Source organism: Populus nigra, chromosome 3 (genome assembly GCF_951802175.1).
Source record: "Populus nigra chromosome 3, ddPopNigr1.1, whole genome shotgun sequence".
In the NCBI taxonomy this organism is placed as follows: domain Eukaryota; kingdom Viridiplantae; phylum Streptophyta; class Magnoliopsida; order Malpighiales; family Salicaceae; genus Populus; species Populus nigra.
The window spans coordinates 19988077-20129750 of record NC_084854.1 but is presented as its reverse complement, the minus strand read 5'-3'; the positions used below and the strand labels follow the sequence as shown (position 1 = coordinate 20129750).

Below are 141674 nucleotides of genomic sequence, written 5' to 3'. Positions count from 1 at the left end.
AACAAAAAATTTCTCTCTTTAGTGTTGCATTCCAGCAACTTTCTCTCACACTAGGAGCTAGAAAAATTAGAAAGATGAAGTTTTGGATCAAAATTGAATTTCCTTTTAATTTTGGAAACTGAAGGGATCTAATATATATAATTTGTAAAGTATAGGGACTATAAGAAACATATTGCCCAAACTCTTAAAGTCACTTATTTTCTACATGTTTTTCTTACTTTAGTCTTCCATCTTTTAATTTCACCCTCCCCCGACATATTAACTTATAATTTGGTCCAATAATAGCCAGATTGTTTTTAAAAAATAAATGCAAAAATTAACATTGTAAACAATTCATTCACAATGTCATTTGAGGAGATCTACGGTGTATATTTTGCATAATAAATCTCTCATGCGTTTTAGTATTTTAGTTAATTAAATGAAGTATATTGCTAAAAAACTATATTTTTTCTCTAAATAATACATTATTAAGAATTTTGAATAACTCCCACCAACACGGGATATGTTATCTTGATTTGTAGGAAAAATTACATCAAACCCCATATGATTTCATTATTTTTTCACTTTGCCTTTTTATTTTGGAAGATTACATTTTAGATCTAAACTTTAATAATTTTAAAACACTTTATGATCTCTAGCTGTGGACATATTTATGGAGGTTGCCATCAACCACAACTCAATTTCTTAACAATGTATAATTTAACCATGTACAGATACTTCACTAACAATTGTATCCAATTCACCAATTCAAAAGGAAGGAATAAATAAGCAAACTAGATCATCATAAAATCTAACCCATAACCTCAATTTTATTGCTAACACCAATTAAAGAAAAGCATGAATATCTCAAAATCAAGCCCATCGATCTCCTATAAAATTCTATGTCATGCATACAGACAATGAAAAAAAATATCCACTACAAATTAAGTTCATATCTTGAATAATTTTATATTAAACAAACAATAAAATAATACCCATTACAAATGTGGAACACTAAAATTATCCATTACAAATTTGGGAGATCATTAAAGTTATTGACTACACTCAAAGTTAGATTAGATCGAGGAAGTAGAAATTAAAACATTCAATGGATAGAGAATGGGGTTGCAAGCCAGGTAGTGGAGGCGCCGGCTCTACCTAGAATGAGGTAATTGACCGGCGTGAGTAGTGTCTTCAATTTGGGAGATTTAGGAGTTCTCCATAAGTTTCAATTGAATTGATTTAGGGTTGAAACAAAAAGGAGATAAAGGGAGAGGAAGGAAAGGGAGAGAAAAGAAGAGATCAGGACTCGTGTGATCTATTGTTTGTGAATTTTTCATATATATTATATTTGAGGGTAATTTAATTATTTTATTTTATTTGAAAATTTTCATTAACTGAGAGTATAAAATGTAATTTTTTCAAAACATAAAGATAAAAAAAAATCAAACTATAGAAGAATCATTGTAATTCTTTCTAATTTATATTAATTTTTTATATTTTCAATTTAGTTTTTAAATAATATTCGCATCTCTTTGTAACATTAATTTGCAAATATAATTCTTGCATGAAAACAAAATTTTCAAGCTGAAAATTAACAAGTTGATAGTGGTTTTTTTCTTAAAAAATAACTTTTGATTTGATTATCAGGTCAGCTTAAACATCAAATTAATGAGACTAAGTTCCTCTCCAAATGATTTTAAAGGCGCACCCTATATCAGCATATGATGCATTAAATTTTTTTAATAAACTCTCCTAGATGGTAACCTCAAGGTTTAACTTAGAAAGTCAGGAGAAAAATGAGCAAACCATCATATCAACCCTTGATATTTTATGGAGGTTATTAAATATTGTCAAAACGAATTAATTATCAAAGTCAACTAAAAAAATATGATTAAAATGGTTATAATTAGAAGATACTTCCCTCGTATATTTACGAATTAATTATCAAAGTCAACTAAAAATCTGATTAAAATGGTTATTTACAATAACCTATAAAAAATAATTAAGGATTCAATCTAATATTTTGATGAATTTCAATGAAGTTTAATTATTTTTTAATTTTAATACTTTATGTTCTTCATTGGCTTGTTTTTAAGTCTTTTATAGTTTTAATATTTAAAATAAAATATCAATATAATATTGCATAGTTTAGGAGTGATTTAAGTAGTTTATTTTTACGTTTTTTAGAGTTTTAGGTAGAGTATAAATAAAAATAATAATTAAAAAATATTAAACTAAAACAGCCTTGTTTTAGGAATTAATAATTTTCGTTTTATAATTTTATAAATATTGATTGTTTTTAATTAGAGGCAGGGTTGAATTTACTTATTTATAGTGATAAATATATTATAATATTAGTATTGTATTAAGGATATAATAGTCAATAAAAAATTTTGTGCTTTTGGTTTTCATATTGAAAGAGTGTTTTTGAATATTTTTAAGGATATAAATCAATTCCTATATTTAGAACTCTTTGAAATTCAAATCACAAAAAATAGGTAAAAGAAAATTAGAAAAGATTCACTAATTTACTACAATAATTTGAAATAAAAAAATATTATTTCAAAAATACCTTTTTTTTCCTCTAAAAAATTGGAATATACTCAATAGCCTCTTCTCCCTCCATTTTTTCATGCCTAGGAATGCGCTCACAAGCACTTTCTCTCATAGTTCTTCACATGTTCCTTGCTGGGAGTGACACAACATAATTTTTTGAATGGGCACTGTTAGAAATGATAAGAAATCCGAGAGTAATGACCAGAGCACAAAAAGACGTGAGGGAAGTCGGGAATGGCTGATGAATCAGGTCTTCGAGAAGTAAAGTACGTGAAGCTAACTATCAAAGAAACTCTAAGGTTACTTCCTCCTGTTGCATTGCTTCCAAGAGAATATATGCAGGCAAAGTTGCAAGACTCAAGGATATGATATACATGAAAAAAAGTAAAGCAATGATCAACGTATGGGCAATGGGAAGGGATCCAGGTTACTGGATTGACCTGAGAAATTATATCCAGAAGGTTCTTAACTTGTATATCTGATTACATTAGCACTGATTTTGAATTTCTTCCATTTGGAGCTGGAAGAAGGATGTGTACTGGTCTGCTCCTGGGTACGACAACAGGCCGAGTTGATACTTCCCGTTTATTGTATCATTTTGATTAGGAACTTCCCAATGGATATGACTGAGGCTTTTAGTTCAGTTATTGGAAGAAAACATGATCTGATTGTGATTCCCATTCCATTCAATTCTTGAACCATTGGTGATGGAGTCCCAGTAAATCAAGTAGGTTAGAGATAAGGCTTATCTCTTGTATAATTAGTTAATTTTTTGGTTCTAATAATTTGATTTATTTTACTTAGCTAAGATGACTGATGGCTAATATCTAATGACTACAAAAAAATCTTTTTTTAAAAATTTTAAAATATTTTAATATTTAAATAAATATATTTTTTAGCTTTGTATTTTATAAAAAAACTCATAAGTTTACATGATTATTAAGGACATGTTTGGCAATAATAAAAAATTACCTGATTGTTAATTAGAACAATAAATTCATAAGTTTATGTTAAAATACACTATATATTAAGTACCAAATTGTTCTATATGCAAAATAATTAAGTCCAAGTTCCCCATATGACAACCTAAGATTCTGCGATACGATATCAAAAGTCTAAACTCTAGAAGGATTATTTTTTAAAAATTAACTCATTAAGTTAAACGTTTTGGTGGAATAAATAATTTTAAAAAATTAGTGAAATAACATGTTTTTATATAATCATTTATTTAGCTCAACCAGTCGGTCAGTTAATTAATTTATATGAACTAGTTAATTATTTCATATAAAAATTATAATTTTATGAATTTTTTTTAAAATATGTTTTATGAGTCAAAATACATATTCTTATCCAATTTCTACACTAAAAAATAAAATCCAATTAAAATCTTAAAAAGTTATTGTTCACACAGTAGTTATCATCTGTTTTACGGTGTCAATTATGTAGTCAGACTTATGATAATAGGTAATTCTCAGCAGTTAGGCATGGGTTTATTACAACTAGATTAGATTTGCCCTCGATAGATTATGTGGACGACCTAACATTTATATTTATGAACTAGCGGGACAGGTCTAGGTCCAAAAGAATATTTGGTCGAGCTAAACCAGAATAATAGCTCAAAAGACCTATAAGTTTTGATTTAACTGTTGGATCGCGCTTAAAGTTTTATAGGAGTTTTCAAAGGCTGTTTTTCTTAGAATAGTTCTAACTTTTGGATCTTTAGATTTTAAAAAACTCGCCTTAATACTCTGGTTTTGGCTGTTTCGTGATTTTTCTTATGAACCAATCGATCAATTTAACTAATCATTACAAATCAGTCGACCGATTAGTCCTGAGTTTAATTAATATCTTGATTATAAGCCACAACACCAATCTTACTTTTATTATGGTCCCAACAATGACATTTAATTGATGTTTCATTTTAGAACAGTGACATCAAAGAATACGTTATCTCACCAAAACTATGTGCTACTATATTAATTCAATTCCCAATTTATCCACTCTAGAAGCAAAAATACTACTACTAATCATCAGTAGTTAAGTATTTTACTTCTAAATTCATAATATATAAAGCCTGAGCTAATGACTAGTCCTACCATTCCTTTGACTTTTTGTTGTAAAGGAATGATTGGGCCGACCACTTTCTTCACAATAAACAATAACACAACACATGTTGGATATACATCTAAAACATTTCAACAGAACAATATTAAAGTTTGAAGCGTCAAGCATAGCATATACATTGATAGCCACCACATAATTAATATTTGTTTTCTCAGAAGAAAGCATCAACGGCAGGATTCACAGCTACTCTTGATGTTAACTTGCTCCATTTGGGAGGGGAGAGATAAATTAAACAAGCTTTCTCTTTCTTTTTGGCTAAGCCGGACCCAGAAAATATGCTGCTGAGAAAATCTAGGATACTCATCGAGTGAAAAGCATGTAGGACAGCTAAACACACGACTTTAATAGTCCAAGAAAAGTAAACGCACTTATCAGTTATCACTAATATTAAGACTTTATTCAAGCTTCCGTTATCAAAGTTTTGTCCAGATACATTTACCTTTGATCAATCCCACATGGAAGATTTACAATTATACATGTAAGGAAAAGAAGTCAATGTCTTGATAGTTCTACAAACCTATAATTATATCGATAATTGAGAAAAAAAAATGTAAAAAACACAATTGAAAATGCAAGGCTTTTTTTTGTTTGTTTGAATCTGATTAAATTGTTAGTAATAGTGATAAAAACACAATTAAATACTTAATATATAGATAATGAGTTGCAACAAACAAACACACACACAGATCCGCTTAGAAATAGATTTAAAATATTATCCTTTTATTTTTGAATTTTAAAAAATGTCAACTATACAAAAATAGAAAATATACATTTTTATTTAATTCCTCCTTTTCTAACTTCCTTGCTCCGAATCAATTAGAGCAACTTTTGGGGTAAATTTCAAACCCTCTCAAAGTTTGATACCATCAATTAACACCCATGCATAATCTCAAGAAACTTTGTATTCCCAAGATTTTATATCTAGGCGAGAGCTCAAACATTGTTCGTTGATTCTTTATAAGCATTAAGACTACATATGGGTAGTTGATAGAAACAATATATAAACCTCACCGGACAACTTGAAATTTGTATTTATTTTGTAGGGTTTATTTGAATTTCTTGAGATGCTGTTGGGATGGATCATGGAGGAAATGCGAGCATCCTCTTCATCATTGCAGTATGAAAAGCGAAGGGCCACTGCCCCAGGGATGTTACGAGAACTCCACGGACGGGGACCATTTCATAGGTTGCAGTGCCGCTTGCAGAAAGCAGGAGAAGAGGAGTGAGAAAAAAGGGTGGGCAGTGGGCATGGAGTCCCACTTTTTCAAGGCACCAACTCGAACCAGGCAAAGGCACCCTTGCAGTGGAGGGTGGAAGATGGTTGGATTTTGCAGTTTTCTGTTCGCTTTCTTTTCAGGCCCACCCTCGCCATTCTCTACTTGTTAATCACGCGCTGGAGAAAGGCCCTGCTATATTTCCAAATTAAGAAGAAGTTCAAGGACCACTTGGGCAGAGAGAGAGAGAGTCTATTTCAACATGCCGAGGTTTGCATGCAGAGCTGCAGGCAAGGACGGAGCCAGGAATCTTTTTTATCCTGTGCTACGAACAAATAAATATAAATTATTTTTTAATATTCATCATTGAATAGATGTTCTGGTTTAGACTTTTTGTTTTTCATCACTTCACTAATGATACATAGAAATTTTAGCATTATAAATAGAAGGATGAGCTAAGAAACCATACTCCATACCGATAGGAGTTAAGTAAATGGCAAAAAATGTGGTAAGTACATGAAATATCATGAAGTTCGATTTAGTATTTATTTATTTATTTTTATTAACGTGGATATCCGAGTCAACTCATGTGTACCCGACTAATCCCACGGGTCCTGAAGTTAACAACCATGTAAACCTTTAATGGTCTTGAGGTTTGTGAGATTCGAACTATTGATCTTTAGGTAACAAACCTAGAGCCTGACCAATTAGGCTACACTCCTCATATATAGTTGATTGAGTATTTATTTGCTGCTATGAGATGGGGCTAAAGAGTAAAGAGCGTTTGGGAACGCGGTGCAAACCGCGTTCCCTCAAAATTCATTTTTTTTACTAAAAATTAAATTTTTTAGTATGTTTTGGATCGTTTTGATGCATTGATTTAAAAAATAATTTTTAAAAAATAAAAAAAATCATTTTGATATATTTCAGCATGAAAAAAGACTTTAAAAAATAACCGCAACACACACTTCCAAACATATTTTTTAAAATTTTATTTTTAAAAAAATTAATTTTTTTAGTGTTTTTCTATGAATCAAATATATATAAATTGGGATATATATAAAATGGGTTCTTTTATCCGGAATAGAAAATCCTAGAGATTTATTCAACGAGTAAGAAGAGAAATTAATGGGATGCCAAAGGCTAAGAAGCCCAATGAAAAAGTACGAGGCTAATAAAAAATAATGTAGAGGGAATATTTACATATATGAATTTGAAAAAAAAAAGCTATAAGATGGGATATTATATTTTTTTAAGATTTATTTTTCTACCTGGATTACAGCCCACCTTAATCTTCTATGCTCCTCCGCCCCTGGCTGCAGGGGCACCGCATTCCTTGTCACTCGATGTGCATATAAGCTATAGGTACTAAAAAGCTCAAATAGTACTCCAGTAAAGTATGAAGGACGTGATCTTACTCGATTTCGAGTACTACTACCACTACTCATGTGTATCATCACTCATATTGTTTCAAAATTTTTAGAGATTCCTTGGGGCTTGTGTTGCAAAAGCATGAAAATGAACAAAACAAGTATTGTTCGAAAATTAGTAGGGAGTGATTGCTATTCATATACTTAACTAAAAAAATTAGAGGTTTAAAAGTTGTTTTAAAGCTCACAAACACGCTCTAAAAATATAATTTTTTTTTATAACTAGCCAAACATATTTTTATTTGAGGAATGAGCTCAGTTAGGAATGATTATTTTCGATTCGATTCAGTTTTTATCAAAAAAGTATTTAAACTAAAATTTTTAAAAAACCGGTCAAACCAACCGGTTTCGGGTCGGTTTTTTAGGGCAAAAACCGGTTCAAACCGGTTTTGCTCGGTTTTTTCCGGTTTTAGCTCGTTTTTTTTGTTTGGCTCGGTTTTTTATTTTGGCTCGGTTTTTCCGATTTGGCTCGGGTTTTTTCCGGTTTTTTGGTTTCGATTCAGTTTGATTTTTTTGGTTTTTTGCTTATAAAACCGAAACCAAACCGAACCGACCGGTTTTTTAAAATTTTAATCGGTTTAATCGATTTTTTTTCAATTCGGTTTTTTCAGTTATTTTTTTTTCCGATTTTCTCAGTTTAATCAGTTTTTTAGTTTTTTTACTCACCTCTAAGCTCAGCAAAGCCACTTGGACCAGGCTTCTTAGCCCAAAACCCAAGCCTAAAAACATAATTTAGAATTAAAAATAAAAATTTAAAAATTACCATTCAAGCAATTTCTTTTTTCTCAATATTTTTCTGACTTTATATTCTCTCTCGTCACTAAAGAATTGAACCATGTGAAATACATTTTGGATTGAAATATAAAATTGTACAACTTTAGGGACCATATAATACATAAACTCAAACTTCAAAGATAAACTGAAGTCTCCACCTCTTTTCAATATTGGGCTCAGTTTCTTTTTCTTTCGCACTTTCTCATCAGATTATTAATTTTTAACTACAACTTAATATTATATTTTAAAATTTTGATCACTATATACTTTGCATATGCAACAACATGTAAATTAAAAAAAAAAACATAATAATATAACTTAAAAAAGAATTGGATTGTAAGTAAATAAAGTTTAATAACAAAAAAAAACACCATAGAAATAAATAGTCTACATGCACAACAATTGGAGCTGTCTCTTTTTCCCAAATCTTTTAATTTGTTCTTAGTAACTAATGTAAATGATTGCTGAAGAGACCGCAAAAAGATGGACAGTGGATGGGCTTGGATCGGCGGGTTGCTTGGAAATGGTTAGTCAAACCTACTTGAAGTCTTTGCTGGCCTTTTACGTGTTGTTCGAGACATGATCAAGCTGGGCTCGTATTTTGAGCTTCGTATTAGAGATTTTATTGTATCCCAATATTCCTGTACCAAATTTTAGACCTATTTCTGGGATTTGCTGAATTCCGGAGCTAAACATTGTCACTTCCGTGAAAGAGTACCTATAGGCTATACCATTTGCAATTTGTATGTCGACGTTATTTATGAATTATTTAAAAAAAACAAATTGATTGATTATCTCCATATCTTCAATACTAATATGTACAGTCCACCTCACCTCTAATTATCGAAAAAACATAACATTAAAGAAATTATTTTAAAACAATTATTAGAACCTCAAAAAATAGGTTGGTCTTTCTTTTTCTTAATTTTTTTGATTTATTAACTTATACGTAAAACCATGAATAACATAGAATAAAATTTTTATAATTTTTATAATTTATATAGTATATTATTATAACCTTATTTTATCTATAGAAACTCTAAAAAGTTCTTAAAAAATCAATAATATTAAAATCTTTTTTTAAAAAATCAAAGTTCAACAAATTATTAAGTTGTATCTTTATTTTTTCATAATAATTTTTTGGTATTGTCTTTTAATTAACTCTTTGGAGAAAATTATCCATAAATTTTTCCTAATTTAGATAATTTTAATATAGAATAAAGGTTCATAAAATTCTTATTCATGCCTATATTGTTTTTAATTTCTATTCACATTAGATATAATTGAAAATATATCTTTCAATGAAAAAGGTTCATTCTAATGCTATTTTATCGTACTAAAAGTTAGTGTGGCCATAAATAAAACTTTTTGTTCATATAATGCAGTTTACATATTTATACAATATAAGTGGAATATTATAATAAATAATGAAACAATTTTCTTTTCCTTTTTTCTCCTATTTTTTCCAAAAATATGAGAATTTATTTATAACAACATAAAATATGAAAAACATATTTCTCACTCTAATTTGATTTGCTTTGAGTTTGATAAATAATTTATTTTATTTTGTGTTTGCAAGTTGAGGTTTAAACTATTCTAAACTTAAAAAAATAGAGAAAAGATTGATCCGATCTAACTCGATCAAAGATTTCGGTCAACCTATGACCTAGTCGATCTAAGATAAAACACGGGTCAAATACCTATTAATTTTTTTTGTTGAAACGCGGTTACTTTGATTTTTTTTTAATTCTGATCAACCCAGGTTGATCCTTCCAAGTCGTAACTCGAGCCTTGTCTCAAATCAACCCTCGAATATGATTTTTAAACTATGATGATAAGTATTTTTATTTTTATGTTGCTTTAGGTCATCCTGGGTTGACCATCCCAACTCATGGTTTGGGCTTTGCCCCAATTAACTCTTTAGTTTAGTTTTAAAATTATAACAATAACTATTTTTATTCTTACGTTGACTCGGATCAATGATCAACCCAACCTATGACTCAAGTCTAGCTTTAGATTGAATCCCAAGTAGGATTTTAAAACTATAATAATAATTATTTTTATTTTTATGTTAATTTGAGTTAATAATCAACCTAACCCATGAGCCGAACCTATTCTAAATTAACTATAATTATTATTATTTTATATTTACATTAGTCGAAGTTAATAATCAACACGAACTAAGAACCGGACCTAGCCATTTTCTAGCATAAAAGAGCACTACCTAACTCTTATTTAAATATTATTTTTTGCACCACTTGTAAATTGGTCAAAACGTGATCCATCCCGGCACTTAAGTAAAGTCAGACACACCTGTCATTTATCTGGACTCTAATTTTCTAGAAGACAACCCAAATTACTTGTCCAATAAAGAAAAATGACTTAATAATGATCCTTTAATGATCTCCCGCACAAAATTGTCAGCAAATTAAAGATGCAAAATAAATTTAGAGATTGCATAAGTTACAAATTGAAATTGATTAGCACCTGAGCTAGTCATGACTCATGATGGTATCACTATATATATAATGATGGTATCACTATATATATATATATATAAATGAAAGTTGACGTTTCATTTTTTTTCTTGTTAGGTTTTGGCTATGTTCAAAAGGGAAAATGATACCAAGGTAGACTGAATCAGTGTGACACAATAAGTTTTGCTCTCTTTCTCTTCACCTAACACAGTCACGCAAGAGAGCACGCAGGTTTTGCTTTGGCTTAGGATATAGAATATAGAATGCGATCAATCCATCTCTGCCTTGAAGCTAAAAAGAATATTGGGTTAAGAAAAGGACAACAAGGTTAATTTGATGCAACCTGACTTCATCTACGATGGAGACAGTATTGGAGTAGGTATTATGATGAAGCAGGCAGATATATATATATATATATATATATATATATATATATATATATATATATTTGTCTTACTTCCGATCGAAAATATGCATGTAATTAAAGTTTATTATATCTGTGTAGAAATCCAACATTAATCTTTAATATGCGTTTGATCTTATCCGATATATATATATATATATGCTTCTCTTAACACGTAAATTATCTTTCACCTTATCTTCTGGTTTGCGTACTAAGCTCTAATATAGTTGACTTTAAGATCATGAATACATTTTATTCCATTTGTTGTTAAATAAATACATTAGACCTTTGCTTTTAATTTACTCTTGATTTTCCTTCTAGAGTTTATGCCAAACTTGCGTTTTAAGAGCTACGATTTGGGAATGGCTCTCATTAAATATATTTGAGAAATATTAGAGCCTGCTGGTGTTTTTCTTTTTTTGGGAGTGCTGCTGTCTGTCATGAGGAAGTATATATGTTAAAGTATGGCTTCGTGTTTTGAGGTTCTTTTATAGAACCCGAATCGAGTCATTAACAGTAATGATAAGTGACAGACTCCATAGATGTTGCCAAGCTCAAATAGACACTAGATTTTGACTGGTGGACGGGTTTTACCCAGTGGCAATACATACCAGCATTGTAACAAAAAAAGGAAATAAAATATAACTTTGTCGCTATTAAAGATGAGTTAAGAGGCATAAGAACACGATATAAATTGAGAGAGGGATGATCATTACAAGTTAGTTAGGTTGGAAATATCACTATATATTCACTACCATCATCTAGCAACAGATTAGACGTTTCTTAGATCCTGAAATTTCTTAAGACAAATTAATTAATTACAAAAGATATCGAGAATCATCAGATTGCAATGTTCGTGCCTTTTGCTTTTAGCACGTCCAATGGAAAAGGCCCTTAATTGAGAGAGATCCGGAGTTGCTGTTTCCTGGTGTTTTCCATGACATTATACCCAAGAGCGAAACAAATATATATATATGAATATGAACAAAGCTAAACAAGCTGGTGGATAGCAAGATGAAGTGAACGGTCCAGTTCTCTCTTGGAAAAGAAAATGCTAAATAATCAATAGTCGACCAACCATGTTAAAATAATTAATCTAATAGATCCCATACCAAACTATCAAAAGAAATGCATAAAAAAAACAAGGGACACATGAAATAATATTCTAGTGAGATTTTGGTAAGCTGTAATGAATATTTAGATAGCTGTAAGTTTAGATAGAGCTTTCAACGTTTTCATCAAGGTCTTCGTGTGGGTTTCTATTGCAAGTCTCCCTCAGGATTTGCGTTTGGCTTAGCGTGAAGAGCTGGACTCCAATCCATCATTACACCACGTCAACCAACACCCTCTTTCTCTTTTAAACCATTCCCCCTACCCTTCCCTCCATCAAACCAAAATAAACCTGACTAAAGCCTAACAGTCTCCCTTTCTTTCAAAAAAATGGAGGGTCTTATTCCTTTCGTGTACAGGGCTATAATACAATACAAGAACGGAAAAGAGGCTGGACCTCTGGGGTCATGGTTCAACGAGTCACCTTCAGCTTCGTATATGCGACTTCCTGGCGATTCAGGTAGGTTTCAGACGTCCGATATAAGAATCTTTGGATCCGACTATGGCTTCTCTACCTCTTCAACATCTTCATCTAATATGAATTCTTCTACCACTCAAATTATTGTTTCTACTGGAGCTCAATCTCCTCTTAATTGTCGCTTGACTTCTCGCCGTGTCGCTACAAAATCATGAATATCAACACCATTAGAAGTATATGTTACAGTACGTGCGACATGCCGGAAGAAAGCCCAAGGCATGGAGCTAGCTTGTCAGAAATGTTGGTTGTGCAGGTAATTGTATGTAGAGACTTTGTGTATCGTAATTCTATTTGATGCATGGTTTGGATGATGATAATAATAAGCGTGTGGAAAACCGAAGGGGCCGCACGGCTTTGTGTTATTAGTGAAAAAAGATGTGGGCATGTGAAAAACCAAAGGGGCACACATGCTTTGTATTAATCAATTACCGATTATGTAATTATTGAATTGCAATATATGTTTGGAAAGGGTTTATGTTTCTGAATCGTAATGTTTCAGAGACGTCAATCACTTTATGTTCGACATAAGTACTTCAATCTACCTTCGTGTTGAAAAATAAAAAACAAATTCGACTCTCTCGAGTCTCGAATTTAATGGCATGCAGCCAAGAAAAAAACGATATCGTGATAGTCAATATGTTTTTTATATGGCAGGAGCCTAGCCGGCCCAGCTGGCTGGTTCTTCATCATCCATCACGATTGAAAACCACGGCTGCCACCAAGTCCGAATATTTTCCTGATCTTAATTAATACCTAATAGACAGCAGCTACAGATAACCGATGAACAAAAAGGAAGGATCCTGGAGAGTAATAACCCTCCCCATTACGTTATAATTATAATTGAGAAAATTGGAGGCACCCCTTTTGCAGTTTTAACCTGTTTCACTGAGTACTAGTAACTCACAGATGCTGAACCAAATGTGCTGTGGACATGGACAGATTAAGTAGTAGTTTACTATTTAAGGATATGAAAGACATAATCGATCTTAAGATTAATTATCTGAAGAAGAAGTTAATTTTGATTATTTTGTATAATCAATGACATATATATTTTTATATATTTATTATCCATTTCATTAGAGGAATATTCTTAAGATTATTTGAGAAAAAAGTTAATTGTGATTGATATTGTCCATAAACATCCTTTTCATCAAAGAAAAAAATAGTAATTTTGATTAAATAGTAGCTTATTATTTAAGGGTATGAAATATCCATTCTTAACATTATCTAAAAAAGTTTGATTAATATATAATCCAAGAACATCCCTATAAATCGAATGAAAATAAAAGGTGGGAATCATATTTTATATATATAATCAAGGACATATTTTTATATTTCTTGTCCACCTCATTAGAAGGTCTAATAATTTTTTAAGAATGGTAGTTACTGTTTCAACATTATAAATTATTTTTAAAAAAGTAGCTTTCCAATATTAAATTATGTTTCTGGAAGCTTTCTAAGATTTTATCCGGAATGGTTAAAATGTGTAAAAGTTGCTGCAAAATGGGTTTTGCCGGCAGTGGAACTGTGCAAAATCGGGTGGAGCAACTGGGAGAGGTGGTGCAGAAAACTGCGGGTCTTCTATAAGGATATTACAACAAAAAAAAAGGTTAAAAAACCTCGGTATTTTATTTTCACTGCAAACGCTCATAATTTATTACATAATAATAATTTTTTTTAACCATTCAAAGTTACCCTTAAAAGTTATTTTCATTTAATTACTCTAAGATATTTTTTGTTTTTAACTTTATTTAAAAAATTAGATTGACTAAATTGCTCCAAAAACCAAATTTCCTCAGTAATTTAAGTTAAAAATAATTTTAATCAAACAAAATTAATTTAAATTAATTTACAAAAACCAAACATAATTTAAATGAATTTGATAGGATGACTGGTTGGATCTGACAACAATCTATGCGTACTCTCTCCCTTTCTTCGATCCACTGGTTAGATATAAACTATTGTTCACTGATGAAACCCAAGACTAACTCCTGAGGAAGAGTTGTTCTGTTCTCCATCTAACTAATGATAAATATTAAATGGACACGTGCCAGTTATTTATTTTTAGATTTGAACAAAATAAATTTTTAACAGAAAAATATAAGACAAGTACACAGGATTTGGTCAGCAAATTTGAAAGAGTTCAGTGACGGAGAAACCATGGATCAACCATTATTTCACCAAATGCTTGAAGTCTGTGAAATGTCAATAGAAATTATATTAGACTTTGAACCAAAAAAAAATTATATTACATACTAGCTTGGGATATATCTTGCCTGGAGCATTACTTTGTTTTTCATTTGAAGTCTGACGAACAATAGTGATGTTGTAACTTCGGAGTTGTTTTTAATTTTTTAAAACTTTCAACTAGAGGACTCTAAAGTGGATTACTAGATAAGTGGCTGCGCTTTACTATGAACTAAGTTGATTTCTTTGGTAACTTAAAAACAAGATGTTAAAGCGCTATTAAGATGTTTTCAAGCAAAAAAATAAATAAATTATAACCCGAGTTATAGAACTTAATGTCAATGGACAAAGAGAAATTAAAGAATGAAAAAAAAAGCTTCGACCTAATCTGAATTGGTATCGCAAACTTATAACCTATATCGTAAGGTCGAGATATCCTCATAAAAAGTATATAGAAAAAAAATAATGTTTAATAAAATAAAAGGAGAAGGCAAAAATCAAGAAAGAAAATAGACGTACAAAAAATTAAAAAAGAAGACTAATGTCAACTCAAGCTTACATCTCATACTCATGATCCGGGTCATGAGACGAGGTTAATCGCATTAAAAAAAAATCCTAATCCTCAACAATCAAATGCTATAGGTTGAAAGTCAAAAAAGAAAAACAATTTTTAAAAAGGCAATTAAAAAAATAAGAAACAAGTTTGACATAAAAATTTAAGTAATAATAATAAAATGATGTAAAAGCTTTGAGTTAGTTTGAGCTAGCATGACAAATATATGACCCAAACCAAAAGGTCAGGATATCATCTCTTTAATAAACCCAATGTTTAATGATGAAATTAAAAATAAAATCGGTGAAAAAAAAAGACATAATATTGATTCAGGATAAAATCTCATACTCATTACCTAAGTCATAAGATAAGGATCACTATAGAAAGAAATTAAAGAAGTTCAATTCTAAGTAAATCAAATATTAAAAGATGAAATTAAAAAAAAAAAACCAATTTAAAAAAAAAGAAACTAAGGAAAAAAACTTAAAAGATTAAGAGTCAAATCTCACATAAAAATTAAACTAAATAAGAGGATAAGGTATGGAGTTGAAATATGTTTTTTTTTTAACAATAATTAAAAAAATAAAGATCAAATTTGATATAAACACTAAACAGAACAAAATGCTAAGGGATAAATTGAAAAAAAAAACGGATTCAAATCATATAAAAAGCAATCAAAATAATGAGAACCACAATTGAAATAAAAAGAAAATGAAGGACAACTGTTAATTTTAGCTAGGCTAGCATGTTTTCCAAAGGAAAGAAAGAGAAAAAGATGGAGGAGAAAAAAATTCAATTGTCGCCTAACCACCGCGATATGGTTTACGCATGTCGCCACTGTGAATACGCTTCCCAATGCCAGTAGCTTTTTCTCTTTATTTTTTTTTAAATTTTGATTTATGAAAATACCTAAGTGTCCCTGACCCCATATGATATTAACAAAAAAAAGTATAAAAAAAAGACCAAAAAGCCTCTTAATATTAGCTATAATTTTTTTTTCCTTAAAGAGTATTTTAGTACTTACACTGTGCTAAGAAGGACAAAAATTAAAAAATGCCCCTGTCCAAATAGCTAAAGAAATTCAACTTTTTAGGGTTTTCAGACATTACACTATGGAAAAAAAATGTTAAAAGATTTTTCTACCCCCATTCAATCTTGCAATAGCAAATGTGTCCCATAAAAAAACTCATATTACCCTTTGGATCATGTTATAAGATTTAAATTTATGAAGGGAAAAATGCTAATTTCATTGTGTAAGTTCACAAATGAACTATGAGAGTCTATAGTGAAACATTAATCAAGTTTATTTTTTTTTATGTTAAGAAAATGTTTGGAAGAACTTATCGATGATGATGATTGTTATGTTGACAACAATAAAAGAAGTACATCAAGTACAAAACAACATATAATTTTATTGAATAGAATTATCATACCAAAACTTTCTAATTCAAGATTTTATTGTTAAATATTTTCTCTTCAAGTAGTCTTAAAAATACAAATTAAATAACTCTATTTATACTATTTCTAAGCCTAAATTGAATAAAAAGAATTTCTTAAAGTAAAAAAAAAGGAAAAAAATTAGGAAAAATAAAATTCCTAAACTAAATAGTAAGAATAAAAACACAATAAACCAAAATATTTTTCTAAACTAAATAGAAATAAAAAAAACTAAGGAAACAAATATCTTCATTTAAAATCCTTTTACAGAAGTCTTTTTGATTAGAAGAACTTATTCTTAAGTTCAAACCTCTTTTCCTTATTTGCTTCAGATATATAATAATTTGAGATATCAATTTCAATCCCTTCATGTTACTATTTGTGTAAGAAATAATAATTGATGAATTACTTCTCTTCCATTGATTTCTAGAGTTATGAATTAAAAACCTTAAACTTGCTTCATCAACATATGTTGTATCCATATAGTCCTAGAACAAACCTATATTTGTGATAATAGTAAGCTTGTAATTAGAAGGATCAATATATCCTAAATCAATAAAAAAAAAAAATTATTTGAGCACCTTTTATATATTGTTCTTGCATTCAACCTTTAACTTATTACGTAACTGCACTATTAATGACATCATCACAACTATTATTTTCATTGTTTATGTTACTATTATCAACATATATAATAATAATCATTGAAATAAATATAATAAATTGGTGGAGAATATCAATTAACATCTATCTTATCATAGACATCTATCCCGTCATAAATGAGATCATCAAAATTAATCCACTATAGATGACATCATCACTACTATTATTGCCATTATTTATATTATCATTATCAACATATATCATCATCATCATCATCAAAATAAATATAATAAATTGGTGAAGAAATCAATTCACATTTATCTCATCATAAATATAATCACTAAAATATCTATGATATTCATCTCAATCAAGAAGTTGTCTCCTTTGTTCTTGCCTCTATAGTGGTTCTCAAAACTGTTCATGGATGATCACTCTTCTCTCAATCCTCAATTTTATCTTTTTAATCTTTGTCGATTAACAAGATAATTCTTCAACGTACCTCTGTAATTTTACCATCGATAAGTAATAGGTCAATTTCACAATTTATCTTTGAGTGGTTTCTATCACTAGTTCCTGAATGTTTCTTTCCTGATAGGGAATCGTCTTATCCCCTTCTACATGAGCACATCATATTTTGCGACTATCTCTTCCAACCATGGTTATTCAATAACACACAGTAACTAGCCATCAAGAATAGTTTGGCTCTTATACTAATTAATGTAGATAGAAACAACACGAGAAAGATATCAAACACAAAACAGCATAGAATTCTGCTGAATAGCGTCATCACACAAAACTTTAATTCAAAATTTTATTAGTGAATATTTTCTTTTCAAGTACTTTTTAAAAATACAAATTAAACAATCCTATTTATACTAGTATTGTGTCTAAAATGAATAAGAAAAAAAGAATAAAAATATAAGATTTCTAAACTAAATAGTAAAACTTAAAACTTAAAACTAATTTTCTAAGCTAAATAAGAATTAAAACAATTAGGAAAACAAATAACTCATCTAAAAACTCTCCTGCATAAATCAGTCGTGCGCTTAAATTAAGAGGTTATATAGCTAGTAACTATTTAGGAATGAAAGATTAGAATTAGAGTTCGGATTTTTAGTTTAGTCACAACAGAGGATTCAGGCTCAAGTCATTATATAGGATCCAGTGATAGACCTACAGTATAGGCCAATTTTGTTAGGGAAAAAAAATTAAAGTCTAATTTTGTTGGGGAAAAAAAATTCAAGTATAGTAGAACACATCTCACTTATATATTATATTATAGCACTATCTTGAAAGAGAAAGTTTATGGAATCAGATTACAGTAATTTTAATAAATATATTTATATTAATATAAGGTTAGTACTTATAGGGATCGATTTACGGTTGTTTGTAATTTTAATAATAGTTATTTTTAAAAATATTTTTTATTTTAAAATATTTTAAAATAATATTTTTTATTTTTTAAAAAATATTTTTAACATCAATAAATAATCTGAAAATATAAAAAATTTAATTTTAAATAATTTTTTTTAAAATTTTATAAAATATTATTTGAAGTACAATTCCAAATAATATGTTAAAAGATACCAACATCATTAATGTCTTACACGCTTTCACTTAGATTGAGGAGCTAAAATGATTATTTAAATTTAGACTTTAAAACTAATTTCAATAATTTTTCGTGACCCTCTTAGGCATCAAAAGACAAACTCAAAATCATAAGAGCATTTCTATAAGTTGTAGCAAAAGTGTGGATGCGCGATGAATCATCTAGGTAGATTAATTTTTAAGTTCCAAAAAAGATATGCACACAAGATCGTGGGGATTTGGTTGATATGCGAAAGATATCCTCCTATCGAGTTCATAATCTTTTTCGATGGAATATCAATATATGGTGAAACCTGAAAGAAGACAAAATAAAAACTTGGTTACTCAGATTTTTGTAAGACCCCATCTGCGGGAATTAAAAATAGATAGGAAAGTAATGTATTGAACATTTAATTTAAGATTTTGAAGACTTTTTGCTTACTTTTTTAGATGGTGGATCCTTCCTTTTTGGGGAGCCAAAAGCCTGGCTGAATTCTGAACTCTCCTCTTAGTTCAGAAACTATCACTCTCAACGTACAAGCATTTTCTGCAATTTGAATTCCTTGGTTTCTATGTGAACGGCATTCATCTTCTAGATTTGAAAATTGTTTTACTAATAGGAAGATATACAAGAAGATTATCAGATTCAGATTGAAATCGCACGAGAGGAGCCTACTGAGCTACACACGAGGCTTGTAGCTCAGTGGTCTTGGCAGGCTTTGCCATGCCTGAGTGCTCTGGTTCGAGCCCTCGTATGTACCAGCACATGAGGGTTTAACTGTTATGGTCAATTCGTGTGACTTGTTCCGCCCCCGTCCCGGGTTCGACCCTCTATGTGTACGCCTGTCACCCCCGCGGTGCCTTACCTGCTCCTGGGCTTGCAGGATGTCCAGCGGGCCGTGGGGAATAGTCGTGGTGCGCGTAAGCTGGCCCGGACACCCCACGTAAATAAAAAAAAAATGTGGAAAGCTGATATTATTAGCAGGATGCAGAAGTTATTATTACTTGGCCACTACTGTTCAATCGACCTTGAAGTCCTTCCGGGCGCAATGATCAGGACACATATGGCTGCTGTCTTCCTCAGGACCTAATTTATGTTAGATCACTGTCCTTTCCAACAGGATAGGAAGCTTTTTCGTACTGTTGACGCATCAACTGCCATTGAGAAAGGAACCAGTATGAAGTGAAACCAATGAAATTTGCTCACTTTGGAATTGTTGATTAGGGAACAGCAACATGGGATGATAAACAAGATTAGTTTAATTACTTTGGATCTCGAAACCATGAGCCGACATGGAAAACAACTCATGCAAAGGACGTAATAACACTTGAATATCAAACACAATTTATTCCACCGATGTTGAAACAAGATTACTGATTGAGAACCGTTCGAGATTAATTCCACTCATGATTTCGACACAAGCCAATGCATGCTCACTGTAAATTTCCATGAGTTATATTATATATATATGAGCTGTGAGGTGGGTATATGCATGTGCCTCCTTCTTTAACAAGGGAGTGATCCTCAAGCACGACAATCACCATTTTCGTTTCTAAGACATTGAACTAATTACATATCTTCCTAAGAAAATGCTACCCATTTTGAGAAAACCTCAACTAGCATTGTACAACGCATGAACTTGGACAGATGTCCCCTGTTTTGCGCATTTCGAATAAAGTCACTCTTGGGTCTTAATTAATTGAAAGACAAAATTGTCCATCCCTCGTATCCAATCAGGAAAGAGGACTAGCTTGACCAGTTGTGTCTTTACACTATCACAAGTCCTATTCAGTATATTAGAATATCGAAACATGTAGTAGGAGTGTGTACCATAGTTTATTATCAGGCTTTGCCTCCCTAATGTGCTTTCTGCATCTATAGACCAAGGCTTGTCGATGGAGAAGAGCATCCTATCAATGTTGATTCTTATGGTTACACTGTTATCATGTTCCTGGAGTGGCACAGCCCTGCAGCATTGTGGGAATTGTGGCCTTACTCCGGTGCCATTTCCACTAAGCACTGGGCCAGATTGTGGCAACCAACAGTACAAGCTCAGGTGTTCTTTTGGAAAATTATGGTTCGATGCTCTAAATGAATCATCCTACTTGATCGCGTCCATTAACCCAGTACTCCGACAGATAGTTATTAGACCTGCAAGCCTAGCAAACAAGACTTGCATCTCGAGTGATTTTCATAGCCAAGGAATCCAGCTCAATCAAAATCTTCCCTTTAGCATCACTAATAGTAACACAATCTTGTTGCTTAATTGTAAAACTGAAATTTTGCACTTGAAACCACCCATAGATTGTGCACCTGGTAGCATTTGTCATAACTATATTCAAGGGAACGCTGCAGCCTGCGCTAGTGCACCATTGTGTTGTACATTCAAGTCTAGTACAGGCTTACAGAGTGCATATATGATTAAGGTCTATGATGGAGGGTGTGCAGCATATCAGAGCTTTGTCAACTTGGATGTTAAGAAGGTGGGAATGATCAAGAAATGGCCTGAGCCTGGTGTAGAGATCGAATGGGCGTTGCCAGAGGAGCCAATTTGCAAGATCCCAGTAGACTGCAAGGACTTACTGTACTCAAAATGTCTGCCTGATCCAATCAGCTTAGGACAGAAAAGGTGCTTCTGTGATGCTGGGTTTAAATGGGACCCCATCAACGGATTGTGTCAAAGTGAGTTTAATCTTTAAATTTTCTGACCGTTCTTGTTTTGCTTTTCTTCAAAAACTAAAGGGTGTTTTCCAGTCAATCTCACTCTTACCATTTATAATCTTCTCCTTTCGTAGATTTGAAGTGTCTTCCTGGAAAAGTTTGCAAAAAAAGAAAGAAAAAGACAGTGGTCTTTGCAGGTACGTTATAGCTCCCATTAAGTGAGTACTAATCTTAGTTTTTTTATAAAAAAAAATCAGAATTAAGCTGCACGCACAACCTCCAAATCAAGTTTTTGCTTTAGCAGTTTTGCTCCACAGTGTTTGCATGTCAAATACGAGCATTATCTCATAGAGTAGTTGAATATTTCATATAATGGTGTAAATATATTAAGTAACAACAATGATTTCTTTTCATTTATATGAATAAGTAACCGCAATGATATTTTCCTCGTTGGTTGATTGGTTTGTCTTTTAAATCATTTCAGGTGCAGCCGTTGGAGCGGTTGCAGTCCTAGTCATGGTCCTAGGTGGTGGTCTATTCCTCAAGAAGCAAAATCGGTCAAAAAGAGCACAAAAGAATTTGATAAAAGAGCGAAAAGAGATGTTAAATGCCAAACATAGTGGAAAATCAGCCAGAATCTTTACAGGCAAGGAGATAACAAAAGCAACCAACAATTTCTCCAAAGACAACCTCATCGGTGCAGGTGGCTTTGGTGAGGTCTTCAAGGGCATTCTTGATGATGGAACTGTAACAGCTATCAAGCGAGCCAAGCTTGGAAACACCAAAGGCATCGATCAAGTTATTAACGAGGTTCGAATTCTTTGCCAGGTCAATCACAGAAGCCTTGTAAGACTCCTGGGTTGTTGTGTCGAGCTTGAGCAACCTATCATGATTTATGAGTATATCCCTAATGGAACCCTCTTTGATCACCTTCACAGTCACCATTCTGGCAAGTGGACTTCACTCAGCTGGCAACTAAGGCTCCGCATTGCATATCAAACTGCAGAAGGTCTAACCTATCTTCACTCTGCAGCTGTGCCTCCCATTTACCATCGTGATGTGAAGTCCAGCAACATTTTACTTGATGAAAGACTCAATGCCAAAGTTTCTGACTTCGGGCTTTCTAGGCTGGTGGAGGCAAGTGAAAACAATGATAGCCATATCTTCACTTGTGCTCAGGGGACCCTTGGTTATCTTGACCCAGAATATTACCGTAACTTTCAGCTTACTGATAAAAGTGATGTTTATAGCTTTGGAGTTGTTCTACTGGAGGTATTGACATCAAAGAAGGCTATTGATTTTAACCGAGAAGAAGAAAATGTGAACTTGGTGGTGTATATAAAGAACGTGATTGAGGAAGATAGACTGATGGAAGTCATTGATCCAGTGCTTAAGGAAGGTGCTAGCAAGCTGGAACTGGAAACAATGAAAGCATTGGGATCCCTGGCAGCAGCTTGTTTGCATGACAAGAGGCAGAATCGACCTTCAATGAAAGAAGTTGCAGATGAGATCGAATACATCATTAGTATTACAGCAGGAAAGGTGTCTAAAACCTAGCTAGTTGTATGAGTTAGTATAGCCAATCAATAAGCGCTTCAAAGAATTTTGGTATTGGTGGCTTGTTTAACTGCAGAAAAATCCTCCTTATTTCAGTACGTAATAGCAAAGCAGAATTTGTGCCATAGGGTTCTATTCTCTTCATCTCTTGGAAAATCCCTCTTCTTTTTTTTGTAATTGTCTGTCTTACATCCAAGAAATAAGCATAAATCACCCTGTTATTCTCCAGATTTGACCCAGCTACTCCCAAGATCACCATGTCTGTACGTGCACCTAAGATTTTACTGATAAAATCGTAGCTCTTTCATCTCTTTTCTCAATTATTTTATAAACGAATCTTAACCAATCAATAAAATTAGGATCAAGTTACAGAAAAAAAAAATTAACTAACAAATCAAATTAAAACTAGAATACAACTATGAAATTTAATTAATTATAAGTTTTGATCTACAAAGCTATAATTTAATAACATAAAGACAAGATTTTGTTTTAATTTCCTTAAAACAAGATTATAAGATTTTGTTTTAATTTAATTAATATTCCTGATATTCAAATAAATTAGATTATTATTTATATAAGAAAATAAATTTGAAAACTAATTATAAGATTTTTTAAAAAAATTAAAAAAAAAACACAATTCAAGCTATAAACTCGACTTGGTCGAATAAGTTAGTTTAAATCAAATTTATAACAACTCAGTATTTTAACAACCTTATAAAGCTTGAATCCATCAAAAACATGGTGTGTGTGTGTGTCTTTCTGTCCATTTCTTCTTGGTCTTTGGTTGATATTTGGACCATAGGACTTCTCCTTCCAAAAAACCTTGTTTTTATAGGTTTTAGTTATCTTTCCATTTGCCTTTAATGTCAATTACCTTCCATTTGATATCTTCGGGGTTGAGGCATTTTACATTGTTGAGGCACACTCCTCCTCACAAAATTGTTGTTGATGAATGAGGGTCTAACATTTCTTCTATCATCATTCTTTTAATGTGGGTTTCTTCCAACTTGGTGTTTTTGAAAGTAAGGTCTTTCTTGCCTTTGCTATTGATTCCTTCTTTTTAAGTTGCCTCTCAATTGTCGATTATGGAATTGAGGTTATGCTTGCCCATGACTTATGTTCCTTCTTTGTTGGAACCTTTTTATTACTCCTTCATTCCTAGAATTCCCGAAAGAAGTATTTTTAAGTACTCTTTTAACATTTAGTCTTTATTTGTTAGGCATTGTACCTTTCGATATCCACATCATATTTTAGAAAAATTATTTTTATTTAATCTATATTTATACGATAAATAGCCTTTCTTGTTGCAAAAATAACATATAGAAAAACAATTATACATTATAGATTGATTAACATGCACATTGGATTTTTGTTTTTCTACATAATTGAAACCTAAACCACTTTTGTGTAGGCTCTTGTTTTGTCCTCCTAACAAAACATCCAAGTTATCTCTGTCTTGAGTAAACTTTGCTAAAGTTGAAGTGATGTCTTCAAATTGTTTTCTAAAAGTATCATTTTTATTTTTCAAATCATCTAATGATGAGAAACAGCTAGCAATATTATATAATGATTTGTTTACTTATGTTAATCCATCATGTTTTCAAACAAATTTTTATTTTTATTTTTTAAATTTTTGTGCATCCTTTCCAAGTTTTTATTAGTGTTTCTATACATCTTGTTCTTTTTATGTAAGGTTTCACATAAGGTAATCAAGTCATCAAAATTCATATCAGCATCTTCATTTTGTTCAATGGAGTTTGAGCTAAGTGAGTCTATATTATCTTCTTCATATACTATTGTCCTAAGAAATTTAAGGTCACCAAAGTCTATGATCTTTAACACTAAGAAGTTAAGTTATATAGCAAGAACATAAGCTCTAATATCAATTGTTGGATCCTTGAGGGATAGCCTAGGTGAACCAAAAAGGAGGGTGAATTAAGTATGAAAGGCTATCCCTTAAGGTTTCAATAGTTAAATCATTAAATAGCTTTTAATTGAACCTGGTTGTAAAAAAACAAAATTAAAAGACAAAAGCATCATTGGACGCTAGCAAAAGTTTGTTTTTGCTTTAAAGGGTAATTAAGTTATTTCACTGTAAAAAATATAAGAAGATTGATTCTCCCCTGATTAATTTGATAAATGCCAAATGAACCTCATAAAAAAACCATTTTGCCCCTTAATTTGCACTTCCTTAGCTAATACTAGGGCAATATCATCATTATAGTGTAGTAATCTACAGTGCAATGAGTTTTAACACACAATGTTTTACTAAGCCCTTTTAGTTTTCTTAATAATTATAAATGTCATATTTATAAGGTTTTGAATGCGAAATATGAGAGAAATTTTTTTTTAAAAAAAAAGTCTATAATAGGTGCATTTTAAAACAAATTATAAATTGCATTGCAGGATTGATATTGAAAAGTGATTATGTTCCAAAATTTATTATGCTTAGAAATGAGGGTTTTTTTAGTGTTTAGATAGAGGATGATCACATGTTCACGTTAATTTTTCTTTCTTCAGAGTTCAAGAAGTTGATGATTAGTGATAAAAGACCCAGAACCTGCAAAACAATCCTTTTTAGTAAGATTTAAGAACCCTTCATTGATAAAGTCAGTGACTTTTAATATTGACGCTAGCAAAATATTTTTTTTTCTTTAAAGGATAATTAAGTCATTTCATAGTGAAAATATGAGAAAACCGATTCTCCCATGATTAATTTGATAAATGCCAAATGAATCTCACTAAAAGACCCCCCTTAATTTGCACCCTAATTTGCACTTCATTACTGGGGCAAAATCATTATTATAGTGTAGTACTTTATAGTGCAATGAGTTTTGATACATAATGTTTTACGGAGCCCCTTAAGTTTTCTTAATAATTATAATTGTCATATTATAGAGTTTTGAACGCGAAATATGAGAGAAAATTTAAAAAAAAAACTCCTATAATAAGTGCATTTAAAAACAAGTTATAAATTGCATTGCAAGATTGACATTAGAAAGTGATGATGTTCAAAATCTATTATGCTCATAAATGAGAATTTTTTGAGTGTTTTAGATAGAGGATTATCACACGTTCACGTTAATGTTCCTTTCTTCAGAGTTCAAGAAATTGATGATTAGTGATAAAAGACTCGGAACCTGCAAAATAATCCTTTTGATGAGATTTAGGAACCTTTTATTGATAAAGTCGGTGACTTTTAATAAAAAATTGTAAAATTTGAGAGAATGAACTTTAAATTCTTAAGAATAAAAGTGTTTTTCCTTAATTATATATGATAAATATTCTATAAAATAAGAGCATGAATAAAAAATTAGAAAAGTATGAACCTTTTACCTGAATAGTTCAAATGGTATATATAACTTCTAAACTTTGTCATGGTACTTGAATGAAAGGGTTGAAGTATTATTTCTTCCTGATAGCATTATCAAGGGATAGATATCTCTTACATAAAATTAATGTTAATGGAATTATGGTAGGCTATTTGGAGACTTTTATGCACTTATAAATATAAGGTGATGATTATTCTTGACTTTTACTATTTTATGTTAAAAAAACATGAGAATAAACAACAAATTCATATGACCCAACATGAAACCTAAAAAGATTATAAACTCTATACGTATTCAACTTAGAATGACTCCAAACTCAAGGGTCATGAGTGTAGCACCTTATTAGATCCATACACACTTGGGCTCAGCACGTAACTGAACTCAAGGCATTAAGGTTCGGCATCTTACTAGATCCATAAGCAATTGGGCTTCGCGCAAAGCTGAACACAATGATGTTGAGTTTGTCACCTTCCCAGACCCATAGGTACTTAGGCTAAACGTGTGGTATAATCCAATGATGTTTGGGTTTGGCATCATGTCAAATTCACATGTACATGGCCTCAACATATAACTAAGTTTAAGGATGTTAGGTCTGACGTCTTTTCAGACCCACATATAAGATTCAGTGCATGGCCAAATCTAAATATGTTTGGGTCTGACATATCACTAGACCTGCATGTACTTGGGCTCAGCTCATAAATGAATTCAAGGGTATTAACGCCAGACTCACATGATCTTAGACCTAGTACATAATTGAAACCAATAATGTTGGGTCTGTCATCTTACTAAACTCATATGTTCTTAGACTCAACACATAGTTGAATCTAAAAAATTTGAGTGTGATATCTTATTAAGCTCATGTGTACTTGAACTCGGCATGCAGTTAAACTCAAGGATATTGGACTTGAAAGTAAGCTAGACTCATATCATCTGGACTTAACATTCTACCAAATTTAATACACTAAGTTATTACCTTGCTTTTGGTTTTTTTTAATAATTCACTTTTAAGCAAACATATAAAAAAAAATGATGCATTAGAAAATCTTACCGAAGAGGAGGCTAAGTAACACAAAGGAAAAACTATTGGAACAAACCTAAATCAATATACAATATTGTGTTTGGATTCAGATTTTAGAATATTAGTTTAGGTGTCCTTTCTATTCTTAACTCTTAAAACTAGGATCAGTTGAGTTAGGATAAAACTCACGATACTAATTTCTCTGTTTTTTAGAACTAGAACATGAAGTGTTTAAAACAAGGTCTCTTATAACTCTTTTTTTTTTAAAAAAAGAAAAAAGAAAAATAGCTTGGCACAAAAATAATATTTTGAAAATTCTGTCGTTAAGTTAAAGAGACGAGAAAAAAAAACACAGAGGAGAAGCTAGTCGGCGACTGTCAAAAGCCTTGCTCTATGCGAACGCGATCCCGTTTCTTGATTTGGAGAAAGCAAACAGCGTCTCATTCAAGATTTCTAATTTCTCTCGCCACTGTTACCCCTTTTCTTGTACAATATATATATATAGTCTCCATAACCATCATAGCCAATCACAGCACCAGCCAGCCATTGATCTACCATTGCCAACTCTAAAGTTCGAATCAACAGAGTACGTTTTCTTCACTTCTCTCGCTTTTAGATCAATCTATAGTCCCTTTTTTTTCTTTTTTTCTTTTTATTTTGTTAAACCACATCAAGCATGTTTATTGTATTCGGGTTTTAATAAAGGAACTTGTTGTCTCTCGTTATTTTGGAGATCGAATCCATCCAAATCTTTCCTCTTGTGATATTTGTTGGTTTGAACCAATCAAATGATTCCATTTCATCCCAATTTTTATTTTGAAAATCCAGGAGAAGAGGATCTAGGTTGAGAGCTTAACAAAATGAAGGCACTCATTCTTGTTGGAGGATTTGGGACTCGTTTGAGGCCTTTAACCCTCAGTGTACCGAAGCCGCTGGTTGATTTTGCTAACAAACCCATGATACTGCATCAGGTATTACTTGATAAATTTCATATTAAGGGTTATTTAAATAGGACTTAGGAGTATCTACTTCTCTGTATCCCGAAATCCCACCCCCACGTAACTAATGAGTATGCATGTATGTATTGATTGAAATTTGATTCTTCTTTACAGAAAAAAAGTAAATTGTTACTTCAAGATTGCTTCTTGCCATTGGCTAATCTACTATTTATTAGTGAATTTACTGTTTTGAATTTCATTTTTTGAGACTGAGCAACTTCCCTGGCCATGGTTATCTATTTAATTGTTCTGTACCTGATAAGCAGTGTATGCCAGCTACGTGTAAAATGCATTTTGAATTTCTTATAAACAGATTGAAGCTCTCAAAGCAATTGGAGTCACTGAAGTGGTCTTGGCAATTAACTACCAGCCAGAGGTAACAACAACAATTCAGAGGATCACCTTTCCACTGAAATTCCATATCATATTCATGTATTAATATTACAGCTGGATTTTCTTACGATCCCCTGTAATTATGTACTTTTAAATGCAGGTTATGCTGAATTTCTTGAAAGAATACGAGAAAAGGCTTGAAATTAAGATCACCTGCTCACAAGAGACTGAGCCACTTGGCACAGCAGGTCCTTTAGCCCTAGCTAGAGATAAGCTCATTGACGATTCTGGTGCACCCTTTTTTGTCCTCAACAGTGATGTTATAAGTGAGTATCCGTTAAAACAAATGATTGAATTTCACAAAGGCCATGGAGGGGAGGCTTCCATTATGGTAACCAAGGTGAGTTGAATCTATTGTTTTGCTTTTTCCCAGGCACCAAGCCCATTCCCTATATGTTAAACCAAATTTTCATGTCACAGGTGGATGAACCATCAAAGTATGGTGTGGTGCTGATGGAAGAAACTAGCGGGAAGGTTGAGAAATTTGTTGAGAAACCAAAAATATTTGTAGGTAACAAGATCAATGCTGGAATCTACTTGTTGAACCCCTCTGTTCTTGATCGGATTGAACTGAGGCCCACCTCAATAGAGAAAGAAGTCTTCCCAAAGATTGCAGCAGAGAATAAGCTGTTTGCCATGGTCCTACCTGGGTTCTGGATGGACATTGGACAGCCAAAAGACTACGTTACAGGTCTGAGACTATACCTGGATTCTTTGCGGAAAATGTCCTCTCCAAAACTGGCCACTGGACCAAACATTGTTGGAAATGTTCTCGTTGATGAGAGTGCAGTAATTGGAGAAGGATGTCTAATCGGACCAGATGTAGCAATCGGCCCAGGTTGCATAATAGACTCGGGAGTTAGGCTTTCCCGCTGCACTGTAATGCGGGGAGTGCGAATCAAGAAGCATGCATGCATCTCTAGTAGTATCATTGGATGGCATTCCACTGTGGGGAGATGGGCTCGCATAGAGAACATGACAATCTTAGGAGAAGATGTTCATGTTGGCGATGAAGTTTACAGTAATGGGGGTGTTGTCCTGCCTCATAAGGAAATAAAGTCTAGCATTTTGAAGCCAGAAATTGTCATGTGAGCTTTGAGGTTTTTCTCCTTGTCTGTCCATAGTCATTCGTATTAACTGATAAACTGCTCACTCTGAATGAGGAAAAATGTTATTGTAGAAACTCAAACAATTGTCTTGAACCCAACAACACCCCCACCCCCCAATTGCTGCTCTTTATTTATTTTTCCTTTGTTTGGTTGATCGTATTCAACAGTGAGCGATTTTCCTGTGATGAATTTGTATCAGATGTTTGCTATAAATAACAAAATGGAAGCATTTTTGCGTTTACAATATAGTAAAACTAGACTGCCTATCAAGCTTGGAGTTTCCCATTTTTTCCATCAATTTCACCGGCACGGTGACCTCAAACTATGACCCCAGCCAAATCCTGATGACCTCGACCTCAAGCAATATCTTGCTGTCATTTAAATTGTAATGCTTGTCTGTACGGTTTTTTCATGTAGTGTTTGGATACTGTATTACTGGATTATAATAAAAATAAAAAGAATGGAGATATAGTGGAGATGGAAATTTTTTTTGTTTGTAAAAACAAAATAAATCGAGTTTTGGGATAATTTTATAATGATTTTTTGTATTTTTAAAATAGGAGAGGCAGAGAGGACATGTCTCTAGAGAGAATATTTTTTATTTTTTATTTCTAATATATTCTTGTAAAAAACTCTAAATTCTAAAAATTATTAAACTAAAATATGTAAAGATAAAAATAATTATTATTATAGTTTTAAAATCCAACTTGGAAGTCAATCTAAAATAAAGCTTGGGTCACGAGTCGGGAGTGTCATGCAAGTTGACCAGAGTCAATATAAAAATAAATGTTGTTATTATAATAGTTTTAAAATCCAACTTGAAAGTCGACCTATGACAAGATTTGAGTTATAAGTCGGGTTTATTATTGACACGAGTCAATATAAGGATAAAAGTGATTGTTATAGTTTTAAAACTCGACTTGCAAGTCAACTTGGCAAGATTTGAGTTATGAGTCGGGTTAATCGTTGAAACGAGTCAATATAAAGATAAAAGTGGTTGTTATTATTATAGTTTAAAAATCTACTCGAAAGTTGAACCAAGGCAAGGCCTAGGTCATGGGTTGGGAGGGTCAACTCGGGTTGATATGAGTCAACGTATGAATAAAAATGATTATTATTATAGTATTAAAACCCGACTTAATAGTCGATCCAGGACAAGACCTGAGTCATGAGTCGAGAGGTTCAACCCTAGTTTACCTAAAAAAAAATAGAAATCAAGGCAACATTGTTTTGACCAAAAACAATTTTAAAATAGTCAATAAGTTATTTTATCTGTGTTGTATTTTCTGTTGAACAGGTTATAGGTTGATCTAGGTTTTCAACTAGGTTAAATCGAGCTAATTCTTTCTCTAGTTTTTTATTAAACTCAAACTAGTCTAGGTTTTGGATCAGCCAAGTCGGCTAGTCTCGGTTTTATAACTATGGTTATTATAAAATTATTAATTTTAAAATTAAGTTAATAGAATATTATATTTAATTATTTTTTAAAATACATAAGTTTGATAAAAACACATTAAGAAAATAATTTTTTTCATATTTTATTATATATTTTCACTAACCAAATATGATACAAAGAATTCATGTCGATCCAAACCGTTTGATTGGTGGACGAACTGGATGCCAAAATCATTGTTGTGAATCCCTTTTGTATGATTGGATGAACTAGGTCCACATTTCTTCTCATCAGGAAATGATCCGGTGTCCATTGTTTTTTTTTTTTTTTTAAGCCGTTTAGGACTATTAATTTATTGATGAATATGAGAATATCCATGCCACATTACCAATGAGGGTATCAAGGAAACTGATTACATTTATGCTCAGCGACAGCCATGATCAAAACTTCTGTTTGTTTTGATCTGGTTTGAGAGAGATACGTATACCTATTAGATGCACGTCCCCATCAGGGCTGAGAAAGATAAACCTATACAAATTATTTCCAGCAACTTGGAGAGGCTAGTGATAGATTAGAAAGAGGGAAACAGGGCTGACTCAACTCTGACGGGCCTCTCATAGACGCCGACTGTATTTTAATGGGTTGAAATGCATATCCATGAATCTCCATGAATTTGATCGCCCTTTGCCTTTTCTTTTTGTTTTTTGAGCGAAGAAAATCATTCATCAAAGGAACTTAAAAGGGCAAATCTCAATACAAAGTCCATTACAAGAGGCCTTGGCCATGATCTAAAGCAAATATACTACTGAAACAAAGATTACAAACAGGACACTAATCAATAAGAGAAACGAAGCATTGCTTTGTCCCTCATGAACAGTCCTTAATTTATAGAATCTGCCCTCGACAGCCTATTGTCCATCAGTTACCTATAACAGACAGTCAGTGCTTTGTGGCAGGCAGGGGTCTTTCTTCATCTACGGTTCATCCGTACTTCACAGCACTGTTTTCTATCTTAATGAGATTTTTTTTTCCCAACAATTTCATTTCGCTCTTGTATGCCAGTAACAATGACAATTGGCCTAACTCAAAGAAAAAAGAGCATTCTTTCCGACTATGTGTGATCCTTCTTTCATGATAACTCTTTTGCATTTACGTTTATCTGACCAAATATGAAACTTCCATAAATAAAAGGAAATGAACATCAGACCAGGCTGATTTTTGCTACTAATTACCGGTTTATGTGTTGGCACGAAAGTAAGAAGACATGAAATCTGAGAGGACAGAGAACGGCATTTCCAAACTCTAAATGTTATAGTTCGCTCAAACTTTGGGTCAAGTTTTGGAAGCAAGTGAGGGCATGGAGAGCTTAAATGAATACATGATCATTAACCAAAACATTCATTTGCCTAAGGAAAACTCATAACAAATAGCAAACAAACAGGGGAATCCTGAAAATTGTCCAAAATTAAGGCATGTTAGAGTGGGATAAAAATTTACATGTGAAGCAGAAGATATTACCATTTGTGTACTCTGCAACTCTTGGAAACAAACACACGTATCAACTACACCGAGGCTAGGATCCAGAACATCACATGAGATGATATACTGACTTGAAGCCAGGTGATGAACGCCAAGAGTATGGAAATCTCGTACCTGCTACATGGAAGATCTGGATGGATCTTGCAAAAGTTCATGTCCCTAGCATAAAGAACAACAACACCTGCTGATGAGCATGCAGCTGCAAGTGATAGCATAGCTGTTACCTGCAAGTTCAAGCTATTATTTGTCATTCCAACTATTACCCAAGTTCACATCATAAATGAGGTAAGCTGCCAACATAAGTTCCAGTTATGTCATTCAGTATCCAAACTCGCTTTCTAGATGTACACTGGCGGCATTATTTTCAACGCAAAGTCCTCAAGTTAACAGTGGGGGGGGGGGGGGGGGGCAAGGCTCAAAGCTGGTGAAAAAATAAGACCTGCCTAGCTAGTTTTCAAAACCGGTCAAAACAACATTTGCACCATTCTCTCTAAGGAAAGACCAGATAGGAACCTAGAACAATTCCAAAGCAAGAGGGAAGTCTCAGGACAACATCTTGCCATTAACAAATATTCAAAGACGCATTAGCAATCAAGAAATCACTTTTTATGTCCACGCCTGAATTTGTAGAATCACCTTTTTGCTAAGAAGGATGATCCCAGTCACACACAATTCAGCTTCAAGAATATTCTATTAACATCTAGACCCTCATAATGCCTCCTTGGCTCCAAGAATTTTCCACATTCAATTTTATTTGCTTAAATTTACTTATGGAGATCTTCAAAAGCATTTCTCACAAGATCATTAAATGTCCAAGCTGCCCAAGACATTAAACACCATACAAAAGTTGAAAGCACATTGTACTAGTATTCAATGTGGTCATTCCTAAAGTCATGTGCAAGGGTGGAAATAACAGGGGGGAATGTTGCTTCAATTTCTTTTTGATATGGCTACTAGATGTTTGAATAGAGATTTATGATCAAGGACTTCTTGCTTTACCATTCAAAAACATTTAAGCTGAAAGGCATACATAAGTCCTTTACTACATCCTTTCATAGTCTTTCGTGATGAGTACAGCCTTGTTAAAATTAGAAACCAGTTCATGAGGGAACCACCTTACCATGCTCCTAAACAAAATAAATAGCAATAGCTTAGCTATGTCTGTGCTTGGACAGCAAATCTTCAAGCCCCTCTTTAACTTAGCCTGTCTTAATTAAAACCATTTACTCATGAAAGGAATAAATAGAAAATCAAGTGGAACAAAATAATAGCTGATGCATGAAATTGCTAAGGTCCAATCGGTGCATTAACATTACTGGCAATATATATTCATGCACAAGCTTTGGCTTAAATCAACTAGACAATTTCCCAGTAAAAGAGAGAATTAATCAGGACTGAGCAGTAGTCTAAAGGACAAGAGCAGTACCCAATCACCTACAACGAACAGGCTCACTAAGACAGGATTTTGGAGGTCTTTCTTTCTCCTCAAAGCATAAATGTCAAGACATGCAAGTCCAAAGCTCCACAAAAGTTGAAGCCCCATTGATGCAATCAAATAGCTGAGCCAGAGAACACATAACCATCAAAAGAGATGAATGACAAATGCTTGAGAGATGAATTCAATAGTGAATAAAAATAAAAGTGCATGTGAACATATCATAGATACATATACATGAGCAGCGGGCTAGCAGTCAACATGCTCTTACTTCAATTAGCCCCACTAACCTAAATCTACAGGAAGGAAAAAGGAAAAAGGAAAAAGGAAAAGGAAATTGGACATTGACTTACAAATAAAGAAGCAAAAATAACGATCAAACAACAGAAGCTCATTTTCAACATTGCAAGAGACATTACACACAAACAGTTATCCAGTATCAGTATTTAAAGCTTATTCATGCCAATTGGTCGACACATCATCTACAATTATTAACTCAAAATCTCAATGACAGATTGACAGTAGCTGCTTCGAAGAGGTATTCATGCATCTACAGAGAAAAACAAACTAAAAATGTTCCAAGTTCCACATAAAGCTTTCAAGACGCAAGCTTCCCAATCTGCACTAAGAGTCTAAATCCAATGTAAATTACTAAAACTCAACAAATTACAAATACAATAATGTGCAAAAATGGGGCATTCTAATTCCTTACACCATGTAAATTACTAAAACTCAACAAATTACAAATACAATAATGTTCGAAAAGGGCAAAAAAGGGGCATTCTAATTCCTTACATACATAATGAAACATCATAAAAATAAGCAATCTAATCACTGTCGAATAAATAACAAATAAAAAGAAAAGAAGAAGAAGAAGCATAGAGAAATAAAACATAAAAAGGAAAGGTTGAAAAAATAGGTACCAGAAAGAAGTGTAGGAAGAGAAGCCAATGGCAGAGGTCATGATTGAAATTGAAGCTGCAGCAAAAACGCATTGTCCTATTCTCAGTAATAACCCACTCACTGTCCCCGGCCCTCCTATTATCTCCTTCATTTTCCACTCACTCTATCTCTCTCAATAACCAAAGGGCCCTTCTCTTATTCAGAGAACCCTTCAAGCAAAACCCTAGGTTTCAATGTCACTCTCATCAAATCAGTCACAGATTCTCTACTAGACTATCAATCTGGTTGAAGAGACTGGTTTATGGTTTTCAATCACAATCAGAATCTCATGTTCAGGTGGACTGGTTTAACTCTAATCACGGATAGTTGAGGAATGGGCTCATCACTCGAAGCTGTTTAAAAAGGACACAGTTCTGCAATGGATGCCGTGTCCCTTTCTCAGTTCGTGTGCTTTCTTTCTTTCTTTTTAGTTTTCATTCGAATAGAGTTTGCTAAATTTAATTTTTTTATTCAAAATTAATTCTTTTTATATTTTTTTATTGTTATAATATAGATTCAAAATAAATATAAATTTTAAAAAATTATTATTTTAATTTATTTTTAAATAAAAATATTTTAAAAAATAATCACTATCATCATCTCACCCAACCCGTAGCTGTATAGATTAAAAAAAAAAAAGAGTAGTTTTTAAACAAACATCTGTCGTAATTTCAGTTTCCATCGACATGATGTCTTAAGATTCCATTAAAATCTACTGCGTATAGATGAACAAGCCCAAGAGATAAGGATGTGACGTTGCGTCGTGGACTTTTTATGACGTCATGCGATACACCCCCACTTCTTGGAAACGTTCTTCACGCTATTCATAATGACACGGGTTAGGGCTTCATCCCCTGGGTGTTACACTTGCAGTGTAATGTGCGCCTTCGATTTTACTTATTAAGGTCCTCACAAATTCATTTAAAAAAAATAAAATAGTGATGATTAAATTTGATATAAACTGAAATCGAGATTAGAATTATCAAACACAGAGAAAAAGGATCGCCTTTTTCTTTACTAAATAGGGAAACAGAGTGAGAAAAATCACCTATTAATTTCAATTTTAAAAATTGAATCATGAATGAGAAAATGAGAAAAAAAGGATGAATTCAAACAAAAATATAAGAAATAAGATAAATGGTAACAGAAGATGGAGAAGGAGAGATTCATATTTTCTAATCAATTATGAGTTAGAATTCAAAGAAAATATGTAAAGAGTTATATCCGTGAAAATAGTATAATTTTAAAATTTAACTAGTATATTAATTAAGAAAATGATCTTTTACAATTAAATATTTTTTTATATTTAACTATTCAGATGCAAATAAATAAATTTTTTTCTAGTCAGAAATGCTTACTTCTTAATGCTTTTTGTATTGGTTGAAGTTAAATTAAAGTATGTTTAATTATCAATTATTTAATATTATTACTTAGTTAAGACTTGTTCATAAAAAAATAATCAAACAAATTGAAAAATCTAAATTCATCTACATAAAAATAAAAAGAACAAAGAAAAAGCTAAGTTAGAACTAAAATGTTGTAATGGTAGTACAAAAGCATTAGAAACAAGAACTATATTTTTAATACACGAAAATTCATTGATATTTAGGTACAACACTTAAGAAACCTAACATTCACAAACCTAGAATCCTATTATATCCAGGAAAATTTGATTAAAAACCCTCATTGCAATACCTCACAGAAACTTTTGAACTTACCAGGAGTGGCTCGTGTACCTCCAACTGTTAACCAAGTGGAATGTCACCCTGTATGGCAGCAGCCAAAGCTTCATGAATGTTACGTCAATCCAAGTTTTGTGAGTAAGAAATAGAAGTAGATCTTCTCTTAGTTGAATGCAGATAATAACAATTATGATGCAGATACACCTCTGGGTTCCCCAGGTCTGGGAACCATCAAGACTCAGGCTCTCAAGAATTCAATTCTTAATATGATTGCGGAGAAATTAGGAAAATCTCCAGCACAAGTAGCTTTTAGGTGGGGACTCCAAATGGGCGGGCCACAGTGTGTTGCCTAGGAGCACAAATGAGGCAAGGATTAAGGAAAACTTTGACATTTTTGGATTGGTCTCTTCCTGAAGATTTGTTAGCCAAGTCTTCTGAAATTGAACAGGCAAGTGACTGGTTATTTCTTCCTCAATGTCTTATGCCTATGAACTTTTCTGGGCACCTGTTTCATTTACTATATTTTTGAATCATGGAGTGGCTGTGGATATCATGGGGAGGTTCCAAGCAATTAATTCGTGATTTTATCATCCAGGAGAGGCTAGTTAAAGGTCTTAAAACATATAGCTGTGGAGTAGCTTTTTTCAGCCCGAATTTTTTTTGCATTTTAATTTTTTTTTTTAATTTTTTCCTTGCTTCAAATTATTTATATATATATTTTAAATTATTTTAATGTACTGATATTAAAAAATAAATTTTTAAAAATAAAAAAAATATTATTAAATAAAAATATTTTAAAAAATTTCAAATAAACTCAAAATTTAATATAAAAAATACTTTTGTTATTGAGTTGAAGGAAAAGCTATTCTATTCGGCATCTAGGTACGCTTGAAATGATTTTCAAAATATAATTCTTAGTTATGAATTATAATCTAAAAAATATTTTTCATAAATGATATATGATCAAAATAAGTTGGAATAATTTTAACTTAAATGAACAATTTCTTTTTGAAGAAAAAATGTGGTATAGATTATTTAATTTCAAGTTTTGATTAAATAAAAACTTTAACTCAATTTTATAACAAATTTTTTATTTAAGTCAATGATTATTTTTACACTATAAAAAAAATTGTAAATTATTTTTCATTATTTTTTCTCTTTATCGAGGTTATTTTTCTATTAAATTAATATTATTTATAAATTAACAAAAAAATATTTTGTATTAACAAAAACAATTTAATGTTTGAAGAATAAATTTTTTTTCTTTTTTATGGAATATACTTTCCACAAAACAATCAGACCCTTCCATACTTCTAGTTCAATTATTATTATTATATATATATATATATACTAAGAGGAAATAATGTTTTATGTAAAAATAGTATAATTATAAATTTTTCCAAATGTTTTTACTGTAGAGATACTGTAATGATGGTAAAATTGTAATTTTCAATTAAAAAAAATATTTTTATTATACATTTTCTTTTATATATACTCGCATTTTTATCATTTTACACTCAACTTATTTATCACAATATTTTTTTTCTTATCTTCATTTTTTTAGTTTTTCCTTTACACTTTTTTTTTGAAAAAAATATTATTTTCTGTTTTTTACACTTTGAGTATTTATCACTCTGCATTTGGCCTGTTTATACCGTTCTTTTTGTTCTTGTCTTTATTCTTTTGTAATTTGTTTTTTAATTTTTTTCTTTACACTTTTTTAAAATAAATTATTATATAAAGACTGAGAAAATAATGTTTCACTATAGTAGTTGTAACATCACTCCATTCTTCTGCTATGTTAAAAACTAACTTGAGATTTCACATGTTTTTATTAACGTATATGATTTTTATTATGTTCTATTATATATAAGCATTAATTTTTTTATTCATAGTTATATTTTTTACTCAATGTTAGAAAATATACTAATAGCACCTACACATTAATTCTTTTGCGTTAGAAAAAAACAATTTTTCAACCGCAGTGATACGAGTTGAATAGACGCGTTAACACCTTGTTTATTGCATTTATTGGCACAGATGATCTCAGTGTATTTAATTAAATGCATGCATAGGTTTTTTAATTTATAATTATAATATTTAAAAAAATGAAAAGCTTGCATATTTATATTTTTACTAAAAACAATTATCTGACCCGCGATAAAGCGAGGGTTAAATAACTAGTTAATATATACCGAAAGGGTTTGGTTTTTTATTTTAGCAATAACCAGTGAAAATCCAAGCTTTTTTTTTTACTTTGGTCCTAAATTTTTTCAAGACTTTTTTTTTTAATTTCATCCTTCAATATTGAGTTTATTAGATATAAAACTTCATAATTTATTTCGATTTGTTTTCAATGAAATTATTCTAGTCTCATAATCTGAGTCGTCAATTTTATGGGTTAGCCGTGTTAACTCATGTTATTGTTTTCAATTTTTTTTTAATTTTATCCTTTAATATTGGGTTGATTGGGAATCGAACTCTAAAATGTTTTTTGAATCACTTTCTATGAAGTTATCTCAGGTTTTTGACCCGGGTTTGGTAGATTAATCCAAGTTGACTCAAATTATTTTTTGTCTTTTTTTTATTTAGTTTCTCAATTTAATACTTCAAAATTGGATTGATTGGGATTGATTTTTTTTTATTTGCTTTTTATGTAGTTATCACAGTTTTATAACTCGGGTCGTGGGTTAGGCTAGTTGACTCAAGTTTTTTTTGTCATTTTCTTAGTTTATATATATATATATATATATATATATATATATATATATATTTCATTCTTCAATATTAAGTTAATTGAAAATTATGCTTCATAATGTTTTTTGATTTGCATTCTATGAGGTTATCTCGGTCTTATAACCTGGGTCACAAGTTTGGTCGATTGACTCGGATAGTTTTTTTATGTCATTGTTTTTTTTTAATTTCACCCTTCAACATTGGGTTAATTGAGAATTAAGTCTCATATTTTTATTGTATTTCATTTCTATAAGGTTATTTTGATTTTATGACCCATGTATGGTGACTCAGCTTATTTTTTTAATTATGTTTTATTTTCAATTTCATCCTTAAACATTGGATTGATTGAGAAATTAATTTAGTAGTTTTTTATTTGTTTTCTATAGGGTCATCATGGCTTGTAGCGGATTTAGTAGATTAACTCGAGTTGATTGAAGTTGATCTAATATGTTGTTGATTTAATATTTTAAAAAGGATGTCATCCTGATTTTTTTAAATCAAATTGCATTTTTATCGATTGTTGGGTTGTTTTTGAATCTATCAAGTCAATCAGGTCATATAAAATAAATTCTCATATAGTTTATTTTTTTTTTCTAAAAAACACATTAATATTATTAGATTTTTTTACATTAAAAATTTAATCTAACCTACAACGTAGCGTGGACAATAATGATAACTATACACACTTGCAATCATAAACTATAAGTACCTATCTTATTAGAGTATCTTCAATCTAGTCAAGTCATTGGACCATTCCTGATGCTAGTTCGGAGATCTAAATGTCATTGTTTTGATTTTGTTTTTATTAGGTTATTCTGCTCTTAAGATCCATTTTTGGCAAGTTAAACTGAGTTGAATCAACTTATATTTTTAGTTAATTTCTGTTTTCAATTTCATCATTCAATATATATGATTGATTGAGAGTTGAGTTTAATAATTTTTTTATTTATTTTTTTATAGAGTTAACATTAATAACTTAAATAGTGGATTTGATAGGTAAACTTAAGTTGATTCAAGTCGAGCTAATATGTTTTTATTTTAATATTTTAAAAGTGATGTCGAGCTAATATGTTTTTATTTTAATATTTTAAAAGTGATGTCGATCTGATTTTTTTAAATCAAAATGTATTTTTATTGATTGTTTTTTAATTTATCAAGTCAATTTATTTATATCAAATCAATTTTTATATAGTTTAATTTAAAAAATAAAAACATATTAACAAAATTTTTTTACATTAAAAAAAGTTAATTTAACCTACAAGTTAATAAAAACAATGATGTTGACACGTACAATGATGAGTACCTACTTATTTGGACTATCCTTAATTTAGTCAAGTTATTGGACTATTCCTGACGCAATTTGGTCTTTGGATGGGTAAAGGTTATTTATTTATTATTTTTTTAATAATGATAATACTAGAAGGATGAATTTGGTGGGAGTTTAGTAATAATTAATTTTTAAAGTATTTTTTATTTAAAAATATATTAAAAAAATATATTTTTTTAATTTTTAAAAATTATTTTTCACAACAACATATTAAAACAATTTAAAATTTTAAAAAAATAATTTTTTTAAAAAGTAATTTTAAAAATTATGAAATAGATGCAGCGCCATACAACCCCAAAATTTGGCCAGAATCTAAACACAAGAAATTACCCTGAAGTACCCTCTTCGTATTCTAATTTTTTTTCACCACCCGCTAACAAAATACTCAAAATTTCAAACTTCCAAGGATAAAGTATAATTTATCCATTTGTGACAACTTCTATATTTTTTTTCTTCTTTTTAACCATGAAAAGCTCCCATCTCGAAGCATTTGTTCTCTTGCGAAGCTTCAGATTGTATAAATGTTTTCTATGCGCTGTGTCGTGACATTATTGTTCTGGTTAGGGGTTTGGTTCAGAGGCCGGCCGGCCGGCCGGCCCCTTAAAGCATATATTCCCATCAACATAAATGACATATAAATACCATCAGTGAATCTCTTTCACCAAGAAGCAAATGAACAAGAAGCAGAATCTGAGAGGGACCTTCACCGGCCGATTTAATATCCCGTTCCCCAGCCCACACGGAAAGTGAAAAATAAATATCTAACAGTACATCTGCAATGTGAAAATTATAAAGTTAATTGGTGTTAATTTTAAAACAACATCGGTTTAATAATTTAAAAAAATTAAAATAATATTTTTTAAGTAAAATTAAAAAAAATTCTTAGAATCAACTTGCTAAGTAATGTGAATTTTATTATCCAAAATAATTTAAGAGGAACCTAACTTGGGCAGTTGGGCATATTAGACAAGTAATTACCCTTTACATTTCCATTCCCTCCTTTTTTTTTTCCTTTTTTTTTTCTTTAACTAAAACCACTCATTTAAATCAAATCAAGACTTTTAAGTTTCGACGGCTCCGATAAGCATCACAGAGTAGTGGTAGCAGTAAACTACGTAGTAATACACCAGATAAATGATTACACGTGGCTCCTGAATTCTGATTCATCCCGCCGGTTTTCTTTATAAGCAAGAACAACATTTGTCTTCATTCACATTAATGCGCTCCTTGGCCTTCTCTCTTCACTTGTTTTCTTTCCCCTTTTTTTTTTCTTTTAATTTTACCGCTCTGAATCTGCGTATTGCAATTAAAAACACATCGAAAAAATGGCAAATGAGATACGATTCTTCGAATTAAACACGGGAGCTAAGATGCCGTCGGTTGGGCTCGGCACCTGGCAGTCTGATCCAGGTGTCGTCGGTGCTGCCGTGACTGCCGCCGTCAAGGTTTTCCTATTATTAATCTAGCCTTTCAGTCTTTTATAAATATATTTATTTATTTATTTAGTTCCCATGCAGATCGGATACCGCCATATTGATTGTGCTCAAGCTTATAAAAATGAGGAGGAGGTAATTGCTTTTATTTTTATTTTTATTATGGATTTTCTAGTCGCCGTTTGGTGTCATTTGCAGTTTTCTTTTCCTTTTTCCCCCCTGTATAATGGTTCGGTTTCAATCCTTGGAGAACAAAAGTCCAAAGTAAAAAAGTTTTCGATTTTTATTTCTATTTCCAAAATTCTGAAACACTAAAAAAAAAATGAAGAAAGAAAATGGAAAGCCGAAACTGAAACTGCAACTATTTTAGAATGTTATTACAATGAAGATCACGAGCCATCATAACTGTAGGAATCATCGTGATCATCCCTAACAAAACATGATGATCATGATGATTCCTACAGTTATGATGGCCCATGATCTTCATTGTGATGGCTATAAGCCTATAACTATAGATCTATGTCGATTTGTTGCGCACCGTTTTTGTTGATCTTCCTGAATTAAAGTAAATGACTCTACCTTAAGCATGGAGGTATTGAGTTATGCTTGAGCAGTAGCTTCTAATTTTTGGAATTGGTCCTTTTAGGTTGGTTTGGCTCTGAAGAAACTCTTCCAAGACGGCGTGGTGAAGCGCGAGGATTTATTTATTACCTCAAAACTCTGGTTTGTTTCTATCTCTTCCACACCCTACCATGGGAAAATTTCCTGAGAGGTGCTGTCCCTGTGGTTAGGTATTGGTTAATGGTTCAATAATGCTTGGTGCCCATATGCCGAGTTTTAAAAAAATGAGATGATCCATACAGGTGCTCTAATCATGCTCCAGAAGATGTGTCAGAGGCATTCGCAGGAACTTTGAGGGATCTACAACTTGATTACGTTGATTTGTATCTTGTAAGTCTTTAGTTTTTTCAGAGCTTAATTCTTTTGAGAACTCCAGTACTTCGGTAAGGATATGCCATCTACAACTATTTATGTTTCTTATTAACTTAGTTGTTGAGTCGATGCTTCATTATTGCTTGCATGCTGACCTTGAATCAATCCATTTGAATCATTTGATAGAAACCGTACCTGCCATGATCCAAATAATGTGTAAGATACAATTAGAATTTTGAGAATTTAAATACTCCTTTGGGTGCCTTTGAGGAAAGTACGGCAATTACCACTAAATCATTGAAGCTATTGAATTCAGCTTTCTCTGTCTCTGTCCAACCTAGAAAATCAAAGTATCAATACTAAAGATATATACTTTAGCATTCAAGTTTCAATTGACAGGTATGTAATTGATGAAGTCATCGAATTGTAAAGACTGCTCAATTTTGTAGATACACTGGCCTGTTCGGATGAAGAAGGGATCAATTGGCTTCAAGCCTGAGAACTTTGTCCAACCAGATTTTCCTCTGACATGGCAAGCGATGGAAGCAGTCTATGATTCTGGCAAGGCTCGTGCTATTGGTGTGAGTAACTTCTCTACAAAGAAACTGGCGGATTTGCTGGAGGTTGCACGTGTTCCTCCTGCTGTGAATCAGGTGGAATGCCATCCTGCATGGAACCAGGCAAAGCTTCATGCATTTTGTCAATCCAAGGGAGTTCACCTATGTGTGAGTAGCCAGCTGCTTGCCTGCTTCAGCATCTTCTTTCTGAGAGCTTTTTGTTTGTAAGTTGGCAAGAGTTCTTTTCAAGACTATAATGCTCTCATTTGTTTACATGTATTTCCTTCAGGGATATTCACCTCTAGGATCTCCTGGCACCACATGGCTCAAGAGTGATGTACTCAAGAACCCATATCTAAAAATGGTTGCAGAGAAATTGGGCAAAACTCCTGCTCAAGTTGCCCTACGCTGGGGCCTTCAAAAGGGTCATAGCGTGCTTCCTAAGAGTACACATGAAGCATGGATCAAGGAGAACTTTGATGTCTTTACATGGTCTATTCCAGAGGACCTGATTGACCAGTTTTCGAAAATTGAGCAGGCAAGTATCCTAAAGCACCTTGGTGTTGCTACTGTTAATGTGGATTTAGCCTTTTAACAAATGGTAGCATGGCTAAAGATGCGATTGGCTGCAAATCCCAAGATACAGTTCCCATTTGAGTTTCTGTTGCATTTTATTTAGAGAAATTTGCGGGTCGCTATACTAAGTGGGTTTTAAGTTGTCTCTGAAAGTATTGTGGTCATAAGAGAATTTGCTCTTGACTGATGGTTTTTACACCCCATTTCTGCAGGCAAGACTGCTCAGAGGTACTTCATTTGTCCACGAGACCCTCAGCCCATATAAGACCCTCGAGGAGCTCTGGGATGGTGAGATCTGAGCAGTTAGATGGACGACGGTGGAAAATATTGAAGGCAAATGGAAGGAATGGGACGTCACAGGAGAGGCGGTTGTTTATGGATATTTCTAGCTGGCGTTCATGAGCAACGACAGAAGATTTTGCATTTGCTTTGCGTGCTTGAATTTGCAGTTATAAACAAAATTGGTGGTTGTGATCGTGGTTCTTAATCAATTATCATTTACCAGATTTTATCCGTGATTTAAAATGTTTCATGCACATATTTATGTTTGACATGCAACACTATCAAAAAAAAAAAATTATCAAATACAAACAAAAATAAAACTATTGATGAAACAAAATTCATATTTAATGATGAAATCTTTCTTTGCTTGTTAATAGAAATTTTTTATTGAGAATTATAATTGAAAATAAAAAATATAAAAAATAACTTATTATTATTATTATAGATAGAATTATTAATAAAATATACTCATTGCTAATACTTGTTGGTAAATAATACAGATCCATTAATTAAAGGAGGTTCGCATGCCTGATCTAAATATTTATATTTTTATAATAAAAAAACAATAATTGATTTATATTTATTTTAAGAGAAATATAGCATCTAAGAGAATCAACCTTGGGGTCTCCAAAATGCAATACTCGCCAAAACTCTTGTTTGAGTGTGTGATTATAGTTGTCTTTTAAAGTATTTTTTGTATTGAAATATATTAAAAAAATATTTTTTTATTTTTTAAAAATTATTTTTGAGATTAGCCCATTAAAACGATCCAAAATATAAAAAAATTAATTTTTAATAAAAAAATTGAATTTTTATAAAACATGTATTTATATCATTAATATGAAATAACTAAAAAATATATCAACTTGATTCAAGCAGTTAAATCAACCACACTCCTTTTAATTGTTTTAGTACTCCTTTGCCCATCCAATAACTGACATCCATTCAAACCCGTTGGGCTGTCGGGTCACGATGGTACCGGTTATGTTTCGATTTATTGTTTTGTCTCTTAGGCAAGCCTTTCAGGTTGGGCCTGCTCTTACATATATTGGGCCTTATCTCAGATTCAGCTTAGGGCCCTTAGCTGCAAATTGGTGTTTTTTAGGGGTTAGAAAATTAGAGCCCGTTTACAACTTACAAGCAACATCAAGGAGAGATACCGCGACGCCAAATTAACCCCAAAACCCTCTGAATAAAATGCAGCCTAAACCCTCAAACGTTAAACTTAAACCCTAACATTTCCGACTCGCCTAGAAATGGCTTTCAACTCAGTTCTTCGCCGAGCCTCCAAATCCTTCTTGCCTCTCGCTATCCGCACCGTCGGGTCTCCCATAACCTTCCAAAGAGCTATCCCCACTGTTCTCTTCGTTGAAAACCGCACCACTCTACGAAACTTCCTTCCATTTTCGCATTTCTCAACAGCGGCCACTTCAGAGAAACCGATCGCCGATGACAATTTGATTCGAGCTCTTGAAACTGAGATCGATTGCGCCGAGGAACCCCAAGATGTTGGTTTTCTCTCTCTCCCTTTTTTAACATAAATTATGAGTTTCGCTCTTCTTTTGTGCTGTGTTTTTTGGTTAATCATGCTTAACATATATTATCTGGTCTTTTAATTTCGAGGCTTAGAGTTTTGTCAGCATAATACTCTGTTTTCTTTTCTCTGTTGTTTAACTTGAGAGTTGTTTTACTTGTTGCCTAATTTTTATTTTCTTGTTTCTTTGAATTTTCCAGCTATGTGCTGGTAGAGAATAAAGTCTAAAATCTTGATGAGCAAAGAAACATTTTTTAATTAAAAATGTGTTTTTTACTGACATGTAAACAGGTAGAGGATATCCCCAATGAATTTCCTTTCAAAATTGAAGATAATCCCGGGGAGAGGACCATTTCACTAAATAGAAAGTTCCAAGATGAAACTATCAAAATTGAAGTTGACATGCCTAATGTTTCGATTGATGTTGAGGATACCGATGACAATACCAAGGACGCAGATGTCTCTAGCATTCCATTGGTTGTGAGTATTTCCAAGGGAAGTGGTCAGTATATGGAGTTTGGTGTCACTGCTTTCCCTGATGAGATCACAATTGATAGCTTGTCAATTAAAAACCCAGAAAATTCGGATGAACTTGCATATGCAGGACCTGATTTTAAGTAAGTTTACTATGTGGACCGTTCATTGTTTTAATCCTTGGGTGGTTTTTTGTTCATTTCTGACATGGTTTTTTCTTTGGCAGTGATTTGGATGAGAATTTGCAGAATGCTTTCCACAAGCATCTCGAGATTAGAGGGATCAAACCTAGCACGACAAATGTTTTGTTCGACTACATGGCCAACAAAGACAACAAAGAATACTTGCTATGGCTGAAGAACCTCAAAAATTTTGTGGAGAAGTAACTCCTTGGACGAGAAACAACTATTTACAGGGTGGCCAGTTTATGTAGCTGATGGCAGTATCTGCCTACTGTAGTGATATAGTTTTGTTTTGAAATGTTTTGCTTCTGGACTTGATCATGTTTAGGAAGGAACTAGTATTGAAACCCATGTCAGGGGTATTAGTTAGTCATTTTTTAACCTGCCAAGGATAAGAAAGGGCAGATGTTGTCCAAGTTCTAAACTATTTTCAAATAAGTGATGTGAGATTCGAACATGATTCATGGTTTGTTGATCTTACTATTCTCAGTCATGTTTCTTTAGCTCACAGTTTTTTGCTAGCGATAAGCATGCAAATAGGTGCTAAAGTTGATCTTGATGCGCATACAATCTTATTACATAACTGATTTGGTGCTGCAAAACTTTGGAATCGGTATATCTTTTATGCACATGCCTTGTTTCTGCTGCAATGAAGGGAAGTAGTTAATTTGCAATCTCTCCTGGGAAATTTCAATCCATGAGATTTTTCCAGAAGTGAATTGGGGAATAAATGTTTCTTGATTGTAAGATTTTCATTACTATTCCTTTAATGGTTGGTGAGTAAGCTTGGGTTTAGCTTGTTTTGTCGCAGATAAAGGTTAGTGGCTAATTGTCTTTATGGATTCTTTCTCACGATATTTTCCAGATTTTGGCAGTTACATAAAGAAGAAAATGTTTTGCAAATTCTGGTTGTTATCGTATAATTGGAGTAGAGGAGGGAACTACTCAAGCTTCTTGCCGCCTTGGAAAGGATTAATTGTTTAGTACAGGTCCTATTGCATTTGGAGACTCAAATCCGCCTGCAACTCTGACTCCGCCAATCAAATACAAGCAGTTTTGCTTCCGTTGTGTTGGTTATCTAGAAGTGAATCTTCTTCCCTGAAGGTGCCCCATTTGTAAACAGTGGTAGGTAGGACTTGAGGAATTCCTGATACCATATTAGAATGCTTAACATAAAGAACTAAAATTTTACTCCGTATCTTCATTAGCTGTCCCATGACTCCGTCAGGTCGTTTTAGCCAATAAGGAGTATATTTGCTTAATCTAATAACTTTCTAATACTATAATTTAGAGTTATAGTTTACACGGATATTCTCTTTCAGAAAAGGGAAATGCCATTAACATTTTCACATTTATCATCATGTAAAGATCCAATTTTCTTGCCGTGAAGCTCTAGGAATGAGACCATCAATTCATTCGTTCACCCAGTACATGAAATTTACTCTTCTTCTCTATGAGTGGGGCATCAACTGACCACTAAATACCTTGTCTCCCACGTGAAAATTCGTGTTGAGTTATAATTGCCTCCAAAAACGTCTCCTCTTCATCTTCCATTCCAAAGGAACAACGTTTCTATAGCAGTTTCAGTGTTATACACGTATGACAGAAGAAAATGGATAAAGAAAAGAAACATGGACCTCTATATTTTGATCTGAATACGGTACTAAGATCTCATCTGTTCGTCCAGGGACATGGAAAGCCCCACCTGTTATCATCGGGGAAGCTGTCAAATCTTCTGTCTATGTTCTTTTTTTCTTACAATCAATTCCATCTGTTCTTCCCAGACTCCTCTAACATTAATTTCTATAGAAATGCTGGAAATGTACTGAGTTTGGACATTTTGGTTCCAACTTTGTGCAGGCCGGCTACAGGTATGTTGCCTGTGCTAGAGTCTCTACGGTAACCGTTTCTTACTTTCATGTTATTTGAGGCGAATAAATTCACCTTCTATAGCACCTGTTATCTTCCATTTCAAAGTTTGAAGACACCTGCTTTGTGTTTGTCATCATTCCTGTTTTTCGGCCTTTGTAACTAGATACAGATATTTCAAGCCTTGTGTTGATGTAATGCAGACAGGGGTAGCATTGAAGGAACTGTTTTGCAGTGGGGTAGGGAACGCAGTGAGATGTTCATCACCTCTAGCACTTTATTATATGTTTTTGCCACTCATCGTTCTTGATTTGGACCCGAACTGAAATTGCTTATAGATGATTAGTGATCACAATCAAATTTTGAAGTCAGGAGCATGATCTTTAGTTTAGGACCCTGATCTTGGCCTAAAGCCAACTCTGTTTAAGCAATCAAGTCATTATTACTTGTGACTGTATTAGTTATGAAATTTTCAGGGGCAGCGACCAAGCTCCTGAAGACGTTTCAAGGGCACTGAGCAAGAGTTTAGAAGATCTGCAACTTGATTAAATTGATCTATATCTTGTAAGCGTTTATTATGCATTGAGTTATATTTGCAAATCAACTGGAATTCGTCTCTCGGTAGTGCTCTAGACAATTTTTTTGTCACTGATTTTTATCTTTAGAACCTTTTTTACAATTGTGAAAAAATCTCTCTTTCTGGCATATGCCCTTCTGGGTTCTCCAGGATCTTGGATTAAAGGAGAGATCCTAAAGGAACCAGTGCGGTTGAAATTACTGAAAAGCTTAACAAATCGCCTGCACAAGTAGCTCTTCCCTGGGGTATTCAGAGTGGTCACAATTTCTTCCAAAGAGTGTAAATGGATCAAGGATCAAGGAAAACTTAAGCTTATTTCATTGGCATATCCCTCCAGAGCTCCTCAAAATTCACAGAAATCCACCAGGTAAAATTATTTAATTGTAGGCCGCTACGATGGATTCTTATAAATGTCAACTAACTAACTAAACTGGTGGTTGTGTCAAGCAGCTAAGGCTCCTCCGAGTGGGGTTTGCAGTCCAAGAAACTAGTAGCCCTTGCAAAAGTCTTGAAAATTTGTGGGATGGTGAAATATGAGATGACATATCCTCTGGTGATTTTTGGATACACAAGCTATTAATCTCTCTTCAGAAAACCAATGCCACATACTGAAGCCTACCTCTCGGATTTTGAGACACTAAGAAATGAAGCTAAGTGTTTGTTAATTTCATTTTAGCTTTTGAGTTTGGGAACAGAACTATTTCTTCCAACATCATCTTTATGCACTTGAAAACATGTGGAAACGGAAACTATGGAATTTGCGTAGTTCTGCTTAGTACGGACAAACTTATTACATGTTCGGTTATCCAAGCAGTATTATTTCAGAGCGTGCTGTTGCCTGTCCTTTTATGGTAAGTGGCCACTGATTATGAAACGAGGTTGCTTTCAAAGAGGATTGATTACAAATAGGATCATTGGAGATGAAAGTATTTTTATGTTTTGACTGGTGAGATTTCACAATCTTGTTTCAGAAAGCAAGGTCAGAAAATTTAGACTGTTTTGAACTAATTTCCAATATGAAATGTATGAGCCAAAAACATAATCAAGTATTACTTAACAAAGTAACCCAAAAATTAGATAAAGTATGATTGATTAGTAGCAAATCAAGTATTACTTAACAATCAATTAAGAAAAACAATTCTGTGCAGTCATACCAAATGATGACAACAGGGACAGCAGCATAAGATTCACAGACAGTTGCTTTAACGCACTCATACCACTTCTTCCCACTATATTTTTTTTCTCATGTTTCTCTCTGACAAGCATACGGATTAACTTTGACTCGGATCACTTGAACAACCACGTTTCTAAGCATAACACGAAGGTTAATATTGCTTAGTGGTAGAGCCAACAGACCTGCCATCCGAGAACATGCCCCAATATTCTACATTATAGAAGGAAGCAATCAGCATTAGAAAGGAAAAAAAAATGAACGAAAGACTTTTTCTGTCCCAGAATCTAGGCATGTAACAGCAAAGAGAAGCAAAAATAACAGCCCAAGACAACAGCTTTGCTGCAATCAGCTCGAAGTGATTCAATCTAAGTAAAATTAGATTTGGATTTTAACATAAAATTTTTTATCATCCAGTTTTATATTATCAAGCATAACTTTTAACTCAGCCGCTTTTCACAGGAGTTTTTAAACATGCTTTTTTATATTGAATTAAAATTTTATGTCAATCGGAGTCCAGTAAGAAATTATTCTAGAGGATCGAATTTACTAGACGAATCTTATCAAATATATCTGCATGAACCTTCATCTATTTTTTGGACTATATATAAATCTACAAAATGAATTCTGATAATATTTCGATTGGGTTGGAAAATATACATTCTTACCTTCCCATTAATATATGATGGGTCAACTAATTTATCCAGATAAGAGAGAACGATGTTTTTAAAATTAAAACTGAAACCTATTAGGAATGTGCAAAAATTAAAGAAATATTATTTTATTGTGTATTATGGATTCCATTCAATATAAAGATTCTTTAATGTCCTTGGAAGCTTTCGTAAGAGCTATTGCCTTACCTATTCTACAAGGATTTCATGTCAAACAATAAGACATTTATGATAGCAACTATTATTTATAGTTTGCAAGAATTTCATGTCCATTATGAAATATATACGATGACAAGGAGACTTGAGATTCTTTTGTTGTTGTTGTTGTTTTCTTATTTTATAGGGTTGTTTTATTTAAAAGAAGATTATGGGAGGCTATTTAAATGAGATATTTCAGCCACTTTCCTTTTTATTTTCTAGGGGATACTCTCGGCTAAATAAGAGAAAAAACTTCAGCATTCAAGACAATATCTTTCAAGCAAAGAAAGAAGATATTAATCTGAATATTTACAAGTTTCAAATTCAGCTACAAAATATCCAATGCAAGAAAATACAGTTTTGGGCTGTTTTGATAACTTGTATTAATCTAAATATTTCTTAAGATTTATTTATTGATTTAATTAATATTTAGAATAATTATATTTCAGTTTTAAGGCTTTTATTTCTATTGGGTTTGTTTTGATCCAAAATCAATGTTTAAACTTATTTTAGGCATCAGACTTGATCTTAACTGAGTTTTAGTTAAGTTTTATTGGTTTGTAGTTCATTATGAAACCTTTAGCGTTATTATGTAAGACCATATTATGTTTTGTTTTACTGCAACTATGAGCGACATTTAGAAATTAGTGAAGATTCAGTTTTGCTTAAACAAACTTGTTCTTTGCTAGGATAAAGAGTAATTCTTACTTATCAAAGTATAATCCATTTTATAATGTCATTTATAATCATCCAATATTAACTCTAGATCAAAGTTAAATTAAATCTGATTATTCAGTCTTTTTTTTTTTGGTTGTTTTGGAGAAGATATCATTTTCAGAATTGCGTGACTAGATTCGTAACATATTGATAGTAATGTGATTGACCACACACGTCCTGCATATTGTTTATTCTTTACTTCTGACACCAGGTTTTAAGACCAATGAATAACACCAGTATTGTCTGCTGAAATGGAAATCTATCTTCATAAGTTCTATGGGCAAAATCATAATGACAATAATAATAGCATCCAAAAAACCATAACAAGCACAGCCCCACTAGCTGAGCAGAATGCTGTGCGCATGTAGGGTACAGTTATTGTTTTTTATTTGATAAGAAAAAAGAAAAACCATTAGTGTCCTTTCCAGAATACCAGCGGGTACACATTCACCAACATTTCACTTGTACATGGTGAAGCTCTTGTAGTAACTTGAAAGCCTGACCTGAGAAGAGACCGATCTTGACCTTCACTTTGAACATGTATTAAATTTCCATTCAATTAAAGTGCTGTATAATCTGGAACAACAAGCACTCTACGTTAGAATGAGAGTCAAAATTTATTCACTCCATCTTCTCATCAAGAATGTAAGTTTGTTTGCTTTCCCATCAATCGTGGAGAAAAAGAATTTCAAAAAATATATTATACAAGGTGCGATGACAGCCATTCAGCACATTCCCAATCCTAGAGAAGTGGAACATATCCATGCTCACGAATGTGGGCAGCCAATAAGTGCAATTCTGGATAAATCGACCTGGCTTCAGGATGGGTCCGGTCACCGTTAATAAAAGTATTCATGCCATTCTTGAGTTCAATCCAGCTACATCCTGGTGTCTTCTTCACATTCTGTTGCCTCATTGTATGTCTAATGTCTAACACTTCCTGATATCGACCAGCTGCCACATAAGCATTTGACATCAATACATAATTGCCGCAGTGTGCAGGATTGAGCTCAAATACTTTTTGTGCAGCAACCTCAGCTAGATCTACGTTACCATAGAGCTGACATGCTGCCAACAAAGCCCTCCATACAACTGGATTGGTCTGAATAGGCATTGTTACAGCCAACTTATACGCTTCCTCAAGCTGCCCAGCTCGCCCAAGCATGTCAATAACGCAAGTATAATGCTGAATGGTTGGAACCACACCATGTTTCAGCTCCATTTCCCCAAGGAATTTAATCCCTTGGCTTATAAAACCTGCATGACTGCAAGCTAACAAAACTCCCACAAATGTGATCTCATTGGGTTTAAGCCCGGACTTGCACATGTCTGAAAACATATATAATGCCTCATTTCCATAACCATGCATACCATATCCCATGATCATTATATTCCATGATGCTGTGTCCCTATTGCTCATGTTATAAAAAACCACTCCAGCATCTCTCATACTCCCGCTTTTAGCATACATGTCCATAAGAGCATTAATAGTTTGCAAATTATACATATTTTCACTCTCACCATCCTTGAGAAACCCATTAACAATCATGTAGCCATGAATCTCTCTACCATGAACCAGGGCAGCAAGATGAGAGCACGCAGGAAGAATGGTAGTAATTGTAACTAAATCAAGCTGAACCCCATCACCTAACATTCTATCAAACAACCTCAACGTTCCATCATGATCACTACAAAGCTCGTTAGCCGATAAAATTGAATTCCACGAAAATATATCCTTCTCGTTCATTGTCTCAAAAATTTCTAATGCATCAACAACACACCTACACTTCCCATACAAATCAATCAATGCATTGCAAACTGAAACGCAAGAATCAAACCCCATTTTTATCATGAACCCATGAACCAGCCTTCCATTATCGAAATCCCCCCTTACAGCAAAAACCGACAAAACCCCACTAACAGTAAACTTACTCATCAAAACCCCTTCTTGACTCATTTCCCTGCAAACTCCTAACGCCTCATCGAACCGACCAATCTGTGCATACCCATTAACCATCGAATTCCACAATACAACATCCCTGTCAGGAATTTCATCGAACAGCTCACGTGCCTCTTTCATTAACTCAGACTTCAAGTAACTACTTACCAAAGAACTACCCACATACATGTCCAAGTCCAAACCAAGTTTACGCACCAACCCATGAATCTTTTTCACTTGGAAAACCTCCATAACCTCACATAACCCTTTAATTAAACACGGAAACGTATACTTATCCGGCAAAACCCCCGCCTGTCTCATTTCCTCATAAGCTCCCAATCCATCTTGTGGCAACCCATTTAAAACAAACCCGGAAATCAATGCATTATATGCAAAAACATTACGGGCATAATCAGCGGTGCGGTTAAGAACTAAAAGGGCCTGGTTCATTTGGTTGCATTTAGCATACATGTTGATGAGACTCGTGGTGGATGAGGGTGAGGAGGAGGAAAGGCCGGTGATGAGCAATTGGCCATGAAGTTGTTGACCCTTTTTGAGGTTCTTGTCAATAGCACATTGTTGAAGAGAAGCAATAATGCAGGTAGTGATATTATAGGGTGGGTTCGCAGATGATGATGAGGTAGAGAATTTGAGGAGGGTGGAAGTAGGGGTTTTGGAGAAGATGGTTCTTTTCAGCATATGACCATGAATTCCGAACCCAGAAGCCAAGGCAAGAAACAGTCCACCTTGCGAGACGAGACGCTTGAAATTCTTTACAAATGCTTCCACGAACTGTGCCGTCAGATTTGGGGACCAGTAACAGCTTGTAGCCCCCGTGCCATAAGTCAAGAAACACAAGGAAGAGGTTCTTCTCATTCAACAGTCCTTTATTTTCGTAGAAAAGTGTGTTTGGTATTGTATTTTAATTGTTATTTGAAAAAAAATATTTTATAAAAAGTAATTTTAGTTGAGATTGATTTGAAAAAATAAACATTTAGTTAAAATTGTGATTGAAATTAAAGTTAAAAAAAGTAGTTTAATGTGTTTGATTAAGAATGTTTTTAAAATTGAGGTTATAAAATAATTTTAAAAAAATATATATTAATATTTATGGTTTTTAATTTAAATATTGTAAATTTAACTATTGTTATTACATCGTGAAATAAATCATACTTTATATATAAAAAATTTTATTGTTCCATTAAACTATCTATAATTCTATTACATATAAAATTCATCTGACAAGAACTATAGTTTCTATAATTTTTTGAGCGTGCAATAAAATTAGGTAAAATATTATCAGGAATAAAATTGAGATTACAGGACAAATAAATTTAATTCATCTTAAACTAATTTTTTTAAAAAAAATAAAAATTACTGTTTACATTCATGTGAACAGTACAAGTGAAATCATTTAATTACACTTTTTAAGGAAAAAAAATTGTTAACTGTTTTTTTGAAAAAAATAATAATTCACGTATAGTATTATTCAAGTGAACAGTGCGACTATTAAAAAAAATTAACTGTTCACTTGACAATGCAGTCAACCGCAAGAAATAGATAGAACCTGTTTTTGTTTTTCATGCGTTGCAAACGCATAATTAGATGAAACTCATAAATAATAATTTATTTATTTATTTTTTTGTTAATAAACATTGTTGTATCTGTGTTTTAAACAAAACACAAAAGCAATAACATAAACAATCACTCTCGAAGTCGAATCGTAATTTCTCTAGACAGTGCTGCATGGCTTGTTTTTATTCCAATTAATGAACGCTAGTCGCACCGAATATATATATATATAATTTATTTTTAGGAAAATTTCTTGCTATATATGGCCTCAGATTTACAAAATTTTCTTGATAAAAATCTATTTATAGTTTAAAATTTGTGGTTTTTTTAAAAAATTACATGTGATAGTTTGAAATAGATCTTATTATTAAATATTTATAAATTAATTATTAATCAATATAATGTTTAATTAGGGGTGATTATTTTTTGTTCGGTTTGGTTTTTATCAAAAAAATAACCAAATCAAAGAAAAAAAATTTAAAAACCAAAATAAATTCAAACCGATCAGTTTTGATTTGGTTCGGTTTTTTAGGATAAAAACCGGTTCAAATTGGTTCGGCTTGGTTTTTTCGTTTTTTTCCGGTAACCGGCCGGTTTTTTCAAAATTTTAATCGGTTTTGTTTTACGGTTTGGTTTTTTTTGTTATTTTTTTCTGGTATTCTTGATTTAATCAGTTTTTTAGTTTTTCAGTTTTTTTGCTCACCCATATGTCCGATTAATAAAATATTTCTAATTATAGAAACTAAGTTAAATTTTAAAATAAGATGTCTAACAATATCTTAAGCATAAACAACTGAGTTTTATTGGGTTGTGAAGGTGTCCACGTTAAAAGGATATAGTATTTATAATTTAACAAATATTTATTTCTCTGAAATTACATGTGACAATTTAAAACTCATAATACTTTAATGATTTATTTAAATTTATAATTCAAAACATTTATTAAGTTATTATAAACATTGAGAAGACAAATAGAATAAATAAAGTATAATTTTTTTAATTTATTATTTAGCACAAATATCCTCTTTTTTAATATTTTGCAAAGACAATTAACATAGTCAAATGATACATAATAATAATAATAATAAATTACTCCATCAAATATGCGTGATAGTTTTGAAAGAAAGTATAGATAATATAGATTTAATAATTAAATTATTTCTCAGCTTGATGTGAGGTTCGTGTTTTTTTATAAACATGTTGAATACTTATTAATTATTTTTAAAATATAATTTATATATGGACAGATTTATTACCGAAACAAAAACTAATTGAGAAGTGGAAATCACAATTATTTTTCTTACAAAGTAGTGTTTATTGGAACAGTTTTTTTTATTTTTATTATTATTATTTTAATTTCATCTTTTAATATTGAATTTAAAATTAAGTTTTATAATTTATTTTGATTTATTTTTAATGGAGTTATCTAGTTTCATGACTTGGATCATGACTTTTGTGAGTTAACTTGGTTGGCTAGATTTTTTTGTATTTTTTTTTAATTTTATTCTTCAATGTTAGGTTGATTGAAAATTAAACTTTATAATTTATTTTATACGAGGCTATCCTAATCTTATGGCCCGAGTTACAAGTTTGGTGGTTAACCCGAATTGACTCAGGTCTTTTTTTGTCTCCTATTTTAATTGATTTTTATTTTTAATTTTATCCTTTAAAATTGAATTGATCTGTAATTAAGCTTCACAATTTATTTTGATTTTCTTTCTAATAGGTTATTCTGATCTTAATACACAATTTTGACATATTACATCCGGTTGACTTGGGTTATTTTTTTTAATTGATTTTATTTTTTAATTTTATCATTTAACATTAAGTTAATTGAGAATTGAATTTCAAAATACTTTTTTTTTATGAGGTTATCGTGAACTCATAATTTGGATCATGAATTTTACATATTAACCTAAATTGACCCACATTAATTTAATATATTATTATCTCAAATTTTTTTAAAAAAAATGTCATTTAAAAACTTTTTTAGTCAAACTATATTTTTTTATAGTTTTCCAAGTTACCTTTGAATTTGTCAAATCAACCAAGTCAATCCTTAAGCAATTTTAAAAAACACATTAATACTAATGCCTGATTTTTATTTTTTTTTACATTTTTTTTAAATTAATCCGACTTCTAGTATAGTGTGAGTAAACAATCCAATATCTTTACTAAAAGAACCGGATGTATTTATAGTGCTTCACAATTCATATGAACAATGAAACACCTTAATTTATTTTTCTAATTTTCAAGATTTTTTCATTTTCCTTTTATTTTTTAAAATGTTTCCAGTTTTCAAATATTTTTCTTTCAATTTTATCTTTTAATATTTTATTAATTTAGAATTGATTTGTTTTTTGCTTTTTATGAGTATCACAGTTTCAAACAAATATAATAATATTTGGTTGGTAATCAATTTTTACAAACACCTATTTTTGTTACCATATCTTTAAATAAAAATTTGTTTAAAATAAATAAATTTTTTAAATTTAGTGGATTTCATGATCTGAGTCGCGAGTTTTACAAGTTAAGTTACAAAGCTAAGTCGATCCAATTTATTGTTGTCTCATTGTTAAAAAAAATATATCATCCAGAATTTTTTTAAAATCAAATCACACTTTCATTGATCGTCCAAGTTGTCTTTAGACCTACAAAGTTAACTAAGTTATGTAGAGTCAACTCTATTGCCAGTTAATTTTAAACTTGGCTAAGCAAAGGTTAAGAGATTTCAAGGCTAAATCATTGGGTATGGTTTAATAACAATGCTAAATAGTTTATATTTTTTAAAATGCCATCTTTCATTTTTTTTAATTTAATCCTTCAATAATTAATTTATTTTAAATTAGGCTTCAAAATTTGTTTTGTTTTGTTTTATATGAAGTTATCACAATCTTAAACAATTATTTTGATATTTGATTGATGTTTTTATTACACGAGTGTCTATTTTTGTTATCAAATTATTAAATAAAAAATAATTTTAAAAAATAAAATTATTAAAACTAGTTAATGTAAAGGCAACTCTCATAAAATTAATTTTAAACTACGATGCCCAGGTAAATAGTCAGCTCAGTGGAATTTATGATTAACTTTCTAAATCAAATTTAATAACAACACTAAAATATTATCTGATGTGGATATTTTTTTGATTCAAAATTTGTTGAAAGCAACCTGTAGCATGTTTCAAGAAAAAAAAAACCTAATTAAGTAATACTCTAAAATATATGGAGAAAATATTATAAATTTCTTTACATGTTAATGTAGATTGCTATAATGTTTTTTGGTTTTTTTTTAATTTTTTTTTCTTCTGGTTTGTTTTATATTTTTTTTGTATTTTTTAATTATATATATAAACACGATAGATGTTCTTTTTTTTTTTTTGGAATAAATAGATTACTTTTTAACAATTTCATTATAATACAGAGGGACAACATTGCCATGTTATCAGTGATTATGAATTTGTTTTTTTCTGTTTTTGTTTCCAAGGGGAAGCAAGATTAAGATTAGCAAACAATCAATGTAATATCGAACACAATAAATCAGGACAGAGAAAAGCTAGAGATATATTTGATGTTTGAAGTTTTGGGATATTCGGATAGGTGAAGTGGTTTTTATTTAAAAATATATTAAAATAATATTTTTTTATTTTTTAAAATTTATTTTAAATATTAATATATCAAAATAATTTAAAAATATTAATTTTAAACAAGAAATATTTTTAAATTTTAGATAAATAGCGTTTTCACCGCACTGCTAAACGCCTCCTATTTCAACAAAATCCATTCCTTATTATATTTAATCCCATTAAAAATTGTTTGCAGTTGAAATAAACTATCTTTTTAATTAAGTATTATCTCTTTTTAGAAAGTTATTGATTTCTTTTTTTTGTTAAACTTTTAAAGTCTTATTTATGTAATAGTTGAATTTGATAAAAAGCTGCCTAGGAATTTTTTAGCAACATAATTACATTGAACTCTTATTGCAGCCCATACTCCTGGATTAGCTTCTTTATTTTTGTATTAATAATTAAAAACTGGTTTCTCCTACTTGTTTATACTACTAGTACGCGGGATCTTGACCAGTGGAATCCGACAATAACCGGAAGTAATTGGAATCAAAGGCCAAAAGTTATGGCATGATTTTTTATTTTATTTTATTTTATTTTATTTTATTTTTAATAGGAGACTCCACAGATAATGGATTAGCCCAATAGGCTATAAGATCCAATGTACCCGCCCACCCCATTGAAACCAGAAGTCCCAATTCTATCCGAAAAGAATAAAACTGCGTAGGAATCTTGAGCTTGAGATCGAACGAAATCCATCTTGGGATGCATGGCGTGCCGCGTTAGTAATATCAACTGTCTCCGGGCATACCCTCCTTCTACGCCGCGTTTCTCGCCCAAATGTCATCACCAAAGCCCTAACTCTCCTCCTCTCCTACTTAATAATCATTCCTTTCCCCCTCCTCCCACCCTCAAACCCCATCTTCCAAAACAGGTAATTACTAAATATGTACTTTCTTTTTTATTATTTTCAATAAATATTATTACTAATGGAGAATATTGCCCGGCTGTCTCTGTCTTTCACTTACCAGATGATGTCGTGCTCCGTTGCTCTTCGGCGCAGCTTTGTTACTGTGAAGTCTCACATGGCCACTGCCGAGGAGAAGTCCATTTCTGAGGACCGCATGCTTGTCAGTCCCTATTTCTTGATCTCTGTTAACTCCATTTATTTTACTGTCTTGTTAAAATTAGTATTTTTTTCAGGTATTTGTGCCTCCACATCCATTGATAAAGCACTGGGTTTCCGTTTTGAGAAATGAACAAACTCCTTCCCCGATTTTCAGTTAGTTTGGACTCAGTCCCTTTTTTATATTAATTTATTTTCTGTATTTTTTTTTATTTTTTTTATCTTTTTGTTGCAGGGAATGCTATGGCTGAGTTAGGCAGGATACTTATGTATGAAGCTTCAAGGGACTGGCTGGTTAGTTTCTTTAATTTCACTATGTTTCCTCTCTTTGAATGTCCGTTATAATTTTTTGACAAATGTGGATCTGGGGTTTAGAAAAAAATATCAAGAACTTCTGATAAATGGGAATTTTGGATTTGTCAAGAACTTAAGAATCTCTATTGTGCATTGTTGATTGTTTTTTTAAGCATTTCATGAGAGAAATTTTTATTCTTAATGAGTTGTTTTTAATGGTTTCATGTTTTCTGACTTGATTTTCTGTTTTGTTGCTGCTAGCCTATGGTCACTGGAGAGATTCAGTCACCAATGGGAGTTGCATCTGTTGAATTTATTGATCCAAGAGAGCCTGTGGCAGTGAGTTAATAATTGCAGAATTTCAATGGTGTTTTCCTTTATTGTTGCTACACTGCTATTGACTTTGTCAATCAATTATTGTTTCTATGTTTAGTATTTGTTTCTGTGGTACGGTGGTAATGAAAGTGTTATGATCTAATTGAATGCTGCTAGCTGGGTGATGAGTTAATGTTTTCTTCTGTTTTGAAGATTATTCCAATCTTGCGAGCTGGTCTTGCTCTTGCAGAACATGCATCATCAATTCTGCCAGCAACCAAAACATACCATCTAGGTACGTTCACATATGCTAAATATGAGAGCAAAGATGGGGCAAAGTGTCCCCCCCTTCCCTTTCTTTTGAGATGTCATTACAGTCATGATAACAATGATAAGATTCCTTATAATTGTCCCTCTAGATTTGGGATTAAATCCAGTCCATGCCTGCAATGGGCTGTAGGTCTACCACCTATTTTCTGGGGCTGAGCTATTTAAAAGAAACTGCAAAAAATGATAGTCATTCTAAAACAGTTTGCATCAAACTAAGTAGCTTTCAAATTTTACTTTTCCATTTGCCCTAGAGAATGAGAGATCTATGATTGTCTATTGTTGTGGATTGACAACATTGTTGGTTTAAGAATTGTAACTGTCTTGTTCTTTTGTTTGTTCTCTTGCAATAGGGATAAGTAGAGATGAAGAGACACTTCAACCAACAATATATCTGAATAAGTAAGAGTTTTCTGTCTGAGAAATAAGGAAATTTTTATCATACCCTCCGTTTGCATTATGTGATTCTGTCATCTATTAATTTCAAATACTGATGAATTGGAATCTTCTCATTTCTTTTTATTAATGTGTACTTCCAGTGCACCGGATCTTCTTTTATTTCCTGTTTGTTTGTCTGGTTTAATTCTTTTACTGTATTTCATCTTAGAATTCATTTTCAGACCCTCATGTTTATTATTCACATTTTTCAACTCTGTCAATAGGTTGCCTGACACATTCCCTGAAGGGTCTCGAGTACTTGTGGTCGATCCTATGCTGGCAACAGGTACTGATCTACTCTGATAAATAGGAATGCTGGCAACACTGTGATAAAGTTCGAATTCATCAACGAAAAGTTTTCTGTTGTCTTTCTTTAATGTTGCAACATGAAACAACAAACCTTCCAGTAGTGCAGGACCATAATACTGGTCATATAAAGCAAGTAGGATTTGCATAAGCAGTCTGACATTTCTACTGCAAGCTTGCAGTCTAACCATTATTGCTTCATTGAAGGACAATAGAAATAAAATACGAAGTTATTCCTTCATCTTTCTAAGATATACAAATTTCTAATAAACAGATTAGGTGAAATATTTAGCCATTATCCAGTATATTATTCATCAGTTATATATATATATATATATATATATATTAATCTTTCATTGCTTAGCTGGATGAGAAGAAGAAACTCTTGATGACTGAATTTATCAATTTTCTTATGAAAATATTTCCAATCCTCTCCCTCTTTCCCCTGCCCACCACCACCAAAAAAATGCTCCATGTGATGTGTAATTTCTTGTGCATATTTTTGCATTTATTACTACCACAAAATGTTGCATCTTTTAAGAAAGTTACTTTCCTCAATGGTGGCCTGTAACTATTCCTGATTTTGAGGCATTTTTCTTGATTCCAGGGGGGACGATAGTGGTGTCGCTTCAACTTATTAAGGAGCGTGGGGTTGAAAACCAGCAGATCAAAGTGGTAAATAATTCAATCAGAGATCCTGGATTTTTTTTATCAAGTTTGGCACACTTTTATTCTTCGGAAGTAAATTGGGAGGACAGGTTTTGATATATGCAGTTGCTTACATGTTATATTTCTTGATTTTTTGTTTGAATGTTTAGTGAATAGTGATTTGCTTTTCTCAAGATCTATTGCCACATCTTGTGTTAAAATAAGATTGCAAATTCTTGTCCAATGGTTTCTCTTGCTTATATGTTCCAAGAAAGAGTTTTGAAGGCCTGGAAACAATAGCTTTAGGATTGGGAATGACAAAAAAATGATCATGCAGAATTAAAGATAAAATCTCATATAGTATGTAAATGATAGGAAAAGATTCATATCATATAACTCTGTGTTGAGCTATTATATTTAAATGCTTGTTGAAGGATTGTCATTAGTTGTTAATTGTTCTGTTATATGGACAAAAGTGAGAGCTGGGGGGAGGTAAAAAGGATGAGGACATGACACCGAGATTCGTGAGCTATATATCTGACTCAATGAGCTTGTTAATATCTACTTCCTTTTCTGTGCACTTCAGACAATCACATGTGTATCTTTGCTTGCTTTGTATTTTTGAGTGAATATTATTAGGTGTCATAGGGTTGCCAAATGCAATTACAGCATTCCATGAAAATGCAACAAGTTCTAATATTATTTTCATTTTTCTCATCTTATTTGGGCTTTGCTTTTACTGCTTAGAAGAAAATCTGCTTCAAGATAAAATGCTAGTTGTTCAGCAGTTTAAGGTGTGATGCATAGTGGGTGATTTGGGTTATTGATAATTGTTTGTAGAATATTGGAAGTCTGGTCTTTTAGTCTCTGTTCAAGTGTGTGTGTGTGTAAACTTCAGTGAGTAGATTGCTGAAGGAAAAACTGCTGTATGACAGATATCTGCTGTAGCTGCTCCTCCAGCCCTTCAAAAGCTCAGTGAGAAATTCCCGGGGTAGTAATATCCTCAAATGATTTTTTGCAAGTAAATATGGATGAAACATTTGTGAGGCATTTACCGTTTCCTTATTTGGTGATTTTCCAGGCTTCATGTTTACACTGGAATCATAGACCCCACTGTTAACGACAAAGGGTAAGTACCTGTCACCATTATTATACCCAGCAAACAGTTAGAGGTGAAAATGTGTGTTTCACCCTTTTATTAATCTGTTCTTTTCAGGTTCATAGTTCCTGGACTTGGAGATGCAGGAGATCGCAGCTTCGGAACATGAAGTCCAAGTAGATTTTCATGTATGCCTCTAGCCTGTTCTTAATTGACTTGGCTTGCAATTTTGATTATCGAGTGTCACTTATTTCAGGACTTAAAAAGGCTTTCGTGAGTTTTTTGCAATGGTTCAGCTCATAGAAAGGGGGAAATTCAGAAATTGAGGAATTTTGTAAAAGAAAAGAAAATTGTATTTTAATTGGCAAAAAGTTTATTTGCTTGCTTGGCATACTGTGAAGCCACCAATCAAAGCATGCAGTAAAATCACATAGCTTGGATGATCATGCTTTTTATTGTCACTTCGACTTATAGAAAATGACTATTGACTTTTGAGTCCTGATTCAGAAGTTATTTTTTTATATATAAATAATTCATGACAAAATGAGTTAATTCAAAAGCATAAGCAGCTTGCAAGCTCGACATTTTAGTTGCAGAATCATTGATCAGTTACCGAATCCCATAAGTTTGAATTTCCTTAGTTTTTTCAATCGGATCACAGTTTTTCTTGCTTTAAATAATTTTTTTTAGTGTTTTTGACTTGTTTTGATGTTAAAAATTAATTTTTTAAAATATTATTTTGATGTATTTCTAAATAAAAAATACTTTAAAAAACAATTTCTATCATAATATCAAACACTGTAAACGCTATTCAATATATAATCATGATTATCATAAGTAAAATATTCGTTAATGCCAAGGATAATAAAAACCTTTTCCTAGAATGTTATTGCTCATTTTATTGAATTCTATGGCAGTTTGTTGTAGATGTTGATGGCTTCATGCAGCGATGGCAACTAAATCAACTGTGCCCCCTATATATATATATATATATATATATATATATATTTGATAATATCCCCGGTACCCTCATCCCATTTCCTATCATGCCTTTAATATGGGTTTCCCCAGTTGAATACATACGGGATTTTTTTATTTTTTATTTTTTATTTTTTATTTTTATGAGATGATCATTTGTAAGAAGTAATAAGTATGACAAAGATGATAGAGAACGTGAAAGTAGTTTCAGCTCCACCACTACCACCAGCTCCACCACTACCACCAGCTCCACGACCCTCTTCTATGGTGCCATAATCTTCATCAACACCTTTGATTTTGGCGCCATTTTCTTCAATTTGCTTGGACAGATCGACCTCTTTGCGGTTAAAACCTAGCTTGCAGAGACAAATCGACAAGAAAGCTGCTACAAATGCAGCCAAGAGGCCTCCATTACTGAAACTTGAGAAACAAGGAGTATCACTGCCTCTCTCTCTTTTATAGCCAAGTGATTGTCTAAGGTTTGCTGCCAGCTAGGTGGAGCGAGCGCTTTTAGTTACTCCGAAGAAAAAGAAAACAGCGAGTGTACGATTCCAGGCACAACAGGAGCAAGCCTTGGTCTGTTGATTTTCCTGAGCAGCTCGAAACTCTGAATTGATGGTAAGAACAGGAACCGCCATTTTAATTTCCCTAGTCCAACTTAAGATGACTAGCCCGATCTGCACATAATCGTTTTTAGTGAACAGATACATTCTATATTTCTGATCTAAACTACGTGCCAAAGACTTAGTCTTATGTTATATAATTAAAAACTAATTCGAAGTCCTTGTTTCCAAAATACAGGAAAAGAAACTAAGAAATCTCTTCCACGAAACGAGGATAGATTATTCTACCAAAACTATTGGCAAGACCTTGAACAAATAAAAAATCTGGATTATGGATAATCTAGTCATGGATTATGGATAATCATTACAGAAAAAACTAAATGGTGTGGGTAAAGATTTAGAGAGGGTCCAAACAATATTTTTCCCTACTTTGTTTTCTATATGCTCTGACATGAGAAAAAGATGAAAAGAAAGAACAAATTAGTCTTGAGGAATGTTAATTTTATGTAGCCATGGCCCTTTTGGTTTCTTGCTTGCCTTGGCTGCTTTCGATAAAAAACAAAAAAAAAAAAAACAATGATGCATCGTCTCAAATTCTCCAGATTCCAGCTATCATGTCGCCAAAAAAATCAAGGTTCTCTGTTTAGAAAACCTTTTTCAACTCATTTTTTTTAAAAAAAAAACACAGAAAAGATTTAAAAATATATAAGTGGAATCCCTCTAACTGAATGGAACATATTGGTATCAAGATTAACAATTTTGATGGTAATCATTATTGTCAAGAATGATTTTATTTCTTACACTGGAATCTAGTAAGTTCTTTTCTCTTCTTTTTTTTTAATTAACCGGGACTAAGATATAAAAAAATAAAAATTTGAATGAAAATTAAATACTATGAACCTGAATTATATTATTGGAAAGGATAAAAGAGGTTTTAGAAGGACCACGAACAATCAATAATAAAATGGGTTGATTAGAAAATAATTATGGACATATTGAATAGATTAAAATGAGTTCTTAAATTTTTTTAACTTCATGTATGTATGTTGTTATTTTAAAAATAGACCAAGATGAGATGTAAACCCTGGATAAGATCTATAAAATAATGAAGTAAATATTATATTAAGTAAATTGAATATTTACACTAGAAGGAAGATAATGGATTTTGAGAATTTGAAAAAAAATGGTTATGTGCTAATTTTAAAAATAAAAATACAAAAAATGGTTGAAAAATAAAAAAAATAAAAACACGGATAAAAATTAAATGAAATTCAAAATAGCCTAGCTTAAATTTGATATAAACAGATGATGAAATCTATAAAATATTACCCGGGAAACATAAAAGAGTGTAAAGAAAAGATATAGTGAGAATTAACAAAATTCATGTATGGGCGCGCGCGCGCGCATGCGTGTGCGTGTGTGTTGGGGCGGGGGGGCTCGACGGAAAAGTGTGTGATTGTGTTATAAACAATTAATCAATTATAATTAGAAAGATTAAGTGAAGATAAAGGAAGGAGTTAGAGAGAGGAAGTTAGGTTGGTGAAGAAAAAAGAAGAAAGCTTGGAGAAATCTTGACCGGTTAGCTTTCAGAGTGCGTATTATTGCCTGATAATGTGTTTTAAGCTTATTTGAACAAGTTATTAAGAAATTTAGTTGATGTTTTGATTGAATTTTAAATTTTTTAATTTAGAGTTCTTATGTGAAATTTAGTTGATGTTTTGATTGAATTCTAAAATTTTTAATTTAGAGTTCTTATGTGAAATTAGAGGTTTTGTGAAATGGCTATGAGATGATGTCGTTAGGATGAAATTACATTGAATTGACATAAGATAATGAGTAATTGAAGAAAGAAACTTGGTAATTTTGCATGCTATAAGGCCAACAAACTTTAAAGGAAATTGGGTAGATGGTTTGAAACTTGTAGAAATTGTATGTTTGAGTGAGAATTGATGTAAATATGATACTCTAGAATGAAATTTATGATTGTATTTAGTTGTGGTAGAATTTTCAACGCAATTTGGGTGAGGATTTTGTAAGATAAATGTGTAAAATTTTGTTTGATTTATGAAGGGTGTAATTAATGACTTGGATAAAAGTGATCCCTTTATCTGATGAGGACCATATATCTCATCCTGGATGTATTTGCAAACAATCAGACGTCTTTCTATTAGGCTCTAAGTAGCGCTAGAGAATTCTGGTATAGAAAGGCAAGATTAGTGGCTAACTTTTATCCCATAGTGGCAAGAGAAATCATGTCTAAAATGACCATTTAATACGAGAGCTTCACGTTAGCTAGAACAACTTTTAGAGGGATTGGTAGATCATTAGTGTCACTTTGCCCAACCTTCATTAGATAATGTAATTGTCTCCTCGTTGAGGGGACAACTTGTGTTTGAGAGGCTAGGACTAAGGGTGCCACTTCATGTGTTAAGACTTGTTACGCCTAATTTTTCCCTTTAATGGCTAGCACTACCTCAATAAAAATTTAAACCTAATTGAAGAGTTGTTGAAGTTTTGATGGAGAAACGTGCCAACAATGATAGGGAGGTTCGCGACACATCCCATCCCAGGTATATTTTGATAGTCTGCGATAGACTACTTCAAAAAGGTTAAGAACCAAACTTATAAAAGAGTTGATGATTTTTTTTTATCACTTTCTATAGACGACACCAAATAATGATGTTTCAAAATCCAATATGCCAAGGAATGATTTTTTTTCCCGCATTTGGAAAATAGGTAATCATATGTTTATGTCAATACCCCATTCATATTTGAGAAGAACTAGATGAAAAAGGGATTTTACAACCCCAAAAGAAAAATAAAAAAAGACAGAACACAGACCCTATTTAATATTATAATAATTCAATTATAAAAACAAAATCATATTGATCTTTAATGTCCAATTAACCATTTGCCATGTATAATAACACATTAATATGTATGAATAAACATATTATATGGTTCAATTCTAATTATTGGCTTTACGTGCAATTTTAAAATAATATTTCTAACACTTAAAAATATTAAATTTAAATCTAATATGATGATTTCCCAAACTTAATAAATTTTAAATAATATAGATTCTTTTATTGAAAAATATTTTTCAAAATTTCATAAAAAAATTAATCATATTAAAATTCTTATTAATATCCTAAACTATTTTAGGATCAATTAAATAAAAATATAAATAGGTTTAAAAACTCTTTTTAATTTAGAAAAAAATTATTTTTCTAAATATTATTTAATTAAACACTCTAATTAAATCTTAATCCTATTAGTATATTGCAAAACTCAAAATTATGAATTAAAAATTTTAATTAAATCCTAATACTATTAAGAAAATTAATTCTAAAATTAATTTAATTTAGTGTTTTAATTTTAATATAAAACCATTATTTTATATATGATAGGATAAATTTGTGATTTCAGCTTCAAATATACATAAATATAATTCGATAGAAGTTGTAGGGGTAAAAATATAATTTTACCCTTAAAAACCCAAAACAAAGCTCAGAGGCAAAATTATAATTCCCTTATTTTCTTTTACTTCCTATAGAAGCTACTGTCGTCGGTATGGGCTATCCACGCCGATGGCAGCCTTCAGCAATGTCTGCCTCTACTTGGAGCAGTGCGAGGCATAGCCCTTGTGTTGCGTGCAATCATGTGAGGTTCCTGCCTAGCGCTACATTACAGGGGCATCAACTTCTCCAACCTCCGGCGATCTGGCCTATGCGCGCAGTACAAGCCAATTACGCCAATAGTTCTAGCACCATCGCTGGTGAAGGTGCAGCCATAAACTTTTTTTTAATTAATCCAGCTAGATCTGGTTGGAACAGTGGTAAAAAAAATTACAGGGACATTTTTTTCTCCTCTCCCTTTCTGCACCGGCGGTGGGAGGTAACGTCGCCTGCAAAGTCAAGAAAACGCAACAAGCAGTGTTTTTTATTTTGTTTTCTCCTTCTCAGATCTGCTCCCGGTCTTCTTTCTTCCCCTTGGTTTTCTGTTCTTTCCTTCTTCAGGTGGCAGACCTGGCGCCTGAGGAAGGAGTGCTGGAGGCTGGAGGCCGGAGCTGCGGGTGCAGCCGTGAGTCGGGGAGGAGCTGTTTGAGAGAGAACCGGCTGAGGGAACGGGAAGGTCTGTGTGCAGAGTGGGCCGGTCTGGGTGGTTCTTTCCTCTGCCAACAAGATGGCAGAGATAAGAAAAACTTCATATATTTGTAATATCGTTTGATGAGCTTCGATTGATGTGCAATGAGATAAGAAAAACTTCGTTACTATAATAAGTGTGGTATTATAATGAAAAAAATCTATATACATTAAACAAATACCTGCTCTAAACAAATATATGGGCTAAAAAAGAAAATGGTGTTAAAAATTGAATTTTTTTTTTTTTAGATTTGAGGAAACCCTATCCCCGAAAAGTGTATTTTGTGGGCTCAGGTTAGCTAGTAAAACCCTGATTGTCTCAGGCCCTTACAAGAGGTGCATGCTCTGACTCGAGCTCGAGATATGCTGTGCAGATCTCAAACTCTCTACCATCACGTTACGCCCTCTTGGGACACAATAACTGAACTTATACAACAAATGATCACATTACATATAAGGAATCATCCTCAATCATGAATCCCGAACAAGAGAGAGTTGGTGTCATTGTGTCAACAACCCCCCACCTCCGGCTCCACCATCTCCACTGCCACCCCAACCTCCACCTCCACCACCCCCGCCTCCAAAATCATAGCCTCCCCCTCCCCCGCCTCCAAAATCACAGCCACCGCCTACTCCTCCAGTATCATGTGTCCAACCACCACCACCATCTTCTATCTCGCCGCCGCCACTGCCGCCGCCGTTGTCGTCGCCGTCCCCGCCGCCGCCGTCCCCGTCCCCGTCCCCGTCCCCGCCGCCGCCAACACCCCACCACCACCACCACCACCACCACCACCTAAGCCGCCACCAGTGCTGTTGAGCCTACCACCATCTGGTCGACTAAAAAAAACACATAACACAACTATAACAACAACTATAACAACTACTATAGCAATGATCTCCGGAGGTTTCATTTCTGGCGTTCTTTCCTTTCTCTTCTTTTATGTAGGTAAAATAATTAGTTATACACATATAGTTACGGCTCCTTTTATAGATTATAGTTGTGCATGGCAGAGAAGTCAGGCCATTCTTCTTTAGTTCATAAAAACAATGACGTGTCCAGATTAAACCCGCGGTTTGACAAGTCTTATCGTTTAATATGGATTTGTGATTAAACTACAATACTAAATATACCCCCTGATCTGTGGATTTGTGATTAAACTTGGAAAAAAACAACAATACTAGAAAAAGCCATACATGTGAATTTGTGATTAAGAAAATTCATTATGTTATTTTTTGACATATCAATGTGAGTGGTTGTCTTTTTTTTCTTATTTATGAGGATCCAATAGATGCATGCATCAAGTCTAGGGCTCCACAATCACTGTCAGTGACAGATAATTCCTCCAACTTGTTGCGTAAACTACTTTGGTTTTTCTTCATATATAGACATGGAAAGTCAGTGTTCTGAACAATTGATTTATTTATTTTTCATGGAATGAAGTGATTTGCCGATAGCTTCATCATCCACATGCACTTCTTTTTCTCCGTAGACTTGTGAAGTCGGTCAAGATTCCCATTATATTTCAACATCAAAATAATATATATATATATATATATATATATGCTGATTTATCATCCAAGATTTGAATCCTAAAAAATGATTTAAAAAAGAATTGTGAATATACAACTATTTATAATGTTATAAGATGAAAAATCTTTGTTTGAATTAATGATTGATGTTTTAAAAACAGTATGTTGAAAATGTTTATAAAACATCCATCTAATTAGTATTTTAAGTCCTGTTTATTTAAATTTTCATCTTAATTTTCCGGCTTTTTCACAATTGCCTTTTATTCTCTTCACTGACGACAACTTTATTAGTGGGAGAATATCATTAAATTTATATTTTTTTTTATTGCTGCTAAAAGCATATACATAACATGTGGAGGGAGGCTACAACCTTTGCTGACATGTTGCAGCTAAATTATCTTTTTTCCAGATGACATATTCATTCCTCCCTCATCTACCTGCCTTCCTTTTCTCAAGCAAGAAATTTCTCTGTGATTAATGAATTTTATCATATTCCATTGGACTAATTAGTGGGGGTTATGTATATATAAACGAGATTCAAACTCCAGATTTTCTTAGAAGATAGAAAATTATATCATCCGAGTTATAATTTATTAACAGATAATGACTTCTACCGTAAAGTTATAGCACCAACACCATAGCTATGGTTAATATTATTATCTATGTTGTAATAAGCTATAGAACCTAAATAAATTCATCATGTTATTCCTAACGTACTAAATCGATGAGAGTGATGAATTTTTAAAATCATCTCACGAGTTTCGATTGATGTTTAATGAGACAAAAAAATCAATTATAATTAGAAAGATTAAGTGAAGATAAAGGAAGGAGTTAGAGAGAGGAAGTTAGGTTGGTGAAGAAAAAAGAAGAAAGCTTGGAGAAATCTTGACCGGTTAGCTTTCGGAGTGCGTATTATTGCATGATAATGTGTTTTAAGCTTATTTGAACAAGTTATTAAGAAATTTAGTTGGTGTTTTGATTGAATTCTAAATTTTTTAATTTAGAGTTCTTATGTGAAATTAGAGGTTTTGTGAAATGGCTATGAGATGATGTCGTTAGGATGAAATTACATTGAATTGACATAAGATAATGAGTAATTGAAGAAAGAAACTTGGTAATTTTGCATGCTATAAGGCCAACAAACTTTAAAGGAAATTGGGTGGATGGTTTTAAACTTGTAGAAATTGTATGTTTGAGTGAGAATTGATGTAAATATGATACTCTAGAATGAAATTTATGATTGTATTTAGTTGTGGTAGAATTTTCAACGCAATTTGGGTGAGGATTTTGTAAGATAAATGTGTAAAATTTTGTTTGATTTATGAAGGGTGTAATTAATGACTTGGATAAAAGTGATCCCTTTATATGATGGGGACCATATATCTCATCCTTGATGTATTTGCAAACAATCAAACGTCTTTCTATTAGGCTCTAAGGAGCGGTGGAGAATTCTGGCATAGAAAGGCAAGATTGGTAGCTAACTTTTACCCCATAGTGGCACGAGAAATCATGTCTAAAATGACCACTTAATACGAGAGCTTCACGTTAGCTAGAACAACTTTTAGAAGGATTGGTAGATCATTAGTGTCACTTTGCCCAGCCTTCATTAGATAATGTAATTGTCTCCTCGTCGAGGGGACAACTTGTGTTTGAGAGGCTAGGACTAAAGGTGCCACTTCATGTGTTAAGACTTGTTAGGCCTAATTTTTCCCTTTAGTGGCTAGCACTACCTCAATAAAAATTTGAACCTAATTGAAGAGTTGTTGAAGTTTTGATGGAGAAACGTGCCAACAATGATAGGGAGGTTCGCGACACATCCCATCCCAGGTGTATTTTGATAGTCTACGATAGACTACTTCAAAAAGGTTAAGAACCAAACTTAGAAAAGAGTTGATTTTTTTTATCACTTTCTACAGACGACACCAAATAATGATGTTTCAAAATCCAATATGCCAATGAATGATTTTTTTTCCCCGCATTTGGATAATTGGTAATCATATGTTTATGTCAATACCCCATTCACATTTGAGAAGAACTAGATGAAAAAGGAATTTTACAACCCCAAAAGAAAAATAAAAAAAGACAGAACACATATCCTATTTAATATTATAATAATTCAATTATAAAAACAAAATCATATTGATCTTTAATGTCCAATTAACCATTTGCCATGCATAATAACACATTAATATGTATGAATAAACATATTATATGGTTCAATTCTAATTATTGGCTTTACGTGCAATTTTAAAATAATATTTTTAACACTTAAAAATATTAAATTTAAATCTAATATGATGATTTCCCAAACTTAATAAATTTTAAATAATATAGATTCTTTTATTGAAAGATATTTTTCAAAATTTCATAAAAAAATTAATCATATTAAAATTCTTATTAATATCCTAAACTATTTTAGGATCAATTAAATAAAAATATAAATAGGTTTAAAAACTCTTTTTAATTTAGAAAAAAAATTATTTTTCTAAATATTATTTAATTAAACACTCTAATTAAATCTTAATCCTATTAGTATATTACAAAACTCACAGAAAATTAGAGTGCTAACTTCTTCTTTTTTTTTGTGTGTTTTAGATGTTTATGTATTAGAGACTCACAGAAAATTAGAGGCATAACTTTCTATTTATAGAGAAACCTAAAAAAACCCTATAAATAATAAAATATCACTTTGCCCTTCAATAATATCACATATATTCTTTTATGCTAATTTTAAAAATTTATTCAATTAAGTCCTTACTTGATTGTTTCTAGGTCTAGAATTGTAATTCTCTGTATTAATTACGTTCTAATCTTTAATTTCTAAAACTCATTTACAATCAAATCATACTTGATTAATCATCCCATTTTAATTTCTGACTAATGGTTCTTATGTATGTGACTCATTAGATTCCCTAATAAGTTGACCCAAATATAAACCATAATCCTAAATAAAATAATATTAAAAAATTAAAAAAATAATAATTTATTATCAATTCAATAATTGATTGATTTATATTTGAAGATCAAGTACAATGTCTAGTAACTTGTCATGATCCTCCAAATATTAAGAAAGTCATACGTGACTTGACTTAGTGGTTTGACTAAGCATTTTCATAATCAGTTTCTCAGTATAATTATTATCTATTCATCAAAAATGTATTTATTTAGACAATATGTCTGCTTTGTTAAATCATATTAGTTCTCAACATTATAGTCATTTATTTTTTGAATAAGATTTCAATTTTTTTTTAAAAAAAACTCATTCTATATTAGCCAAGAATTTCACAATCAATACTGTTGTAATCCATTTTTGGATCCCCGCACAAGAAAAGAGAAAATACTAAAAAATTAAACAAATAAAAAACAATAAAAAATAAAAAATATAATAATAATATATCAAAAAAAAATATCAATGAAAAGAGGATGTCAGAGCGCCAAAACAAAATGATCAAAAATTGGCTGAGGAGGTTTGAAAATACAAATATTGAAATTTGACAGTATATCATTGACCGGTGAGAGCCCTATTGATTAAGAAAATTTTATTTGAGGAAGAAAAGTACAAAATCAAATGTTGGTGGACTCAATTAAATTTTATTGAAGGTTTAATTGAATTTATGGAGGGTTGATTGCAGAAAAAAATGTTTTTAAGTCAATTTGGGTTTGAATTGGAAGGAATTAAAGTTCTGGAGTCAAATTATAATTTTTGAGAGTTGATTTGGTCAAATCAAAGGCTTAATTACATAAATATTGAAGTTTGATGGCCAATCGGGGACTTAATTGAAGAAATCCGAGACCAAGGACCAAAATGCAAAACGCGTGCAAATTGAAGGATTGACTTGAAATCTGGCGCTTTGGCGCCAGTTTTCATTAAAATGAAATGACGCGTTTTGAGAAAAACGACGCTGTTTCTTACGTTTCAAAAAAAAAAGAGACGAAACGGTGCCGTTTTGAGGCGGCACTGTTTCTTCTTCTTCTTCCCCTGGACGTGCAGCAGGGGAAGAGAAGTTTTGTTTTCTTCCCCTTGTCTCTTCCTCTCCCTCCCACGTGCTTTGTTAGAACCAAAACTAGATGCCACTCGCCTCATGATGAGATGCCAGAACAGCCGTGCCCCGCAAGCGAAGCCTCCATTGGCCACCTCTGCCGGCACCGTGACAGAGCAGGCGACGTGCGCCCCATGCATAGGCATCGATGGGACGGGGCAGGGTCGACCCCACTCCCCCTACCCCTATAAATACCGCTCGAATGCAGAAGAGAAAAAAAAGGCAAAAAAAAGGAAGGAGAGATCGAGAGAGAGAGACCTGCAGTTTTGAGAGAGAAGGGACCGAAACTGTCGAAACTTAAAAACAACCGGGGATATCGACAGGGAGATCGAGAGAGATAGACGGGGAGAAGGAAGAAAAAAGGATAGAAGGAGCAAACCGGCGGGGGGGGGGGGGAGAAGACACAGACCGGTGTCTCTACACCGCGGAGAAGGAGCACCGCCGCTGTCTTCGGGCTTCGCAGTCACCGCCATCGCAACACCACCGAGAACAGTCACCAGCATCACCGTCAGTTCATCCATTTGAGATCCATCGCCTTAGGTAATTCTCTTCCCCCTCATACTCGTTTTAGGTAATTCTCTTCCCCCTCATACTCACTGGTCATTATTCACCTTCTTGCTTGCAGAACGTGCACTCTGCACGTTCTGTATGCAAGAAGAATAATTAGCCGGTCACTGTGCATGCGCACAGTAACCGACTAATTAATTAACTGGTTATTGTGCTCATGCACAGTAACCAGTCAGGGTTGTTGTGGGCTAGAACATCAGCCCAGCCCACGCGGCTGGGCTGAGTCCAGCCCTTTTTTCTACGGGCTGGAACGTCAGCCCAGCCCTGTTCTGGGCTGAGTCCAGCCCTGTTACCGCGGGCTGGAACATCAGCCCAGCCCACGCGGCTGGGCTGAGTCCAGCCCTGTGGCTGGGCCAATACAGGCCCAGCCCAGTTTATTTTTTTTGTTTATATATATAGTTGAAAATTATGATTTTTCCACGGATTTTTCTACGCCATTTTGACTAATATTGGTCTGTATTTTTATATCGTAAAGATACAAATCTGGTATTAAAAATACCCGGTTTTTTTAAAAAATATTTTTGTTTTCATGCACACGGCCAAGTCTCCCAAAGCTAAAAATCATATTGTATTTTTTATACAACAAAGAAAACTTTTAAAAAATATATATTATTTTAGCATGCATTTTGACTTTAATAACCAGTTTATTAAAGTAATGAAAACTTGGCCAATATTTCAAAAAAAATCAAAAAAATATTGGTCAATTTCATTTTCTTGTTTCTTGGGAAAATTAGTCAATAATCTTGCCAATTGACTAATATTGTCTTCTATGTTCCAAACTTAACGGTCAATTTCATTTTCTTGTTTCTTGGGGAATCATTTTATTACATGCTAATATCTGAGTTTTTTTTTATAAAAAAAAATAACACGCTGAGTAAAAAAATTGAAAACAAGTACAGCCAGGGAAAAGTTTTGGGATCTAGTACACTTTTAATTTTTATGCTATTGGAAGTAATGCAACCTCCAAAAAAATAAAATAGTGAAGTAAATATTTATAAGAAAGCTACTGGAAGTTAAAATTTAGTTGAATTTAGATATTTTATGTATAAATTTGATGAGAATAAATGATTATTCATGAGAATTTAGCCTGATGAAAACTTTTACTATGCTATGCTGAAATTCACTTCTCCTACCTTTTCTTGTGTCATTGATATTGATAAGTGAAATATATATATATATATATATATATATATATATATATATATATATATATATATATATATGTGTGTGTGTGTGTGTGTGTGTGTGTGTGTGTGTGTGTGTGTGTGTGTGTGTTTATTCCTTTTACACTATAATTTTTAATGTATTTTGAACTTATTTAAATTGATTGAAAGTTATTTTTATGAGTTTGACATATAGAAGAGACTTCATGAATTAATTATTAAAAGATAAGAAATTCTATATTTTATGTTTTGAACCTCGTTTCTTGTGACAGGTGTTTTGCCAAGTTAGTGTTTCATAATGAGAAGGTGAGCTTAATCTAAGTTGAAGTACACATGTCAAGCTTTCTAAGAAGATATTATGTGCAAAATTACGATCTCATTTGGACCTCGAATCAAACTTGCAAACTCGGGCCATAATCATTTTCACAACATGATTCTCTACTTTCATACTAGAGATTCAAATCGGAATATCTTAAGCTTATGATATCAAAATCAGGTGATTCAAAAATCTAAATTCATCTAAACATCTAGGACTACAACTTTCATGAAGAATTCAAAGCTAGATAAAATTACTTTGACGGATAGAAACCGGATGCAATCTGGATGGTCAAAATGGGTCCTCTGATCTGATTTGGAAACTAATGGTGCTAAGCATCCCAATACGGTTGAGAATCTGACATAAAAATGGTGGGCCCTAGGACCCAAGAAAGGTACAGATCAAGCCTTTAACATGTCATGAATGAAAGAATATAGCTGAGATGATCGAATATTGCAAGAAAACAAGTCAGAATCAAAGTCTAAATTGTAACAGAGTTGGTATTATAATAGAATTGTGATAGCAGCAGAAGCAGATTTCAACACAAATTCTGAGAGATTTATCCAACCTTAAAGACCAGATAAAGAAGGAACGAATTTAGCATCATGAAGACTCCTAATTAGCCTAAGAATCCTGAAGATTTCGGTAGCAAAGGGGGAGAATAAAAAGAGCAGAACACGGCTGAAACAGGGTTGAAAAAACATTCCTTTCTTCTCTGCTTTTTTCAATTTTCTAGTAACCATGAACTAAACTCCTGAATTTGGTTTAAGAAGGATATACACCATCTCCATTAGCACGTTGTGAGAAGTAACATTATCATTTTAATTCTTTCAGATTCAAGTATTTATTTTTTATGGTTCAGAATTATGCTATTGATTGTTATTCAAGCTTATTGAATTGTTTTGAAATGGCATGTATGCTTTCTAGTTTCTTTCAATCCGTAATTGCTGTTAGATACTAGAGTAAGAAGCAAAAGAATTAATTAGATTGTTGCAACTCTCATCTTGATTTATTAGAGAAGAATAACTAAGTTAAAATTGTCAAGCTTTTGAACGTTTGCTTAGAAAAAATACATGGATTTTATTCCTAAGACTAGTGCCGAGTGAATGAAAATTGCTTTCAATATTACATTCGCTTGAAAGTAAGAAATGGATTAGAGAGCTTTTTCTAATTAACATACTCATAATCTCATCGATTTCCCTCGGCTTTAAGGGATATCAAATTTATTTTCTTGACGTGAAAGAATATTTATTTTACTTCGATGATCAACAGATTTATAGGAATGGATATGTGGACCCTTGAACTGATTTAATGACATATCAATTTATTATTTTCAGAATTATTGTTTCTTGAATTCTTCATTCAAATCCCCCATTCTTTCTCATTTCAGTATACTGTAAGAAGATTAAATGAAATTTTTCTTGGGTTCGACCTGGTTTTCATGATCATACTACAAATTTATTTTATTTGTGATAGTTAAGTCAAAATTATAATTTGGTAGTTCCGACGACGGACCAATCATCAGTAACATGTTTCTTACAATGACATTTTGTTTCTTTGTAAGTGTAAACCCCCATACTAATTTTTTCAATATTAATAAAAAATTAAGTTTGAACCTGAAAATAAAATGGGTTAATTAGGAAATAATTATGGACATATTGAATAGAATATTGAATAGAGTAAAATGAGTTCTTAAAAAATTTAAACTTCGAGTAAGTTATTATTTTAAAAATAGAATGTGATAGGATGTAAACCCTAGATAAGATCTATAAGAATAATGAAGTAAATATTATATTAAGTAAATTGACTATTTACACTTGGAGGAAGATAACAGATTTTGGAAATTTGAAATAAAATGGTTATGTGCTATTTTTAAAAATAAAAATACAAAAAATGACTGAAAAAAATAGAAACATGAATAAAAATTAAATGGAATTCGAAATAGCCTAGCTTAAATTTGGTATAAACTGACAATGAAATCTAGAAAATATTACCTAGAAAACATAAAAGGATGTAAAGAAAAGACATAGTAAGAATTAACAAAATTCATATGCGTGTAGGTGGGTGGGGAAAAGTGTGAGATTGTTAAGGAGTTAGAGAGAAGAAGTTAGGGAGGTGAAGAAGAAAAAAAAGAGAGCTCGGAAAAATCTTAATCGGTTAGTTTTCAGAGTGCATATATATTATTGCCTGGTAAAGTGTTTTAAGCTTATTCGAACATGTTATTAAGAAGTATTAAGAAGTTTAGTTGATGTTTTGATTGAATTTTAAATTTCACTAATTAATGTTTAGGCTTAATTACTTGTTGTTAGAGGAGAACACGCTTTCCAGTACAATTGAATTTCCTTGAAAATCAGTTAGCCAAATACTCTAAGCATCACCAAGAAAAAGAAGATTCCATGTTTTCCTTTCAAATTTGCCCCATTGGAAATGAAAAATTGTGCATTATATATACAGACGACGCATACGTACCGTGACAAACCAAAACATAAGAACCATGAATATAAGTGTTGAATATGATATATATATATATATATATATATATATATATATATATATATATATATATATATATATATAAAAGGATTTATGAGCTAGTAGTGTAGTGGATGAAATTTATGACATATTCGAGCTTAATTTGGCATCATAAATGAAAGCCTTAGAGGATGCGTAGAATGGACAAATAGGATGAATTGAGAGATGACTTCTTCTTCTTATATTTATTATATTTAGAGTAAAATTGATAAAATCTAAAAGGTTTCAAACTCAATTTATAATGGTTTTAGGCTAGATTGAGGGCTTTTTCTATGAAAAAAAGGGTATGATCTCGGCTATGAATTGGGTTGGGAAAATGAGTTAAACCCATACGGTCCCGGAATAATTTTGCTAATTGACTAATACTGTCTTCTACGTTGCAAACTTAACGGTCAATTTCATTTTCTTGTTTCTTGCGAAATCATTTTATTACACGCTAATATCTGAGCCTCAAAAAATTGAAATCAACATGAACCAAAAACTTTTCTCGCGAGCAAATCTACTGCCTCAAGCAAGGAAAAAATACAACTAAAATTTTTATTATCAAATAAAACTTATTAACAACGATATCAACTATTTTTATGGCTGGAATTGTTGTGAAGACTTTTTCTCTCTACACTAAAATCCAACAAGCCTCTCTCTTCTCTCATATAAAAGGACTGAAAAGTAAGGGAAATAAAATTTGGTATTAAAATTGAATTTTTTATATCTAAAGGGACTTATCATCTAATAACTAAAAAATATACGGGGACTAAAATGAACTTTTCAAATGAAATTTGAAGCCATCCCCTATTTTCCCCGCTCTTTTCACTTTGATCCTTTATCTTTTAATCCAACCCTTTCTTCCAAAAAAATAAACAATTGAGTGCTAATTTGAGCTAAAAAAATATTCAATTGTGCAAAACAAAAGATCAAGGACCGAACTAAAAATTAAAAAAAATTGATTATTTCAATCCACATTGATATATCAGAAAATTAACAGTACATTTCGACAGTAAAAACACCTCAGGTCTTGGTTTTCTTTATAATTATAATAATTATAATGAAACAAGACATCAATGTTGCAGTATATGTTGATATCTTCGTGAAAGTATCAAATAGTACATGAGGATTCATGATTTGGTTGCGGCAAAAGTTGTCGTTTGATTTTATTCTAATAGAACTATTCGGTTCCATGCCATTTCATGCAGCCTACAACACCCTTGACCCCACTAAATGTTTAATCAACAGTTGACTCGAATCATTAGGCGGTTAATCTGTTTATCTTATAAAGTTGAATCAACACTTGCCGTTCCTTCACCCTTTTTTTTTTTTTTTTTTACGTGTTGCTGAGTTGGTGTCAACGTGAGGATGGCAACACAATCATCTCAAATTTGGTATCTCGGGGTTTTTTTTTCTCCTTTTTGCTATCCTTCCATAAATCATAAAATAATGTCTTAACTAAGACTTCAAGAAGAATTGAAGAGGTCTTTGTCCCAAAATACGAGGGGGGGGGGGGGGGGGGGGAGTTGAGGATGTCCAAGAGATTGTTTTCGGGCAATTCAGGTTATCAATAGAGTGAGCATAATCACTACGGTGAAGCAAACATATAATCACGTTGTAAAGCTAGGGAGGGAACCTGCCACACGTCCAAATTTTTATAATACTATGTTGACAGTATATGCTAGTTTTGAGAAAGATGATCATTCCGGGAATGGGAGGAAAACACAGAAAATCCAGTTGAGTGCCATTTGCACTTCGGTGTAGAAGAGAGCAAACGGATCCAATTACAAACAGCTCAAGTGATTTTCCCTCGTCCAGATGTAGTAAACTCTTTCCCATTACATATCGTTGAAGTTTTACTCAGATCCTGGGCTGGCTTCTTCTGTAAAGGAAAATAATTTGTTTGATACACATAAGCAACCAAGAGTGTCGGAAAGAATCCATAGCTTCTATCCGACCTCCCTCCTTGTGCCATGTCCCTGATTAGCACTTGCCACGCTGAATAGCATCTCTGGTTCGCTCAGTTCCAGAATTTCAGTAACTCAAAGTGGTGGGTTGCTATGACAGGAACGATCTGGTATGAACAAATTTCACCCCCGGACAACTGATTGATGTAGATCAAGAAGCTACAATTGCATCAGTTGAAAATGGACAATCGGTAGATAACAACTCATTTCGATAGAAAATACTTCAGACACATTTCATAACAGCATAGAACCCTTGAAATCAAGTTGGGCATTAAGACTTCATCCAAGAATTCTAAATGCCAACCTTTTTCCCTTTCTTTCTAGGTTTCTTCTAATATGGACTTGTTCACTTTACAGAAAGAAGTCCTGACAATTTACATGACATATTGGAGATATGTAAACATTAGCAGCCTTAGCCTGAGAATTTCCAGTCCAGTCAGAGAAAATTGCTTTGTAGCAACAGAAACAGCTAAAACCCCAGAATAAAGTGAGCTATGTAAGCCCCGAAATGAAGAAATAATCCCTGCACAAAAGCAAACCTGTTGTTACCATGAAAGTTTGTAAATAATTAACATGATAGATGAAAAGCAACTGCTGGCTTCAGCATTCCCCATGAAAAGGATATTTTACAGTAAAACCACCTCTACAAGCAGCAATGATGGTGGCCTTGAACTAGTAATACGACATTTTTAATGTAGCAGCAATAATAGCACATTTTTACGTACACATGCGAAGAAAATAAACGCCCCAGATTCAAAGATATGAACACAGGCCACAAGCTCAAGCTACAGCTCACTGTAATTGCGCCAAACTGCACGAAACTCCTCACGAAATGTGTTCAGACGAGCTTTCAGGTTAGGTGTTCGGAAACTTGCATGTAGGATAGTGGCTGAGAAAGAAAAGGAGAGAATAAAGAAAAGAGAACATGAAATTCTAAAGAAAGTGTGAAAGATATGAGTAAGAAAGAAACGAACCGAGAAGTCCAATGGCAAGTGCCCATAGAACAGTCAAGAGACCACAGGAGACATACCAAAGGGTGAAACTCACTGCAGAACATGGGAAGTAGAAAGCAAATACAATCAGTTACCAGTAAATGCTACTTGGTTCACAACAGTTTTATATTGCTTTGAAAGGGGAAAAAGATGCGGGAAGGTATTAAAGTACCAAAAGAAAATATCATGACAAAGAACCAGCGAGGCCGACCACATATGTAAATTGCTCTTTTTGCTGATGGTCGTCCACGAATAACAGGTCTGTCAAAGCTAAAAAGTGAATAAAACAGCAAAATAGATGCTACACGAAACAATATAAACAAAAGGACCTACGTCAGAGGAGGTCTCATTTTTGCCGCTAAATGTGGAGAGAATTGCCTCACAGTTCTCGTAACCTTCTCGCTAAAAGTACCTGCAAAGCTGTAAAGAAAAATTCTCAACAATCATGAATGGGAAAAAGAAAGCAAGAACAGATGATAACCAAAAGATGCCGATATGCTTGCAAGGGTGAAACAGCAATGAGAAATGAGAATTAGATAGCAACCAAAATGTTCCTCACACTTACCAGATCCGGTGTTGCCAAGGTGACTAAAAGTACTACATCAACAAAGCCTCATGCCTACCATGAAAATCAGGCTGGGAAAAGGAAATGCCCAGTTGTTTTTGTTAAAACTCATAAGTTTTTATAATAATAATAATAAGCAAATCCCTAGCCTGTTTCAATATAGGCCCCTTATAAGCTCTACATTCATTCTATAGTACACCAAAATGATGTGGCAAATTTGGATTTGAATTTTGGCTAAGATATTGGATCTAGTAAAACTAAGGAACTTTGCTATTAGTGACTATGTTGCCCATCATGACTCTTGATCGCAGTGGTAATTCAGAACTACATTTTGCAGTGACAAAGGTATTCTGTCTACTTTTCAGGGCAGACAATAGACTGCTGGAATGACACTTTTAGCCACATAAACACAGTTTGTGTTCTTATAGGTGATATGTGCGATGATGTCACTATAACAAGCTACATGTATGATGTTCACACATTCTATTGTACATCTTACTAGTCCAGGGGGCCACATGATTGCATCACTTACATAGTCTGTAATTCAGGACTTCTTAAATGCCACTCACTTGTAATCTTTCAACATTCCCATTCTATGTCTCTTTAAGTCCACACATGCAATGTGAAATGCGATCCCCATTACAAGCAGTGAATGAGCCTCAAATCCTCCACTTCCTGATTGCATCATTCAATACCAAATCTGAGAGATTTTACAGCCTTGGACCATTCTTCTATCGCCAACTTGGTTAGTCCAATGTATTTAATTGGAATTTGGACCGATCATGCAGGGCCCATCTCAGTACAAATAAAAAACACAACTCACAATTCTACATGTGCTCTCCATCAGTCCTTTTCTTCTCTCTTGAGACCATCTTGCTAACTTGAAGAATTTGAACTATACATTGAATGCAAAGACATAATCTTTCTTTCTACTATCTATACAAGCACATCTAAACTGAATCGGGCCATCTCTTAACGACTTAAGTGGGATTATAAGCTATATAAAACCAAATCAGAGGGTTTCTTCAATCTCATCAGAATCATGTGATAATTTTCAGTGGAGTTGTGGATTGCTAGATAATATATTAATGATGTGAAAATAATGATGTTTGACAATAGTTAGACTTGCACCTTTTTCTAGTGTTTCTCAAATTGCTAAGTGTGTATTAAACCAACATTGACAAGTATAGATTATAGATTATCCTACATGGCCTTTTGTCTGTCTCTCTATCAGCATTTCAAGTTACATAGCATACAGTAGCCCAAACTCTTTACAGCCATTAGAAAGAAAGCCAAAAAAAAGGAAGATGGTGAGAGGGAATGGATGAAATGACCTTGCATGTGGAATTTTTTTTTTTTTTCTGGTTACATAGGTGAGGTTCGAAAAAGAGACCTCTTAGAGGGAGAGGAGACACTAATACCAGTTGAGCTACAGCTCACTGGCTGAATGTGGAATTGTTGATTTGCGTTAAGTCAACACATTACGTTTTCTATTCCCCCAATCAAATAAATTGGTGCTCACGGAGCTAGTAATAGGACGATCCCCGACAATCAGATAGATCTCTTAAACTAAACCAAAGAAGTCTTTGGACACGTCATGAAACAAAATAAAGAGCTCATGCACATTCATAACAGTATTATAGATCAGCAAACTTGTATGAAAATTTATCACATGCTTGTTTGCAAATGCTTCCAAGTTAATTGCAATACAGGAAGAAATGTTGCTCACTAACATTTGGGATTCCAGATCTGGGGATGGAAATTGACCTTGTTTTTCAGGCCCTGTCCCATTAATTGCGGGCACAGAGATACCATTAGTCCGTGATGAACTGCGACTGGGGGCAAGGGTGAGTTTGTTCAGGATCCCTGCTGCAGCCCCGCTCCATTTAATTATTAGCTGGGAAATAACCCTTTTACCCAATTTATCTTACCCAAGCCTTTAACAAGCAGCATTTCATGTCAATTCTACGTCACCCTAGAAATATTGATCTCTCTAAGATTAAGTGCACACGCTCATTTCCATAATGATGGGAAAAATACAAAAATGAATTCCGACACACGCACACACATAAAGAGGTCCGAAGCAACCTACCTATCATTCATAAATGCAATGGAAAGTGCTGTTAAAAGAGCAGCGACAATAGCAAGTGGCCTCCTAAGGAATCCCAGTCCTGTAGTAACAATAATATGCAAAATTAGACACAAACAATATTCATAACAGCACCGTCTCCTTCCTTACCCATAATGAGAACCATCATAATGAAGTAATTCGTCCTGTAACTGCAAACAAATAAAAAAAAAATTATCTACGATAACAGCAATCGCCATTCAAATTAAAGCAAAAAAAAATGAAGATTAATAGAAAAAAAAGACAAGATTATTTGGATAATAGGGATTGAAATGGAGAGAACATACTAGTAGAGATTACATTTGAGGCGGCTGTTCCATTTGGAGGAGGATTTAGGGAGAGTAAATCTAGAAAAGAACTCAGAAAGAGGTCGAGGTGGAGATGACCAGTCAACTTCTCGAAGCGCATCGATCAGATCTTCTGCCGTTACATTTCCCCAATCCATTACGATTACAAAACCGTAGAAGAAGGAAAAGTAGCAGTAAAGAAACGAAGATGACGAAGAAAGGCACTGATTTTTAGGAGATGAAGAGGAAAGTTCGAAAGCTAGAGAGAGGAGAGAGATCAATCTTTCTTTCTCAAAGTGTTGACGTTACGTGTGCGTTTTGCGACGCGAGGCAGCCAATGAAATTGATTCTCTTTTTTTCTCCTGTGGGAAAAGGCAAAAAGATGGTATAAATGTCTGAGCCCGGGTTCGAACCGGGGACCTTTAGTGTGTGAGACTAACGTGATAACCAACTACACCACCCAGACGTTTTATTTTGTAAATTCCTAAACTTATATTTCTATATAAATAGTTGATAAAAATGGAAATTTGTTTTTTTGCCTCCATTTAAAGTATGGAAAAATTGAAAAAAATGTTCTAAGAAGAATGTTTTTTCTATTTGAAAAATAAAAGTAGAGATGAAACCATTTAAAATAATAATTTATACTAGTCTTGCTAGTATTCACTCTCAAATCACCTTAAAATTTCTCTATAATAATCATCTGAATTTTCTATTATTTATTATTTATGATACTTTGACTAAACTATTTTTATTTTATTTTATGCGATATTGTTAATAAAATGTACACAAAATTTGTATATTATGGATGTAACCTTTTTTTTTATTATTCTATTGTTGACTTTTCTTTATAAAGCTTGTTATTCAGGCAAAAACAGTTATATTAATGTCATTAACTTCTGTGAAGTATAATTTCGATGACATGATGACAAATAAAACATATATACTTATGAGGTGTTTTAATATTTTTCATGGAAAAATCATAATCCATACAACTGATTAGTCCAAAATACCCTTATTGCATTACTATAGTATAATTATAATTATAAAATATATTGATTGATAAATACCTTTTACTGTATCCCTAAATACAAATGTTGTTCTCGTCACTAAAACAAACATTGATTGGTAAAAATTCACTTTGGTATTTGGAGTTTTTGTTTTGTTATAACTTGGTCTATGAAATTTCAAGGTTTTATATTTTAGTTCTACAAATTTATTTTCATCACTTTTCATATTATGGATTAAAATAAATTATTTTTTAAGGCTAGGTGAGTGGGTTTGGTATCTTAGGCTATAAAATTATTTTTTAATTTAAAATAAATTATTATTTAAATTAATAATTATAATTCCATTTAGAAAATCTTCTAGCTATACCATACTTTTTAAAATGAGATGGGACCTTTTATAATTATATTTGCAATAACTTTTTTAACAATTATATAAGAGTCTAATATGCAATAAATTATGAAAAAAATTGTACATGAATATTCAATGGAAATTAAATATTGTTTTTATTTTTATATGGTTTTCATGAATTAAATATTCTTTGATTTTTTTTTATATTGCCACAAAAAATTATGAAGACATTATTTTTATATTTTTGTTTAAAACTTGCTTGATAAGTTATTTGTTGAAAAAAAACATGCTACTAATAAACAAGAAGTGAGAGTTTTGCCCCTGGAAATTTTGTTTTTCACTCCTTGATTCAAATTATTGAGATTGTACACGAATATTTATATTAATTATCTTGTATTTTTATTATAACCAACGTTTTTAATTAAAAAAAATACATAAATAAGAAATTGAGACTTCAACATAAGAAATATATTTTCTCTTTTAAAATTTAAATCTTTCAGATTCTTACAAATATATATTTTAATTTCCATATAATTAAATAAAAATAAACTTTGAAAATTACTCTGCGACATAATTAAAATTTACCGATTAACTAAGTCTTTAAAACTAAAAGAAGTGCAAGATACTTGTATAATTACTCTACTTTCTGTTAACTTGAGCTTTTACAATAAAGTAAGAAAAATGATAAATGCCTCTTCTTTTAGGATGGAAAATAATACCTGGATACAGGTCTAGTTATCTTGTCTGCACTACATTACCAACAAGATTAATCTAATTTTTTTTTAAAAAAAATTATTTTTTAATATTATAAAATTTATATTAAAGAATAAAATCTTGATCTAATAGCTTAAGTTTTTATGTAAGATCTCAAGATATGATTTATATTATTCTCTAATACATCATCTCAAGTAAAAATCTTTTAGGTTTAAAACTTGCACAAACCCATATTATTTTGTGCTTAATTTTTATCTAAGATTCAAACTCGTGACTGCTTGACTATCAAAACTCTGATACCATATCAAAAAATTAATTCAATTTAAAAGCTTAAACTTATAAGTAAAATCTCAAGATATAATTTATATTATTTTTTAACAATTTATTAATTGAAAAATTAAAATATCATATATGCACTTAATAAAATAAATTTAAAAATATATGATCTGTTAAATTATAAAAATTATTAATATTAATTAAAAAAATAAGAAATTGATAGTGTTAGTAAAAAATAAAAAATAAGTATACTTGCAATATGTCATGAGTGCATGCAACAGATTCCTTGTACTTAATGGTTACATAAATGCAATAACCATGGAATAGAGAAAATAGCAAAGGCAGTGAAACCATTTTCAAAGCCAGTTTTTTATTTAATTCTAGAACAATTAAAATAAATATTCAAAAGAGTTTGAAGAATTTGAATTCTAGACAAAAAAAAAATTGTAATTATTTAGACAAAATCTTCCTTTCTTATTTATGCAATTTTCTTATGATTTGATAAAAACATTTTTTTTTATTAACAACATGATATCTTTCCATAAAAACTTAAGTTAAATATTCAAATAAATATTCGCATGAAGTCTAATAATTTAAATTCATGAGAGAAAATATATTTCCTTAGTGAAACTCTCATTTTCCTTATTCAAATTTCTTTTTTATTTTGATGAAAACATGTCATTTATATTAGGAGCAAGTTTTTTTAATTACAAATTTACATGATTTAAATAGCAATTTTCAACTAAAAATAAAAAATCATGTCTTGATGATTTTCATTTGCTTTTATGGAAAATAAAAGAATAAATAATTTGTGAAAAATACATAAAAAAAATTCACAATAAAAATATATATTTTATTCTCATTAAATATCCATATACATTAATATTTTTAAGAAAGTTTTACAGGATATATTTATTAAATAATTACAAAAAAAAAAAAAAACTCATGTAGTTTAGTTCAAAATGCAATTACCTGCTATAATTTTAAAAACTATATATTATATCTTGAACTTTACGCGTGTGCTAATATCTAATATCTTCAAACATAAAGGTAATAAAAATATATAATTATTTACAAGATTGCAATTCTAATCAATTTAATAACTAAAAAACCCTAAAAAATATTAATCTTACAACTTTGTCATTAAATAAATAGCCATAACTTTGTCATTAAACTAATATTAAACCTTATCTGAAGCTAAAACTTTCATGGTATCACCTTGTTTGCAGCAATTAACAACATCCTACAGAGTTTCTACTTTTGCTATAAATGGTGCAATTTTAGCATGGATACAGACTGTGCTCTATATAAACCATATATAAAAGCTCAGAGTCGAGAGCAGTTTCTTTCCATTTCACCCGTAGGCATCCATTAACACTCACTGGGTTAAGAGATGAGGATGAAATTCCAGCATTTGTTTGTAGCAAATATAGTTTTGTTCTTGACAAATCATGTTTCGAGCTTCCATGAAAAATCCAACACAACTTTCACCCTGTTGGAAAAATAACAGCAGAAAACAAGATGAACAATCTAAGAATTTGTGCTCTAGAAAAATATTGAGTAAAGCTGCAGCTCAATACCAATCAAACTTCTTTCATTAATTTTGATCTAATTTCTTAACAGAATAGTGAAAGACTCGCAAACTTGGCTCTTTGTTACCTGGCTGCTGGTAGGTCATTGATGTTGTGCCTTATCAACACAAGATATGTCGAGGAAATTCCCCCAAATTCAATTTCAAGGTAGCAGAGAACGTTAAACAAGAGGCCGGTCATCAAGATTAGTTGGCGCCTTGGAAGATGGAACAGATATCCTCTTTTAATAATATCCCAACACCACTGCGGGACACGAAAACTCCAACGTGGGCATAGTTATATCTTTTTTTTTTACATGCATGATATCTTAGGTCAATTTATACGTACGCGGCAAACTAGGTTTTTATACTTTAAAAAAGACTTGCAAAACAAAATTTATATTCCACAGTCTATAGCCATCAATATTAATAGACAAAGAAAATCAAACTGGATACCATGTTGAAATAGTCATATCCTGAAAAATATATAAACAATTGCTTGTCTTCAAGAATTCTTAATTAAAAACTCCCACACTTGCATGAGAATATTTAGTAACTGCATGCATGATGGACATTTGATCTTGTCAAAGTCCTCACCAAAAAAACACGAATCGTCCAATGCATTGATTTTGCGTTCTTGAAAATAATTGATAACAAAACAATAAAAATGGTAATCCATAATTTTTCTCCATAAATAACATGTATTCTTACCAAATATGGAACTTGTAAACCAACCCTGGTATCATGAGGAGTTTCCAAACTTCATCATCTCCAAAATTCCCTTCTTTCCTCACTGTTTTCTTCTTGTTTCTGTCAACTTCATATGCACACAACTTTTTTCAAAGAGGTTCATCTCTATCAGTAGAAGATGATTCAGACATCCTTGTATCACCGGATAAAACATTCTCCTGTGGGTTCTATGGGATGGGACAAAATGCTTATTGGTTCTCTATTTGGTTCACCAATTCCAAGGACAGGACTGTGGTTTGGATGGCCAACAGAGACAGACCTGCTAATGGCCAAGGCTCAAGAGTTTCTCTACGAGGAGATGGTGCCATGGTCTTGTACGATGTTGATGGCTCCATCATATGGGAGACTAACACCACCTCCACTGATGCTAGAATGGCAGAGCTTCTGGATACTGGTAACCTTGTTATTAAAGGCCCTGGTGGTGAAATTCTATGGCAAAGCTTTGATTCTCCAACTGATACACTTCTTCCAAACCAATTATTTACAAAGAGTACAAAGCTGATTGCTAGATTACATGGAGGGTCTTATGCTTCTGGATATTTTAATTTCTTTTTTGATAATGATAATGTGCTGAGGTTGAAATATGATGGTCCTGATATTTCAAGCATATACTGGCCTATACCTTATTTGAAAATGTTCGAAAATGGTAGAACAAACTATAATGGTAGCAGAATTGCTGTTTATGATGAAATGGGCCATTTTGTATCTAGTGATTGGTTCCAGTTCATTGCTTCTGACATGGGTTTGTTAAGGATCAGAAGGAGGCTAACAATGGATCATGATGGGAATCTCAGGCTTTATAGCCTGAACAATGACACTGGGCTGTGGGTGATATCATGGGAAGCTCTTACTCAGCTTTGTACTGTTCATGGAGTTTGTGGGAGAAATGCGATTTGTGTAAATACACCAGAGCCCAAGTGTTCATGCCCTCCTGGCTATGAGATCACTGAGCCTGGTAATTGGAATAAAGGCTGCAAGCCTTTGTTTAACGAAACTCTTTTCCAGTCACAGCAAGTGAAATTTGTGGAGTTGCCGCATGTAGATTACTTTGGATTTGATCTTAATTTCATCGAATCCATTTCGTTAGACTCCTGCATGAAGCTCTGCGTGGGGGATTATCGGTGTAAAGCTTTTAACTATAAGCTAACAGGGGAGCGACGTTGTTACACGAAAAGTGAGCTTTTCAACGGTTACCAGTCTCCAAGTTTTGAAGGCAAAATATATCTCAAACTGCCAGTGACTGTTGAGACATCTCAACACGCTATTCTTAATGGCACTGACCCCATTTGCCAGTCTGATGAATTGGAAACAATGATCGGTTCTCCTTCTATGTATAACATCAACACTAAGAGAATGAGATGGGTTTATCTCTATTCATTTGCTTCTGCCATTGGTTTTATTGAACTTCTCTTTGTAGTCTCAGGTTGGTGGTTTCTTTTCAGAAAGCATGGTGTGCCAGCTTTGGTGGAAGATGGATATCAAGTGTTATCAAATCGATTTAGGAGGTTTACTTATGCTGAGCTCAAGAAGTCGACGAATAATTTCAAGGAAGAGCTGGGAAGGGGAGGCTCTGGAACTGTATACAAGGGCATTTTGACAGATGAAAGGGTTGTAGCTGTGAAGAGACTGGAAAACATGTACCAAGGGGAGGATGTATTTTGGGCAGAAGTTAGCACAATTGGAAAAATCAATCACATGAACCTTGTGAGAATGTGGGGATTCTGTTCAGAGGGCAAACACAGACTCCTAGTCTATGAGCTCATGGAAAATCAGTCACTGGACAAGCATCTATTCTCCCCAAAGTTTCTTGAATGGAAAGACAGGTTTGAAGTTGCCTTGGGGACAGCTAAGGGTTTGGCTTATCTTCACCAAGAGTGTCTAGAATGGATTATACATTGTGATGTGAAGCCAGGAAATATACTTCTGGACAGTGAATTTGAACCTAAGATTGCAGATTTCGGGTTAGCCAAGCTGTCCCAGAGGGGTAGCAATAGCTCTGTCTTCTCACGAATTCGAGGAACAAAGGGTTACATGGCTCCAGAGTGGGCTACAAATCTTCCCATCACTGCAAAAGTTGATGTTTATAGTTACGGAGTGGTAATTCTAGAGTTAGTGAAAGGAATCCCTCTCTCAAATTGGGGTATAGAAGGCGGCGAAGAGCATGAATCAGATCTAACAGGGTTTGTCAGAATGGTGAGAAGCAAAATTCAGTGCGGAGAGGACTCCTGGATAGAGGAAATAGTGGATCCAAGATTGAATGGCCAGTTTAGCAGGAACCAAGCAACAACTATCGTTCAACTTGGTATATCTTGTGTGGAGGAAGATAGGAACAAGCGACCAACAATGGATTTAGCAATCCAAGCTCTATTAGATTGTCAAGATTAATCTAAAACCCAGTTTTCTGGTCTGTCAGTAAAAGCATTCTCGTATTTTGTAATTATCTTTCCTTTCAAGGTTATGACTCCAACATAATTTTCTGTTGCTGGTCATCAAATAGCAGTCATGTTGTGGAAATCCTACTCGTGCCATTTTCCTGTCGGACGTGTTTTGTAGTGCCTTGGATGTCTAAATTGTTGGATCGAGTGAGTTTTTCCTACCAGTATCAGACGTGATCTAGTGACTTTGAAATTACATGAGGGTTGCGATTGGAAACTAGTTTACTATTTCTACACAACGGATTAATAAAATGGCCTGTTAAATTTGAGAATACAAATAATGCATCAACTGGAAATCAACTAAATTGTTTAGTTCAAAACTGGTTTACTTGCAGCACAGTTCGGACTGCTGCCTGCTTGACTTGTAGCGTATGCCTCCATCCATCTATAGATATTCTATGGAAAATAACAAATGCCGCATGGTACAGACGATAACAACATATCTAAAATGTAAATTCTTAACATCATACGCTTTTTAATTGAAAAAAATATACATACTAAAGAAGATTCAGTTCTTTATGATATGATTATTAATTTACGCCATCTAGCTCTGCCTCGGACAAAAGAGAGAATAAATAAATAAAAACTGGAAAATATTCGTATAATTCTCCTAGGTGAGTGAACAAAATAAAATAGTCTTTATCCTTATCCTCCTTTAAACCATAATCTCTAATTCCCAGCGGTGCAGCAAAGCATTCAACAGACTTACTGTGGCCAAATCAACTCAGCAAAGGTTTCTCCAAAGAAAATGGAGCAATTCCAAAAATTCAAGCAAGAGGAAATTTATCGGCGATGTTCTGACAATCTTGGAGTTACTGTTTTCCATCCACAGCATCAGCAAGCATATCTGAAGCATATTCAATTTTTTGCCTTCCCTGAATAGTGTCAAAATCAAGAGGCAAAGGCATTTAAATTTTTCTCTCATCTACGTAAAAGGATCACTCATTAAAGCAGATGAATTTGCGCATGAAAATCAACAGATTGATAGGTCCTAGGGCTCAACACAGACTTCAGGTTCAGTTCTAGAGTTGTCATAAATACACACCTGGACATACATTGCTTATCACAAATATGAAAAGATCATATGATCAGGCTCAGTTCTAGAAACACAAGGACATATACCAACACGTGTTTGGGGACTTCTGAATATCGTGTTCTTTAATAGCCCTTGAAACTTCATGTGGGGCACATGTTTCTTTTAATGTTATATCATCAAAATCATCTAGCTTGGAAAAAGAGCTTGAATGCGACCAAACAATAATAAAACGCTTCTCATGCTCAATTAGAGAAAGGGAATTCCAAGATATTGTAAGTGATAGTAATGAATCAAGATATAATAGTTTTGTCTAGAAAAGCAAACTGCAGATACCTAAATAACACATCTCTTACTAAGATTTGAAGGCTGTAATTGGATGAAACCAAATGCTTCTATACATATTATTATGGCAGGTCTTCACTTAATGGACCTATTTATATTTTAATTGTGCATAATCCAATAAATTCTTTTGAATATAAATAAATAATATATTTGAACTAAACGACCATCATACCCAGTGACCCACCAGTTGTTGAAGAGGTGAAACTTCCAGGCCCTTGGGCAGGTCAAGGTTGAGCTGGGTTTGATAAATCAAACCATCCAAAGGACTAAGGCGGGTAAAACCATATTTTTATGAAATGTCAAACTTAAAGTCTAGCTTGGTCCCCATCCACTAATGTATAATCTTCTTCAATGCAGTCAAATTTCAAAGCTAGCAATCATGAAAAATTTGAGGGATGGCCAATAGCAAAGATTGTGTATATACTATAAACCATCACTGTATCCAATTTTCCATCATTGGAAGTAGTTTGGAGGTTTGAAGACTAAATTGAAATATGTGTTCATGTTTGTGTATAGAAGCTAGATGATGATATTTGCTACAGCACCAAATGGCAAAGACACAGTGATCATACACGCTCTAATTGCAAAAATACAATCATAGGCTAAAGAAATCTTGTTTTCAGAACATTCATTTCAAAAATTTGCTTAGTTTGTTTTTGCCTTTTAACTAGTTATTGAGCAAATTTACAGCGCAAAAATTTGTTGCTATCAGAAAGTGACGTCAAAACAGAAAGTGACTTAAAAATGCCTTACCTGATTTGTTATTTTTTTTGGAAGAGACAACCCTAAAATTCTTGTTCCATCCTTTCCCTGTATCAATGAAGAGATGATTGTACTTCTCTAGTAACCTTCCCTTTTCTTCAAGTAAGCCTAGCATCTCATATGCATCTGCTACTTTTTGCACAATTGATTTTTCTGGAGGTTTACGATCAAAAGCTTCACACCCCTTGAAAAGCTTTGCATCCAATTACAATGACAAAGCTGTGTTAGTCCAACCAATATACAAGGAGCAATTTTAAATAATTCAAGATAGGAAAAAAGCTAATCCAACATCAACCTATAACCAACTAACAAAGACAACAAATGACAAATCTAAAGAATGCATACTGAAAGGCTGAAAGGTAAAACTAACATTCCTTTCTTACAGATAAACAATAGATTCAACAAGAAATGAATTTTATAGCACTTTTTCTCCTTCCTCGTACTTTTTTAACAAAGGATAAAATCTTCCACATCCTCCAATGACTACCAAACTCTGTTCAATTTAAGCAGCAAATCAACAGAGTTTTGCTTTATTCTTGGGATAGAATGGAAGAAATATCAAAACATAGAGTACACCACTAAAATTGGAGAGATTCACATGCAACTATTGCAAGAAAAAATAGACAATCTATGGGTGTATAGATACAGTTGCACTGCCAGCATCATATCCTATAGAAAAATTGGGAAAGAAATCTCACTTCACTGACTTCAAAACATTATAGAATCTTCAAGTTTTGTACCATTTCCTTGAGTTAGTTACACATCCAAGGAGTCAGAAAGTAATAATGGTTAGTATGAACACCTTTCTACCATTTTCATTCATGTTCCTATGCAGCTACCTCGACAAGGATAGAGCTTTTCTGTGTCCTTCACTGGAAAATAAATTTCTACAGAAAATATTCAAATTGTTTTTCTTGCATTGGATGATGTATTTCTAGAAAACCACCATTTTCTACAGAACAATTAAAAAAGTATGGTATGCAAATCGTGACGATGATTGCCTAGTAAACATAATAAGTTCATTACACAACCAATTCTCCATGTCAAGGAGCGTATGACATGCTGCAAACCAAACCTTTATAAGATTCTCTAGCATGTTGTTTCTGTAGTATATAGATATCATGCTATTACATAGCTTCCATGGCACGGAATGAAGATCTCTACCAATTTTCTTCAACCAAAACTCATGTGCTTCTTTTGCTCTGTGGTCCATATCTAATGCTCGTATTAACTGTGCATAAGTTGCCATTGTGGTTCCCTGCCCCTTGCTTAGCATCCATTTAATAACCTTTAGAGATTAACAACAAACTATGAACATATCAAATAATTTTCAATGTTAATGAAATAGCATTAATAAGCAGCATAACAAAGAAAATTAAGTAATATTTTGAAAGAACATTACAAACACCACCATGAAAATATTAAAAGCCAAGCTCACAATATTATTTTACAATTCGATGTTGTCAAACATACAAGGGAGGTAATCACCATAGTTCACAGCTCCGTGAGCAGCTAGTGTGGGTCTTGGAAGTTATCTTAAACTAAAATTACCAATATAAAAGCAAAAACAAACAAAAACTGTATCCAACATTCTCTAATGACACTATAAGAAAACTAATCACCGGGAGCTGAAAGAAGACCTTTTGCAAAGCTATAATAGGAGATTCACAAAATGCCTTCACCAATTTCTTCAAGAAATGTAAGCACAAAGCAGCTAGGCAAAGACACAGTTGCAGCTGTCACCATGAAGATCTCCTAATAATTCTAATTATCATGGCTCATTCCAGTTCCTCATGATATTTCTTTGTGAGACTTCTATACTATCCTGTGCAGACAACAAATGTACCCATGTCACCTCAGGCTAATATATCCACACAGACAAGATACCCCAACATCAGGTCCTTTTTCTAAACTACAGTACTCAAGAAGAGAAATACTAGTGATCCATTGCAAATCAGGAAGCCAAAATTAGGCTCCATCACCTGATATTGTTTGTGCTATGAACCATGGTAACAAAGGGATGCACAGTCACTCAATCTTTAGTATTCACAATGAGTCTTCAGAGGCATTATGTAGAGTGAGGTGGATGTTATGTATATCCACTTCATGGCTTTTAGGATGAGAAAGGACTAGCAAGCTCTGTAGAAACAAGCAGTATTAAAATAATTTGGAATATAGGGTTGAAGTGCAATTTGAAAATCTTTGATCAATCTTCATTAAAGGCAACTCCTTCAGTATGTATTCGTCTTTCTCAACTCTTGGATTCTTAGAGTTCTGCATCCAAGGCCTCTCAAGGACTTTCCTTAGATGAATTGTGAACCCTACTGAACTATTATTTCTTAATTTCTTTACCTAGAAACAACCACAACTGTCAATTTAACCATGTTTATCTGACATTCCCTTGAATCATTTTTTCTAGCCAGAAAATTATCAGCAGCCAGGAGAGAGTAAGAATTGACCGACTTGATTCCAATCGTTTCCTTCTCATTTTTTATACAATTTTACTAGTCATTTGTAGTAAGATTCAAAAGAAGAGACTGATGCCTAAGGAACTTAGTATCAAGATAGCATAATGGCAAAGAATTGCAGCTCAGTAAAAAAATTGCAAGATGAAATTTCTGCCTTTGCTCCTTCACTTTTGTCTTTAATAATTAATAGAGATTCTTAAATGGACATACAATTTCTTTTATTCTTGTTTCACTTTGCTTTGGTAGAAGTGAATAGAAAACCAGACCATAGTTTGAAAAGCTTGAGGATCTCAACCATCAATCTTAGAGAGAATACAAGTAGCCAATCAAAATTATTTCGTTTAACATGAAAGATAAAAATTTGTCCCAAAAAAATACTATTTCTTTTATTGTTGTTTCATTTTGCTTTGCTGGGAGTGAATAGAAAACCCGACCATAGTTTGAAAAGCTCAAGGATCCCAACCATCAACCTTAGAAAGAATATAAGTAGCCAATCAAAATTGTTTTGTTTAACATGAGAGATAAAAATCTGTCCCAAAAACAATTAAATCAAGTTAATTCTATTTATCATCAGTTTATGAAATATAATAGAAAGGGTGTCCAATTATATTACCCCATATTAGCAAACAAAGGAAAATACAATCAATACAAAGAACTTGTATTTAAAGTTTTATTCTAGAATAAAGAACAATGAGTGATCAGATTTGATTCATAGAAATAACATGACTACCACAGCTCAAACTCTTATCAACAATTGTCACTAGTTTTTTTAAGAGAGGACCAAGAAAAGAGAGTGTTATACCGAAAAGCTTTAACAACTTTTTGGTATAACATCAAGATTATCCAGTGGGAACAACACAATCAGTTGCCAAATGAGCAATAAATCACTTGCAATAAGTCACAGAAGTTTTTCCCACCAGCATAAATTAAGATATTAGATTCATATGGCTTGTGAGAAATTTTTTAGTCAATATTTGAAAAAGATATAGTAACACAAGCTAGGAAGAGTGCTAAAACCATGAATTTTTAAGTAGATAAAATGAAAGGTTTATCCTGGCATCCATATGACAGTTGTCTTGTGATCTTTACATGTTTTCTGCTTATTTTATAGACTTAATCCTACAAGAATCCACTGTTATTCTTAATGTTCACGCAGTACATAAACACCATCATATTCAGAAAAGCATGCATCCAGGTTAGGGTTGCATAGGGTGGGGGGAGAGGGAGAGAGAGAGAGTATCAGACCTGAACAATTCTGTGCCACTGTTGTTCCTTCTCAAGAGCAATCAATACTTGCTTAATTGACGCAATAGGAAACTTTTGCTCCCATGCAACCCAGGCATCAAGAGCACCATACACAGCATCCTTGCTGTCATTTAGATCTAAAAGCTGCATATGTAACATTGTCTTGTCATACAATAACTGAAATAGTACAAGCTATGGAAACAAAAAGATGAAAGTTTCTGGACATTGATGCCATTTAGAAACTCTCAAAAACCATATCCAGAACTAAGCAGCTTATGCCTCATAACTACAAAAACTACCATGCTATTGAATGGGCCATTGAGTGCAGAAATTAGTTTATTCTGTTCTTTTTTTTTTTAATGTATTGCCACCATGAGTGTGCTTAACTTGCTTTCTTATGTGTAGGTTCGTCGTTTATTTCCTTAATCAATTTCTATAACCCTAGAGGCTGCATTAATGATTTAATAAATGGAAGACCGACAAAATAGCTGGTTAGCAAACCAAATTAGAAAAGGGATTTGGCTAGTTGTTGGTATATGCAGGTCAGAAATGGCTTAAAAACTCTGCAAACCATTATCCTAATTACTAAATAAAAAATAACCTTTGCACAGCATTAGTGACAATGTCACTAAATTCAGAAATGATTTTTCCAAGTACTGGAGTCCATAGATAGCAATTAGTAGTTTGTGTTTTAGGTAATTACTGTGGTAATGAGAAATTTGATCTTGTCCTTCTTGGAGACATTGTCACCAATTTGGTTTCGCCTCAGATTCTGCTCTGATTTTCCATCATGGTAAACTGCCTGAAATATTATTACATGCAAATAATTCAGGAGATTAACATCAATCCAAATGAAACAAGAAGCAAAACTAATGAGAACATAAGGAACAATTTAATTTTAGTTTTGCTATTAAATGATATAGGAATAGTAATTGTCTTGAGCACCTGTGACAAAGGCGAAGCAGCATTAGCAGCAGAGTGTGTCTTAGATGTTAGTATTTGAACTTCCATTGTCGTTTTGTAGCTAGAATTTAGCAAGGTTTGCACCCGGCACACTCCTATTCTCCTTAAATGCCCAATCTGAATCAATAATAGATTGAAATGAAGTTTAATCAAAGCAACAGTAGTAGCAGCAGAGCAGTAGTTTCATGGATAACAAGTAAAAAAGGCAAGTTAGCATGCCATATCAACAAAGTGAAACAAAAAGAGAGAGGGAAGACCAAACCTTAGTGAAAGAGAGGGCAACATGGTCTGAGATTAAGAAACAGAATGAAAATGAAAATTGCCAATAAAATAAAATTCAGTCAAGAAGAGCTGTAAAATTCCTAAAAGTCCACAAACAATAGAACTGGGTTCAGTTGTAACACCATCACTAAGTGAATGGGGAGAGAGAGTCTCCTGTGTCACTGTGAGCGGGCGTCAACACAAATTGGAGGGTTTTAGCCACTGCCTTATATATTGTCCATGTTCAGTTAAAATGAATCTTTGTCATTTATTACTTGGACTCATTTCAAACCTTCTACTATAACCAACCGGGTCTCATCTCTTTATGCCCGCCAGGTGAGGTCTGTTTGGTAAAAATCAGCATGCAGTCACATATATTTATTAAAATCTGACAGGTATACAAGATTCCTGTCAAAGCTAACTAAATTTTCCAGCATGGATGACTGAATACGAAAATCACATAAACTCATAGAGAAACAGCTAGAAAAAGGGAAACAAACAAGCAGTGGTTTCGTAAAAAATTCAAAACTCAGCAAACACATAAAACTAACATGTCATGTTTCCTATTTTCTCCAAAATAAATCAAATCAGACAGCATTTAGAGTAATAAGTTAGCATTTTTACCATAAAGAAAAATAAAAATTAACCTAATTTAAGCCATCCTCAACCAAGATTAACAAGGGATCCCAAAAACAATGAAAATAAACACAGAATTGAAACATGCTCAAAACTGCATCTTTTTACTTAAACCAGACCAGTAGAGTTCCGAAACGGAAGCATACAATGGCATGAGAAGCATAAGACATCAAAGCAGCGCGACCTAAACTCGAAACACTAACCAAGCAATGTTCACTCATTACACACACACACAAAAAAAAAGAAAGGAAAGGAAAGGAAAGGAAAGGAAAGGAAAAGGTGGGTTCAATGGAGATTAATAATCACATTTGAAGCCTAATATTATAGACAGTTATGTGCATTTTAACATCCAAAAATCGCACAAATACATGAACCAAAGCAAAACCCATCTTTGTCATATTAACAGCCATTTATAAAGTAAGAGTATGAAGAGTGTTTTTAGTAACAGCAATCACACAGTCCCGTATTAAAATTCCGAATCTCCTCATCGGGCATTAAAATCGCACAAAGTCTTCCATTTAACTTGTTGATACAGAGTTCAAATATGAATTTAAGTAATAAAAATTTAAGCTTTCAAGATTGAAGGTAAAAATTAAAAAAAGGCTATACCATTGCGGGTTTTGGCTAATTTAAACCCTTAAACGAATCTGAATCACCTCCTCAGCAATTTTATACAGGTTCCTCCAAATGTTTCTTTTGCGACTCGTAATAAAGGTTGGTAGTTAGAGGCGCGGAGGCTTAAGCCACGACGGTTAATGATGTTGATGGCGGCGATGTGGGTCGCGGTTGAGGAGGAGTGCTGTCTAGCATGGAGTCAGAGAGGTGAGGACGGAAAAAGAAAAGGAATATATTAATTATTAATTTGAGCCCATGTGAAAAATTAATTGAAAAATCTTATTGTGTTAATAAAATAATTATATGAGTTTTTGTTTTTTTAGTTGGTTATATATATATATATATATATATATTGTTAGTAATTAGTAGAATATTATTAGTTATTTGTACATCACAAAATCACTCTTATTTATATAATATTACTTTTATAAAATTTTATAATTTTAAAAATTATGATTAGAGTTGTTGTTTTCTTAAAAGAATAAAAAATTATAAAAGCATCAAAATTATATTTATTTTTAAAAATTTTACTTAAATATATTTAATTTATAGCATTCAAAACATAAAAAATACTCAGAAAAAATTTTAAAATTCATAGGTTTAAAGTAATAAGATTTTTTAACTTCCATCATTATCAACATTTAATTAACCACCATAAATCAAGAATTAAACTTAAATATAACAGTCATAAATATGAATTTTTAAACTAAAAAACTATTCAGAATTGTAAAAAAAAACTTCTAGAAAAGACTGTTAATATTCATGAGTTAGACTAGATAAAACAATAAACTAAAATAAATAATTCTTCATGAACTACGTCTAAGTCCAAATCTTAGTTGGTAAAAGACAATATTTTGTAGCCCAAAATATTATTTTACAATAAACTTTAACCTAATCATAGGCCTAGCTTGAAGCTCGAGCATGGATCAAGCTAAATCAATATGGGTGTGCATGAGTTTAAGCTCATAGCCCATTTTATTTTTAAGACATCTCATTTCTAAAAGTTCAGGCCTTTTTTGGACTTAATTTTTACTTTTCAACTTCCACTTTATAAATATTAAGAAAGTTTTGTTTTTTTTTATGCGGGATATAACTCTTTTAGAGGGTTTTAGGTTTCACAAAACATGCTAACTAATAGTTATTTAAAATTAATTATTTATTTACCCACATTTTATTTAAATCATGTTAATGTTTTATATTAAAGAGCTTATGTTTGAGATTAAGTTACAACAAAGTGTTAACTCAAAAAGTGAGTAGACATCTTTTTTTTATTTGTTCTCAAATGTGTCCATTAATTAACTATGTTTTAATAAATTTTCCAAAACTCCCCCACATAAATGGAAATTATTTAACTAGTTTGAAAATAATTTAAAGATTTACTGAGAGATATTGACTTAATAGATTATTATATTAGGATAGATAGCTTTTGATTTTGAACCTTCTTTTAGATTTACTCGGCTAAATAATGAATGTGATGTTTTAAACTATTTTTTTTTTTTTTGTAAACTAAGACAATAATACTGATATAGTTTCTACCTAATATTTCCTTTAATTCTTATTGTTGTGTTCATTTTGACCTTGAGAAACTTATAGATTCATGGGTGCTTAGAGAAACCAACTTTTATCAAAAAATTTTAAAAAACAATCATATTATTTACACATAGGTGATTTTTCATTAAAAGTTATACTTTACTTGTATATCAAGATATGAAAATCATTAATAACACTACCATAACCTAATTTTTGAATTTTAAAAAAAAAAATTATAGCCTCGTAATTGTACAAGTTCAACTTCCACGAGTTGTCAATGTAATAGAAAGGAAAACCCTAAATGAAGGAACAGGTCAGATACGTAGAAAGATAATTAAGCTGTCCAAAGGAAATAACAGAACGATTCGTTAAATATGACAGCCTCTTTGAGCTTGAGGCTGTAAGAAACAAGAAAGAAAGAAAGAAAAACTACTCGAACCACACATGTTATGTTCGACCTTACGTAGAGACCACATATGTTATGTTCTTGCCGTTCTTGCTATTCTTGCTGTGCAAGCAAGCAAACAAACTAGTGAAAGACAGAAAGAGCATCGGAAAGGGCTGTACTGTAGCTGGTTAAGGTCTTCTGTTGTCTGTTTTGCTATTTTCTTATTATAACATGACAGCTTAAATTAAGGGTAGATATTTCTCATTCCGCATTTTAAGTGCACAAACAAAAACAACTTGTACTGTTAGAAACAAAATCAATCCAGAACAGCCAAAAACATTGAGGATCTGAAAATACAAGAAACAGAAAAATAAGGAAGAAGGTGTCAATTGATGCGAGAAATAAGGATTGCGAAATGCAGAATAAGGCCTTGAACAGGAAGGGGGGAGGGGGAGGGGGAACAGAACCCAGAGACGGAGCAGAGAAGGAAGAGATGGAGAATGTTGTCGTTACTGCTAAGACTTCATCTCCTTCAGATGACGATATCTCTCCACCTCCTCTTATCTCTTTTCTTCCTCCGCCTCCGCCTAAAAAGGCACCTGGAGGATGGAGATCTGTAAAATACATTCTTGGTAATTAATGCATTCGATTATAATTATCTGCATGTTTTTGCTATAATTTGTTTTCACTTATCTCTCCACCTGGCTCCTCCTATCTCTTTTCTTCCTCCGCATCCGCCTAAAAAGGCAACTGGAGGATGGAGATCTGTAAAATACATTCTTGGTAATTAATGCAGTCGATTAGAATTATCTGCATGTTTTTGCTATAATTTGTTTTCACGTATTTTGTGTTGCTTGGTTTCAAGGGAACGAGTCATTCGAGAAATTGGCTTCCATGGGACTTATAGCCAATTTAACAGTGTATCTACAAACAAGATACAACATGGATGGTATTCAATTAGTTAATGTGTACAATATTTGGTCTGGTTCCACCAATGTCACACCCTTGCTTGGTGCTTTCTTATCTGATGCTTATCTGGGAAGGTTCCGCACCCTTCTCTTCGGCTCCATGTCCTCTTTCCTGGTAAAATCATCTGTCTGCACATTTCCAATGACTCATGTAGATTGTGATATAATAAATAAACATGTTCTATGAAATCCTTAATCTTCTACTTCCGTTCGTTTGAATGAACAAATTATAAGGATGGCTGTTTCTTAATTAGTTACCGTTAGGAATTTTGGATATATGTATTCTCTACTTTTACTTGGAGATTTAAATTACTAACACTGAATAAGGATCATGATCCATTGAATATGTTCTTTTATATTTTAACGTACAGGGCATGGTGGTCCTGGCCCTAACTGCAGGCATACCAAAGTTAAGACCCCTCGACTGCCCTGGAGTATCCAATTGCCAAAAACCTCACGATTGGCAGCTTGGAGTCCTCTATTCGGGTCTTGGGTTGCTTGCCGTTGGAGCGGGAGGTGTTAGGCCCTGCAACATTGCCTTTGGAGCTGATCAGTTCGACACCAGAACTGAAAAAGGACGAGCCCAGCTTGAGAGCTTCTTCAACTGGTGGTATTTCTCTTTCACAGTGGCTCTCGTGATAGCTCTCACTGCAGTGGTCTACGTTCAGACTAATGTTAGCTGGGTTATAGGTTATGCCATACCAGCTGCCTGCCTCTTCTCGTCTATTATCATTTTCTTGATTGGCAAACACACTTATATAATCACAAAGTCCCAAGGAACCGTTTTTGTCGATATTGCCAAAGTGATTGTAGCTGCCTGTAAGAAGCGTGCAGTGAGTCTTGAATCATCTTCTGGGCATCCCCTCTATGATCCTCCCTTGACTGAGTCAGATCAGCGTGTAGCAAAGCTTGCTCACACTGATATGTTCAAATTCTTTGACAAGGCTGCTCTAATTACTGATCCAAGCGAATTGGATGACAAAGGCTTGCCCAAGAATTCTTGGAGATTATGTAGTGTTCAACAAGTTGAACAGCTGAAACTAATAGTAGGACTTGTGCCAGTTTGGTTTACAGGAATCGGTTGCTTCATTACCATGGACCAAATGAATACTTTTGGCTTGATGCAAGCAATTCAGTCGAACAACGAAGTCCACAATTTTAAAATTCCACCTGGTTGGATGGGCCTTATTTCGATGATTTGCCTTTCAATATGGATATTCATTTACGAGCAAATTTACCTGCCTCAGGCAAGGAAAAGGTCAAAAAAGAATATTAGATTTACAACGAGACACAGAATCAACACTGGTATTGTAATGGCAATCCTATGCATGGTGGTGGCTGCAATTGTTGAGAAGAGCCGCCGGGACGCAGCTTTGAAACAGGGAACCTTAGTGTCACCTCAAAGTATTCTGCTGCTGCTGCCACAGTTTGCCTTATCGGGTCTGAACGAAGCATTTGCTGCTGTTGCTATTATGGAATACTACACCAACCATTTGCCAGAAACCATGAGGACGCTTTCTGGGGCAATCTTCTTTCTCAGCTTCTCTGCATCCAGCTACCTGAACACGGCTATTATCAACCTAGTCCACCTCGTGACTTCAAACAATGGGAAAGAATCTCCATGGTTGGGTGGCCGTGACCTCAATAAAGTTAAACTCGACTACTTCTACTACCTTATTGCTAGTTTAGCAGCATTAAATCTCCTGTATTTCAATCTCTTCTCATGCCGCTATTTGGAAAAGCAAGTTGACAAAAGATCTGAATCAAGGCACGAAGAGATGAATGAAGCCGCTTAACGACTCAAAAACTAAATGATTTGCGGGAAGTCTCGATTCCTTCCTGGTATCATGCACCTCTGGCTCACCAGCTTCTTGTGCTATAAACATCTATGGTGTGCTCTATTTCCTCGCTTCAGCAAGGGTTTCTTCTTCTATTTTCTTTTTCTTTTTTCTCCTCTTAATAAGATGTGAAATTAGTTTGTAAACGCTCAGAATTGCTATCTTTTATATGTTGAAGACTTTTGATGTTGGCTAAGCATAGTAACTAGTAATTAAGAGAGATATAGAATTGACCGAAATAGAGTTGCCACAAACATAATCTAAGACATGGTTTTATTTCTAAAGGTAAAGTCTGACAAGTTTTGCCTTTCTAAAGTTTACATCCCATAAATAGGTAAGTAATGTTCTTTACGATGCAGAAAAATCAAAATCTTAATCAAAAGGGAAAAATAACTAAAAATCCGAAAGTAACATAAAATGAAGGAAAAATAATAAATTAACTTAAACAGTATTTTCAAGGTCTGATCTAGGAGTCTTTCGCAGTTCGGTTGGTTGTAGTGTTTTCTATATAACTAGACCTGTAAAAACATTTAAAAATTTTTAAACTCCATCTAATAATTAAATAAAAAATTATAGCTTTTTATTATTATTATATTAGGGGTTGGTACCGTGCCGATGGCCTAATGGCCATGCCCACTCTAGACCTCCCTACAACTTTAAGATGATTGTGCTTCATTTCCGACTCCGAACCAAAACAGAAAGGTCTCGATCTTGCACCAGTATTAACAAACAAATCTCAACGGCTATATCTTCTTCCCGCCCCTCTCTCTGTATATTTATGTATCTGCAGCAGCATCACATTATCCCATGCGACTCTTCAGAATAACACACCGTACCAATTTGCTCTCAATTTCTCTAATTCCTCTTCCCTCCATTCCTTTCTTTACCAAGAAAAAACCAACCCGTTTCTTCTTTTGTTCAAGTAGCCAAAAACAAAGATGACCAAGATTGACGCCTCCGTCGATTCCTCCTCCCTTGTTTCTCTCCTCCCACTACCACCACCACTACCACCAGCACCACAACCACCAACAAGAAACGCCTTAGCACCTCCTTCGTGATGATCTTGATGACCCCATCACCACTAATCAAGAACCTCAAATCAAAGAAGACCAAGAATCCAGCTCCCCACAATCGACACTCAGCCCCATAATCACAGTAGCCCCACCACGCCCTTCAAAAACAATGGTGATCGGTACCATTTTCGGCAACCGCAGAGGCCACGTTTGGTTCTGCATCCAACATGACCGTCTCTCCACTATACCTCTTCTCCTTCTTGAACTCTCAATCCCCACCCACCAACTCGTCAAAGAAATGCAATGTGGGCTGGTCCGCCTCGCTCTTGAGTGCAATCGATCTGAGTTGAACTCTGTCCGGCTACGAGCAGTCCCAGTCTGGACAGTGAATTGCAATGGGAAGAAAGCAGGTTTTGCTTTAAGGAGAAAGGCAAGTGAGCAGATTCGTTTGATGTTGAAGACAGTGCAGTCAATGACGGTTGCTGCGGGTGTTATTCCGGCCAGGTTGGGGTCATCTTCGGATTCGGAGGAGATCATGTATATGAGGGCTAATTATGAGCATATGGTTGGTAGAGCTGATTCAGAATCGTTTCATTTGATTAACCCAGATGAGTGTCCTGGTCAAGAACTCAGTGTGTTCTTGATGAGGTCTTGATAATCTTGGGCCTAAATAATTTTTGTGCCTTGATAAATGGTACTAGTAAATCTTGACATTTAGAATGCCTTTTTTTTCTTTCTTTACTAGGAAGAGGGGCATGAAAGAAAACAAAGCGTTTTCTTGATCGAGGGATTCTTCATCAAGAATTTTGAGGATTAGGAAGGGTGATGATCTTGATAAAAAGAGATGGCTAATTACATTTAATTTTTGTAATATAGAGGGCTAGATTATATTGTGGTTGTTCCATACTTGGGGATTATTCAAATTGTTCATTGATTAGGTTCTTAGGGCTAACTCTGATGGATATAAGGATCATTAAGACTCTGATTTGTGTACCATTTCACTTTTCAAGAGAGTGTTCGAAATTTTATCCAAGTTTTGTATCTGTAGATGTGTGCTCTGATCTATGTCAGTGTTTATGATTCATTACTGTTGAAGCTGAAGGTTTCTAAAATTTAAAAGTTGCGTGCTTCAAAATTCCTGTGCATCTGATTTGAGAAAGTTTCAATAATTTTTTAATGAATGAATGAATAAAGAAAATAAATACAGCAAGCTTTTTATTCAGGAAAAAAAATGAAGTTACAGGAACCAGAGTAGCACTTGGTCCCTGTTGGGACACTATGCAGTTCTGAAGAAATTCTATAAAGCAACATGTAGGCCTCGTTGTAGTAGCTTAATGAATGGCGTAGGATTGGGGAGACTACTATCCACAAAATCTCATATTCAAATCTTCCTGGCCTTTCAAAGTCTCAAATTGACCTCTTTGTCCTAACTATTTTGTTATGACAATTGCTGACAGCTTATACAGACAGAGAATCAAATTTAAGTTCTGTAAGAATCACCTGTGGTTGCAATTTCTTCTGCAGTAGTTTTTAGTCATCTATCACAGCTTGTGATGTATCAAGCAACATGGCTGTTATTAGAACCAAACTTGAAAGCCATTCAATATTCCAGCTGAAATGTCTCACAGGTCCTTCGGTTGCTGCAAAATACTGGGTCGGATCACTAATAAGAAACGATTCACGCCCTTAAGATAAGATATTTATGTTACAACTGTTCTGATTTTGACAGCTTCTATGAATACAAAAGGTGAAAATTGTTCTCAGTAGTTCCGCAGAAAAAAATATCACCATGCAGCTTCGAAGCTGGACCACAAGATTATTAGTCTACATTTCTAAGCAAGTCTGTTCTATTTTTTAGTAGTATATATGTTCATAAAAAAGGCTTTTAATAAGCATCAACTAGTCCCGCTAGTAGCTACTTTAGGTTTTGGTCACTGGTTAAGATGTTGGAGGGAAAAGCTGTACTGCGGGAGACAGACATGCCAGAGCAGATGCAGAGCCATGCCATGGAATTAGCTTATCAGGCTCTTGATCTACATGAGGTCTCTGATTGTCAATCCATTGCTCATTACATCAAACAGGTCTCCTTTATTCCTTAAAAATCTTATCTTATATATGTAGTCTGTCTTATTGACACTCCAATCAGAATGATTAAAGAAATCTTTTTCTTTTTCTTTTTTTTTTTATCTTTTGTGAAAAATATTGTACCTTGGTACTTATTCTTGGCAACAAACATATCAGACACTTAAAGTGATAAGATACTGATTGGTGGGTTAGTGTGTTATGCCCTGGAAGCAAGCATGGTTAGAAAGGTATCTTTCTTTTCCAAAAAGCAACATAGCAATATAAGATTGTAAAGGCTCTGCTTGCTGCCATAAGAATAATTGATATAGGGAGGAAATAAATAAACTGATGCTTTTGCATCACAGAAACCTTAGCAGTTCTCTCTCTCTCTCTCTCTCTCCCCTTCCAATTTATGCAGCAATGGGCAGAGTTGCAGAAAATCCACTTCTGTTCAAAAAAATCAAAGAAAAAATGGGAGAAGATTTTCTTGATGTTCCTATATTCTTTATTTCAATCTGGTTATTATCTCATGATTTTCAATTAGTTTTTTTCTTTTCTTTCTAAAGAGGTATCATGAACAAGTTCATGTTCATACTCAGCGGGGAGAATTTGCATATTATGGGAATGCAGGAAGTGGTCTGCCATTGCTTGGTACGGAAAATCAAGAGCTATACAAGTTCCCATATTCAATGCAATACATGGTTTTAGGTTTTAATACTAAGAGGTATCATCTTTAGAGGGACCCAAAATGGATCTAATCCATCAATCTTTCTCATTGTAGCAAAGTCTTGTCAGTAAAATACCCAGCCTTTAACAACTTCTTTTCTTAAGAATAAAACTTGGAATAAGCTATTAGGCGAATAATGCTCAATTTGATGTATTGAATTTGGATATGCCAACTACTAAGTGGGGCATGAAACAAAGAGGTTTTCACGCTCTCTCTCCCTCTCACACACGTTTTTTCTTTCTCAAAAAATCACAGACAACAATCATGGTGCAACACCACAGATTAATGTTTCTCACGTCTGAATTACCTCTCCGAACGCCACTAGTTCACAGTGGAAGTGTTAATTTATCCCACTATCTATTAACATGATCAACCAGTATCGATGTTGGTGGACATCAAAGAATGATTGTGTTGAAGATTTTTCTTAATGAAGCTATTGTTGTAATGTTCAAGCTAACAACATTTGTAACTGCTAAACAGAAGTTTGATGATGCTTATGGACCAGCATGGCACTGTGTGGTTGGAAAGGACTTCGGCTGTTGCATTACACACTTGAGTGGAAGTTTCATTTTCTTCCGGGTGGAGATGATGGAGTTTTTAATCTTCAAAGATGGCAGGGACTTCAGTGAAAGCAAGGAGGAAGCTATAGGAGTGCTGCAGCAATTCCAGAAAAGTGACACCTAGATTCATATAGTTTCTTGCCATGTCTTACAGAAAACCTCCATCTGCTTCAAGAGGTTGAAAACTTCTAGATAGGAACTTGGAATATGACAGGAATGTTCAATTTTGCAAGAACCAGAAATCTAAATTATAGAGAACTCGCTCCTTTTTCTCTTATGCTTCTTTGCCAGGGCATTAGAAAACAGACCTCAGTTTCAGGGGTGGCTGTGAAATCATTATTTTCCAGTATGGCCATACCTGAACTATCTTAAGAGAGTGGAACCATAAGTAAAATGTGTAATTTGCCAGCAGGATCAAAGACCTAGAGTTAGAAGTGGAGAAGAAATATCAGTGCAGTTGGCAGCTAGCTCTCAGTTGTTTAACATGCCTACCAAACGAAAGAAGCATTTGAAGTTTTAAACTAATACATGTCGATAGAACGTATATCTCTGGGAATAGCATCCAACTAAAGCAAATAAAATTTTTCATCAGATGTTATTGACAAGAAAAAGGAGAGTTCAGAAAGAAATGACCTGAAGAGCAAGAGCATGGTTTTAGTGTAGCCAGTAGCCACCTCAAGTAACTTTGAGTTGTCCAGGTGCGAACGGAAAGCTCTACATTGTCAGTGAGGAAGAGGTAATCTGCAACCCAAGGACTAGATCAAAACATGTGGTGATCCAAACCTCAGGATGCAGATTACCCAATCCTGACCCAATATCAAGGATGAAGTAATTAATTTCAAGAGGAAAACAAAAGAGACGGAAAGAAAGTGATAAGTTGAAGGTTAGTTGCTGGCTGATGCTCATTTGAATGATTGATTGCAGGAATTTATAATGGTTCTTAAAGCTAAACATGATTATTCTGTAAGAAAGGGATGCATAGTTGCTTTAAAGCGATGATAAGGTGCTCTGCCCTGGAGATTCTGTTCTTCCTAAACCAATCATAGAGGCTAGGTAGATTACTTTCCATAGACAATGATGTTGATCTTGACTGCTTTTTCAACAAGACTGGAAGATCTTCTTGCTAATTATGAACGATTCTTTTCAAATAATGGCAACGCTACTCAAGCTACAAGAAAAAACCCACATCACAAACTCCGTCACCATCGTCTGGTATGGCTATTCAATCAGTGTGCTTGAAGCTTACTAGAGGCTGTAGTTAAAGAATCCATCTGTTTAAGCTTTATAAACACATATCTCATATGCTCATGATTCTGTAATCCTATCAAATCTAAAGACAGTGAACCGAAAAGGAAAGGTAGTCTAGCCACACTGCCTTCTTGTAGTGTTACTATCTAGTTTGATGGTCACCATCTGCTTTTGTTTCTTTTCTTACACAGTAGCATATTCTATTCCTTGGCCTATCGAAACACACATCATTAATTATCACAGGCTACAAGTGCAATATAATATTTTGGTGAATTATCATAGTTTCTTTTAAGCAGAAACCATTTCAAGAATTCATAGAGGGGGGTTGCACAAGCATTGATTCCCTTCTTGGGTGATGCTGGTAATCAAATGCAGATGCTTCTACAAGTGACTTCCGAATGCACCAACTTCGTTGGCAAAGATGCAGATTGTAATTTGAAATGAAATTGATCGATCAAACCTGTGTATTCAATTGAGTTTTCATGCTTGATTCTCAATTTCTCATACTGGAAACTTCCCATGAGGGAAGAGCTACCTTTATGTAACCTTGCTAGGGCCTTGCAATAAAGATTCAGGTCAGCATGCAAGTTATCGAACACAAGTGGTAACGGTAAGTGTTCTTTACTGTAAGCTGTTAACAGGTTACTCCATTTTCGGGGCGAATTATGTTCTGCCTGATTTCCAACACTTCAAAATTGTCTTCTGGATCCCACATTGTAACTCGTGTTTGAGCAAAACTGGAAATTACATTTGAGGCCAAGGTCGACTTGTCCTGTAATTATCTCGCATTCATTGTACTTCATTCCAATTTCACGCCGCAAATTTATGCCTTCCCTAGAAAAAGAAACATCACGGATTGGTGTCATGATTTTAGCACCACATGAAATTAGATACTTCCCTGTCCTCTGGTCACAAGTCATGCAAGTCCCAGTTTGCATCGATGACGGGCACTATTGGCAACCATACAACATTCAAGTTTTCAACCAAGTATTGATGTTTAGTGATTGAGGAGATTGCCCACTGACAATAGGAAATGACTTCTTCCATAAGAACACTCAAACAGTACCTGCTCAAACAAAAGTAATACACAAGCCTAGGATTACAAGACTGCTAGGCAAGTACGAAACAAGCTGGGATGACAAAACTGTTGAGATGATGAGATCATCAACGACTGCTAACTTAACGACTATATATTGGTATCGGATACAATTGTGTAGCTCTCGCAATCTAATCTACCCTACTATCACCAAGTTATTGTCCTACAGAAATATAGAGACCTTCATCTTCGCATGAATTAGCCAATTCTCAAAACCTGCATCCTTATGGTTGTAAGCCCAACTCTCCAAACATTTCATCTTTGCATGAAATGGCACCTATACATTAAATAGAAGTATAGTCTCACGGCAGCAATGACAAAATTTACCACCATGGAATTTCTTGTCACAGTAACTCGAGATATTTCTCCAATCTAACTTCAACTAGAAATAACAAACTGATTCTTCTTCTCATTCATTTTTCTCATGTTATGGGCTCAAATAGATAGTATCCATATAAACTGATTTGATGCAACTAATAACTGCTGGGGGTGCACGATAGTAGCATCTTCAATGTCTCGTAAGTCATGAACACAATGCCAACACCGGGAACCACCTTGTAGTACTCGGGCAGAATGCCTCTATACATGCCTCGCAACCCTTCAGTCTGGATTATATGGGCAAATGCTCCAAACAAGCCAGTCGTGTAGACACGTGCTCGACCACCAGCCCCTTCCAACTGCATTCTTCTCCTCACAAGATCCAAAGGAAATGTTGCTGTAAATCACGAGGAAAGAAAAACAAAGTCATACAGCATACAGTGATGCCTATAATAATTTAGTATTTTAGTAGTTACTTGAGGAAAGTGTGTTCACTTTATCAGGAACACAACAAAATCTAACAGAATAGGATGTTGACAGACAACAAACAATTTTTCATAATTTATTCCTATCCCAGTGATTTCTAGAACAGTTACACTGGCTAGATTGACAGAAGGGAAAAAAAAAATTTGGTCCTGATAGCATTGTATCCAAGTAAAATCTGAAGCAATTACTAACAGATGGGGCATGATAAACAAAAGTCACAGAAAAAAAAGTCCAGGTACAGATTGCATAAGGTTTGAAAAAAAGGGTTGAATTGAGCTGCTGGTCACTCACCTGTTGAGGATGCAATGCCTGAAAGACTGCCACAAGCAAGACTAGCCATGACAGTAGAATCATTGGGCCTGAAAACAACACAGAAGAGAGCTTATAAAACACCATTCCAACTCAAACACACCAAGCAAGAGAGAAAAGCATACAAATATAATGGAGCACTCAATATAGCTCAATTGAATTAATGTAGGGAGTCCTCACCTTTTAGACTGCCAAAACGATCTGAGAGACTCGTAAACAGAAAAGCTTATCGCTATACTAGGTCCAACACCCTGTAGCACAAAAGAATCCATATTTGCATTTAAAATAGATAGAAAAGGAAAAGCGAAAGGAAAAGAAAGATAAAGAATACAGATGTCTAACAGAAGCTTACAAGTAATGTCGCTCCAAGTCCTTTATACAAGCCCAGGAAACCTTCTTCTCTGCATATGGTGTGAAATGCATGCAAAATACCTCTGTAGTATATTGTGTTTCTCTGCAAGGTTCAAAAGCAACTGCATCAAGACAAAGTTTCAAACAGGAAAGAATACAATAAGGTAAGAACATAGAACCGAATCTGCGATCCAATACTCATTACCCACCCAACCCATGGCAGTTCTTTAGCCAGCCAAGCATGATAGACTTACCTGTGCTGCTAGGCGTGTCCTCACAAGATCCAGTGGATACGTGGCAGAAGCAGCTGTTATTCCTGCCATCCCACCACCTATAAAGTGCACAGCAAGGTCTGCAGTCCCATTCCCCCTGTGATTTTCAACACCAAGAACTGATTGCAATAACTGCAAAAGAGCAAAACAAGATGGAATTTAGCAAGATTGAGATGACATGTCAATCCAATTTAATTTCAATAGGAGTTTTGAAGAAAGAAATTGGATGCACATACACTCTTGTAACGTTCATAAGCATAGAAGCTGACTGAAGAATAAGGAAGGCGGTGCGCAATAGTCACTAGATTGCCTTTCCAAAATGCCCTAAACCCTTCTTCATTCATAACACGAGATGCCTCCCGCCATATGCTAGCCTTGCTCAATGCTGTAACATCAGAGTGCATACCTTGAACCTAGAAGAATGACGAAGTAAAAGGCAGTCGGATAAGTATTTGATGTGAATATGGACAGCATAAAAGGAGCAACCAATCCAGTAAATTATTGTCATCAGCAAAGTAGAGAGCAACGTTAGTCCTCTTATGAAACTCGTACAGAGCTAGAATTGGAAGTGAGCAAACTGCTCGAGCTCCTTTTGTAACAAAATACATTGGACACATGAAAAAGCTCTTCTTTCTTTTTTACAAAAAAAAAAGATATCAAAATTCAGGGGCATTATCAGACATCTAACTCAAATTCAGAACTCCCCTCCAACTGGAAAGGGATTTGAAAAAGTTTTTCAGCAGAAACTAATCACATACCAATTTTGTATTGAAATCCGAAACAGAAACAAATTAACCACTTCCAGCTAAACCCCAAAACCCATAATTCCAAAAGAAAAAAAGAAACAAAATAATAGGAAAAAATATATAAAAACCTGAAAGAGGATAGTAAGTCGCGCGAGAGGAGCCGTGCAAGTCTTACTAAAAGCACCAGCAATACCACCAGCAAGCAATTGTTGGATAGTTCCTAGCTGTGAATGTTGTTGGTGACTGTTGTTATGTTGCTGCTGCAAGAATCTCCTGGCACCTGCATCCAAAATGCTTCCATGGGCGGCGGCGGCGGCAGAATTAAGTGCTCTCTGCCCTCCCTCAACAACCGCACCAACTCTAGCTTCCATGTTCATATTCTGTTTTGACTATTTAAATAAATAGAATAGATTTGGTGCTCTTTGGGATGGTGTAACATGAGATGGGTTGGGTGTTGAGTGTTGTGCAAATGTGAAAAAAGGGAAAGTCGTGGTGGTGATGGTGGCGAAGAGAAACCCTTGGGTAGCTAGTTCTAGAGTAGAAAGCAGAGAGAGTAGAACCCTAATGAGAGTGTGCGCACTTTTTGGCACATGATTAGGGGGGTTTGTGCAGTTTTAGACTTTTAGCGGCGGGTGGAATATTTTTTGGTATATGCGTGGTTTGAACTTTGAACGAAGGAGCTTTGCTTTGCCACATCTTTTCTACCTCTTTTTTTTTTTTTGGTTGATACACACACGTAATAGCATAATTGATCCGTGTTCCATAGCATATTGATTTGCACTTCTCAGCAAATCAATACTAAATTTTTTAAATATAAAAAAATTATAAAAAATACATTAATATCTTGGATCTGACAATAACCTAATTTTATTTTATTGAATCTTGCTGAATAGCAGAGCCCAATAATATTAAATCATGCTAGAGACAAAATCAAATTTTATTGGATTATGTTAAATAATAAGATCTAAGTTTATTAGATTTTAATGATAGTAAAACTTAACAAAAACATATTTAATTTTTAGTGGAAGCAAAGATAATGAATTAGTTTTCAACTAAACTCAACTGCTATATATAGTGAATTCATCAATGATTGTTGGTCCAAGTGAGAGTAACGTTGCCATTGGTTTATCAATGAATCAATTTCAACTACAATGAACTGGTCATTGTTTTAAGATTGAAGGAAAAAGCAATTATTGTTACTCCGCATTATGAAAAGGAGTAAAAAAAAATATAAATGAAACTTTTACATGCTCTGCTAAGGAAAAATGAATTAATACTGCAAAAAATAGATCGAATATATAAAATCATACCAAGTTTGAAAATTATTTGATTTAACGGAAAGATGTAAAGTCATTAGAAACAAGTGGATTCTTAAAATAAACCAAAACAAAACAACAACCTCAATCTCAAACTTACTTAATTTAAAAGGATTAAATAAAAAATAAAAAAACAAAATGACAAAAAAAAATAATAATAAAAAATATATTATGGATAACTATTATAACCCCTAGCAGATTCTGTCTTTTTTCAATGTTGTATTTTCATTATTTTATTTAATATTTTTTCAATTCAAACATTGTGGATAACTATTATTTTGTATGTTCATGATTCCAAATATCGTTTTATGATTTATAGAGTGTTAAGTTTGCAAAATTAATATACAATTGTTAAATAAAAAGCAAAACAACTCAATAAAAAAAAGAATGTGAACGGAAAAAAACTCGATAAAAAAAAGAATTTGAATGGAAAAAAAAAGATTGAGATAGGCCACTATTTATAATCCAAACACCATTTATTGGTTTATAGAGTATCAATTTTACAATTAATGAAAAGAAAAATTACTCTAGAAAAAAGATGCAAATAAAAAAATATCCAATAAAAAAAAGATTTGAGATGTTTAACTAATCATAAAATTCCACCTGAAATCTTTTTTTAATAAGAAAGCAGTTTTATTTGATCACTAAGACTAGTAAAGTGGTGAAAGAATATCCACCGTTGGATGGTTTTCCCCAAAATTACCCATCAGCTGGATCATCAGTGATGCTGGCATTATAAGGTGATTATTCAACGGCTGTGATAGTCATTTGTGGAGGGGCCTAGTATGGTGCTTTCATCGAGAGGGCATTGAAACCCCGACGCACGGTAGTTGTGGGTGCATTGTAGCTATATCACTCGACCCGATTGGAAATGGAGGACATGCCATTCGGGCGGATCATGGGTGTGCCAGGTGTTGCCCGTAACTGATTATATATGCTTCTGTTTTTTGCTCTTTCTAATATTTATTTTCGAACCACGTGGAAAGCAGTAATTGTTGATATAGAAAAGGTGGTAAAAGGGACTTCATAATGTAAAATAAAGGATAACATGAAGAAATTCCAAAAAGAGAAGGCAAAAGAACATGGGGGCTTAATTTAAAGGAATTTATAATGCTATATTACTGGATGATATTTGAGAGTTTGGTAGTGGTTGCTTTTTAAAATGTTTTTTATTCAGAAAATACATTAAAATAATATATTTTTTATTTTTTAAAAATTATTTTTGACATCAACACATTAAAATGATTTGAAAACATCAAAAAAATATTAATTTGAAGTAAAAAAAATAAAAAAAAATTATTTTTTTTAAAAAACACTTTTAAAATATAAAAACAAAAAAGACTTTAATATGCAGTGAAATCTACACTAAAATTAAGATTGGTATTGTGACTTTAATCGCTAAAGATTCCTTCAAGGACTCTTTTATTTTTTTAAGAGGTACCCAAATAAATTGAGTTTTTAATGCCCAAAAAGATATTAGTTATTTTCACGTTTTAAAAGTGTTTTTAAAAAATTAAAATTTTTTATTGTTTTAAATTAATTATTTTTAGTGCTTTTAGATTATTTTTATGTGCTAATATTAAAATAAATTTTTTAAAAAATAAAAAAAATATATTATTTTAATATATTTTACCAAAATTATTTTAAAAAACAACTATTATTATTATTATTATTATTATTATTATTATTAGGACACATGTCAATGGCTTGAAAAAAAAAAAGTTATGGTATCTTTATTATTAGCGGCTGATTGATCAAGGCAATAAATATCCTTTTGCTTCATGGCAATGGCAATTCCATGAATACTAGCTAGTTATTGATATTTGTCATTATTTTATGACACTAATAATTCATAGCAGTTCCTGAAAGCCGCTCTTCTGCTTTTGCATCTGGACTGAGTTTGATCATCGATTGTTGATTGCACAAACATACATTGATGAAGCATGAAGAGTTGAAAAACACCAGAAGAACATCTGCAAATTTCCCACCGCTAATAATAAGCAAAAACATGAAATATACTCTTTTGATCATATGCTATTACATTCACATGGTATACCTCAAGCATCGAAGGTTATTTCATATATATACTAGCTAGTGGCATATGTATTTCAGGCCATTGAACCTTCCAGACCATCCTTATAGCAGTCAGCTACAGCCACGCTACTCTGCACATTTTTGTATGGATATCGCCGAGCCAAGAACACATAGAGAATTAAGTTGGCTGCAGTCATGCCGGCTAAAAGCCAGTAAAAGTTGTCTAGGCGGCTACTGTTCAAGTCTTTTCCAAACCAACTCTTGCCGGTTTTCTCAGTCACATGATCAACAGCTGTTATCAGGAGACTACTAAGGAAGTTTGCAGCTCCAATTACACTAAGGTAAAAGGCAATGCCTAGGCTTCTCATAGAATCTGGAACTTGGTCATAGAAATACTCTTGCAAGCCCACTAGAGTAAATGCATCTCCTACACCAATGATGATGAATTGTGGAGCCAACCAGAAGACACTCATTGAAAGTGAGCCCTTCACTGGATCCTTCGCTACAACACCTAGTCTCTTCCTCTCAACCAAGGCTGAAACTACCATTGTTGAGATTGAGAAAAGCATTCCAAAGCCAATTCTCTGGAGGATTTTGATGCCTCGCTCATTTCCTGTAGCCCTTCGTAATACTGGGACTAAAATCTTCTCGTAAATCGTCACGGAGACTATCATTCCAATAGCGGCAAGTGCGTAAACTGAGGCTGGAGGGATCTGAAAGCCGTTACCAATATTTCGGTCCAGCGTAGTGCCTTGCTTGATGAAGAATGTGGCGGTTTGGGCAACAGAAATTCCAAATGGTAGCATGGCTAGCCATATTGGGATCAAATTGAGAATAAGCTTCATCTCTTCAACCTTGGTCACGGTTGCTAGTCTCCAAGGATTTTGGTTTTCAGCACCAATTTCCCTATCCTTCACAATAGTCGCCTTGTCAAGAAACCTGCACGTAATATTCATTTGCCAAACGAGCAGTTTAGACAATTAGGATGGTGATACGATCTAAAATTAATTACAAGGATACATAACACCATTCAATATAAATTATCATGTCAATGAGTTCGTTCACTTGCTTACTTGAGACTTTCGGTATGGCAGAGAAGCCTCCCTTTGTCCGTTCTTGACTTGGGAACTTCATACAATTCTGCAGGATTGGAAGGATATGGCAGGTTTCTGTTTCTAATGGCAGCTACCAGGACCTGCAACATTGGGGTCAAGGGGCTCCCTGTTGGCACCTGATAGCGGTAAAATGGCCGTCCTATAATGAAGATAACTAGTGATAAAGCCATAACTGCTGTAAGAATGATATCTCCAGCACCCCAACCAACATGATCTTGCACATAAACAACCAGAGTCACACCAAGCAGAAGTCCACAACAGAGGCCGAAGTTCCACCAGTTGAAGTAGGACATCTTTTTCTTTCTTTCGTCATCGTGATTCTCGTCAAATTGGTCAGCTCCAAAACTCTCCAAGGAGGGTTTGTGCCCTCCAGTTCCTACGGAGATCAAGTAAATTGCAAGAAAGAAGACTACTTCATGAACCTTCCGAGGCTTGGGACACACAGCTGCCTCACAAGCCTTTAGACTTGGTACAAACGCGGACATTGTTAAGAGAATCAAGCCCTGTTGGTTCAAATAGATAAAATAAAACTTTCAGAAGAAATATAATATAAAATTGTTTGAAAGAAACTATGGGATCAAGAATTAAATTATTTCTCTCTTTTGCAAAGACGAAACGATGACGATAATTAACATCATTTTAGATGGGCTCTTCCTGGCCCATATATTGGATCAACGAAAACATTCAAGAAATCCAATGGACAAGAACCCCAAATTTAGTTTTCATGGTCCTCCTCAACCTTTGAAGGTCCATCTCTCTCTATCACCATGTGATAAGTCAGTGAAAGAAGAATTAAATCCATTGCATATTGAAGTGCTTCTTGGAATAGCTATTCAGAGTTAAATATATTATAAACTTCTTCTAATTAAAAAAAAAACAAAAAAAAAACATATATAGAAAATGAAATTACCAGAAGATAGACAATGGATGAAACAAAAACAGTGGTAAATCGGCCCAAGTAAGCATCAGCAAGAAAGCCTCCAAATAATGGCATCAATGTAGTCACGCCACCCCAGTAGTTTACACTCCTAGCAGCTGTCTTAAGGTCTTGATGCATCACCTTGGAAAGATAAATGATTAGGCTCGTCGCTATTCCGAAGTAACTCAATCTCTCACTGAATTCAATTGCTGCCAAACAATAACACCCTCATTATAATAACTTCAAATTTCATTCTCACACTCCAAAAAGATAAAAATAAATTAAGTTATGATATGATCATAGAATTTCTGGGCCTTGACCCACTGTGGACTATTCCATTGTGATCGCTACATTTGACATTAGTGATGAAATTTATATTAATCACTTAGTGGATCTTGTTTTCTTCTCATGGGATTTACAAGAAGAAAAAAAAGATTTGTGCTGTGATTGTGGACCTTACCACGTATCTTTGTAGCGATTACAGGCTATTCATTCATTCACTGACCTCATAAAGCAGTAGGACCATGGAAAGCATAAGTTCTTATTTGTGATTGTAAGGGAAGAATCAACAGTATGAAGCTTTTATTGATGTTGACAAAAACATGCCCGCGAACTAAGAATAATTGCACTCCAGTAAACAGAAACACACGAGTACAAGCTGATAACTTTTTTCTTCTTTTTTTTTTTTAAAAAAAAACTATATCTAAGCTCCTATTAGGAGAATCTTTAATGCTTTTCAACTTTCAATTAGGATTAGATCGTATCAACACGCAGAAAAAAGTTGTTTTTAGGATAAGTATTATAAGACAGATTTGAGTGTGAGCTTTATAGGATGGGTCATGGCGGTTTATCACTTATTTTTCTGAATAACAGATGTTCTTTTTATGAGTCTAATTTTTTTTTTTTAAGATGCAACTGATGAGGATTTTTGTGTTATTTTTATATAAGAAAAGGATCGTTAAAGTTTATCAGAAAGAAATAAATACTTAAATATATCTGATACGGTTCTTCTTCCTTGAAAATTAATATATACATTTCAATCCATGCAAGCTACCAAAGACTAGAGTCTACTTTTCTTTTTCTTTTTTTCTTCGTATTTTCTATATATATATTCCTGTAGAACGGAATAGGATATCCATTGCATCCAAGCACTGATATACTGAATAGTGCTACAAATGGCCCTCCACTTTGTGCATAAGACCAACGGAATCATCCAAATTCTAGCATGTATGGCTTATCTTTAACGTTTCTTTTACACACACACACACACACCAAAATGTCCTAAAATATAGAGGACCTTAGATACACACCACTCATCCAATCATGTATGTTAACCGATCAAAACTTAGCGTTTTCTTTTGAGAAAAATATTTAGTGAAATTTCATTGTGATTATAATATATTTATGAGTTTCATCATGCAAAAACTCACACAACTATTGAACCACAAAGAAATTAGTCGTGGCAAAAGTATTCTTGTTGCTAGCTCCCATTGTACAGGAGTTATAGAATTATTCAGCTATGTATTAGCATGAGCCCAGGTTCCATGACCATCTGACACACTAGCTGACTTCAGGTTTTAGCAAGATTACCAGCTAGTTTGACCACTTGTAAGAGCACATAATTTTCTTTTATAAGAAATTCCCAAAGCACATGGTAACGACGAAAATTGTATTAAACACCTCACTCTCTTGCATGGGTAGACATTTTTTCGTTTTGGGATAATAAGAAGAAAAGTCACGAGTCCCATGAAGAGTTATCCATCGGCATTGAAGGAAAAATAGTCCTTTTCTAGGGGTAATATTCATGGGATTTTCTTTAAATAAACTCGAGCAAGCTATATTCTCCATGAATACAAAGAAAATAAAATATTATTGAAAGAATTTGAGACTTTATTTCCCTCCCAAGCAAGCATCCTCATCAGTAACCAAACACAGCATACACAGAAAATATATAGCAGTGTGTGTATTAATTTGTTGATAGCTCTTATTATACGTTATTGCATGAAAATTAATATTTAGTCCTTACCGATGATGAAGAGTGATGCTTTCCATGCACCAGTAGAGGCTCGGAGGGGAACCCTTCCTTTATGATCCACCGAGGAATCATGAACCCATTTCTCTTCATTAACACCTCTCGTTTCTACTCCCTTTTTAAGCTCCATAATATTCCCTAAGTACTGGCCGATCACTTGATAATGTTTTTTACAGGGCCCTAAGATTTCTAAGTAAGAGCAATGCAGCTGCTTCTATGGTTGTGGATTTGTGGAAGAGATGGTGGGTAGAGAAGCTTGTTTCGGACCTCTTTATATAGAAAAGGATTTGCTTTGTTGACTCATTGAGTGCAGGCTTTGAAAGCTCTTTATTCCCACCCTATAACAAAGAAAAGTTTTTCTTGGAAATTATTGTTAAAGAGAAAATGGTCATTTTATCCTTCCACATCCACTCACTCAAAGATGTCATCGTCTTCTCTAGATGGGAATGGCATCCATCCCAAAATGTTGTCTTCACTCATGGACTAACTGGACCCTTCAAAATGGTAAAGAATCCCGTAGCCTTGTACACCACTAAAATGATATATAATAAAGATGGATTGCATATATATATATATATATATATATATATATATTATTGCCTTCGTGGTTGCTTCTATCGGACCGGATGAAAAGTACTTGTGTTGATTGAGATTCTTAAATCTAGAGATGTGTTTATTAAAGATTTTAAATTAAAAGTTATGTTTGTTAAACTTTATTTAAAATAAATAAAGTTGTATCATTTTAAATAGGACTGTATTTTTTCAAGAGGATGTGTTTGTTTATTTTAATTGTTAAAATCATGTGTTTGTGTAGCCTTATAATAATATTCCTTTAAGCCACTAAATGATATAATAAAGATGGATTGCAAATATTCATATCAATCAATATAAAAAATTCAAAAACTTTTAATAAAGAATAATGTACAAAATCTAGTTTGTTGTTTATTTTTGTTTGTGCTATTGATAATTAAAAAAATTAAGTAAGTACGTATGAGAAATAATATTGCAATTAAACCACTAGCACTAGAGAACAAATAATTATTTTAAGGTAAGATGATTAATCCTTAACTCAATTTAAGTTTTTGCATTTATTTTTTGTCAATAAGTATTATAAGTTGATTTTTCTCTTACATGTTGATTTATATATATGTTTTATGTTTTGTAAAAATCAGATCATCAGGGCAAGAAATAACAATGCATACTTCATATTTTTTTTTTATCATTTTCCTCTTTTCAATTAATTATATATGTATATAAGCTAAATTCAAATTATAAAGTTTAGGACTTTACCTAACTAATCAGCCTTCTAAATTACTACTAGAGGATAACTCGTATACATCATAATGAAATTAGATTTGCACACAAAATCTACTAGCAAATTAGTTTGTTAAGTAAAGAAATAATTGTAAATAGAACAATATTCATATTGACTGATTTATTTTCAAAATACAAGCAACAAACAACTGTTAAAAGTAAAACGTTGTTAGCAGCTTCATGAGTCATGCTAATCAAGAATTCTCCTCCTTAACTCGGGAAAAACACTCTCTTAGTTTTTATCTCAGGAATTCAACTCTACCATTTGGAAGCGATTTTGTTAGGATGTCATCATGTTGATTTTCTATTTTCCATTAGATTAGCTGTATTTTTCCTTCCTTTTACACCTTTCTTATAAAATAAAACTTTATCTAGGAGTATTTTGTCTTTTTATAAAACACTGAATCATTAATAATTAAAATTACAGCTTGATTGTCCATAAATAACTGTGTGCTATCCTTTTGTTTCATATACAAGTTTTTCATAAATTTTCTAATTCAAAGAACTTGATTAATAACAATAATTATATATTCTGCTTCTACCATGGATTTTCTGAACTATTCTAAAATCAGAAAAATCAATACCAAAGAATTTTATTTTGTTAACAAGATAAAAAAAATTGTTTGTCGCAATATTTCTTTATTGTTTCTAAATCTTTTATATTTTACATCTCGAATTCTCAAATTAAATTCAACACTTGCATTCCCTTACCCTTTTATTTCAATCATGTTCTTTCTTTAAAAAATCACAAATTGCCTTAGCTATTTTTAGAATCATTATTCTAGTAAAAATAGAGGATGAGACAGCAATAAACAAGCTTGTTCTTGCCTTTGAATTTTTTTTTTTGGCTTCCTCTTCTTATATTTTTTATTTGTGCAAGTGTTGAATTATCTAATAGAGGTGAAACTTTTCATACTCTTGTTAAACAACTTCCCATAGATCATTAGCATCATGACAGGCTTCCATTCTAATAGTTCACACTTGATAATTTGTTCCATCAAACACTAGAAAAGAAATCATAGTAAATGGAATTTCAGAATTCATACCAAATAAGTTGTGGGATTTTTTTGTGTTTGTGTAGTATTAGATGATAAGTGTTTGGGGATTGTGTTTTAGCTCTCTTAATCTCACGAGTCCCTCAAAAATATTCTTTTGATACCAATCTATCAGTATTTTTTAAAATATTAAAGACAATTAGAGACTGACATTTGAATATGCTGAGAAAGCTTTGTATTATTGATCATTATCTTGTGATTTATATATCATAATAGAATCATATTTGCACACAAAGTCTTCTATCAAATTAGTTTGTTAAACAAACAAATAATAATAAATATAACAGTCATGTTGACTGCTTTATTTTCAAATTAAAGACTAGCAACAAACAATTATTAAAAATAAGAGGTTGTTAGCAGCTCCATGAGTCATAGTAGTCAACAAAAAATCAAATGAAGTATATACATGGTAAGTTTTTCGTTTTGTTTTTGACTTAATAGGAAATCAAAATAGGTTACACAGATCTTGAACTATAGGATAATGTTAGTGTTCTTCTAGTTCCTAACTTATCATTCCGTACTTGGCTCATTTTCTTATGGGATTTTAATTTGAGATCTTGGTAATGAAATCCCAAATTTTAAATAGTGGACCCCATTTTAAATGTTAGGGCATTAATTCTTAGTCGATTCTATGACTTACAGTCATGATATCTGTAGTGGGTTTGTTTCAAATTGTGAAGAAAAATGTTGAGTGATACAGTAAGAAAGATTGAAATTTTGAATCTTGAAGCAATAGATGTTACAGAAAACACAATTCCCACAGTAAAACTTTGGCTGCACCAATAATTAATGAGATATGTAATACAGTATGAAGGCTGCTTGACGAAAATACCTAGTGTTTGATTATTATTATTATTATTATTAATCAAGTGGTTTGACTGATTAATAATATAAGATAAGAGGGAGAAAAATATAGAGTGTCATAATCACTGGGTTCTATTTTCAGCTAATCATGATTATGATTCAAATGGATACGTACGAAATCTTACTCCCTATTATTTTATTTCTTAAAATAACAAGAAGAACAAGAATAAGATAACAAGCCCTAATCACTTGGCACTCTTTCTGGAAGTGGGATTTTTCTGCTTGATGTTGGTGTTCCTGGATTTTTGCTAGGCATTCCAAAGGCACTTGAAAGACAGAAGACAGGCATAGTCGTACATGCCTTTAGTCTTGTTTCGAGTCGAGTGGATTGCTCCTTTAGACAGTTCCTTCTTCCATAATTTTCCGTTTCCCCCCTCGAAGCGGCACTCCTTGATTGTGAAAGGAAAGAAAAAATGGCGGTGGTTGGGGCTCAGGGGTGGCTCTAGTTGACCCTTTTTTACGCCAGTTGTTGTGCTATATGGCGTGATCACAACTGGAATTCAATAGGAATGATTAATAATTTAATTAAGCAATCTAATGATAACGATGATTATGAAACAAGAAGAAATATGACTTCTTCAATAATTACTTATTCCATTAATTTATCTATGGAGACTGATCACTAAAGCCTAACGTATCTAGCTAGTTTCCATCACCAACCAAAGTCTTACTTAAGTTTGGATATTGGTGCTTAAGTTTAATTTTAATTCGGGTTTTTGGATTAAGGGAGATTAAAATAACTTAATCATATATAGCAGCTAATTCAAACTCATTAAAAATTTGCGTGCTGTAAGAATCATATATGTACTGGATACAAATCCTCGATCGTGTTACTTCGGCTCATTATAGTTTTATTTCTCTTGTTGAGTTTTTTTTTTTTTTTAGAGAATCAACTTTATTTTATGTTTTTCACACAAATTATATCAAAGTACTTTCTTAGATTAAGATCTAATCTTAGATCACTTGCTTTTATTTTTTTATTTAATGCCTTCTCTCCAATTTAATTCCTTGAAAACATACATCTTCTTTTAACCAATTATAAAAATACAAAATGATCGTATAAAACATTAATTATTTAATAAACTCAGCATGTGAATGTAATAAAAAGAATTTGATTAAATAAATATACCATGTATAATCATTTAAGATTGAGAATAATAATAAAAAACTATTGGCATGAGAAATAAAACTACTTCTATGGGATTAATATAGCATTAGTAGTCATTTAATAATCTCAATTTCTATTTTATTAACTAATTATAGGAACTGTTTGGTTGGCTGGCTATTAACACCTAACAATAACCATATATATAAATAAAATTTGAACTCAAATTGAATATATAAGGCATGCAGCCAATCGTAATTTCATGACACACGTACAGGGATGGATTTGCCAAGTAATTATGTGACAAAAATGCAAGAGGAGCTAGGTAGGGTGACCTTTCACCTTTTTAACAAGCTTTTAGATCACTACACAAACGCACAAAAAATTAGTGGTAAGCAGATTAATATGATTAATTAAGAAAATAAAAAAGATAAAACCAAGGCCGGAGGTCAAACCCTACAAAAGGATATATATAATAATTAGTTGTAGCCTTGAACGTTTTGAAACTTTTGCTCCAAAGTCCATATCTGATTATCTTATTTCATTAATTAATCAAGAATATTGTGGTTGAGGTTTAAAGATAAACACAGATAATTAATTCAATTCTATAATTGAACTCAATGGCAAGCTCAACTTGTCTGTGCTTCTGGTCAACTGCAAGTTCATAACATTAAGCATAATTCAGTGGCTGTGGTTGATGAATAATTAGTGCTTAACTTTTTCATGGTGGCTAGAGCACTTATCTGGCTTTATACATCATGATTAACTTCTCCAAAAATTGTAAAATGGCACATGGATTTGCCAACTAATTAATTAGTTAAATATTAGATAATTGACTCATGCTATGCTGCAGGTCCGGTTAAATTTTTCTTAAACGATAAACAAATGTTCAGATGTTGCTAATGTTTTTTTCTAGCATAAAAAAATTTAAATCATATGAGGGTTGACCTGATGCAACTTGGCTGAATATGCAAGTCCAAAAACAATCCATATAACTCGTAAAAACATAGTTTGATTTTAAAAAATAAAGATGACATACTTTTTTAATATTAAGATGACAATTGGATTGACTTTGGGTCAATTTAGGTTAACATATCAAATCTGCAACTCGGGTTACGAGACAATGATAACCTTGTAGAAAACAAATCAAAATAAATTATGAAGTCTAATTCTCAATCAAACAAATGTTGAAGGATGAAATTGAAAAAAAAAATCACATAGAAAATGACTTAAAAAAGCAGTCCAAGTTAACCAGTCAAACTAACGACCCGGGTCATAAGACCAAGTTAACTCCTTGGAAAGAAAATCGATTAAAAAATAAATCAATTAAAAAAATATAAAAATAACTCGAGTCAATCAATCAAACTCATGACCCTGGTCATTAGACTCAGATACCCTTATACAAAGAAAATAAAAAAAAAATGACATAATTTAACCCGAGTTAACCTACTAAATCTGTAACTTTGGTCATGAAAATGAGATAACCTCATAAAGAATAAATCAAAATAAATTATAAAACTCAATTCCCAACCGCTTTTGTTAGATCCAATGTTGAATAATGAAATTCGTAAAAATCTTAAATAAAAAAATGACACAAAAAATAAGCCAAGTGAACCCGTTTGACCCTTTAATTACTATTCTTGGGTCATGAGGTCAAGATAACCTAATAAAAAATAAATTAAACAACTTATAAAACCTAATTCTCAATCAAACACAATATTAAATGATAAAATTGGAGGAAAAGTTAATAAAAAAACCGAGTCAATTGGTTAACCCGTCAAACTTGCGACCTACATCATGAAATGGAAACAACCCAATAAAAATAAAATCTGATGTTGAAGGACACATGACCCGGGTAATGAGACCGAGATAACCTTTTAGAAAAAAATAACCCAAGTTATCCCTACATAAAGCAAATCAAAACAGATTATGAAACTCAATTCTCAACTTACCTAGTGTTAAATAATAAAATTTTAAAAAAATTCAATTAAAAATAAAACATAAAAAATAACTCGAATCTACTTGTGTTAACTTTTTAAGCATGATTAGTTATGAGACCAAAATAATATAATAGAAGTAAACAAAAAAAATTAAAAAATTTAATTCTTATTCAACTTAATATTAAAGAATGAAATTAGAAGAAAAAAATTAATTAAAAAAAAACCTCAAGTTAATAGGGTTAACACGTCAAATTAAATTAACTTGATAAACTCGTGATTTATATTATGAGAATGAAATAACAAAATAAAAAAAATAAATCTAATATTAAAGAATAGTGCTTTTGAAGAGGGGGTTTTCTTTTAGTTTATAATTAATAATTTTTAGAGCCAATTAAAGAAAGCTAACACATTATTAAAAATTTTGGGCACATGCTTGCAATTGAAGCCAATGAACCATGAGTTTTTCACTCGCTTTTTAATCTCTCTCTCTCTCGCTTTTATTTATCATTTCAATCAAAATGTAGGTATCACTGCTCATCAGCGGTGATAGAGATAGACAGATACACAATGAGGTATAAGCCAGTTTTCAACTAGCCAGTTAAGTTATGATGGCGTGTCAAAATCCACCATTTCCCATCAAAGTCTTTTCAGGAACTAGTTCTGAGTTTTGACACGAACTTTGGATTTGTAGCTAGAGGCAGTCATTCTCAGATCACAGTCATTATATATCTAGCGGCAGACTGCAGTTTTGGAAAATCAACAGTATCTTGGAATTTGTTTATACGTGCATCAAAAGCAGCCTAAGAAATTAATTGGTTATCCGTGATCTAGGGAACTTATTCGAAGACCTTCAAGGATGAAGATTAATGGAGCACATGAACCGCATGCCATGTTATATATGTGCAAAATATTGCATGCCTCTCCTGTGTCGGGTTTCGAGTTTTGAAGAGTTATGATTTGCTCTTTGACACGAACAACTGGGCAGTTCATGTCATACCATGCACAGAGTTATATATTCGCATGAAATGTTGATGTCTGATCAACCATGAAAGAGACAAGTGAGGGATGGCCATTGTAGATTTTGATTCTATGCTTTTGAGGTGCTTTTTGGACGGAAGTTTTTTTCAATTTTTTCAACCAGAAATAACTTTTTCTTCCCCCCCCCCCCCCCCAATGACTGGGATCTCAAGCGTTCAAGGCCAGTACAAGACTCATCAACATGTTAACATTGTAGATCTATTGATAGTAAGAAAATCTATGCATGGTTAAGTTATTGGTTCGTGAACAAGCAAGCGTCCTTTAAGTCAAAGGCTAGAATATGTATAAATCTTTAAGCGAGACTAAAATTCTTGAGGTTAGTGAAAAGAAGATTCAGTAGTATCTTTCATTTTGTTTTCTTGTGCCAAAATAATGACCAAACGTGGTTAAATTAGCAGGAAAAAAGAAAAGAAAAGAAAAGAAAAGAAAGGAAGATTCGTGTATCTTCATCCTGTTTCCCTGACCAAAACAGTGCTTGTGTATTATAAATGCAGTATAAATTACTCCTGTTACAGCAACATTTCAGAAATCTAAACGTGATTGAAAGTAATTAATGTGCTTTTCTTTTTGCAGTCTACTTCAAGCAAGGAAGTGCGCCAGCATCACTTGGTAGTCGTTCATCTGCATCATCTTCTTTTTTTTTTATGTCTAGAAAAGATGACATAGCTATAATTTGACTCCATTCACCTATTCCTATTGCCATCTTCAATGTCACCACGAGCTCATCTTTATCACCACTCCAGTCATATCATCGTACGTCCTGCGTATATTGATTCTGATGGCTTCTTTATTCGATTCATATAATGCCAGCTTTAGCATGATGCATCTTAATCCATAATGCCGTCGTCGTCATCATCATCGTTATATTCCAAAAAAGATTTATTGTCAAGGTTTTTAAAAAAGTAAAGTTAATCTGTAGGGAAGTAAACGAAGATGACCACAATTTTCACATGATGAAAAATCGAATAGAAAAACATTTAGCTTTTTTCCCAAGATTTGCCCTGGATCGCTTCTTATCTTTTTGCTGTTTTTTCTGTAAAAAGCTGTGTCTTAAAACGAGCCCATGAGTGCTTTAAGAGTACAGCTATCAATGAGCCACTATAATTTGGTTGCTGAGTCAGGCAGGATCATGTTTGATCTTTAAATGGAAGGTTTACAGGATTGAAGGTTTATAACGTGGTTGCTCAATTGCCACCAGCACAAGGCGGTCCCTTGAGCCACTATAATTTGGCTAATGGTGCCGTCAACTGTTGCCAACGCAACATGAAGCATGTCATTTCATTTCTTTTAAGCAGGTCCAAAAGAACAAGCAACCACAGCCGCATTAAGCAACATTTTTCCTGTTAAATCAACAAATCACGCATTTAATTTCTAATGCTTTTCTTTCAACATGTATCCATCCATATGGTTCACGCATTTTTTGCAACCACATATACCCTACACATTCTCATCCCTACAGGACAAATTAGCTGGGGGGGAAAAGAATTAAGAGCAGCAGCAGCCACCATGGTAGGAGCACTAAATAGTAAACACCATAACAATTTCCTCTGTTAGCCCTGTTAACCATAGTGATGCAAACTTGGATTTAACAACAATGCATTAGAAAGGTGTCCACTACAATCTTTTAATCATTGAGCAAGCGACCATTCAAAACAACTGCATGCCGGATAAGTTGACTTTCTAATGGTCAAATTAAATGAATCCTTTGTGGCTTGATCATATTTGAAGCCTGCATCAATTCAACGAGCATTTGAAAAATGTATGAAAGCAGAAAACCCAAAAAAACCATGGAAGTTCAGATTGTTGTTGGCCCAACATATATAACAAAGAAGCATGCCTGGATTAAATCTACGAGAACATCTGTGGGAAAAAGACAGAAACATCAAGACTTCATCTAAATATCAAGGTAAAAAAAGCACAGATACGATCGCCCTCGTTATGAAAAGTGTTAACTGTCTTGTTTAGGCACCAAAGAAGAAATGGAAGTGTGACAACCCACAAATCCTCAATCTCAAGTCAAATTTTGAAGATAAATAATGACGGCAATTTTGATGATAGAAAATGTAATCCACTAGCATGAACTTTAGTGGGTTGGAGAAGATGAGTGCAGCAGCCCACTAAATCACTCATGCTTTTGAAGGAAAACATGTGGATGCAGCAGTGTTGACTCTTAATGAACAAAAGTGAAACCGAAACCTCATAAGATTTTGGATTAGATTACCGACAACAGAACTGAGTGTACATGTATCCAATGAGATTCTTTGACATTTATACTTAGACAATGACACAGAACTAAACCCTCTTGAAGTGGAGATAAACCTGATATCTTAGAAGATAAGGAGCCTTTTGGGCAGAGAAGTAGCCTGTATCTTGTTTAGGAAGATCTCAAGGTCATTCTATATTCCGCATTAAGACTGCCTCTAATAATTTTCCCGTGCAAAATATGAAAACTGGAGGATGCAACTGCAGTCCTAACAAAGATATCCCATGCCTTGAAATTCAGGGACCATAGCTTCAATTCCAGGATATTGTGTGTGTACGTCTCTGTGTGAGCGTGAGAGAGAGAGAGAGAGAGAGAGAGAGCGAAAATCTTGAGAATATATAAGATGACATAAACAAAACCATTTCTCCAAGACATTCTGTGGAGAGAGCCACCCACCCATTCCCCTTAGTCCCCTCACTCCCTTGATTATGTAGTTGGAAAATGGTTCAATTCAAGCATAGTGGGCTCAAGCTAGATTTCCCAACTGTTCGACAAAGGGCGGGTTGTGAAACAACTCCTATTACCTATGACAGATATTACTCCATTCACAGTGGAAGCTGTTCTTCCATACCAATGTAGCTTCCAACCAGTGCTGTTCGTGTCATTAAAGCTGGCACACCAGAGGATGAAAAAACACATTAGGGGGCAGTTAAACCACAATTTTTTCCTTTTTCTGTCTTAAGCAGACCCATCAACAGTTAACCTAAATGAAGTGCAACTGAGATGATACTGTTCATACAGCCCACAGTGTCTCTTCGGATATATCTTAATCAATTCTCTTGGGGCCCTAATGTATCAGTCAATTCCTTAATGAAAAAATATTTCAATCTATTTATCAACTCTCCAACATTACACTCCAGATATCATTTTTTTTTTTAAATCCTCAAACCTCATAACCACTAATGTCCCCTGAACAGTCTGGCAGTCTGGTTCCTCAAGGTCATAGTTACCACTACAGTCTGGTTCCACAAGTCCAAATTTCTAAATGCACTTTCTTCAAAAATCTATTGAACATGTACAGGAATAAAAGGAGAGCCTGAGCCACTGGCTAAGATTCTTTAACACCTCAACGGTAGTTATAACAAGCGTGCTAGTCCCGTGCAGATGATGCTATCACATCATGATTTTTATTTTATTTTTCCAAACAGAAATGTATGAAATTTTGCATAAAATCACACTTTAACCTTGTGTCATTTAAAACCCGTAATATGAAAAGAAGGTAAAATCAGTTTTTGTGCTGCAAATTGGCTTAACGAGTTCTCAAGAACCCATACCATCTAAAATATCTACATTTCTGTTTACTTTCACTTTCAATTATTCAAGTTTTCATTGCTAAAGTTAGCAGCATGCATGTTATTCAAAATAGGCAACTCAAAAATACCAATTTATACAAGAGAAATTCTCTTCCTCCCCACGGGTAGCGAGGAGAAGCTGCTTTCCTGCTTCTCATTCATCAGTTCAGAGACCAAACACAAGTTGGGAAGAAAGAAGAAACAAAAAGTGAATGACGCAGCCAATAAAAAGATGTGTTTTTGTTTGATTTCATATGTCAGAGTCCATTTTGTATTTCCAAATGTTCAGAGGTACTTCTATGATTTTAATTTTTGCTGAAAGTCTTAGGTCTACGTTATTGCAGTAACCTTTCACCTTCATCCTCGATTCAATCACCCTCAAACCCCTAAATCCCTTATTTTCCAAAGTCTTAAAACGCCACGGACACTTGTTAGTGATTGATTTTCGCAGTATTTGTTGCTCAATAAATTTATTAGTGAGACAGGTAATTAGAGTCAAAGGTAAGAAAGATAAAATAGTAGACTGGATTTAATAAGTGTTTTCATATTAAACAAAGTCTAGGCCAGTTGATAACGAGGAGAAACTTAAGGCTGAACGAAGTGAATCGTGAAATTTGTACTAACAAAAAAAACAATAAAGAACAGATGCGGTTCAGAACTAATTAGTGGATCATGAAGTTTGGACTAATAAAAGAAAAAATATAGAAAAGATGTGATAAAAACTTGTAAAAGAAACAGCAAGTGAAGTTAGAGAGCTTCATTTGTACATCTTTAAAATATGAAATAATGGAGAAAGTAGGTACTTAGTAGATAGTTTTATCGAGGATGGATGAATAACTCATCAAATCAATAGCAATAGTCATTATGCAATTGACTCAAGTTTTCAAGATTTTCAAAACTTGTTTAACAATAAATTTGTAATTTTGGTGATAATCAGTAGGTGTTGGTGGGAGAAACCACTTGTAGTGGCTTTGAAACACTCGGAGGAGATAAAACACACTGTTTTATTTCAAGAACAAATAGCTTACAACAACTTGAAAAGCTTACAATACACACCCTCTCTTTCTCTCTCTCTAGTGTTTCTCTTTACTCTCTCCACACAGAATAGCATAAGCTCAGCTGGCTATTTATACACGAATTCAAAACAAGATAATTCAACCTTCAAGTGTGAAGGCGGCTGGCGGCTGGCGACATGCAGCTGGTGGCTGGTGGCTGGCGGCTGGCGACATGCAGCTGGTGGCTGGTGGCTGGCGGCTAGGCGGTTGGTGGCTGAGCGGTGACAGCTAGTGGCTGCCTTCCTTGACCTTTTAGATTGATTGAGTTTAATACAACAAATCTCCCCTTTAAACTCAATCAAGGGATGTCATGCCAAGGATGAACTTCAATCTGCTAAATATTTCTCCCTTCAATGGCTTTGTAAAGATATCTGTAATTTGATCATTTGTCTTGCATGATATCAATTCAACTTCTTTGTTCTTCACATGCTCTCGGATAAAGTGATGACTTGTATCAATGTGTTTACTTCGTTCATGATACACCAGGTTCTTTGCCAATGCAATCGTTGATCGATTATCAATATAAATCTCTGTAGGATTTTCTTGAGGAAATCTCAAATGCTTCAGCATGTTCCTTAACCATATTAAATGGCATACAGCTGAGTTGGCAGCAACATACTCAGCTTCACAACTTGATAACGTTACTATCGATTGCTTCTTGGATGACCATGTGAAAGATGTATTTCCCATGAAAAAGACAAACCCTGTTGTACTTTTCCTTTCATCCAGATCTCTTCCCTAATCACTATCCGAGTAGCCAACAAGATTGAAGTTTTTGCTTGAGGTATAAAACATACCTTCATTTATTGTGCCTTTGATGTAACGAAGAATTCTCTTGGCTACATTCAAATGAGACTAGTCTGGTGTCTCCATGTATCTGCTAATAAGTCCAACTCCGTAGAGTATATCAGATCTGGTACATGTCAAGTACCTTAAGCTTCCTACTAAGCTTTTGAAGTAAGTTGGATCAACATTTCCAACTTTACTCTTCCTCAATTCTACTCCATTCTCAACTGGAGTTGATACCGGATTGCAGCTTTTCATCTTGAACCGTTCAAGAATATCTTTGGCATAACTGCTTTGGGATACAAAAATCCCTTCTTCTTTCTGCACCACTTCTAAGCCAAGAAAATATGCCATCAGACCAATGTCTGTCATCTCAAACTCCTGTACCATGCTTTTCTTGAAGGCTTCAAACATGGTAGGGTTGTTGCCGGTGAATAGCAAATCATCAACATATAGGCACACAAATAATATGTTGCCATCTGCTTCTTTCTTCACATATATTGCGTGTTCATATGGACATTTTTCAAATCCATTATCTTGAAAATACCTGTCAGTTCTGGTATTCCAAGCACGCGGAGCTTGCTTCAAACCGTAGAGGGCTTTCTTTAACTCGTATACTTTGCCATCATTTTAGCTTCGATGTATCCAAGTGATTGTTCAACATAGATCTCTTCTTCTAGGAAGCCATTTAGAAATGCTGACTTCACATCGAGTTAATAGATCTTCCATCTATGTTGTGCAGCTAGTGAGATCATCAGTCGGATTGTCTCTAGCTGGGCTACTAGAGCAAATACTTCTCCATAGTCAATGCCTTCTCTCTGTTTGTAGCCTTTTACCACTAATTTTGCTTTGTATCTTTGCACTTCTCCTTTTGCATTCTTTTTTGTCTTATAGACCCATTTGACACCTATTGCTTTCTTGTTTTCTGGTAGATAAGTCAGCTTCCAGGTATCATTCTTCTCAATGACATGTATTTCTTCATCCATTGCTTCTATCCAGTTCTCTTCTGTGATAGCTTTATTGAAGCTAAGTGGGTCACTATCTGCAAAGAAACAAAATAGAGTTGTATCTTCCATGACTTGAGTGGCATCGTACAACTCATCTAGATTTCTCATCCTTCTTGGTCCTTCTGATAAGGATGTTGATGATGATTCTGGTGTGTTTCTCCTGTTGAATACAAGGAATCTGTGTACCGGACTTTGTGGCTCATCTGTCGGTAATATCAGACCTTCTGCAAGTACTGGCGGTACTTTCACTTCATCTTCAAGGATCAAATCAGTGCTGATACATTTGACTGCTTCTTGGTCATCCTTCCATTCCCAAGTTTTATCTTCTTCAAAGATAACATCTCTACTCATAATTACCTTCTTTGTGATGGGATTATACAGCTTGTATCCCATCCTTCTCTCACCGTATCCGATAAAGATGCATTTCTCGCTTTTATCATCGAGTTTGGTCCTTCTTGCATCTGGGATCTTTGCATATGCCACACAACCAAAGACTCGAAGATGAGTAACACTTGGTTTGTGACCACTCCATGCTTCTTGTGGAGTGACAGCTTGCAAACTTTTAGTTGGGCAGCGATTCAGTAGATACACTGCACATGATACAGCTTCAGCCCAGTATTGTTTGGGCAGCTTCTTTGCTTTGGGTAGACTTATCGCCATGTCAAGAATCATTCGATTCTTTCTCTCAGCTACACCATTCAGCTGTGGTGTATACGCAGGTGTTGTCTGATGTCTGATGCCTTGTTGTGTACAAAAGGCTTCAAAGTCATTTGCTGTATATTCTCCACCTTGATTAGATCTCACGGTTCTGATCTTATAGCCACTTTGCTTCTCAACAATTGCTTTAAAATCTTTAAAACAATTGAACACGTTTGACTTTCTCTTCAGAAAGTATATCCATGTCTTTCTGCTAAAATCATCAATGAAAGTAAGGAAATACCTATTTTATCCAGTCGATATAGGCTTTATGGGACCACACACATCTGTGTGCACTAACTCCAGTGGCCTCTTTGCTTTCCAATTGACTTCTGTGGCAAAACTGGATCTGTGATGTTTGCTGAGAACACAACTCTCACAGACTTCATCTGGATGATCAATGTGAGGCATACCTTTGACCATCTTCTTGCTTGCTAGCATCTTCAGACTTGTGAAATTTAGATGTCTAAGCCTTAGGTGCCAAAGCCACTCTTCACTGTTGGTGATGGCACTCAAACACTTTGCTGCATCATATTTTGGATATTTAAAGGAAACATCCTATTATTAGACATTTTCACATAGGCAATTAATCTCCCATTGTAGTTTGTAACTGTCAGATGACAATTCTTCATGAAAAGTGTATAACGTTTCTCTAGAAGTTGACCTATGCTCACCAAGTTCTGCTTTATGGCTGGGACATAGTAGACATCGGCAATGTAGCTATGATCGTCATTCTTCAACTTGATTGGGATGTTACCTTTACCTTTGAATTGAACTTTTGATGTATCTCTAAAGGTGACTAGACCTTGTCTGGTCTCATCTAGATCGCCAAATAGATCTCGTTGGCCACACATATGATTGCTGGCTCCAGAATCAAGATACCAAATATTCTCTTGATTCTTGTCAAGTCCTTGTTGGACAAATAATACAGTTGCTCCTCTGCTGTTGGCATCCTCCTCTGCATAGTTGGCATGCTCACGTACCTCTAATGGAGCTTTCCCTTGACATTCAGTGTTATAGTGCCCAAATTGATTGAAATTATAATGTTGGATATTCCTCTTGTCACGGTTATTGTAACTGCCTCCTCTTCCTCTAGGAGTGAATGCTTGTTGTCCTCGACCTCTTCTAGTGGTGTTTCTACCACCTCTTCCTCTAAAGCTTGTATTCCAAGATCCTCATCCTTGAAATCGCTGAAATCCTCCTCATGTTTGTTGACTTCTTCCTCGAGTGGTATATCCACTAGTTAAATCTCCCTTTGCTCATATCTGTCTTTGAGAGACAACTTTGCTTGTAAGGCATGCTCAATTGCCTTATCTCCATTTCTTTTTACAATCTTTTGCTCATGAGCTTGCAAAGAACTCATAAGCTCATCCACCATCAACTTTTCCACTTCTTTGGACTTTTCAATAACGACAACAACAAAATCAAATTTTGGATCTAGGGATCTCAAAATTTTCTCAGTAATCCGAGCATTTATGAGGGCTTCTCCATTTCTTCTCATCTGATTGACTATCACCATAATTCTTGTGTGATAGTCAGAAATAGATTCTGAGGCCTTCATTTGTAATAATTCAAACTCACCTCGCAAAGATTGGAGATGAATCTTCTTGATTCTGTCAGCACCTTTGTATTTTTGTTGGAGTGCCTCCCATATCTTTTTTGATGTTTCTGCGAAAGCAATGATCTCAAATATGGCTTCATCAAGACCTTGATAGATGATGGTCTTTGCTTTGTTGTCTTTCTTTCTATTGGCTTTGAGGACTTGCTTTTCTGCCTCTTGTAGAGTATCTTCTACTTCTTTGGACTCTGGTTCATCATAACCATATTGCACAATCTCTATACACTCTTGTGAACCAAGAAATGCCTTCAATCTGATACATCAACTATCATAGTTGTCTTTGGTTAGCTTCGGGATGAGTGTTTATGCATTTTTTGTAGTCATTTTGCTCTTTGAATGACTATATCACCTTCTGGGAGTTGAATTTGGCAAAACAGACACTCTAGATCGATCCGGAATGCTCAAAACAGCAGGGAATCGGTCTGACTTTGTTGGAAATGAGTCAGAAATGGGCTGAACCGGTCCGAAAATCGATTTTGTACGTCGGGCGATTCGCTGGGGTTGAACCGGGAATATTCTGGGGAATATTCTATCAGCTCGGCTGCGGCTCAGCTTCGGCTCGGCTTGACAATCGGCTTGGAGGCTCGGCTCGGCGCGAATATGGCGTGCGTGGACTCCAGTCGTCGTCTACCTCTGGGCGCGTCGGCTGCGCGTGGGCTACAGTGGCAGAATTTCAGGTGGCACGTATGTGCTACCTCTTGCTCCGATGAAGCTTATTCTTGCACCAGAGAGTTCGTATGGATGAACTCTACACGGTGGAATGATCAAAATGTGTTTTTGACAACTTTGAAAATTCAGATATATCCCAAAACTCCTCTGTTTTTCTAACGAACGGGGCTCTGATACCAATTGTTGGTGGGAGAAATCACTTGTGGTAGCTTTGAAACACTTGGAAGGGATAAAACACACTGTTTTATTTCAAGAACAAATAGCTTACAACAACTTGAAAAGCTTACAATACACACCCTCTCTTTCTCTCTCTCTAGTGTTTCTCTCTACTCTCTCCACAGAGAATAGCATAAGCTCAGCTGGCTATTTATACACAAATTCAAAACAAGATAATTCAACCTTCAAGTGTGAAGGCGGCTGGCGGCATACAGCTGGTGGATGGGGGCTGGGCGGTTGGTGGTTGAGCGGTGACAGCTGGTGGCTGTCTTCCTTGACCTTCTAGATTGATTGAGTTTAATACAATAGTAGGTATATAACTTGTAAGTATCTAGTTTGTAGGTAATAATTAATTGATTTATAATAGCAGGCTTGTAGTTTCTATTATACTCCATTAAACTTGCATTTTTCATTATCAAAAAACTCAGAAAATATAAAAAATATATATATCAATTCATGTTCTTCTATTAAGAAGTTCCATTGCAGGATGCATGTTTATAATCAATTGAAGGATCATTTAATAAATATAAGTTCCTTAATCATAAGCTGTTAAGTTGTCTTTTATATTCAAAACATTTAGATTATTTGATCACAATTTTTAATTTGATTTTTGCATATTAAAAGACCATAAAAATTTTAAAACGTCATTAAAAGTCTAGAACTGCAAGTTTGGAGTTGTAAGAACAATGTCTAGAGTTCAGATTGCCAACATCAAATTTAACATTTAATTTTGAAATTCAAGGTATTTTTCATTGGGACAGAAACAAAAAAAATCCGAAACAGTATGTCAACGCTAACTGATTGGCAAGGAAGATGTATTCTAGAAGTGGAGTTTATTTGCTAAAATTTAGTAGGATAGACTCAATGAGACTTGAGTGCAGAAGATTTCCAAGAAGAAAAGGTCAAATTTTCTCAGACTATTCCTACTACAGAGAAATAGCAGCATCAAGTGTTTAATGATCCTTAGTTATCTTCTATGTGGATTTTGTAATCATGTTTGAAGAACGAAAAGATGGCCTGCACTAACTTCAAATCTGTGCGGAGTGCTATTTCGGCACAATTTTCCCTGCATGATAGCTGTGTTTATGGTAATAGTTGCAAGATGGATATTCGATTTTCAGTTTTTGAGTCTGCAGAATGTACTGAAATAATAAGCACCGTAGTGGTATCATCTAACCTTTGAATCAGCAAGTCAAGCCATCACAATATGGATATGGTAAAGCTTCACTTGAAAATTACAGAAGCAGGCATTACTATAAACCTTCTATTACCCTCTACCTAACTACGCATATTTCAAATGAAAAGAGATGCTACAAAGGAGATATTTGAAGAGTTGTTTCCTACTACTTAAAGAAAAATCATCCAAACTACAATCTGTCTTTAAGTAAGAAATTTCTATGAAAAAATGATGTGAAAGAAGCTAATGCTGATTCATTGATGATTCGATCAAGCTATCCAAGAAAAAGATGAACCAACATCCAAGAAGTTTCAAGGACAGTGGAATGTAGAAACTGCTTAGTTTCAAGTTGCCAAGAAGAGCTTAAAGAAAGGCACCAGGCTGCAATTTTGGATCTGATACTACAGCAGTGAAAAGGCAAGAACAAGTAGTGAAAAATTGAAGCACAAGTTGATGAGTGCATTGATGTTAGATTAAATTCGTCCAGGACAATCAAGATTGAAAAGGATGAAGTTACGAAAATTTGAGCTTGAGCAGTTCAAGTAAAGAATGAAATTAATCCAATTCTTGCCAATTGTTGATAAAAATTTCCAGGAAAAGTATACCATTTCATATCCAAGGATAAAAATTATAATTATTCCAACAAAGAGAAGAAGCTGCCATCAAGTTCTCACTAGCTGTTCATATTCATGTTTTGCTACTTCTGCACTTCAAGCTCGAGGTCATGTTTTCTCCAACCAGGGGAGAATGATGCAGCTGCCAACACAGTTTAATTCGTTTCAATTCACTAGTCAAGGTTTATTTTCTGCAATTTTTTATATTTTCTGGAAATTTATAGATCTGGTTTCTATTTTAGTATTCTTCCACCTTCATCCCCAATTCAATTTACAAATCCTAAAACACTTTCTTCTTTAGCTAAACCCCTAATCCCTTACTTTCAAAATCCTAAACCACCATAATGTAGGACAGAAATACAAACATAAACTGTGTCTGCAAACTAGACAAAGCTTGGGCAAATTTGTTCTTCACTCAACCTTGAAGTGATGGAGCTAGCTCCTACACTTTTTCCCCTTTCTAATACATTCAATGTCAAAAAGTTAATAGCATATATCACACATGAAAGGTGACTGCAAACCTATTCAACTTGTTTTATCTCTTGAACATCAATGGCATTTATCTGTTTTCTATTGCACCAAACTGCATGGCACCATGCTTGGCGCACAA

The 141674-nt window shown here is 33.4% G+C and overlaps 15 protein-coding genes, 2 long non-coding RNA genes and 1 other non-coding gene across 27 annotated transcripts; 10 read left to right on the top strand and 8 right to left on the bottom strand.

Moving 5' to 3' along the window:
- The first annotated feature begins 20811 nt into the window (after positions 1–20811).
- Positions 20812–23134, top strand: LOC133688542 (wall-associated receptor kinase-like 20). Its single transcript, XM_062108052.1, has 3 exons — positions 20812–21598; positions 21712–21774; positions 22062–23134. Exons 1-3 carry the CDS (start codon positions 20812–20814, stop codon positions 23132–23134), a joined length of 1923 nt encoding a protein of 640 aa, XP_061964036.1.
- A 4636-nt stretch (positions 23135–27770) lies between these two features.
- On the top strand, positions 27771–30228 carry LOC133688301 (mannose-1-phosphate guanylyltransferase 1-like). Its single transcript, XM_062107737.1, has 5 exons — positions 27771–28070; positions 28313–28455; positions 28796–28858; positions 28976–29215; positions 29296–30228. Exons 2-5 carry the CDS (start codon positions 28345–28347, stop codon positions 29965–29967), a joined length of 1086 nt encoding a protein of 361 aa, XP_061963721.1. The 5' UTR covers positions 27771–28070; positions 28313–28344; the 3' UTR covers positions 29968–30228.
- Positions 30229–32095: 1867 nt separating this feature from the next.
- Positions 32096–35746, bottom strand: LOC133688987 (CASP-like protein 5B2). 3 transcript variants are annotated; one of them, XM_062108675.1, is made up of 5 exons: positions 35275–35746; positions 34343–34475; positions 34037–34120; positions 32896–33140; positions 32096–32536 (listed from the first exon to the last, which is right to left on the bottom strand). In XM_062108675.1, exons 1-4 carry the CDS (start codon positions 35403–35405, stop codon positions 32940–32942), a joined length of 549 nt encoding a protein of 182 aa, XP_061964659.1. In that variant the 5' UTR covers positions 35406–35746; the 3' UTR covers positions 32096–32536; positions 32896–32939. The 3 variants fall into 3 exon arrangements, with proteins under 3 accessions (XP_061964659.1, XP_061964658.1, XP_061964660.1); XM_062108674.1 differs by lacking the exon at positions 32096–32536 and having other exon boundaries at positions 32670–33140; positions 35275–35745; XM_062108676.1 differs by lacking the exons at positions 32096–32536; positions 34037–34120 and having other exon boundaries at positions 32670–33140; positions 35275–35739.
- A 6470-nt stretch (positions 35747–42216) lies between these two features.
- Positions 42217–45062, top strand: LOC133687894 (NADPH-dependent aldo-keto reductase, chloroplastic-like). The gene is made up of 7 exons (XM_062107232.1): positions 42217–42483; positions 42556–42606; positions 43118–43194; positions 43335–43422; positions 43854–44129; positions 44251–44499; positions 44750–45062. The coding sequence occupies exons 1-7, from the start codon at positions 42364–42366 to the stop codon at positions 44834–44836; spliced, it is 948 nt and encodes a 315-aa protein (XP_061963216.1). The 5' UTR covers positions 42217–42363; the 3' UTR covers positions 44837–45062.
- An 899-nt stretch (positions 45063–45961) lies between these two features.
- LOC133688613 (uncharacterized protein At2g39795, mitochondrial-like) lies at positions 45962–47466 on the top strand. Its single transcript, XM_062108155.1, has 3 exons — positions 45962–46327; positions 46645–46970; positions 47054–47466. The coding sequence occupies exons 1-3, from the start codon at positions 46076–46078 to the stop codon at positions 47211–47213; spliced, it is 738 nt and encodes a 245-aa protein (XP_061964139.1). The 5' UTR covers positions 45962–46075; the 3' UTR covers positions 47214–47466.
- Positions 47467–48688: 1222 nt separating this feature from the next.
- On the top strand, positions 48689–50220 carry LOC133687777 (uncharacterized). Its single transcript, XR_009841033.1, has 2 exons — positions 48689–49822; positions 49906–50220. It is a non-coding gene; the product is annotated as an uncharacterized LOC133687777 (long non-coding RNA).
- A 2231-nt stretch (positions 50221–52451) lies between these two features.
- LOC133689031 (pentatricopeptide repeat-containing protein At3g14730) lies at positions 52452–55018 on the bottom strand. Its single transcript, XM_062108736.1, has one exon. It carries the CDS (start codon positions 54848–54850, stop codon positions 52955–52957), a length of 1896 nt encoding a protein of 631 aa, XP_061964720.1. The 5' UTR covers positions 54851–55018; the 3' UTR covers positions 52452–52954.
- A 4940-nt stretch (positions 55019–59958) lies between these two features.
- LOC133690341 (uracil phosphoribosyltransferase) lies at positions 59959–65035 on the top strand. 3 transcript variants are annotated; one of them, XM_062110596.1, is made up of 13 exons: positions 59959–60222; positions 60320–60418; positions 60492–60570; positions 60650–60708; positions 60970–61047; positions 61237–61318; positions 61704–61752; positions 62013–62074; positions 62702–62769; positions 63678–63733; positions 63824–63871; positions 63959–64029; positions 64759–65035. In XM_062110596.1, exons 1-12 carry the CDS (start codon positions 60058–60060, stop codon positions 64008–64010), a joined length of 897 nt encoding a protein of 298 aa, XP_061966580.1. In that variant the 5' UTR covers positions 59959–60057; the 3' UTR covers positions 64011–64029; positions 64759–65035. The 3 variants fall into 3 exon arrangements, with proteins under 3 accessions (XP_061966580.1, XP_061966579.1, XP_061966578.1); XM_062110595.1 differs by lacking the exon at positions 64759–65035 and adding an exon at positions 64098–64232; XM_062110594.1 differs by lacking the exon at positions 64759–65035 and having other exon boundaries at positions 63959–64232.
- A 16781-nt stretch (positions 65036–81816) lies between these two features.
- On the bottom strand, positions 81817–85942 carry LOC133690327 (PRA1 family protein A1-like). The gene is made up of 8 exons (XM_062110577.1): positions 85597–85942; positions 85421–85461; positions 85274–85352; positions 82950–83036; positions 82789–82877; positions 82599–82670; positions 82350–82513; positions 81817–82147 (listed from the first exon to the last, which is right to left on the bottom strand). Exons 1-7 carry the CDS (start codon positions 85752–85754, stop codon positions 82410–82412), a joined length of 630 nt encoding a protein of 209 aa, XP_061966561.1. The 5' UTR covers positions 85755–85942; the 3' UTR covers positions 81817–82147; positions 82350–82409.
- A 46-nt stretch (positions 85943–85988) lies between these two features.
- TRNAV-CAC (transfer RNA valine (anticodon CAC)) lies at positions 85989–86062 on the bottom strand. The gene has a single exon. It is a non-coding gene; the product is annotated as a tRNA-Val (tRNA).
- Positions 86063–90253: 4191 nt separating this feature from the next.
- Positions 90254–92922, top strand: LOC133688029 (putative receptor protein kinase ZmPK1). Its single transcript, XM_062107400.1, has one exon. The coding sequence runs from the start codon at positions 90257–90259 to the stop codon at positions 92645–92647; it is 2391 nt and encodes a 796-aa protein (XP_061963384.1). The 5' UTR covers positions 90254–90256; the 3' UTR covers positions 92648–92922.
- A 215-nt stretch (positions 92923–93137) lies between these two features.
- LOC133688028 (pentatricopeptide repeat-containing protein At4g21190-like) lies at positions 93138–101257 on the bottom strand. 2 transcript variants are annotated; one of them, XM_062107398.1, is made up of 8 exons: positions 101181–101200; positions 101020–101141; positions 99496–99630; positions 99254–99352; positions 98551–98694; positions 95913–96125; positions 94829–95030; positions 93138–93572 (listed from the first exon to the last, which is right to left on the bottom strand). In XM_062107398.1, the coding sequence occupies exons 2-8, from the start codon at positions 101020–101022 to the stop codon at positions 93556–93558; spliced, it is 813 nt and encodes a 270-aa protein (XP_061963382.1). In that variant the 5' UTR covers positions 101023–101141; positions 101181–101200; the 3' UTR covers positions 93138–93555. The 2 variants fall into 2 exon arrangements, with proteins under 2 accessions (XP_061963382.1, XP_061963383.1); XM_062107399.1 differs by lacking the exon at positions 95913–96125 and having other exon boundaries at positions 101020–101257.
- A 2101-nt stretch (positions 101258–103358) lies between these two features.
- Positions 103359–105814, top strand: LOC133689444 (protein NRT1/ PTR FAMILY 2.8-like). Its single transcript, XM_062109300.1, has 3 exons — positions 103359–103559; positions 103748–104026; positions 104283–105814. Exons 1-3 carry the CDS (start codon positions 103359–103361, stop codon positions 105705–105707), a joined length of 1905 nt encoding a protein of 634 aa, XP_061965284.1. The 3' UTR covers positions 105708–105814.
- An 873-nt stretch (positions 105815–106687) lies between these two features.
- On the top strand, positions 106688–107486 carry LOC133688280 (protein MIZU-KUSSEI 1). The gene is given in 3 exon segments (XM_062107709.1): positions 106688–106700; positions 106703–106795; positions 106798–107486. Coding segments are annotated over 3 exon segments (726 nt in total). The 3' UTR covers positions 107418–107486.
- A 1045-nt stretch (positions 107487–108531) lies between these two features.
- On the top strand, positions 108532–110390 carry LOC133689933 (uncharacterized). 4 transcript variants are annotated; one of them, XM_062110048.1, is made up of 3 exons: positions 108702–108843; positions 109426–109477; positions 110034–110390. In XM_062110048.1, the coding sequence occupies exons 1-3, from the start codon at positions 108800–108802 to the stop codon at positions 110235–110237; spliced, it is 300 nt and encodes a 99-aa protein (XP_061966032.1). In that variant the 5' UTR covers positions 108702–108799; the 3' UTR covers positions 110238–110390. The 4 variants fall into 4 exon arrangements, with proteins under 4 accessions (XP_061966029.1, XP_061966032.1, XP_061966030.1 ...); XM_062110046.1 differs by having other exon boundaries at positions 108715–108843; positions 109393–109477; XM_062110047.1 differs by lacking the exon at positions 108702–108843 and adding an exon at positions 108850–109074 and having other exon boundaries at positions 109393–109477.
- On the bottom strand, positions 110278–111385 carry LOC133689935 (uncharacterized). The gene is made up of 2 exons (XR_009841363.1): positions 110747–111385; positions 110278–110535 (listed from the first exon to the last, which is right to left on the bottom strand). It is a non-coding gene; the product is annotated as an uncharacterized LOC133689935 (long non-coding RNA).
- Positions 111386–112382: 997 nt separating this feature from the next.
- LOC133689932 (uncharacterized) lies at positions 112383–115586 on the bottom strand. Its single transcript, XM_062110044.1, has 7 exons — positions 115068–115586; positions 114430–114606; positions 114176–114325; positions 113923–114024; positions 113751–113821; positions 113553–113620; positions 112383–113172 (listed from the first exon to the last, which is right to left on the bottom strand). Exons 1-7 carry the CDS (start codon positions 115314–115316, stop codon positions 112931–112933), a joined length of 1059 nt encoding a protein of 352 aa, XP_061966028.1. The 5' UTR covers positions 115317–115586; the 3' UTR covers positions 112383–112930.
- A 2372-nt stretch (positions 115587–117958) lies between these two features.
- On the bottom strand, positions 117959–122647 carry LOC133688931 (protein NRT1/ PTR FAMILY 5.6). Of its 2 annotated transcripts, XR_009841233.1 has the most exons (5): positions 122350–122647; positions 120315–120532; positions 119363–119907; positions 118312–119228; positions 117959–118228 (listed from the first exon to the last, which is right to left on the bottom strand). XR_009841233.1 is itself a non-coding variant. In XM_062108585.1 (4 exons), the coding sequence occupies exons 1-4, from the start codon at positions 122483–122485 to the stop codon at positions 118364–118366; spliced, it is 1764 nt and encodes a 587-aa protein (XP_061964569.1). In that variant the 5' UTR covers positions 122486–122646; the 3' UTR covers positions 118207–118363. The 2 variants fall into 2 exon arrangements, 1 of the variants encoding a protein (XP_061964569.1); XM_062108585.1 differs by having other exon boundaries at positions 118207–119228; positions 122350–122646.
- Positions 122648–141674: the final 19027 nt, after the last annotated feature.

Excerpts from the sequence above, each read along its gene's own strand:
- LOC133688542 (XM_062108052.1), top strand. The coding sequence starts at position 20,812 with ATGGAGAAGAGCATCCTATCAATGTTGATTCTTATGGTTACACTGTTA. Across the intron at positions 21,599-21,711 it reads CATCAACGGATTGTGTCAAA|ATTTGAAGTGTCTTCCTGGA; the intron begins GTGAGTTTAATC and ends CTCCTTTCGTAG. Across the intron at positions 21,775-22,061 it reads AAAGACAGTGGTCTTTGCAG|GTGCAGCCGTTGGAGCGGTT; the intron begins GTACGTTATAGC and ends AAATCATTTCAG.
- LOC133688301 (XM_062107737.1), top strand. The coding sequence starts at position 28,345 with ATGAAGGCACTCATTCTTGTTGGAGGATTTGGGACTCGTTTGAGGCCT. Across the intron at positions 28,456-28,795 it reads AACCCATGATACTGCATCAG|ATTGAAGCTCTCAAAGCAAT; the intron begins GTATTACTTGAT and ends TCTTATAAACAG. Across the intron at positions 28,859-28,975 it reads CAATTAACTACCAGCCAGAG|GTTATGCTGAATTTCTTGAA; the intron begins GTAACAACAACA and ends TTTTAAATGCAG.
- LOC133688987 (XM_062108675.1), bottom strand. The coding sequence starts at position 35,405 with ATGAAGGAGATAATAGGAGGGCCGGGGACAGTGAGTGGGTTATTACTG. Across the intron at positions 34,121-34,342 it reads TGTTCGTTGTAGGTGATTGG|GCTAAGTTAAAGAGGGGCTT; the intron begins GTACTGCTCTTG and ends TAATTAAGACAG. Across the intron at positions 33,141-34,036 it reads TTATTTTGTTTAGGAGCATG|GTAACAGCTATGCTATCACT; the intron begins GTAAGGTGGTTC and ends TTGAACTTGCAG.
- LOC133687894 (XM_062107232.1), top strand. The coding sequence starts at position 42,364 with ATGGCAAATGAGATACGATTCTTCGAATTAAACACGGGAGCTAAGATG. Across the intron at positions 42,484-42,555 it reads CCGTGACTGCCGCCGTCAAG|ATCGGATACCGCCATATTGA; the intron begins GTTTTCCTATTA and ends GTTCCCATGCAG. Across the intron at positions 42,607-43,117 it reads CTTATAAAAATGAGGAGGAG|GTTGGTTTGGCTCTGAAGAA; the intron begins GTAATTGCTTTT and ends TGGTCCTTTTAG.
- LOC133688613 (XM_062108155.1), top strand. The coding sequence starts at position 46,076 with ATGGCTTTCAACTCAGTTCTTCGCCGAGCCTCCAAATCCTTCTTGCCT. Across the intron at positions 46,328-46,644 it reads GCGCCGAGGAACCCCAAGAT|GTAGAGGATATCCCCAATGA; the intron begins GTTGGTTTTCTC and ends ACATGTAAACAG. Across the intron at positions 46,971-47,053 it reads TATGCAGGACCTGATTTTAA|TGATTTGGATGAGAATTTGC; the intron begins GTAAGTTTACTA and ends TTTCTTTGGCAG.
- LOC133689031 (XM_062108736.1), bottom strand. The coding sequence starts at position 54,850 with ATGCTGAAAAGAACCATCTTCTCCAAAACCCCTACTTCCACCCTCCTC.
- LOC133690341 (XM_062110596.1), top strand. The coding sequence starts at position 60,058 with ATGGCGTGCCGCGTTAGTAATATCAACTGTCTCCGGGCATACCCTCCT. Across the intron at positions 60,419-60,491 it reads TTTCTGAGGACCGCATGCTT|GTATTTGTGCCTCCACATCC; the intron begins GTCAGTCCCTAT and ends TATTTTTTTCAG. Across the intron at positions 61,753-62,012 it reads CCAACAATATATCTGAATAA|GTTGCCTGACACATTCCCTG; the intron begins GTAAGAGTTTTC and ends CTCTGTCAATAG.
- LOC133690327 (XM_062110577.1), bottom strand. The coding sequence starts at position 85,754 with ATGGATTGGGGAAATGTAACGGCAGAAGATCTGATCGATGCGCTTCGA. Across the intron at positions 85,462-85,596 it reads CTCAAATGTAATCTCTACTA|TTACAGGACGAATTACTTCA; the intron begins GTATGTTCTCTC and ends ATTTGTTTGCAG. Across the intron at positions 85,353-85,420 it reads TATGATGGTTCTCATTATGG|GACTGGGATTCCTTAGGAGG; the intron begins GTAAGGAAGGAG and ends TTGTTACTACAG.
- LOC133688029 (XM_062107400.1), top strand. The coding sequence starts at position 90,257 with ATGAGGAGTTTCCAAACTTCATCATCTCCAAAATTCCCTTCTTTCCTC.
- LOC133688028 (XM_062107398.1), bottom strand. Across the intron at positions 99,353-99,495 it reads CTGCTTCGCCTTTGTCACAG|GCAGTTTACCATGATGGAAA; the intron begins GTGCTCAAGACA and ends ATAATATTTCAG. Across the intron at positions 96,126-98,550 it reads AGTGGCACAGAATTGTTCAG|GTTATTAAATGGATGCTAAG; the intron begins GTCTGATACTCT and ends TAATCTCTAAAG.
- LOC133689444 (XM_062109300.1), top strand. The coding sequence starts at position 103,359 with ATGCAGAATAAGGCCTTGAACAGGAAGGGGGGAGGGGGAGGGGGAACA. Across the intron at positions 103,560-103,747 it reads CACCTGGAGGATGGAGATCT|AATTATCTGCATGTTTTTGC; the intron begins GTAAAATACATT and ends GCAGTCGATTAG. Across the intron at positions 104,027-104,282 it reads GCTCCATGTCCTCTTTCCTG|GGCATGGTGGTCCTGGCCCT; the intron begins GTAAAATCATCT and ends TTTAACGTACAG.
- LOC133689933 (XM_062110045.1), top strand. The coding sequence starts at position 108,706 with ATGTTGGAGGGAAAAGCTGTACTGCGGGAGACAGACATGCCAGAGCAG. Across the intron at positions 108,844-110,033 it reads TTGCTCATTACATCAAACAG|AAGTTTGATGATGCTTATGG; the intron begins GTCTCCTTTATT and ends ACTGCTAAACAG.
- LOC133689932 (XM_062110044.1), bottom strand. The coding sequence starts at position 115,316 with ATGAACATGGAAGCTAGAGTTGGTGCGGTTGTTGAGGGAGGGCAGAGA. Across the intron at positions 114,326-114,429 it reads CTTATGAACGTTACAAGAGT|TTATTGCAATCAGTTCTTGG; the intron begins GTATGTGCATCC and ends GCTCTTTTGCAG. Across the intron at positions 113,822-113,922 it reads GACTTGGAGCGACATTACTT|GGTGTTGGACCTAGTATAGC; the intron begins GTAAGCTTCTGT and ends TTTGTGCTACAG.
- LOC133688931 (XM_062108585.1), bottom strand. The coding sequence starts at position 122,485 with ATGGAGCTTAAAAAGGGAGTAGAAACGAGAGGTGTTAATGAAGAGAAA. Across the intron at positions 120,533-122,349 it reads AGCATCACTCTTCATCATCG|CAATTGAATTCAGTGAGAGA; the intron begins GTAAGGACTAAA and ends ATTGTTTGGCAG. Across the intron at positions 119,229-119,362 it reads TGCCATACCGAAAGTCTCAA|GTTTCTTGACAAGGCGACTA; the intron begins GTAAGCAAGTGA and ends TATTACGTGCAG.